The sequence below is a fragment of the Coenobita brevimanus genome, chromosome 86 (genome assembly GCF_032717465.1).
Source record: "Coenobita brevimanus isolate Jiangsu-jjx chromosome 86, ASM3271746v2, whole genome shotgun sequence".
Classification (NCBI taxonomy): domain Eukaryota; kingdom Metazoa; phylum Arthropoda; class Malacostraca; order Decapoda; family Coenobitidae; genus Coenobita; species Coenobita brevimanus.
The window spans coordinates 28,601,654-28,745,832 of record NC_137039.1 but is presented as its reverse complement, the minus strand read 5'-3'; the positions used below and the strand labels follow the sequence as shown (position 1 = coordinate 28,745,832).

The window sequence follows — 144,179 nt, the reverse complement described above, 5'->3', positions numbered from 1 at the left end:
AAACAGCATCACACTTTCCAACAGCAACACCACACAATCACATGCTGCCATCACAACAACAGACACCATACCCTCAAACAAACAACATGCAAACACTCTCATCAATCACTTTTCACAAGTCAGCCATCTAAACCCCCATCCCAAAGACCGACATATCATCCGACGTTCGAGACAGTTCCACATAGACTACGCACCTTTCACTTACAACCAGACAAAGCACATCATTAACGACCTCAAGCACTCATCTGCCTGTGGACCAGACAACATAAGCAACATTCGCCTTAAACACCTTGGACCACAAGGTATACAAGCACTCACCAACATATCAAACTACAGCTACTCACACAACATAATACCCAACATCTGGAAGCATGGCATTATCATCACTATCCCTAAACCCAACAAAGACCCCACTTTACCCTCCTCACCCGCCCCATCACACTCCTCTGCACCCCCTCTAAAGTCACTGAACGACTGGTACTACAACCACTCACACCTCACATTCCCCTAGCCCAGTCACAACATGGCTTTAGGCCACTGCACTCCACAAACACCTTTCTTACAGACCTTACACAGAGAGTTTTCGATGGCATGAATTCAGCTAGGCCACCACACAGAACACTCCTAATCACACTAGACATTAGCAAAGCTTTCGATGCCATCCCCCGCCACAACCTCACAAACAAAATACTCAACACAAACATGCACAATAACACAAAAAGATGGCTGGCAAACGAATCAGCAGGCAGATGTGCACACGTAACATTTGCCGGTCAGTCTTCTAACATCAGAAACTTCACAAACAGCGTCCCCCAAGGATCTGTTTTGTCCCCTACACCCTTTAACCTATATATGCACAACATACCCACACCCTACACACCACAGATACACACAGATTCCTATGCAGATGATATAACACTTACATGTACACACCAAAATGCAAACACAGCTGCACACATCATTCAACCTTACCTCAACACACTACACAAATGGTTCACCACAAACAGGCTCAAAATAGCCCCAGCCAAATCTACATTGACCCTTCTCACAAACTGGACAGCAGAACACAGTCACATCCACACCTCACCAAAAACAACACTCCCCTACTACACACACACACACACACACACACACACACACACAAAATCCTTGGTGTAATACACAATACATCAATGTCAATAAAACAACACATCACAAACATTAAAAATAAAATAACAACAAAACTCAATGCTTTGAGGTCACTTGCCCATACAACATTCGGACACAATAAAGAAACCACCACCACAGTATACAAACAATACATACATTCAGTGATGAAATATGCAAGCCCTGCCTGGGCTTCTAACCTCACCAAAACACACTACAACACTCTACACACCATACAGAAGAAGGCCCTAAATATAATCACAGGATGCACAGCTACTACACCCACAGACCACCTACATCAAGAAACCAAAGTCCTCAAAGTCTTGGATCACCTAGACATGAGAGGCACCCAGTTTCTTGCTGCAGCCTCCACAAAACCACAACATCCACTATATTACATGGCAGCACATCCACCCACACCAAGGAACATCAAAACAACACCCAGCACACGATACCATACACAAATACTGTCATCTCTCCCCCCTCAGACCAGCTTCCAGAAGCATATCCACACTTAGATCATTCGCCGCTCCATTCAGTCACTTAAAGACAACATACAGCTGCATGCAGAGCCTTCTGACATCCACCCTTCTGAATCCTATCTCCCTCGTGAGGACAGGGTCCACCTGGCCAGGCCGAGATGTGGGCACCATCCAGCCCTCTTAAGCTACCGGAAGAGGCTGGATGACTCCGTCGCTGATGTCCGTCCAGGATGCAACACAGCACCCCATACTATTAAGCACATTATGGAAGACTGCACTGCACACAATCACCTATGCCAACAACACAACATACACTCTTTGAGAGCTCTGTGGGAAAGCCCGGTCTCAGCCATGGCCTTCCTAAGGGACTCGGGGCTTTTCGGCCAGACTGCCTAGGGAACAACTACTACGACCACATAAACAAATAATGAGGTGATGTGGAGCCTACTATGGTGCCCCTGTAACCTGAGTGGAGACATACCGGTAATTGTAGGGTGCATCATTCTAAGAACCAAACCTCTACACACTTCCCTATTTCTTCAGTTCACTGCATGAGACAACCCTGAAGCAGCAGTTACCTCCCTGCAGTTGATGGGTCTGCTTGGCCAGACAGACTGTATTTATTCAACAGCTACTTTAACTAGGTCTAAAACTGTCATACCTCCATCTTGAATGTTCATCTATCTATCTATTGCCAGACGCCTTAATCCCGTACGGGGTGGCCACCAACAAATTGCCCTGTCCTCCGTCATTCCACTGCCCTACTCCCAGCTCACACACTCCTCTCTCATATACCCCTCCACTCCATCCCTTCATCTTATCCTCGGCCTCCTCCTTCCTCTTCCCCCCTTCCATCTCACTCACATACACTTTCCTCATCAGTCTCTTGTTCTCCATTCTCTCCACATGGCCAAACCACCTCAGTGTGTTTCTCCTAATGCTTCCTATCACATCCATATCCACACCACAAAGCTCCTTCACCTCCTCATTGGTCTGTCTGTCTCTCCAGGTGACTCCACATGGTACTCTCAAATACCTCATTTCCACTGCTCTCACACCTGACTTGTGTCCCTCCAACAAGGTCCAAGCTTCATGTACATATTTTAGAGTTGGTATCGCAAAACTGTCATGCAGCAACTTTTTCACTCCCATGCTCACTTCCCTGTTTCTTATCACTGTTCTCAAAGAACCAGCAACCTTTCTTCCTTACTGTACCCTTTCAAGCACTTTCCCCTTTAAATTTCCATCCTTACTCATCACACAACCCAAGTACTTAAACTATCTATCTATCTACTGCCAGACACCATAATCCCGTTAGAGGTGGCCATTTGACTTTGAGTGATTTGTTTTATGGGGAGGGGCACTAACTCTCCACTAACCCACTAGTTGACACGTAGGGAGCACGTATGGTTTGGTTATATGGTTACCACCAAGTGTTGTAAATGGTTTCTTGGCTTACAGGAAACCATTTGGCTTGTCACTCAATGTAAAGCCACCTGTAAAGGAAAGAAAAGAAATAAGAAGTGACAGGAAAGATGGGAGAAATAGGAAAAGAGGAGGGCAGGCACAGAAAAAGAATGGTAAAGGCTAAGGAAGAAGAAAGCAGCACTACATCGAGAGAGTGGATGATGGTTGCCACCACCTAAGCACTCACATTTTCCATTTCCTCCTCATCCAACTTCATTGTACATTCACTGACTACATTTCTCTCAAAGACCATAACTGTACTCTTCCCTACATTCACCTTTAGAGTCCGTTTCTTACACAATCTCCCAAACTCATCCACCAAGCCTTTCAGCTCCCCTTCGTCTTCACTTAACAACACAGTATCATCTGCAAACAACAATAGCTACAGGGAGTTTCCACAACACAGTATCATCTGCAAACAACAATAGCTACGGAGAGTTTCCACACACTGTCCTCTCTCATTAGGGCCACTCCATCATCCACTGCCCTACCTTGCAGGGTTGGAAAAAAAGCGTGTCATAAATGATTTATGACAAAACAGTGATTTAAATGTCATAAATATACAACGTCCCAAATTTCCAAAAATATGTATCAAATTGTGTACTTTTGAAAAACTATGAAAATTTACCAGCATATAAAGCTCTATTTCATGCTGTCCCACGATACCATAGCTACATTCAAAATGTCAGATAAGGACAAATAAAGTAACATATCATGTATTTTAGTTTGTTTTTACTGGGTCAAGAATTCAATACACTGTTCTGGTTTTCACCACAGATTTTCATATTTTTAGCTGGATTATTGTACGGTAAAAGTAAAAAATATATAATTTACTAATAAATAAGAAATAAACATATGCTAGGCAATGCATTTATTTGGGAGAAAATGAGTAAATAAAACTTTGTGAAATTATGCATGTAATATTTTTTATATTTATGACATTTATGACACGAAAATTGAGTCAAAAATTGCTGATTTAAAGCATGATTTAAATCACTGTTTTAAATCACTTGATGGAAATCATGCCAACCCCACTACCTTGTATCTCTTGTATAACCTCATCCATATACAGACTGAACAACCATGGAAATATGACACATCCCTGTTTCAAAACAACCTTCAAATAAAAAAATTCACTCAGTTTCCTATCCACACGCACTGCAGCCTTAGCACCCTCATACACACTCTTCACAGCATTCAGCAACTTCCCACATACTCCATATATTCTTCATACTTTCAACAATCCTTGTCTATCCACCCTGTCATAGGCTTTCCCCAAATCCATGAAGGCCACATACAACTTCTTTTCCGTGTTCTTCTCCAACTAATTCCACTGTTACTTCCCTAACTCTGTCAATAAGTATCCTGCCATATACTTTTCCTATTACACTGAGAAGACAAATGCCTCTATGATTACCACACACTTCTTTTTCCCCTTTTCCTTTGTACTAGGAGTGTAATGCTGTATGGCAGTGAGACCTGGGCAGTGAAGGAGGAAGACATTCGCCGGCTCAGACGTACAGAAATGACAATGATTAGGTGGATGTGCAGTGCGTCCCTGCGTCCAAGGCCTGGAGGGGCTGGGTTTACAATGGAAGAGTTTAGAGGTAGGATGGGACTGAAGTGTATTGGTGTTGTGATGAGGAGAGGTAGATTGAGGTGGTTTGGACATGTGGAGAGGATGGGGGATGATAATTGGGTGAGGAAGGTGAGAAGTGTTAATATTGGGGGTGGGGTTATGAGGGGTAGACCAAGAAAGACATGGGACGAGGTCATTAAGTGTGACCTTAGGGTTAAGAGACTGAAGAGGGAGGCTGCAATGGATCGTGCAGCGTGGAGAGCCGCCATTAGGTGACCAAGGCCGACACATGCAAGCATGTTGGAGCCTTTAAAAACGAAACGAAACGAATTATACCTGACTTCCAGTCCTCCAGGATTTTACCTTACTCCCAGGCCAATCTGCATATCTTCCACATCCATTCTACTACTCTCTCTCCCCCATGCTTCAGCATTTCACCACACATTCCATCAATTCCTGGGGCTTTCCCCATTTTAACTTCATTGCTTCCACAACTTCCATCCTACTGATTTCTTCCTCTCCGCTCACATCCTTCTTTCTCCCAGCCATTCCCCAGCCACTTATACTCACCTTGCTTTCATTCTCTATGTTCAACAATTCCTTCCAATTTCCACTCCATTTGCTCACTTTTTCTCCCTTCTCCACTAGTTATCTACCATTTGTATCTTTCACTCCCTGACTAACTTAACATCCTGTCTCTCTTTACCTCTTTCCAGAACATTTTCTTACATTTCCTCCACTTTGCACTCAAATTCCTTCCAAATTCCTCATCCACTCTCTTCTTACTCTTCTTAGTCTTTTTACCTCTCTACACATAACTTTCTCTTCAGTCTCTCAAGTTCCTCCACATACCTGTTTCTCATCCACTTACTATATGCTTTCTTCTTGAATGTAAAGTTATAAAAACAGATCACACTAGAAAATGGTGAAAATCATGAAAAAGTGCTATAAGAAAGGATGCAGGGCTATACCATGGACTTGTTACCGTATATTCTGCAAATTTAGGAGCTTCAAAAGAATTAAAATCTCCACCAAGTGAAAATGAATGAACATTAAGTAAAAACATTCAGACCCTATGATTTACTTCCAGGATTAAGGCACCTGTCTGTAGACAAGTAGATACATAGATAAATACAGTACCTGTCCTTCAGTGGACGTGTCATAGGCCTCCCAGTTGCCAGATTTCTTGTTGAGTGGCCGCAGATCATAAACATTGCCACGGTGGTCATCCAACAGGCACTGGTGTTGCTGCTGTGGTGTGCACACTACAGACGTTCGCATTGTGAATGATGTTTTGGTATTTGTCGCCTCTACAAAGTGAAGCTCAGTCTCCGCTGCCTTTCGGTCACAGTGGAACTGGATCTCGACAGTCCTATCTTGGTTCCTGTGTGAATATACAAGAGAATGTTAAGTACTAAGAAAAATGTCCTATGAAGTCTACTAGCTAAATAGCTGTCTGTCCAAAGTAATAGTCACCACAGGTTCTGCAGAGCTTAACCCTATGTTCTTCCTTATGCAGGCAATTCTTATCAAAATAATTTGCATATAATATATCCCTAGAAAATATCAGTTTTATATTACTGGACGATGTTTTTGCTTTTAAAACCTAACCAGCTATTTACTTAATCAATGTCAAGTATAAAGGAAATGTGCTCATAATTATATACTGCATAACAGTACATGTAATCATGACTGTAATCATGATTACTTCTTAAGTAATTGTAATCGTAATCAATTACTCTACACTTTCACTGTAGTCATAATTGTAATCTGAAGTTTGCAAAGTAATCGTAATCAATTACAATACCCCTGTAATTGCCCAATGCCTGGTGAGGAAGAGTAGGACTGAACTTCGTGGCCTTGGTGTTTTGCCTGTCTTGTTTCCTATCAATCAGCAAGATTTTCTGCTGTGGTCAACAAATTTGTGAGCTTACATGTTGTATTAAAGTGGAGGAGTAATCTGTCTGTGGAAGACTAATACTGCAGACAACAGAAAAGGTGGATGTTTATAACAATTTAACAGTCGTCAAGCAATTGAAGGGGTGCAAAGAAAAGTGACAAAACTTTTTCTGGAACTGGCTAACTTAGAATATGAAGAGAGATGTTGAAGGTTAGATATTCCAACTTTCGAATTGAGAAGGTTAAGGGGTGATGCCATCCATGTTTACAAAATACTCCATGTTCCCAATGACATCCAGTCCATCAACTTTTTTACGTTTAATATCAATCCTCTCAGAGAGCATAGCTTGAAACCGAAGATTTCACGTTCCAGTGTATGTCAATCACATTGCTGTGATGATTTTTTATCAGACTGCTCACAACCCTGAATGGCTTATAAACTGACTTCAGAGAATCAAACAAAACTGAACATCAAATTTATTAACAAAAAAATTTGCATTTTTTGTTGCAGGCATTACAGGAGAATTCTACAGGAAGCTTAACAAGAGAAAGGTGGAGCTAGCCAAGTGGGTTTACCATAGCTGTCCTCTCAACAACCAACAGGAACTGGACACTGACAGCTTCACTGAAATGTCAACCACAGATGACCTTTCAGAGGCCCTAACTCCACCAAGTGCATCACCTTTCTTTAATGTCAGCCTGTCTGTGGAGGTCAATCAAGTTGAGGAGGCATCACTCACCACTGAACCAATCCCCACTGACATCATGGTGGATGCCCCAACAACCTACCATGTAGTGGAAGGAGGTTCAGAAAGGGGGGTAAACTTCTCACAGATAGCCTTAGATTTCAGTAGGCCCTATGTCAAAAAGCAGGTGATGTCTGTATCAATATCATGGATCTGCAGCGTCCGTACGAAGAACAGGTGCTTTGCCAGTGTCAGTCAGCAAGATAACGTCTCCACCAGAGGTCCCAAAGAACACAACCATGGAGGCAACACGGGCGTGACTTCGAGCACAAGCCATATCACAGGTTAAAGCAATGGCCAAAGAAAAATGTCTACAAATCTTCAGGAAAGATATTTTCAGATACACTCTTGAGACTCATACCTGATGAAGCTCAACTGCCAAAAGTGAGCAACCTGCAGAGAACAGCCAACCATGCCGGACAGCAACTGCGACCAAAGCATCCAACTGATTTGGAATTTGAGACTGCTATGCCTCATTCCAAGTGGTACCAGTATTCTTCGACAAGATATTCACCATAAAGGCCACCGTCACTTGCTGTTTGTATCTCCCCTCCAGCTTTCCTTCCGGTGCATGGCCAAGATCTGGTTCACTGATGGAACTTTTCAAGTTGTCAGGAAGCCATTCGTTTGGCTTCTCAGAATTCACAGCTCCATCAAGGCTGGTGACACCACAAAGCAAGTCCCACTGTTATTTGTAGTTATGTCTCAAAGACCACTGATTACAAGGCTGTCCTGGATGCCATCATAGACGCTCTCCTATATGACCTCATGGCTGAAGAGACTGTTGTAGATTTTGAATATGCTCTTTGTAAGTCTCTACCTGATATCCCTGTGTTTGGGTGCTGGTTCTGTTGGGCACAGGAGGTGTACAACCAAGTTAAGAAATATGGGCTACGTTCTGCATACAGTGCTCGTCAGAAGTATGGAGCGCCCTGCGTCCCTCCTGAGAAACAAACCTTTCAACATTGAAAAAACATATAAATAATGATTTTATTTACCTTTAGTGCTTCGTAGGGTAGCCTTTACGTTTCTTCACGGACCTGAGACGTCTTGGAAGTGAAAGGGCGAGGCTCCTGAGGTGCTGGAGCGGTATTTTGTCCCAGGAGTCACGAATGGCGGCTTCCAGCTTAGGCAGAGAGCTCACGTCCTTCCCTTGGAGACTCTTCTTTACGAGGTACCAGAGGTTTTCAATCGGGTTGAGGTCTGGGCTATTTCCTGGCCAGTCTGTCATGAATGATACCTCACAGTCACGAAGCCAATTGGTGACCGATTTGGCCTTGTGAGCAGGTGCACCATCCTGCTGAAACACTCGTGCACCTGTTAGCTCGAAGGAGTCTGGTAAATGATCACACAGAAGCTCCAGGTAAACATCCTGATTCACTCTGAGGTTCTTGGGAAGTACAACAAGCTTCCCCAAACCCTTCCCTGAGAAACAACCCCATACCATGAGTGAATCAGGATGTTTAACTGTGCTTTCTACATACCGTGGGTCAAGTGGGTCACTACCTTTGCGTGCTCCTCTGTTACAGGTAACACTAAACGTTGCCTCATCAGACCACAACACTGACAACCATTGCTCCTCACCCCAGTTTAGATATTTATTAGCAAAGGCAAGCCTACGAATTCTCTGGCTGCTAGAGAGAAGAGGCTTTTTCACAGGCCTGTGACTTGTGTAACCAAGCTCATGCACCCTACGAGACACTGTTCTCACTGACACCTCACCAAACACTTCTGGGTTGCTCTCCTTAATTTTCCTTGCACTCACACGAGGATTAAACTCCACTGCACGTTTTAAAACATTAACAGACCTTGGGGAAGTTTTCCTAGGCCTACCAGACCTCGGTTTCTTTGTGGGAACTTCACCACTGTTTTCCTCCCGAAACCGCGCACACCAACGACGCACTGTCGATCGTGCCACACCAACCAATTCACTAATTTCCTTTGTCTGGTGGCCTGCCTCCTTTAGAGCAATGATCTGGGATATGATTTCACTCGATAGTTCACGGGTAGGTGCCATAACAAAGTTTTAAAGGCCAAAACACTGCGGGACACTCGGTAAAAAATGGCGCAATTTGAGAGGGACACTCGGCGGAGTTCCTCTCTCTCAGGCAGCCCGTGGGCGACTAAGGCGGGAACCAACCAGCGTGTCGGAAGGCCTCAGGCTACCGTGACGTCATGCTCGGAGCTCAAACTTGTGGCTCAATTCTTACCCCCAAAAATGGGTGATTCTTTTTGGGCCATAAGTATTGCGCGCCCGGCGGACAACGCTGAATACTTCTGACGAGTACTGTACATGCATCAGATGCCTGTCCGTACCTATATGTCAGTTGATGGCACTGCCCAACCTTCCAGCTTCCCACATCAACACTTCTTTCAACCACCTGAAAGAGCAATGCCCTCAGACTACCTCAACACAGAAACTTCATAAACTCCTAGACTACTTCGAGAAGACATGGATAACCAGCACATCCCGTCCACCATCATCCTGGTCAACATTCAAGATTAGTGAGGACAAACAACGGAGTCGAAGGCTGGCACCATCGTCATAATCACAATGCCCCCAGTAAAAGGATGAATCTCTGCCTATTGATCTCCACACTTTTTGACAAGACCAAGTTACTCCCTCTGCAAGTTAGGCTGGTTGCACAGAAGCAGCTGTGTAGGATCCAGAGTAAGAATAACAACTCGAAGCTGCGGAAACTAAAGCAGCTATGGACTGATTATGAGAACCATAACATCATTACTTCTGAGTACCTGAGGAAGTGCAGTGAAAGAGCAGATCATGGAGAAGATTAAGAACAGTATTTTAGACTATGACACTTGTACTTTTTAATTGTATTGTTAACAGTATTTTAGAATATAACACTTGTACTTTTTCAGTGATATATTAAGGTGTGAATACTGGATTCTGTATGTTTTAGTTCAAGCATTTAACCAATTAAAACAGTCAACTGAATGTGGGATACAATCGTAACTGAATGTGGGATACAACTGTATCACTGAAAATTAATCACAATTACAGTGTTAGTTCACACATAAAATGGTGGAAAAATAGGTACTAGAGTCTAGGGTCATTGAGCAAAGCAAACATTTATGTATTTTTCATTGTTACCATACTCAGTTTATTCCAATTATCAGATAATTTTTCCCTTACAATACTGACTGGATATTAACCCCCATTTTCCTTGCCGATTTATAGAACTAGACGAAGTAAGTTTAATACAGTATCCAAAAACACATACCTGTATTATCAAACCATCCCACACAGGGTAAAAATAAGTTGGTGAGGGCCAAAGCTGCCAAGAATCTGTAAATACTGTACTGATAAAATGATAGGATGGTACCTGTACATCAAAACAAGGACGGCATCCATCCACTTCAGCTCCATGCTGTCGGTAGTTGCAATGGCAGTTGCCTGGTCACCCGTCCCATCACTCATCTTCACCAGACAAACAGAGGTACTGGCCTCACTGCACTTTCCTTCTGTCACGGCACCACAGATGTTTACCTCGTAGATACCCCCATTCCAGCTGACGGTGTAGTGGGTCGGCGAGTGGAGGGAGTGCAGGTTTAGGGTGTGGGTGGAGTTAGGGAATTTCGTGAGGCAAGTCTTGGGCACTGTGACATCCACCTTTTTGGGACATCCGGACATTGTCATCCAAGCGAAGACTAATTCACAGCCGGTAGAACTCATGAGTACTGGGCCTGCAGTCTCTTCAGAGGGGGAGTTAGCACACAGAATGTTTACATAGGTCTGGTAGGTACGATTTCGGCCGTACCACTCACATGCCTCACCACCATCGTACCGATATTCAATCCATCCACTCTGGGCAATCTGGGGTCCTGTCATTGATACCTGTCCGGCATTAGCCACCACATCCTGGCCTCCACTTTCATTTTCCGTCACAGAACATACCCCAGTGTTGGCGCTATGGCAGGTCTCTGGGGCGTTCCTCAGGGGGTGGCAGACACTGATATAGTACACCCTCTTGTGGTCCCGTCCAGTGTGCAAGGTCTCTGTCATGTCCCAGTAGTCTTTAGCAGCGAGTTCACTAAGATCGTAGAGGTTTTCACCATCTACAACAGAACAGGGAAATCCAGTGCTGTTTCCTGCTGCCATACAACCACTCAGCCACAATAATAATAATGCCAGGCACCTCTTCACACCCAACACAGCCATGGTTCACCCTCTTCAGTACAAAGAAATCTGCAGGGTTCAAAATCACATGACCATCACAGTCTCACTCAAACAAAGAATCTGCTGGCCTGGTGTTAATTCTTAATATCACATGACTAGCTCATACACAGCTGAGTCACTCGTAGCTCAATATTAACTTTTATTTCCAACCATTTTTCCTAGTTTCCATCCACTATCCGTACTCCCGCACAATGCAAGCTTTTATCCGAAACTCTTCTAGATCCCTAGATCAAAGTTTTTTTTCCCTTCTTAATAACGAATAAGTCTTAGATGTAGTATTCTGGCACCGGCAATATGGTACGTCTCCCTCCACCTGCTGCCACAATCTCACTAGAGCAGAGTTGCCAAATAAGAATGGGTTAAAATGTCGTTAGGAATTCGAAAACTCAGATATGACGATAGGAACTGCTGTAAATCCCAAAATATCGCTAAATAATGATGAAATTTTGAGAACTCAACAAATCTACATCCCCTAGTCACAAGAATCTGGCTCTGAATACTCCAAACCCTGTATCAAGATCGCTAAACTGACACTGAAGTTGCCAGCTGCTCTAAAAAATCGCTAGAGTATCACCAAAATAAAATAGTATGATCAGAATCGCTAGAAAAGCTGCCAAAATGTCTATACCAACCGTGATATTCATAATACCGTTAAATTCTTTGCGTCTATGCTTGAAAAACTACCGCTTAGGGGAAGTCTATAACTAGGAAAGGCTAAATTCACAACCCTGCTCACTTGCCAACCTTATTACGTCGTAAGTCTAACGGTATTGTTGCATATCATCGCCTCAGAAATTACATATTCACTTGAACCCTCACAAACTTACCAGTGAAGTCTGAAGAGGTTAAAAGACATTTCAATCATTCAGCTTCTGCTCTAGGACATTTTTTTTTTTTCCTCCTATCAGAGTACTTGATTCAGGGATTAACAAGATTGTATCGTGACTGACTGAAATGTTTATTGTTGCAAAGGTATACAGAGAACACATACAACAAAAGGTGGTGGTGGGTTTTGCCACAGTGTATTTTTAATACATTATTCGGTTATCTATCTGTATCTACAGCCAGAAATCGTAATCCCGGAGTGGCCACAAACCGTCAAACGAATCACCTCCCCCTGCTCCCCTCTAACTCAGCCAAAATAAGCCTACCTCTCCACCCCATCGCAATCTCATCCTCGATATCCCTACCAAAGTACGATCTATAATATACTTTGATCCCTACCACCATGGCACCACCACCCGCCCCGTTTCACCGCACTCGCACTCTCCCAGCTCGAATCAGCACCTCATTTTTCATTCGTCATTTAATTAACTGCGCCTGGTGAAATTTATAAAGACTGTCAGTGCTTTAGCATTAGGGCAAGATTTATAAATCATGATGCAGTCAAGTCGTTGGCACAGGAAATAAGTTGGTACGTACTGAGAGAGAGAGAGAGAGAGTCTGTGCATCTACTGCACTTTAATGAGTGATTATCACAAAAGTGCCTAGGAATTTGTACTCACACAATGCAATATGCAACATAAGAACACTAATAGCTATGCAGTCACATTTTACAGTATGCCATCACCCCACCTAAGGATGTGGCAGGATCCAAAGCTAGGAAAAAGAAAGCATAACAGAAGGATAACTATTAACGGCATGTACAGTAAAACAGGGCCATATACTAATTCAGACATCATCCAAGCCCCTAGAATCCATCTGCATATTTGGAGGGGAGGGGGGAGGGAGATATTTTTCTTTATGGATATGCAATACTACCTCATGTAACAAACATAGTAAATACGTGATGTGAAGAGTGTAGGTGTGGTAAGTTTGTGTGTAGAGGTGGAGCCAGGATTCTGGGGGCTTGAATGAGTGTGGCCCATTTAATTGAGTATGCTGCTGATAGTTTTCCCTCTTTTTTTTTTTTTTTTTTTAGCCCTGTACTCTACCTTCCATCCTTGGATGGAAAAAAAAAAAAAAAGGCTAGGATGATGATGATGAGGAGGAGGAGGATAATGACTCACATTACCTGAACTGGATAGAACACAAACTATATAAACCACAGAACCATAATTTTACTGGATATTCTGCATCACTGAGAACTACAGTATGTACAAGGATGTGCAGAATATAAAAATTTACAAGTGAAGCACAGTGTCCTTCATGGTCTAGTAGTTAGAACACACCACTTCCCACACATTCAATCCACAAGAGGCTGCTGCAGGTATTTCAGTCATATAATGCCAGCCTGCCTCAGACCCCTACACCTTCAGGCAGCTAAAATGGGCCTGCTCTCATTCTCTCAATCTGACAATATCATTCTTATCAAGGCATAAGGGTAACTTGCACTCTATTCCTATTGCTTCTGATGCTCATACAAGGGGAAAATGATGATTTTCAAATTATTACCCACTCTGAGGAGCATGGGTAATAATTTGGCTTGGTTGCTTTAGTCCTGCACACTAAAGGGAGGATGACCAGCCTACTTCCCGCGATAGCATTACATACTGAAAAACTAACAGTTACCTCTGGTGGATCAAACCTATGCACATAAGGTCATCACTCCGAAGGGGTCATTCTGACCACTAGACCACCAAGCATCCTGGATGTCAGATGACAAATCCTTCCATGTGTGTGTGTGTGTGTGTGTGTGTGTGTTTCCAAATGTACAAGTAAACACTCCTTGTCATTTGTACAGCAGGTTTAAAGCACAAGGATTGCTCAAATGATGCCACTAGGAGACACAAGACTCATCAGTCTTGCCATAAATATACAGACTATGTACAGTAGCCAAGCCCCAGACTGCTGATAAGGCAATGAAAGTGTAATGCTGTGTAAACAGTATGGTAGAAGTATCTATGAGTAATGCTTGAGAACAGATGGTCATACATATGACTACAGTTATGAGTGTTTACAAAAGTTTGACAGGGTCTTAATTATCGTATGCCTAAGTCAAATTCCTACAGTATATATATCTGATATGCCTTACTGATATGGCAGATATTAAGGTTCAGAGAATATACAGTACTGTAATTATGTAGGGGAAGTGATTAAGTATTATTAAGAAGTTAAACTGTAACTGCCAATCCCTTATTACCTCTTCTAAAGTGTAGAGGCTCAAGGCTAGGATTCCTAGTGCAGTAAATTCAAGGGTAAATGACTAGCCTACATCTCCTTATGACATTACATGACTGAAACACCTCAAGCCACCTGATGAAGACAGAACCAAACAAGGCCATCACACCAACTGGGGCATTATAACCACTAGACCATCAGGCACTTTTATTCTCAAAAAGACATTCTCTTCTTCATACATATATAATAAAACAAGAATATACAAGAACTCAGTACTGCAATATGCACAATACAGTACAGTTCATATAAGTTTATATACAGTATTTATATATATATATATATATATATATATATATATATATATTTGTGGTAGGTGGGGGCACTCACCATCCACCCACTCAATGTAGTGCTGCTCTCGGGTGTCTGTCCTGTCCTCTCCTCCATCCTTCTTTCCTTCCATCTTCTTCTATCTTTCTTTCCTTCATTTTTTCCTCATCCTTCTGCCTACGGGTGACTTTACACTCCCTCTTCTGTCTTTCATTCCTTCATTCTTTCCTCTCTCTTCTGCCTATGGGTGACTCTACACTGAGTGACAAGCCAAATGGTTTCCTGTACACCAGGAATCTATTTACTGTACTACTCTGGGTGGTAACCATATAACCAAATTTTGGCGCCTGGTGGTTTAGTGGGTAATTATTGTGCTCCAATCGGATTGAGCCGGTGAAGGTTTATATCCAAGGGATGGTTGGGGTTTATTGCTCATGTAATGCCACTTAGGGATGAGTGAGGTTGGTCACTCTCATCTTAAATGTCAAAAACCAACTGCCTAGCCCCGGGCTCCAACGCTCCTCATGGGGCAACGTAGGATTGGATGATGGATGGATATATATATATATTATATATATAAAATCTCTTTACTGTGTTACTGAAAAATAAAACATACATACATACATCATCTAATCCTGTGTTGCCCCACAAAGAGTGTGGGAGCCTGGGACTGGGCAAGTTGGTCCTGATATTTAAGATGAGAGTGACCAGCCTCACTCATCCCTGAGTGGTATTACATGGCAATAAACCCCAACCACCCCTGGGATATAAACCTATGCAGGCTCAATCCAGCTGGAGCACTAAAATTACCCACTGAACCACCAGGTGCCATAATTTGGTTATATGGTTACCACCCACCATATTAAATGGTTTCCTGGTGTACAATAAACCATTTGGCTTGTCACTCAGTGCAGAGACATCCATAGACAGAAAGAAGAGGAAGGAAGAGAGGAAAGGGCAGTCACTCGAGAGCAGTATTACATCAAGTGTGTGGATGGTGAGTGCCCCTACCTACTGCCAACTAAAAATAAAAATAAAAAATAAAAACTGTAACAAAATCTTTTTAAATATCTGCTTTAACCAATCAATAACTTAAAATATGGCTATAACCCTACCAAAGTCAGAAACAACTTTAGTACATTTTAACATTGGATGTAATCAAAGTGCCGTACATTTGGTAAGCTCCTCAGCTATGACGTACAGTATTCGTACTCTTTCCTTATATCTCCAGGAAAGTTACGAAGTTTCTTTAGAGCGTTAGATGTGTGAAAGTAAAATACTATGAGTCATAGGATCGTACTTTAGGTGGCATAGGAGGCTTCATGAACATCATCCTCAATTATTCTTTCTGCATATGACAGCTTAACTTTCTTCATATTTTACTGAGGCCCGAAGCCAAGGGGAATCAAGATTGTCAGAAAATCCTCCCACCTGCCTAAAGGTTCACTTTCTCACAGTCTGTATTTTAATATCAGTGCAAAAATGATCACTCTCTGTTGTTCAGAAGTTTTGTGCTGCTTCTCAGTGTCGCTTTTGCATACACCCAGACCCCCATTGCAAGTATGTAGCAGACCTTTGACCAGCTGGCTGCTATGCAGGTCTGGATTCAGCAGAAAACAATCCCCCTCCCCCCTTCAAAAAGTCTGGCTAGACCTGCTATTTTACAGTACAGTATATCACTTTAGCATCATCATAGTCTGTATCAATAACATACACAAGGATGCTTTGGTGTAATGTGCTGAATAAGTCACTAATGATATGGCGTTATGAATCTCCAAACCCGCTTAGAATATGAGCCAAAGACTAAATCATGGTGGTTGTCTTTCACTTGCTTGTTACCTTGCAGATTATGTTGACCAGAAGGCACTATTTGATAGATTAAACCACCCTGTATTTCTTGATATGTACAATCTTCATCCATTCCTGTGTTGCCCCATGAGGAGCGAAGGAGCCCAGGGCTAGGCAAGTTGGTCCTGATATTTAAGGTAAGAATGACCAACCTCACTCATCCCTGAGTGGAATTACGTGAACAGTAAACCCCAATCACCTCTTGGATGTACGGTACAGTGTTACAATGGAGTCTCTTTTATCCGAAAACCATGGGACTTTCAAAGTTTCGTTTAGTCAATTTTTTCGGATAAAGGATACTGTACTGTAATAATATCTAAGATACAAGGAAACAGTATTGTACTCACCTATCACCCATTTCTGGTGACGTCTAGCCCACCACCCTCACCAGCACCCCAAAAGCCACTCAGCCATTACCAAAACACTTAATACACTGTAGTAACTATGTATGTAACTGCACTTTTGTAACTGTAAAAGAAACTGTCAACTTAAATAACTCTTCACTCAACTAAACTTATATAAACTTTCACCAAAACAATTACATAATTCACTGTAGGCAGTTTGAGCATATAAAGTCTTAAACCTAATTGTTTTTTCATATTTTCTGTTTCCTCATTCAATCATCTCCACATCATCTCCCACATCACCCAAATCTTCCGAGGTGGTGGATGGGGGCTGGCACAACCAATGCTCGTCCTAGTGACTAGCGGAGCAACCATAAACTAACGCTAGTGGCGCGAAACAAGCCCACCGTGTTTGAATTTTCTGATAGATTTCAGATTTTTTAGGTTAATCGAAATGAGAACGTTTTAGTAAAACTTACGTTTAATGGAATATTACGATTAAAAGAATTTCGGATAAAAGAGACTCCACTGTACTTAACTGTATTCTAAGCCTCTTTATACACTACAGTAAGTCCTTGTTTCTGTCTTTGATGCTTTCTAAAAAAAATTGCAAAATTTTCCATGCAAGTCAAACTCTGAGTTGGACGAAGCTGACCAATTGGCTTTACAGGTAGCAATAGAACTTTACCAGACAATCAAATTGAATCAAATCAAATGATGCCATAGTTACTTCCTCTAAAGGAATCCCCATACTGAGACTAGCCATAGTACAGCTATTGTTTTCTATGGACTGTGAGCTAAACCAAGTGCCATTGCCAGGTACTGGTAATTACTTCTTAACAGTTGTGGGAAACTGTTAAAATCTTCATATTTGATTCTCAGCTTGGACTCTGGCTGTATTTTTAACAGATGGTGCTTCTGTTTTTACATTACTATGGAAAAGAAATTTTAAAAATACAACATATACCAGGACTTTGTTTATTACATCATAAGCCACTCATAAATACTGCTTTGTGTGAAAGACTGGAAAACTATCATCTGAACTATACAGTAGTATTAAAACTGACCACGCTAAGATGTGGGCAAACTTCTAATCTTTGTTTGGACCTGTATGGTGTGCCTATGGCTATTAGATCTGGTGTGGATTGGAGGGATGGCAACCTCATGGTGGAGGACAAGGTGACCTGGAGGTGATATGTTTATGGCCACATCCTCTACAATTAAAGCATTTTGGGTAGAGATACAGATAGAAAGATAAAGAAACATAGACGAACAGATAAACAGACAGACAGAGAAACACACATACATTTGAAAGACAGAGACAGACAGATAGAAAGGTAAGCAGTCAGCCTCCATCCCATGTTACGGAGTGCAGTCAGCAACACTAAAAAAAAGCACATACACCTCCCACCTTCCCCACATGCTTAAAACTCTAACACCAAAACTTGAGGGCGAGCCTATCCCTTTGCATACTCAGTTTTAACAACAATGATCATTGTATTTTATATACAGAATAATTACAAGCTAAGAATAGTATGCATTGGATTGTCCTGTATTACCAAACATGTGATAACTTAAAACAGTCATTAGTGTTATCAAAGTACAGAACATATACTACTTGTCACAAAATATGTTGATGATCAATATAATCAACTATGAATATAAACATCTATACACAACACAAAAATAATTTGGTTAATATCACTTGGATAAAATTGCACAGCGGCATATTAAAATTCACTAGTTACGTCTTATCATTATACAGTAAACTCTCTGTACAGTATAATGAGATGCTGGAGAGGGACACCTTCACGTGGTGGAAGTGACAAAGCCAGGAGGCTCCACTGCCCAGCTATAGCCATGCCCCTAACTCCATCCCTATCTCCTAAAAGGATAAAGGACTGCTGGAGAAGGGTGACTTCAGTTTGCAGTCCACTGGGCTAATATGTCAGATGAGCCTGGGGTCACAGCAACAAACAGCCAAAGCAAAAGCAGTATAACAAACCAAAGAAAGTTTGCTGCATATTCTCTTCCACAGTACATACCCTGTATAATCCATGGTAACTATTTCTGCATTTGATCATTTAGGAAATTAAGACATACACCAGTCTTGCAGGGAACACTGATAACTATATATCATTCTTAAACATATACCAGTCTTGCAGGGAACACTGAAAACTATATATCACTCTATCTACCTGGATATCAATCAATCAACCAATCTCTCTCTCTCTAAATATATATGTCTATAATTCAATCAGTTGCAAATTACTCTAATCTGTCTATCTATCTATAGCCACATTAACAGTAAACAAGCAAATTTAATGAACTGTTTGAATCTGGGTGATATTCCTTTCAGTTTACTCTTGACCTGCCAGATGACTTTACTCAACTTAGGACTCAACCCCTGCATTCCATGAAGCATAGTCAAAGCTGTCAGAAGAGGCAAGGAAAAAAAAAATAAAAATCCCATGGCTAAGTATGGTTACGGGTCACATTCTATATTACTTTTACTCTAACCTGGCTTAAAATTGCCATCTCTTTATCCTGAATACTGAGTTGTAAAAACAGATTAACACTAAAATATAAAGCTAGTCATGAAGAAATGCTATGGAATGGATATAGAGCCATAGTACTGTCTTTTTCCTCCACTGACCTATGTGAAATTAGATGCAAAGGACAAAAATCTGGGCCAGGTTCAGGTAAGAGGGGCATAGAAGTTTTGGTAATTTCACAGTACCTTTTCCTTTGTGAGTTATTTCAGATATTAGATCTAAATACTGCATCCACTTCTATGTTATAATCTATGTCAATATCCATCATCATCATCAACAACCTGATTCAATTCATTGCAGGACAGAGGTCTCGCCAATTTATGCAGTCTGACTTTATTGCCCGTCAGCCCGTTCCATCCACACCCAGCAAATCTCCAAATCTCATCTCACCATCTTGTTCTCTGTCTGCCTTTCTCTTTCTCTCCCTCTCCATGTCTGGGCTGCCACATCCTTTAATACAACATATATAAAATACAAAGGAATGCTAAGGCATAAAATATACAAAAATAAAATTGAACAAGAGGTATTTAGAAGCCTCCTATGCCACCTAGAAAACCAGCTCAAAAATTCACAAAATGGTAAAGGCTTGATGAGACATGTGTGTGGCAACTATGCCCAATTTTGGTGACCCCACTGTAAGTAAACTATAGAAAACAATATAGAACATAAAACAAAACACAACCAATGTGCAGAATAGGGAGCTCTCACTGTACACCTTCTGCCTTAACTTGGCCATGTTTTTGCCCTTTTCCTTTTTGTTTCACGATGTTCAGGGGCAGAAAGACAATACTATGGCTCTACTTCCTTTCCATAGCACTTTTTGTGACTGGCACCATATTCTTCTGTTAATCCCTTCCTACAGCTATGACTGAGAGATGATAATTTTAGGTAAAGTAAGAAAAAAAAATTATATATAATATCTCTTCTTTAGTAGTTCATTTCTGTCTGTGGTGTGTCGATATTCCCTTGTATATTACTGATGCACTGTATTTTGATATGGTGCTGGAGAGGGACACTTTCATGTGATGGCACTGATATGATGGTGGGGCTGTCCAGTTATACAAACATCACTCAATCCCCACTCCATCCTCCAAAAGAGGGATGGGGGATTGCAGAAAAAGGACAACTTCAAACTGCAGTCTACCAAGTTCACATTCAGATGCCTCAGGTTCCACCTACTACTGTACTTCTACTACTACTACCACCAGTACTATAATGACATATACTTATAGAATGTAAACTAAATTGCTACAGATGAGATGCTAGGAAGCTTCCTTTATCAATGAGAATACGAACCCAGAACACTCTAGCACACCTAGAACACTTTGCATGGACAGATCCAGGGGTGGTGCAAACCCTGATGCCAGGCTGGTACACCTGTTTTTTTTACACTGAGATTACTGTTAACTTTATATAACACTGCATAAGTTCCTGGCTACTGTACAGTAAAAGTCCTTTAATCTAACCACCAATAATCCAAATATCCCAATACTCTGAATGTTTCGAGGTGGTGCCGAAATCCTGCTAGCAAGCTGGGATGATGGTCATATCCATTTTATACCTGAGCCCAGTCTGACGCTCTTCTAATATTTCCACTCGATTTTCGGACCAAAAAGTGACTACAGTACAACAAAGCAGCAATGGTTCCCACACTTAATAGTCGTGACGGGAAGAAAACCAATAAACAAAAGCATGTGACACAATAAGTGATAAACTCAAGGTCTGACCCCCCTCCAGCCAGAAGAACCTTCCCACTTTCCCCCCCTCCCTGCTCTCCCTCCCTCCTACCCTGACGTGCACTCAAGTTTTTTCTTTCTTATTACTTATTCACCCCAAAATATTTGGATTAGTGGATCTGTTTTTATACCGTTAGAAAACTGAGGCTCTGTAGAATTAGAAGAAAGAAAAATGAAAGTAATATTGCATAAAGTAAAATAGTTGTGATGAGTATAAGTTGAAAGAGCACATAAAAATGTTTATCCCATTGTTTTTCTAAGCGTTCTTTGGTCACGTTCTCAATTTTCCCAAGAATGAAAATAGCATCATCGACCTGGAAAGTGTTAACGATCATGTATATTTTTCTGATGTTTTCAGAGGTCCCTCCCAATAGTCTGAATTCGGATTATTGGACTTTACTATGTTTATTACTCCCATACACATAAAATACACTCCCTTCCTGGTTCACAAACTAGATACCATATGCATGTTCATAGATTCTCATTCTCAGTTCAATATATATATACATAAACACATACATACAAATAACACCATGCTTCATCTTATGCAATCCCCATATTGAGGTTGCCAGGGTACAGCTGATGATTGGACTGGAAGCCAAAACCAGCAAATTACTTCACAACAGTTGTTGAAAATTGTTAAAAGAAAAAAGAAATCCGATACATGTAATAAGATCTGTAACAATGTGAGAGTCTCAGCTGGACTCATGATGCTCTTTACTTGTGGCTGAGTTTCCTGTCTGAAAGTGATGATTGTATGGATATTATTAAAAATATACTAAAATATGAAACTTTACTTAGCTGGTCGAGATGAAAAGGGGGTACTCAACACCAATTACTTTGGAGAGAGATATGGCAACTTTGAATCTATCTACCCATCTATCATCCAAACCTCTTTGCCCCATGGAGCTTACTGACCCAAGGCTAGGTTACTCAGTCCTGGTATTTAAGGCAAGGATGACCACTCGTTTTTCCCCTGAGTGGCATTATATGGGCAATAAACCCTAACCCCAAATGTAAGTCTTAGGGTTACATTCAGTTGGAGTCCCTAAGCCCACTAAACCACCAGGCACCTATTATAGGAGCAACACCTTAAAAATAATCCTAGCTCTGTCCATTGATACGCTGAGTTTTGTACATTTAAGATTCATTTTATGTACATTCATGAATAAAAATCCGTTGATACTTCTCTGTCAGCTGTGGCGATGAAATGTGTTACATGAACTCTTTTTATGCAACAGCAATATGAAGCACACAACAAAAGAGTATGAGAAAGAGCAATACTCTCTACTGTTTGGTGAGGAATAAGAAATATGTGAGACAGGACACAATGCTGGCAGAGGATTATCAGTTAACTTTTGAAATGGCTGTACCCCAACTGTGGTTCAGTGAAGGCCTCAAATTGTTTATACAGCCCAGGGGTGGGATTCTGAACTTTAAAGTGGAATAATACCCTTGTCTACGACTGTACAACTATATTACAGGAGTCTACTATTGTGTTTATTCTAACCTGAAAAAAATTCCTAACCCTCTTCGACTCAGTTGATGGCTAAGTGCTGTCAGACTCGAAGGCTGATTTAACTACTAACCAAGGAGACTCATCCCTACATCAAAAGAAACGTTCATTGAATTCATGCAACCATATTTCATTATTTAAGTTGTGGGCATATCCCAGTTCCATTAGGTGAGAACAAACTAACTATAGTTAGTCTACTTGTCATTGTGCACTGCAATTTACCTGTAACTGAAAGTTTTTTCACATGATCTGGAAGCACAAGTCAGTGAATTATCTGAGGTAGCTGAATTCGTAGTAGCTCAATTCACAGTACCTGAATTCACATAAGCTCTATTATTATCATTATTACAGGTATTATACATACATACATACATCATCTAATCCTATGTTGCCCCATGAGGAGCGTAGGAGCCCGGGGCTAGGCAAGTTGGCCCTGACATGTAAGATGAGAATGACCAACCTCACACATCCCTGAGTGGCATTATATGAGCAATAAACCCCAACCACCCCTTGGATAAAAACTAACACAGGCTCAATCCAGTTGGAGCACCTTAATTACCCACTAACCCACCAGGTGTCATAGTTTGGCTATATGGTTATCAATCAGCATAGTAAATGGTTTCCTGGTGTACAAGAAACCATTTGGTTGTCACTCAGTGTAGAGTCACCCATAGACAGAAGGAAAAGGAAAGAAAGACAGAAGAGGAAGGAAGGAAGGAAAGGAGGAAAGGGCAGCCACCTGAGGGCAGCACTACATTGAATGAGTGGATGGTGAACACTGCCACCTACCACTTACAGGTATTATTATTATCATTATTACTGTTATTATTACTCGTGATAAGTAAGGGCATTCACCATCCACTCACTAGATGCAGGGCTGCTCTCAGGTTACTGTCCTTTCCTTTCTTCCTTCCATCCTTCCTCTTCTGTCTTTCTTTCCATTTTTCTTTCCTCTTCTTTCTGTCTATGGGTGACTCTAAACTGAGAGACAAGCCAAGTGGTTTTCTGTACACCAGGAAACCATTTACTACACTGAGTGATAACCATATAACCAAATTCTTTCCTCTTCCTTCTGTCTACGGGTGACTCTATGAGAGACAAGCCAAATGGTTTCCTGTACACCAGGAAACCATTTACTACGCTGAGCGATAACCATATCCCATTGGATCCCAGGGTGCCTGGGTGAGGCACTGTGCCGGGAGGGTACTAGGCGTACCACCCTCCGCCTAGCAGCTCATAGTCGCAAAGCTCATAGGTTCCTGCCCGGGGGTTCCCTACTTTGCGAACTTTTGAAAACTCCCAGTTCTGTCCTGCATTGAGGACACAGGGCTCCAATGGGATATAACCAAATTATGGCACCTGGTGGTTTAGTGGGTAGGCTAATTAAGGCACTCCAACTGAACTAAGCCTATGTAGATTTATCTCCAAGGGGTGGTTGGAGATTATTGCTCAAGTAATGCCACTCAGGAATGTGTGAGGCTGGTCACTCTCATCTTAAATGTCAGGACCAACTAGCCTAGCCCAGGGCTCCTACGCTCCTCATGGGGCAACGCAGGATTAGATGATGATGATGATGATGATGGTGATGATGATTATGATGATGATGAAGATATTATTATTATTATTACTACTATTATGTTCTACTGCTACCACAAGATGATTTTACCCAGCTTAGAAAAGGACCCTTGTGGAAAAGGGATTGAACAGCCACATATTTCCCACAAGGAATCATACAGGTGGTCTCCTATTTACATAGGTTCATTTGACAAAAATCTTATGTAACCTCTAAAAATTACATATAAAAATACCTTTCTGTGTTTCTACAGATATTTCTGTGTTTCTCTACACTTTACATCAAAACTGCTATCTAGTGTTTTTTTCAAGTTCAAGTATGCAAGGAGGGGAGGGATGCTGGAGTATCTTAGGTGTCTTAGCACCATCTTTTAATTTTTGTTCAAAGCCATTTTACATAAATGAAGATGTTTTATGAGGGTCCATAATTTTGGTGGCATTAGGAGCTTTGTAGCTTCTACTTCCTTACTGATTTATTATTCTTACCACATCTTTATATTCTTTCATATTTGTTATTATTATCGTTTAAACTCCTTCCATCTGATGACTTTTTTTGTTTTTTCTGCTGCTGACTCTTGCCTTCTCCAGGCAATTTTACTTGTTTGGAGATATTTCTAGTGCTGAAGGGCATGATGAAGGCTAAATCTAACCTCTCCTGTTTGAAAAGTTCCTACTAAATAAAACAGACAGCAAGAATACAGTAAAAAAATAAATAAATAAGAAGAAGAATCAGATTCAAAGAGTTAATATTGATACACCTTGTATCTATGACACAGGAAAGAATACCAAGGTGCAACAGGGAAAATAAATCACTGAGAAAGAGGTGCTATAACAGTGCCACAAACTCTCCAAAACTACATACAACCCATGGTGCCCTGAGAAACCTAGCCATTACCTAAACAGGTGACTAAATGTATGGTGGTAGCAATATAACAACCATACACTGGAGACTTGATTGCCTGACAAGGAAAGCACCAATACATGTTGTGACACTTGCCTCAAAGAATCATGCTAAATGATATGGGAGGCTTCATAGCACCTCTTCTTCAGTGATTTATTCTGAAAATTACATTTTAACATCCTGTATGCTCCTCACATGGGTTTAATATTGACAGAGTTTGAATCAATAACATATGAGAGGATAATGAGGTGTAATGAACAGAATAAATCACTTAGGAAGGGGTGTTAAAAAATCTCCAAACCTACTCAGAATATGATCCCAAGTCAAAGGGAAGGAGAGGGACACAGGATGTATTAGTTGGCGAGGAAGAGGATATCATGAGAAGGAATAAGTGCTGAGGCTTAACACGTGTGGGCAGTATTTTGATGATGATTCAATAGTAGGGAACTTCTTATACGAAAGGACCAGGGAAATGATGGACGTCTGTACTCTGAGTGACATTCGAGGTTCTTACCAACTCTTCCTTAACAATTTGTTTTGCATATTACATCTTAACATTCTCTTGTCTGTTAATTACATTGCTTAAAATCAACATGGTGCTGGGGAGGGATGCCCTCATGTGGTGACACTAATATAATTGGGAAATGGAGTTGGCCAGTTGTAAAAACATCCCTCAATTCCCTCCCTGCTATCTGCATGAAGGAGGATGGGCAACTTTAGCCTGCAGTCCACTGGGTTCACATTCAAATGAACCCAAAGGCCACAACTACTACTTCTACCAATATCAACATAATCTAGATCATTAACACACAAGAGGACTCTGTGGTGTAATGTGCAAAATAAATCATCTTAACATTCTCTCATTTGTTATTTATATCAGTTTAATATCAACAGTTTGCAATAATAACACATAAGAGGATACTAATGTGCAATGTGCAAAATGAATCACTAAAGTGGAGGTGTTAAGAAATCTCCAAAGCCACTTGGAATACAACCCTGAGCCCCTATATAAATTATGTGGATATATATATATAAAAATAAAGACACGAAATAAACAATACAACCATAAATATTGGAAATTTGTGAAGCAATGAACAAGCTGCACCTCAAAGAATTCGTTATCATCATCATTTTCCTTATCACTGATGGCAGCTGATGATGGTTCCATGGAGACAGGAGTGACTGTGTGATGGTGTCTACAATCATTTCCCTTACCATATCAATGTTTTAATGTGCCAAAGTTCTTTCTAAGCTGCTCAAACATTATGAAGGTGAGGATGGTGTGGGGGCCAAGCCGAACAAAAGCTGGTACATAGCCCTGAAAACAAAGGAAAAACATCATCAGCATCCAATACCATCCTCCCATATTTAATGGCTTCAAAAGATTTATAGCTGATTTGTTTTCATCTGATGGAACTGGGCACTCTCACAACTTGAATACAAACTTGTGATTGCTCCTCTTGTATAGCTCATTGCCACTGCTCTCACTCTTGACCTGTGTCCTTCCAACAAAGTCTAAGCTGTACTTCCATATGTTAGAGTGGAGATCACATACTTTTGTAAAAGGATATCACCTTCATCAACAGCAGCAGTACCATCATCATCATCCAAATCTCTTTTCCATTTAAAGATGGGGTGAGGTAGGGTATGCAGAACATGAAAAGAATTGATAGTGGGAGAACAAGCCAATTAAATGGGCCACAGTTTCATTCACTCACCATTCAAGCCCCCAGAATCCTGAATCCACCTCACAGGCATAAACATTTACCCTCAAGCACTTCACATTATGGTACCATATCATCTCACCTTGAAGAATCCTAGGGGTCCCATTCTGGCAGTGTAGGTAATGATGTGCCACAGACCCTGCAAGGACACAAAGGGAATCAGAAACATAACCTAGAGCAAACTGTCATCACACTAAATTGACTAAAATCAACTCAAATGACACCATGCATCCTCTTATGGAATCCCCATTTGAGGTTGGCCATGGAATAGTTAATGTTTACTACAGACTGGAAACTAAACCAATTACCAAACCCAGCTACATGTATTTCTTTCCTAACAGTTGCTGCAAGATGCACTTTAAACGAACAAATTTTTTCCTCTGGTGATGCTTTGAAGCACTGAATTTTTTTAAAGACAATCACAAACATGTACAGTAATTAAAATATGACTATGGGGACCCTTTCAAAGAAAAAGTGGCATTCATTATTCATGGAAATTCAGTATCTGAGGGTGTCTTTTCCCACATACCCACAAACAGTGAGGGACAACTACACCAAGACTACAATATGGGACCTGCTGGGCTGTAGTGATTAATTTTGTTAAACAACCAACTGGCTTTGACTCACCCTAAACTCTCCTGGCTTGGCGTTCATGGCGCGGGTCTTGATCACGTCCACCGGCTGAGTCATAGTGGTGGCGATGGCACCCTGAAAATAGGGCGAATCTAAATTACATTACCTATTTGCTGTGACTAGTAATTTATCCTAAAAATAAGGCACTGATAGATGGAAGCCTTTACCTGGTCATACAACAAGAAGGCTGGTCATATAGCAAGAAGGCTCTGTCAGGTGAAAACAAACTGACTATATATACGGCAGTGTCTTCATACAACACAAGATAGGTTATGTAGAACCTTCTGCTAAATCAAATTCATGCTACAATGTGACATATTTACAAGTAAAGTTGGGGGTTAGGTTCTGGGAGCCCTATATTTTTCTTTAAAAATAAATTTAAATACTTCATTACAAATATATCTGCCTTAAGACACCTGTGAGAGTATGTTTACATACGATCTCGCTGACTGGACATATCAGTGCATCCTAATCTAACCTAACTGATAAGCTTTGCCCCCAATACACCCTATAATTTTAACCACCAAGGATTGCCACGAAGGCTAACCTTGAAAGCCCACAATACTAACCAGGAAAAAATTTCTAACCTAATCACCAAGTGAAAAATCACCACTCAGCATCATGCATATTTTGCCAAGAATTACTTTTGGTGCACTGTCATTAAAAGAATGCAGTGTGAAACTGTTTTTGAAAGTATCATTAGTCATCAACAATAAAGGAAAAAAATATACTGAAATCATCAACATGGACTGATTGCAAACAACTTCTCTGATAAACACAAATGCAGTAATCCTGAATAATAAACGAGTCACCCATGCAGTATAATCTGTACTGAACTCACATATTCTTACCTAACTTCTTACATCAACCCATACTTTTCACATACCGTAAGAGACAAATTTGCTTGCTCCAAGTCAATCAGTTCATAACAAAGATCGGTCACAAAGCCCTTTTCACACTCGCTGCATTAAATATGAAAACATAAATTTTACTGCTCTCTCATCATTAACACTTTTAGTTTTATATGACTTTCCACAAAGAAACTATCTACTCGATTATATATCTGAATATTACTCTCATTGTAGTAGGTGGGCGTGCTCACCATCCACTCACTCGATGTAGCGCTGCTCTCAGGTGTCTGCCCTTTCCTCTCCTCCATTCTCCTTTCCTTCCATCCTCTTCTGTCTTTCTTTCCTTCATTCTTTCCTCTTTCTTCTGCCTGTGGGTGACTCTACACTGAGTGACAAGTCAAATGGTTTCCCGTACACCAGGAAACCATTTACTACGCAGAGTGGTAACCATATGACCAAATTTTGGAGCCTGGTGGTTTAGTGGATAATTATGGCACTCCAATCGGATTGAGCCAGTGAAGGTTTATATGCAATGGGTGGTTGGGGTTTATTGCTCACATAATGCCACTCAGGGATGAGTGAGGCTGGTCACTCTCATCTTAAATGTCAGGTCCAACTTGCCTAGCCCTGGGCTCCTACGCTCCTCATGGGGCAAAGTAGGATTGGATGATGGATGGATGGATGTTCCTCTCGTTCGCATTTAAGCTCTCACACCACACGCCACTTCATCCAACAATTTTACTATTTACTTGGGAATAAATGCTTTTCTTATGTGGACGCTCACCATCCACTCACTCGATGTAGTGCTGCTCTTGGGTACCCACCCCATCCTCTCTTCCTTCCTTCTTTCCATCCTTCCTCTTCCGTCTCTCTTTCCTTCATTCTTTCCTCTTCCTTCTGTCTATGGGTGACTCTACACTGAATGACAAGCCAAATGGTTTCCTGAACACCAGGAAACCATTTACTGAGCTGGGTGGTAACCATATAACCAAATTATGGTACCTGGTGGTTTAGTGAACATTAAGGTGCTCCAATCGGATTAAGCCGGTGCAGGTTTATATCCAAGGGATGGTTGGGGTTTACTGTTCATGTAATGCCACTCAGGGATGAGTGAGGCTGGTCACTCTCACCTTTAATGCCAGGAACAACTTGCCTAGCCCTGGGCTGCTACACTCCTCATGGCGAAACACTGGATTAGATGATGAATGATGAATGACTGTTCTTAACACTTTCAGGGTGCTTAAGTATAACTAAAGTTAGTTTGGAACCATGTGCTCAGAGTTCTCATATGAGTGAAGAAATAAATAAATAAATGCTCCTACACACAACACATCAACACAAGAACTGAGGCAGGCAGCTGTAGGTATGGGACATGGGTCATGTGGGTGAGCTCAGGTCAAGGAACTCTACCAGTGACTGACAAAAGCACAACACACGAGCTGTAAACAAACATAGGCATCTGGAAACCCAATACATTAACACACTCACTTCCTACTCAGTTTCTCCCATGCAACTGAGTTATGTTACTGAATAATTAAGGGAGAAATTAAAAGCTTGTGTTATTGTAAGATAATGTCTTCCTATTGTCTTAAATTGTGACTCTACTGTAGACAATGAAGTCACAGGACAAATAAAGGTAACTCACTGCAGCCAGAGAGCAAGTAAAATGGCATGTCAGATTGTCCTGGAAGTAAGGCGTTGATAGGAGGAAGCCCTTGATTTGGTCATAGAAGGACAGTTGTCCAATGGTCATGAGGATGGCCCTGAAGGTGGCGGTAGAGGCGCCTCGGAACAGCCTGGGCACCCCCTCCTCACGTAACACACGAATTACACCATCCGCTGCATGCCGGTAGCTAAGAAACACCTTTACCATTATTATCATATATATCATTATCATTCTTCTTCTTATTATTATTATTATTATCATTGTTATTATTAGTGGTTGGTGGGGGTGCTCACCATCCACTCACTTGATGTAGTGCTGCTCTCAGATGCCTGCCCCTTCCTCTCTTCCTTACTTCCTCGTCTGCCTTTCTTTCCTTCAGTCTTTCCTCTTCCTACTGCATATGGGTGACTCTATACTGAGTGACAGGCCAAATGGTTTCCTGTACACCAAGAAACCATTTACTGCAATGGGTGGTAACCATATAACCAAATCATGGTGCCTGGTGGTTTAGTGGGTAATTAAGGCGCTACAATTGGACTGAGCCTATGTAGGTTTATATCCAAGGGGTGGTTGGGGTTTATTCCTCACATAGTGCCACTCAGGGATGAGTGAGGCTTGTCACTCTCATCTTAAAAGTCAGGACCAACTTGCCTAGCCCCAGGATGCTACGCTCCTTATGGGGAAATGTTGGACTGGATGATGGATGGATGGATGTTATTATTATTATTAAGTTTTCCTTACACATCATACAAATGATTTAATCAGTGTGAGGTAAATACCCTTACTTTTAAATTTGTACAGCATATTTTGTTTTTGTCCTTTTCCTATTAAGCAGTAAGTCAGAATAACATTTTATATGTCTTTGTGTTGATTTAAGCCAACAGTGACCAAATAAAGGTGAAAAAATGGGTTTGCTTTTGGCAGCTCCCTACAAGTTAAGTTTTCCCCATAAGATATTGCAATCACATGTCGAGAATTTACAACAGACTGAAGACGAGATGGAGGGACAGGGTGGAGAGATACAGTATATGAGAGAGGGTGGTGTGAGCTGGAGAGGGGGCTGCCTGATTGTGAAGGACAAGGTGACATGAAGACAATCTGTTTATGGCCACCCTTTATGGGATTAAAGCATCTGGCTATAAATAGACAAATACATATGGTAAGGATTTCTGGGTACACATTACATACTTTCGCTTCTGGTCAGCTGGGAGCTTGATGTCATTCTGCATTCGCACATTGATCATGTCGCCAGGGGTACCTACAAAGCCACCGCATGCCCCAGCAAATCCAGCCACAAGCACACGCTTGTAGAATGGCATTGGACCAGATGAGTCAGACATCATTTGCTGTTTCACTACCTGAGAAAAGCAAGTTGTTTTACTGTCAAGTTCACATGAGATAAAAAATATACTGTGATACTTATGAAACATTTGCATTCCTTATTATAAGTAATCCTATTTACATCCTTTTTCTCTAAAAATTAAGTGATAAGTACTGTATATTTAAGTACAAATGCCTATTAAGGTACCATTGCTGCCTATGTTGATTTCTGAGTCCCCTCAAAAAAAAAAAAAAAATTTACAAGAACAAGTATACTGTAGGCAGAAAGTTGATACAGAATTAATCTCTTACATATAACAAGGACTGCCTCCTGTATGTACATAATATTTCTGAAACACCACACTACAAGGTGATGGCCTCAACTTGGTAATGACTCTTGCAAAATTTCTGTTAAAAAAGTGCTATACCATAAATACAGTGACAGCACTCTTTTCAGTAATACTTAAATACCTGTACAGATGACATTTTTCAAACTGCATTACTGCTTTCATGAATCAGTTTTTCAAGACAGCAATGCAAACTACAGTACAATACTATACTTTCTTACATTTGTAAATCAATTTTCAAAACTGTAAACCAAACTATTATTCTACACACAACCAATATGACTCTTTTAAAGTTACTCCTCCCTTAACATATATATATATATATATATATATATATATATATATATATATATATATATATATATATATATATATATATATTCAAATTTAAGCACATTGACTCACTAATTATTTTGAAGTTAATATATATATATATATATATATATATATATATATATATATATATATATATATATATATATATATATATATATATATATATATATATATATATATATATATATATATATATATATATATATATATATATATATATATATATATATATATATATATATATTCAAATTTAAGCACATTGACTCACTAATTATTTTGAAGTTAATATTCTCTAATCTTTTTATTAACAAAAACAAACTTGGACTTAATAACTGTTTTCAAATTACTCCTCTATGTATGATTTTTTGGCATAATGAAAATAAAATCTGAGACTACAGTACTGTGCAAAACTGTGCAAGTCAATGTGCAATCCATTAGTATAGGTTTTGGACTAACGTGCACAGTCCTCAGTTCACATTCTAGGTGGCATGGAAAGTTTCACAGCACCACACCCTTAGCGATATACTTTCCATATTATACCTTAACATTCTCCTGCATGTTATTTACGTTGTTTTAATATCCACACAGTCTGCACCAATTATATACATGAGGATACTTAGATAATCAAGCAGAATATCACTAGGGAAGAGGTGTCTGAAACAGCATCTCTTTATAAGTGATTTACTTTGCATATTATACACTAACATTCCCTTGAACTGCATGTTATTTTTTGTTTTAATACTGATGTAGTGTAGTTTGCATCAGTAAAATACGAGAGGATACTGAAGTGTAATGTGCAAAATAAATTACTATGAGATGCAACAACAACCCAAAGCCATTTAGAATACAACCCCTAATTTCAATATGAACAACACAGACGGAATCACTTGATAACCAGACTAAGGACACCAAATCACCACAGGCATATTAAGCTTCCAACACAATACAAATCACACGTACACATAAACCCCCAATTAACAAGTACCTGTAACCTATATACATTGACCTTAACTTGGTAGAAACTTTCATCTTTTTGCAACTTATTTTCCATACCTGTATGATACAGCTTTAAAGTATATCCTTTCCACAGAACTTCTCTCTGACCAGTATCATATTCTAGCATTAAGCTACTGTTACAACTCTGCATTCAAGATCGAGAGAGAGCAATTTCTGGCCAAGCTGATGTGGTCAGAATATATGGGGAGGTGGTGGTGGAGTGGTTAGAGAAGTTTGCTGTTGTCTGAAAGTACACGAGTTTGATTTTTTTTTTTTTTTTTTTTTTTTTACAGGAGATGAACGGCAGAGGGAAAAACATACTAAATAAAAATATATATATGCTGGGGCACGGAAGAGCACGATTATTTTAATTTCATTATAACAGACTTCCTTGATCTTCCATGAACCTCACCAACATGTCATAAAAACTCACCCACTAATACCATCACACCAGTCCTGAGTGGGGCAATCCTAGAATTCTAAAATGCATCCCAACTGCTAACTGGGGGATACTGTACCTGCATCATAAGAACTTTACCATCAATCACTAGAGTCTGTTCACTTTAACTTGACAGAGTTTTCATCCTTTTATGTCTTACTTATTGCACCTCACTAGTAGAATATGGCAATACTAAAACTTTATACCCTTTACATAGCACTTCTTTGTGACTACTGTCATATTTTAGTGCTAATCTCTTCTATACTGCTTCCACAAAGCTTTTTTATCTTGAATATCATTTTCTGGTGTTAATCTCTTGTTCCAGTTCAGCATTCAAGATGGTGAGATTGCATTTTTACACCAAGTTAAAGTGGACAGAGTACAGTATAATCATTCCAAGATAAAATTCCATAACGGGGAGGAGAAAACGACCGAAGAGTTTTGTGCAGTGAGGCCAGCCAGTGTCACTAACTATGGTGAAGATGGGGAAGGTGTTGCTGCTCAGGGAATGCCATGCAACAACAAAACCATATGCAAATTGTGGGAGTGGCCCAGTTCTGTCTGGTGAAATAAACTGACTACAGAACACAGGTCTAGGAGGCAGAATGCAGAGGGTAAAAAGGTAAAGCATAATAAAAAAAAAAAACGGTAAAGCCAGGTAAGCTATAATTAGGGAAGGGTAAAGCAGAAACACCTGACTACCACTGAGGTTATGAATGCTGACCGCCTCTTCCTTCCGCTTTAGGCTGGAAAAGATAACAAATTAACCCCTGGCCGTAAATCTGCTGAACTGGGCAGTCAAGGTTATTCTGCTGACGTTTTTTCTAAATTAACTTCACCTAACTAGCCTTGTATATCTAAATTAACTCAGAAGACTGAACCTAACTTATATACCCTAACTAACTTATGTCTACCAAAACTAACCAAATAAATCTAATCTAATATACCCTACCTAATCTTCCTTAACCTAATTAACCTTGCCTACCTTAACTAACCTAAGAGATCTAACCCAAGTACTGTACTGTACTATATTCTACTAACTGAAATTAACCTAGTCTACCTAACATAACCTACCAGACCTAACCTACTATGTACCCTAACTAACCTTACTGAACTTAATCGAAGGGAGTGACTGTCTAAAACTGCAATACCCTGTACAGCTCTACTACCCCCTCACCAGTATTACCATATTCATGTACATATTAACCCTGCTCAACCTAACAAATGTATTATTTAATTTATTCCTGCTATCCTGAAGTGCTGCAGAGGGGGACAGGGTGGGAACTGTGGGGTGTTTACATGGCAGGCAGAGCAGCCAACCAGCCATATCAGTGCTGCCACATGAAGGCATACCTCTTAGGCACCATGGCCTAACAAGAATGAAAAAAATACAGCATTGGATTGAAGGGGTTAAGATTTTTTTTTTTTTTTTAGTACTTTTTTTCATTCATCAACTAACCCAGTGCCACCCCATGAGGAGCACAGGAGCCTAGGGCTAGGCAAGTTGGTACTGACAATTAAGATGAGAGTGATCAGCCTCATTCATCCCTGAGTGGCATTACATGAGCAATAAACCCCAATCACCCCTTGGATATAAACCTGCACGGGCTCAATCCAACTGGAGCGCCAAAATTACCACTAAACCACCAGGTGCCATAATTTGGTTATATGGTTACCATCCTGCATAGTAAATGGTTTCCTGGTGTACAGGAAACCATTTGGCTTGTCACTCCGTGTAGTGTCACCTGTAGACAGAAGGAAGAGGAAAGAATGAAGGAAAGAAAGAAGAGGATGGAAGGAAAGAAAGAAGGGAGGAAAGGGCAGGCACCTGAAAGCAGCACTACATCAAGTGAGTGGATGGTGAATGCCCCCACCTACCACCTTGAAAATTAACTGTAATGCATGTGGTCTAATCTCACAAAGATCCCTAACTCCATTCAGTTCAGTTGAAGGCCAAGTGTAGTCAGACTGGAGGGTGGATTTAACTGGTAACCAAGGAGACTCATTCCTATCTTATTTAAGGCTCAACAAATATCATGCAACTACGACTTAGTCATCAAGTTGTGGAACTGACCCAGTTCTGTCAGGTGAAAACAAACTGAATATAGAATCTAGTGTCCTACATAACAGTATCATTCTGCTACAGCTCAGTCAGTGGTGTTAAGACTTGTTACAGTTCACTCCTACAGCTACAAAAAGTACTGCTTAGAAATGCCATACAGAATTTTATATATATACAGTATATATATATATATATATATATATATATATATATATATATATATATATATACAACCTGCAAAGCAATGGTATTGTTTAATATACAGTTAAGGGCAAGCTCACACATCTAACAAACAGGTTCCTAGCTAATAATATGTTTGTCAGACTGTCTGTCTGGCTACTTACCTCCTACCTACCTAGCTATCTATATATCTAACCACACCCAGATGCCTTAATCCTAGAGCAGGCAGCTGCCAACAATTCACTTCCATGAAACCCTGCCCTCTAACATCAGGCTACTCTCTCTCCAGCTCAAACGACTTTCAGTCACATACCTCTCAACTTATCTCTCTGCCTTACTGTCAGTCTCCCTCGTTCGCTCCACCTCACTCATACACATCCTCTATCTATCTGCCTATCTATCTAGTGCCAGATACCTTAATCCCATAAAGGTTGGCCAAAAACAAATCACCTCCATGTTGCCCTCTCCTGTGCCTTTTCACTGCCCTTCCCCCAGTTTATAACCACCCCTTTCAAATACCTCTCTACTCCATCCTGTCATCTCACCCTCAGTCTCCCCATCCTCTCCCTCCCTCCACATCACTCACAAACACACTCCTCATTATTCTCACACTCCCCATTCTCTCCACATGGCCAAACCACTTCAATGTATTTCTGCCAAAGCTTTCTATAACATCCACATCCACACCACATCACTCCTTTTTTTCTCATTTGTCAGTCTGTCTCTACATGTAACTCCACATGCTCCTCTCATATAACTCCTTTCCGCTGCTCTCACTCTACAGTAGACTTGCGCCCTTTCAACAAGGTGCAAGCTTTGCTTTCAAAAGTTAGGGTAGGGATCACAATACAGTCCTGTCATGCAGCAACTTTTTTACTTCCATACCCACTTCCGTATTTCTTATCACCACTTTCAATGAACCAGCAACCTTTCTTCCTTGTTGTACACTTTTGAGCATTCATCTTCCAAACCATCCTTACTCATTACACTACCCAAGTACTTAAATGCACCCACATTTTCCATTTTTGCACTATCCAGCCTCACTGTGTATTCAGTGACCCTCTTAATAAATCTCTAATTCTACATTCCACAATATACTACTCCAAAATATATGTACAATCAGGGAAAAATGTTCACTCCACCCCTCATCCTTCTCATTTTTATTTGCATAAGGTGAGAGATGTTTGGTATGCTTAGCTTCACAATGATGATTTTCTTGGTATGATGCATCAGGGAGGAAATGAAGGACATGACCTAAGTGTGAAGCTGATACAGTGGAACAGTAGGCAATTTTTTGTCCCTGATTATACAGATATTGGTCATTAAAAGTTATATCACTGCAAGCCGATGAATTAAAGCATGGTTTAGCTAGCACTGCTGATTATTCACAAGACAACTGCTATGAAGCCAAGATGAATTCTTTCTGTATTTCAACCTCACCACCCACTTAACCTATTGAATCCCTGTGATACCCTTTTTAGTTTATTCTTGCTGCTACCAAGTGATTTTATTCAACTTATGAATGTCCTCTAATACTGAAAAAATTTATTAAGGCTATATCTAATTCCTCCAGTTAAAAAACACTAACCTAGAGTCAATAAAAACACCTGAAGATGGCAAGAACAAATGGAAATATATTCCAGGTCTCAAATGGTTAGTTTCTGATGATTCACGACGCCTGAGATGAATGCTTTCAGTTGTTCTATCTTACCGTCAATGAGCTAAAGGCTTGTGTTTCACTGAACACAGATTCACTCTGCCATGCTAAAAAAAGAAAATATCAAAGCCTTCTTAAAATTATAACTCCCATTAACATCATATGTGGTAGGGTATGACTTTCACTAACCTTTTGTGTGGCAAAGTTAGGACACTCAACACCTTTTCACATGGCAAATGTATGACTTGCAAACTAATGACATATATGGTAGGGTATGACCTAATTTAACCTCACATGACAAAATAAGACAGCCACTAACTTCATACATGGCAAAGAATGATACCCATTAACCCCATATATGGTAAACTCTGAGGCCCACTAACCTCATATATAGCAAAGCGTGTTGTAGAGTATGTGATCTGCCTGAGAAGTGATGCTGAAAGCCCATTATACAGTGCAAGGAAGCCCTGATTGCGTACAATATGCACCGCCATCTGTCCACCTCCCATGGTTGCTACTTGCTGTGTCTGGAGATGTACCTGCAATTAATCAAGTAATTAATCAGTCAGTCAAATGGTACCATGTGCACTGTTACCCAAGTGGCCAGGGATGTTTTTTTCTGTTATTCTTGTCAGATTCTGACAGTTTATTCAGTTTAAGACAAACATTTTGAGCTGCATGGGTCTGATATAGCCTTGATAAACCCTCTCAGTGTGAAAGGCCAAATCATCTGGTTGCTGCCTGAGAAGTGATGCTGACAGCCCACTGTACAGTGCACAGAAGTCCTGACGGCATACAGTTTACACAACCGTCTGTCCACCACCTATGGTTGCTACTTGCTGTGTCTGAGATGTACCTGAACAACACATGGTTAATAAAACAGTACGAGCAAATCCTATTTTATCCCCTAACTGATGTGTGGTCCTTGGTGAGGATACCACAGTACATCACTATACAGCGACCATGGGTACTGGAGAGGGATGCCTCCATACAGTGGCACAGCTACAGTACTTGTATTGCTGAGTAGCTCTGCAGTGCAGACACACAAATGCCATTCAACTTCTTCCCTATCCCCCCAAACATGGATGGTGGACTGCTGGTGACGTGCAACTTCAGCCACTGTCATTTCAATATGTTTGGTCTGCACAACCATATTTTCAATCTGCATGCCATCACACTGTCCTTTACATAGAAACTGACACCATTTACACACACGCACACACACACACACACACACACACACACACACACACACACAGTGGAGAAACATGACTAGTGGAGTTCCCCAGTACTCTGTCTTAGTCCCAGTAATGTTTTTGATATATGTAAATGATTTGCCAGAGAATTTGAATAGTAACATGAATATGTTCGTGGACGATGCTAAAATCATGAAACATATTAAATGTACTCATAGTTGTAAAAAACTGCAAGGGGACTTGGACAAACTCCACAGCTGGAGCCAGACTTGGAAAATGGATTTCAATGCCAAGAAGTGTCATGTATTAGAAATGGGAATGAGTGAAAAAAGGCTGCACTGGATATACAAAATGGACAATGAGATAATTAGTAAAAGAAAAGACGAGAAAGACTTGGGAGTGATTATTCAGGATCACATGTCACCACAAAAGCACACAAACAAAATCAGTGGAGAAACTTATGGATTACTGACCAACAGGAGAGTGGCTTTTAATTATATGAATGAGGAAATGCTGAGGGAGTTGATAGCAACCATGATAAGACCAAAACCAGAGTATGTGGCTGTGGTATGGTCACCTCATTTGAAGATGCATACTGATAAAATAGAGAGGGTTCAACAGATGGCAATGAGGATGATACCATGCTTAGGGGAACTCGCCTACGAGGAAAGATTGGAAAAACTGAAGTTACCAACACTGTGCGAGAGAAGGGAAAGAGGTGACTTGATCACGATATATAGAAATGTAAGAGAATTGGAAAGGGTGGATAGAGGGCATCTTTTTGTGTTGGACGATAGAACAAGGGGTCATGACTTCAAGTTGAGGAAAAGTAGATGTCTTAATGATCTTAAAAGGTTCAGTTTCCCAAACACAAGCATAAGTACTTGGAATGACTTAGACAAAGAGGTGATGCAAGCAAAAAAACATTCACATGCCTAAAGCTAGACTAGCTAAATGTAGATATGGAGAAAAAGAAATACGAGCTTAGCTCAATTCCTGTATACTACAATAGGTAAATACAAATAAGTAAAATACACACACACACAAAATGCCAAAGTGTGAGATGACAGTGCTTCCAATCTCTTTAAAGCTAGAGACATATATTGCTATTGCCAGAATTATGAAAATGGGGAATTCTGTGCCTTTCAGTGCTAGTAATGGCTGGTTTGCTAAGTTATGTGCACATCACCAAGTAACATAATATTGCACATGCATGAAATAACAATACAGTAGCTACATCTCTCAGAGTCATTTTATTATGTCTAATGATCATTACTACAGTAAAAGTCCAATTCTTTGGCATCCAATTCCCCGGCAAATCTGACATTTCGGCAGTTTTGAGAAATAGTCCCATTTACGAAAATCTCTGATCGTTCGGCAGATTTCTTATTTTTTTCGTCCCCTCTACTGCTGGGGACTTCTTCTAGCAGTAGCAGACTCCAATCAACCCGTTCTATTGTACATATGTAAATAAGGAACCTACTACAAGTTTAGGTAAGTGCATGTGAACTTGTAGGCCTACTGTACCATTACATTTATATACAGTAAGTTCACTAATTTCTTTATTTTTCATATTCATGTATAGTACTGTATTCATTACAGTATTGTACAGTATCAAACACTATACAGTACTCTCTCCAAACACATTTGTAATGATATGAGTAATGATGATAGTGTTCACCGAAACATATAAGGTACTGAGTGGGTAGGGTTTTTGATAATTCGGCAATTTTGATTTTTCGGCACTTGCCTGATCCCACAGATGCCGAAAAATCGGACTTCTACTGTATGTCTTTAAGCAAAGGACTGTATATCATTCATAAATGTGAAGGAAAAAAAGATATAACAGAATGACATAGACTGACACACACACAGATAGACATATAGAAAGACAGACATATACAGATGCCTGTACTATAGATATACAGATAAAATAATAAATAGATGAATGGATGGATGGGCTTGATGTATATTGTACTGTATTGGTATAAAGTATATACTGTATTCATACACATAACCACAGTACATACATAAACACAGACTGACAGGCAGAGAGATATGAGTACAGACTGACAAAGAGACAGAAATTGTTACTTTAAGAAGATCCAAGGGGTGGGTGAAGCACGCAGCACCACAAGATGCAAGGCCACCAAAGTACCATTTTGCCTGCCGTTGTTGAGCCATCTTGTTTCCCACGCTTAAAAAGAAAAAGATGATCATCATGATCACTGCTGCTGCTGTTGCTATCATTGTCAGTTTTAGCATTATCATCACCATCACTGCCACTGTCATCACCATCATCATCATCATTGTCATAGTTGTCACTGTTACAGTATCTCCATCATCAATATTACCTGTTGCCATACTGTACTCAAGCCACTGCAAAGTAATTTCATCATCATCATCGTCATCATCATCATCATCATCACTGCCTCTGACTGGTGGGGGTTAACAATGAGATTAAAACCTCCACTGCTGAGATAATGCCACATCTTTTCATAACCACAAGGAGATAAGATAATGGCCAGTTCTCACATCCGTTTAGGTTAGTAAACTCTCATTCTCAGTATTATACTTAGCAAGTTACACTTTCAAGTTTTCTGACATGTTCCTGTATTTAGCTTTTATCATTTAAGGTGCTGGAGAGGGATGCTTTCACATAGTGGCATGGATATAACAAGGGTGTTCAAGAATCTGGTTATGCAAAAGTCCCTCACCTTCCTGCTTATTCCCTGAAAGGAGGATGGTGGACTGCAGAAGGGCAACTTCAGCCTGCAGTCCACTGGGTTCACATTCACATAAGCCAGGGACCAGAACAACAAAACCATTTTCTAATTAACACAAAACAGACTACCAGAGTACTAAGATAAAGAGGAATGAATGCCAGTATACAGCATAGTCCAAGATGGTCAACTCTGGAATCAGGCATCAGGAGACATGGACAATATATTTTTATTCTAATTTGGCCTAAATTTCATCATTCTGAATGCTGAGTTTTAACAAGAGATTAACACTATAAATACAGAGCTAGTCACAAAGTGCAATGAAAAGGATCCAGACTTACTGTATTAACTTCAAACACTGAGCTGTGACTGTGAGAATATGTTGCTAAGGACAAAAATTAGAGGAAGGTGAAAAAACTATAGCAGGGCAGGGAAGGGCATGAGGGTGTAACCTTGGTGATGCCCTTGTCATTATTTGCACACACCCAAACAATCCCATATCTCACTCTTAATTTGGAAATATTCATCTTAGTTCACTCTTACCAAACCCTTTTCTAGGAAATATTCATAGATCACTCTTAGCTCAGTAATACAGTACCAACCTCTTAGCCTAGCTCTATTAACTTCGGTGAAGCCCTTGTCATTTGAGTATATACAACCATCTCCTACATCCTTTGCTAAAAAATATTACTTATCTCTTTAAAGACACGCTTATTATTAAGGAATGGTATGACATGGATTTAATATAAAGGTACAATATCTATACATAATAACCACTAGGAGTTTAAAATGCTGCAATTACACATACACCGATTTCCTGTCATCTGGCAATGTTACAATGGAGGTTTGTTAACGTTAAAAAAGAAATTTATTACGTAATGTTATGACATAGACTTAAAAATACCTATACTGAATTACACACTTCACAAAGTGTCATATATACACTTTCATAAGGCCACTCAACTCTAAGGGATCTTGTAAAACCTTAAAATTAAAATGAAGAGCATAATACTGTACATAGGCCTATCTTTTGAAGGTAAAAAAAAAAAAGTGATACATTCGTTTGCCTCAGACGCGTAATGTCCTCTAATTCCTCATTAAAATATTACATATTACATCACATGGTTATCCACTTAACTTTTTGTCTTCATTACACTGCAACATTATACAAAAAAAAAAAAAAAAAAAAAATCTGTACGACGCGTCACAGCTAAGTCCTCTGGTTTTGCCTTAACAGCAACTTGTGTATTTGACCACGAGGCACTTACCCACTTAAATTAACTTTTTTCTTCACTAACACACTACAGCTGCTAGTTAACCGGCTAGAGGAGGCAGAAAAGAGGCTGAGCTTATCTCCCACTCCCTATCTTTCCACTACTGCAGCAAAAATAAGACAAAATAATCATTAACTGGCAACCTGTAAGATCGCCTTGGCAACATTCCAAGTTAAACGAAGAATTTTGGAATAAATACACAGGTCACACCGTTTTAAAACCACTGTTATTTGGATATACTTCCAGTTTTAATCTACTCCTTCAGCCAGCAATTAATAGTGTTAAGCATATGATCATACTCGGAGCGTTAGTCGTTATTCCCACTGTGGCGACTAGTACTGTGTTTACAGGATGTGATGTGAATAGAAAATAGGACCAAACATTGTGAGAGAGGGAGAGAAACAGAGACATTAGGGGGGAGGGGGGGGAAGGATGCTTAGCCAATGGGAGAACCTCACTGTTCCCACACCTCTACCTGAGCCAATCCCAATGAAAGATCGTTCTCCCCGTCGATGGTTCTCCCCTGCGAGAGACACTAGGAAAAAACACGAACAAAAAATATTGTAGAACCCTTGGGTTTAACAATAAATCAACAAATAAAAAGTTTTGGGTTCACAGGATGGTAAAACAGAAAAGCACTATTTCAACTGACAGGCCAGGGAATGTTGACGATGCTCGTTCTCCCCGACAAACGCAGTTGTAGTAATGGTAGTAGTAGTAAAACAGTTACGGAGACTTAAGTAAAGAGAAAAATAAAGAGAAAATTACAATAGTATGACAACAAAACAGGGCAAAATGCCATGGCACGAAACAAGAGAGTATATGAAATTCTCAATGCAATGGTAACGCTCCCTGACCTTCCGCTCAACTGAACTGTTACGTTGGTTTACCATAATAAACTGTCTTACGTAATAGTTATAAAGGGGTGTACTCAGCATTTAGGTTGCGTATGGGAAGACTGCTGAATTTTCATTAAGGGTAAGGGTGACAAGGGGAGGGGGATGCAGGGTGTGGTGAGAGTGAGACAGGGTATGGATGAGGCAAGGGTAAGGATGAGATAAGGGTAAGGGTGAGGATAGCAGGAGTGAGGGAGAGCCAGGGTGAGGCAGAGCAGGAGTAAGGGAGAGCCAGGGTGAGGAGAGCAAGAGTGAGGGAGAGCCAGGGTGAGGAGAGCAAGAGTGAGGGAGAGCCAGGGTGAGGAGAGCAGGAGTGAGGGAGAGCCAGGATGAGGCAGAACAGGAGTGAGGGAGAGCCAGGGTGAGGCAGAGCAGGAATGAGGCAGAGCAGGAGTAAGGGAAAGCCAGAGTGAGGGAAAGCCAGGGTGAGGGTGAGGCAGAGCAGGAGTGAGGGAGAGTCAGGGTAAGACAGAGTGAGGGTGAGTTAGGCATGAAGCAGGAGTGGGGGTGAGGGTAAGGTAGGGTCAGGGACTCAGGGTGAGGCAGCAGAGTGAGAGTGAAAGGGTGAGAGTGAGGCTGGGTTAGACAGGGCGAGTGCGGCAGGTTGAGACAAGGTAAGTGCGGAGGGTTGAGGCAGGGTGAGTGCGGCAGGTTGAGACAGTGAGGCTGGGTTAGGGTGAGAGTGAGGCAGGGGTCATCGTTATCAGTAAAAAATTCCGCACTGCAGTTCCTTTCCATTTCGCCATTTATCTGTTTCTCGATGTATCTTGATGTCTACATTTCGAAACACGTCTTCCTTAGCGATTTATTTTTTTAATATTACTCCTTAACATTCTCTTACACGTCATTATATACAGTAGGCCTATATATTTTTTATCATCGCCTTACTTAGCATCAATAACATGCAGGAGGATACTGAGGTGTAATATGCAGAATAAGTCGTTAACGAAGAGATGTTACGAACGTAGTTATATATCTCAACCACTGTCTATCAATCGCTCTCCGTACACTTGTAAGAGAACCATTCCCTCGACTGAAGTTTTAATGAATTTGAGAGAGAGAGAGAGAGAGAGAGAGAGAGAGAGAGAGCGGGGAGGGAGGGAAGGAGATGCAATATAAGAAGTTACCCATAACACTAGTTAGTTTGTCCATAATCCTTTTCCGCTTCGTTGATGGCCAAGTATATTCATATTGGAGGATAAACTTGATCTAACCAAGGAGACTCATTTCCTGCTTCATAACTAAGGCTCATCGAATTTCATGCAACCACGACCTAGTATTCAATTTATGGAAGTGGCCCAGTTTCATTAGGGGAAAATATACAGACTGCAGTGATTAGAACTGACGTATTCTCATTTTCGTGTTCACCTTCGCTGGGCAACGCTCGTGCTAACGGAACCCACACGTCGACCTCTAAGTTGCACTGTAAAAAAAAAAAAAAAAAAAAAAGTCGTTATGGTCTGTAGCCGACCCTGCCACATAAACACGTTCACCTGCTCGCTATTAGAATGATTTATGGAAGTCGGAGGTGAACAGTAAGGTATAATAGGCAAAACAAGTTGCCCAGAAAAAGGCGTTAGGGAGCTTCCTTAACCGACGGGAATACGGATTTTAACACTAAAAAAAAAAAAAAAAAAAAAAAAAAAAAAAAAAAAGGCCCAGTTCCGTCAGATGAAAACAAACTGCCTATAGCAAGAATAAACAAATAAAAAACGCGACCGCACTGAAAGGGGGATGTAATTAAGAGGACAAAGGGTCATTCTCGTTCATTTTGTTTTCGTAACACCTCTTCCTTAGCGATTTATTCATGCCTCTTAAACCTCCTTGTATCTTTTTATGCTATTGATTCAAACTATGCCATTATTGTTAAGATATAAATAACATACACGAGGATATTAAGGCGCAATAAGCAAAATTAATCACCAAGAAAGAAATGATACGAAATCTCTCAAAAGCAATGTGGGTGAGGAGGGTGGACTGAGATTGGTGAGGTGAAAGGTGGAGTGGAGATGAATATATGGGGTGAGGTGAGCAGAGGAGTGAACAGGGTGGAGATGGGTTGGGGTGGACTAGGGTGAGTTAGAAGGATGGGATGATAAGAGTGGGGAAAGGGTTAGAAGGATATGAGGTACAGGGAGAGGGGGTGAGTAGAATGTAGATGGGATGAGTTGGGAGGGATGGTGAAGTGAGGAGGTTGGAGAGTGGTCAGGAAGAGAAGATAGTAAAAGAGGGGTGAAAACAGGGTTACGATGAGATGGGGTGAGGTATGATGAGACAGGAGAAATGTGTGAGTGGGGTGAAAACGATGATGTAGAGGGGTACGTAGGATGGAGATGGGATGAGCTGGGGTACGTGGTGGGATGAAGTCCGGAGGGTAGGGGTGACAAGAGTGGGGTAGAAGGTGTGGAAGAGGTTTGGTTTGTCGAGAAGTGGGTGAGGTGGTGGCTGGGTGAGGTAGACTGCAGAGAGTAATACAGTATTGATCCAGCATTTGTAACATGATTACAATTCATTCCAAGAAGTTTGCTAGACTTTAAAGATGTTTTAGTGGATTTCAAAAGTTATTGCTCACCCTCTCTTATTTAATCGTAATGTTTATGTTCACAAATGGACACCAGAGTTCCTTTACCTTAACCTGGCTCAGATTTTCGCCCTAATGAAGCTCGTTTCACGTAGCTCAGTGACAAAAATTATAAAAAAAAATACATTACTGCTGCTCTACGTCCTTGCCATAGCACTTCGTAACTAGCAAAAAGTATATTGTAGGCTATAGTATTGAGGTTATCGATTAGTCCTGCATGTGGGTGCCTCATCTACGCCTGTCATCATAATGTGTGTGTGTGTGTGTGTGTGTGTGTGTGTGTGTGTGTATGTGTGTGTGTGTGTGTGCGTGCGTGCGTGCGTGCGTGCGTGCGTGCGTGCGCGCTCGCGCTCGGAGATGAGCACCGCGGCTAAGCACCTCATCGATGTGTCTACCCCAACCTTTACTCGTATATTTGCTTACCTTTAAAACGTATTACCCAACCGTGATTTAAATATTTTAATTACACTGGAATACATCACCTAACTGACATATACTTAAAAGTTTAAAACAGATATAACTTCCTAAATTCATAATCCCTTCAGTACAATGACGTTTATTTTATTCTTGCCATCTCCAATTTCATTCAGCTTAGGGACTATTGTACGTCCACTTTAACTTTGCGGGATTTGCGTCCATTTGCACCGTATTTCCCGTAGCTCAAATGTACAGTAAGACAATGCTAAGGTTTTACATCTATTTCATAACACTTCTTTGTGACTAGCACCATATTCTTGTGTTATCTTAGCGTTTATTTCGCTGCAACTCATTATTCAGAACAGAGCGATGGCAAATTTAAGCCAAGTTAGAATGCAAAAGAGAATAAAATCGCAACTTAAATAAAAATAAATCATCGTTCTGAAGGGGCTTCTTAAGAGATTACTGTCATCATTAAAGGTCCAAGATGCCATAGACAAAAATTACCAACCTTAATAACAGCTATACATTTTTTGGTGATGAAATACTTCTACATTTTTTCAGACTTGTTTGACCTGAAAAGCGTAATGCAGTCATCAGTAATTCATATACAGTGTAGGGTCATCGGGTCTGGAATAACGTGTTGCGGGGAAGGCTCAGTTTGCAGGGGAGAGCAGCACAAACAGTCTGCTGTCTGATGACATTGCTAATCGACCATATAATCAAAGAATGAAAAATGAATGAAAATGCATAGAGAAGTAAAGAATGATGCAGGGTTGGTAGTGGTAATGCTGACCGAGCCGTCTCCACAACACGCAAGTGAAGCACAATACATGGACCATTCTGGGCATGGGAGGAACAGTTAATTTATTGTAAGAACAGTGGTTTTGGAGAAAGAACCATCACATCCTCACTGTCAGACATTACAATTGCGTCCACATCGGGGCTTGATGCTACAGCCATGGACGCATTGGCGCCACTCGGGGAGGAAATTGGCAGGACGCGAACACGGGAGGAACTGTGAACTTGAATAGGACTGTGGGAGGGAGAATGGGAGTGAGTTGGAGAATGCGAGTGGGAGAATTTTGCGGGATGGAGAATAGGAGTCCGAGGCACCATAAGAGGTAGAATCAGAGTAAGAGGGACTATGGGAGGATGAAGAATGGGGGTGAATGTAACTGCGATGGGGAGAATGTCCGATACGGTCTGAGGAAGTGAGGGCGTTGACAGGACTGCGGGAGCGAGAATTAGTCTTATCATGAGAGAGATTTTTCGAAGATGTATCACTGACGACGGTGTTATCAGAGCAACAGGAATGATGTGTGCACGTACTGTTAAGGGTGGTGGTGTGATATTTACGTGTTATGGGGACTTGTAGAGGATATGCACATCTTAAGGAAGCTCGTAGAGGTTTTAGACATCCTGTTAAGGGGGACTGTGGAGGGTCTGCACGTGCCAAAAGAGGAACAGTTATGGGACTTGCACATTATGTTATGAGGACAGTGGGATTTTCACGTGCCATTACTGATGTGGGACTCGGAGGTGTTATTATTCGAACAGTTTTTGAGATTACTGTCGCTTCTCATTCTCCGGGTTCCTACTCTGCATTCTGCCACATTAGAGGGGCCATCCAGAACAATGCGAGGCAAGAAGAAGTCTGTGCTAAAAAATGGAGGTTGGGCTGAAAGTTTTTCTAGACGAGAGACGTGATTCACCAAAGGCACTAGATTTCTAAGTTTCGACAGGCACTAGAAATGTCAGAGCTTTTTTTATATGTGTGACAAGTGTCAGCTGGGCTTCTTCGAAATGTACTGCAGGGATCATGGGTGTTTTGGCATGCACTGGAGGAATCATTGTTATTTTCATGTGCTCGAGGGGAATCAGATATGTTTTGAAATGTGCGAGTGCATGGAACTGGGGATGTTTTGATGTAAACAATTGGAATCAAGGATGTTTTGATATCTTTGGGTGAAATCTGGGCTACTTCGATGTGTTTGTGAAGAATCAGGGCTGCTCTGACGTGTATGGGAACAGCTGTTACTATTTTGATGTGTTCAGGGAGAATCATCTCGCTTTCGACATGAGCAAGAAGGATCAATACTGTTTTGATCCTTGCACAAGTGATGGCTGTCGTTTTGATATGCACGAGAAGAATAAGCAATGTTCTGATGTGTGCAAGAATGAGGGCTGTGATTTCGATGTCTGCGAGAAAAGTCAGTGTTGTTCTGATATGTGCGAGAAGAATCAGGGCTGTGATTTCTGTGTCTGCGAGAGGAACCTGGGCTGTTTCGTCGCAGCTTACTGGGAGTCCTACGCCCACTTGACATATTCAGTTTAAACAATCTTGACTTAATGGAAAGCATGAATGACGGTCTAGATCTATGGCTACTCCTTCTATCCTTCCTCCCCAAGTGGCTTTTACCGAAATCGTCCGTTCTGCCGTCCCTATAACCGCGTGTGGAGTCGCCATAAGAGTGAATGGCAGAGCGTTTGAGTTTTCCTTCAACAACTTGGTGATGTCTCTCGGGTTTCGTTTGGTGGTGGTCTCTGGCAGGAGGTATTAGAGTCATATCTAGACCCTCACCAAAGTAATACCTCGTGAGATGGTCTGGACTGCCCGAGCTGGTCTGTGGGGTCTTGGGTTTAAGTCTCGCAGGTCTAATGGGGTTCTTAGTGTTGGCCATATCAGTGTGTGAGGCTGTGATGTGTGAGGTGGTAGCTGAGGACTTGACTATGTTATGTGAGACACTGGATATGTCATGTGAGTTCTTAGGTATGGTATGTGAGGTTCTGAACATGTTACGTGTGGTTCTGGGTGTTGTATATGTGGTTTTGGGTGCGGTATGTGTGGTCTGGGGTGTAGTATGTGTGGTCTGGGGTTTGCTATGTGTGGTCTCTGCGTGTCTATGTCTCACCGCCTTCCCATTCTTGGCCTCATCAGAAGTGTCATTATTCACACTCTCCTCACATGATCCCTGAGTTTCACCGGATGTTTCTCTCGTGGCTCCTCTGTTATTTCGTGGTGGTTTCTGTAGTGGAATATTCCAAGTGCCCCTTCCCATTTCTGATCCACACATATTGCAGTTTACATCTTTAGTTTCATGCTGATTTGTGCAAGTTGTATGATCGCTGTAGGGAATATTCCTTACCTCACAATCAGGCCTGCTCTGAGTGTCTAATGCACTGAACGAATCAGGGTTGGTATACAGATTACTGACATAATCCTCAACTTCCTCATAAGTGTGCTCCTGACTCACTCTCCTGTACTCACTGGACCAGTGTTCTTGCACAGCGTTCCCCTCTCTCCTGAAATCACATGGTTCACTGGAAGGTCTGATTGGAACACTTTGGTCCATCTCGTCCTGAAGTGCGTAATGTTGACGCCTCGAAACTCCACACTCCTCTCTCACACGTTTCTCCTTGTCCTCCCACTGTCTCCTACTTTCCTCCTCCTCCTCCTCCCCCTCCTCTCCACGAAAAGGACAGTCTGTAAGGTTGCTGGTGACCGCAGACATGGCAGGCGTGACCAAGGTTGGGGTGAGGTGAGGACGATGCGAGGCAGAGGTCAGTTCCTGTTTTCTGCGTGAGAGTGGTGGTGGTGGGGTTGGCTGATCCTCACTCATATCTGACAGACGTTGAGGAAAATTAGCCTTTTGAACCCCAGTAATGTCCCTCTGTATTTATGATTTCCGCTGTCAGACAATTTTCTTCAAGTAATGGTAAAGCTTCTTGTACTGATGGGATCTATTAAGGATGTATCTAACTAACTCCATTTCAGAATCTATCCTAAACTTAATAAAACTGTCAGATGGCAAAACTATACAGAATATAATATCCTAGGGCCCAATGGTTAACATCTTCAGTTTGAAAGGTCTTTCTTAAGCCGGGTAAAAATCATCGGATGATGCCACATGGAATATACATTAGGTCTAGGAATGAAATGTGATATGCTGGTAAGAGTTTTAACTCACAGGTGTTTTTCATGCTGAGTAAAACATGACTAATTCACATTAAAATTTTTGTATCGTCAGTACACAGCAGGAAAAATATTTATTAGAGTAGTAGTTCTTTAGGTCTATAATGTGGTCATTTTGTAGAGCAGAAATACATGCGCTAGTAACATAAGTTCACCAGAATACGAGTCAAGGATCACGGGGAGGGCAGCCAGCGTTAACAGTGTACCCTGCATCAATTTATTCATTTCCATCTCCCACTGTGACACCCACGCCCACACTATCGCAACACACAAAATGCCGCCATGGGAGTTTTGCGTGGAGCGTTACTTATCGATCATCCTGCAGAAATAGTTGCTTTACCTTAACTTGAGCCATATTTTCGTCCTGCAGCTTATTCTCCATATAGCCCAGGGACAGAAAAAAAACACTTCTTCGTGACTAGTACCATATTCTAGTGTAAAAATGTTAATATAACTCAACATTCAAGATGGAACGATGACAATTTTAGGTCCAAGTTAGAATAAAATTGATATAAGACTTACCCTTGGGTCCATAGACAAAGGCGGTGTGGCAGCGGAGTAGAGGAGACGGCAGGTCACAGCGGAAGAGGTGACAGAAGCGAGACTCGAAGCTGTTGATTGCCATCTTCTCTGTGGAGAAACGAAATAAATAAATACAACACATGATTCATCCCCTGGTGTAATTATAATTTTTCTTAAACATGGAGAGTTTAGGAGTAGATGCTGGTGTTGCCATAAGATTGAAGCCTAACTATAGCCATAGTCTTTATTCTCCGAAAGGAAACTAGTCACAAGTAGAGTCAAAGCTGAGACTCAAGCTGGTACAAATCTTATTATATATCTCAGAGCTCTTTTTCCCCAACAGTTTTCAGCGACTGCCGAGAAGTACAGCAGCTGGTTTTGGCATTTGGTTTAACTTTCAGTTCATAGAAAACAACTGCTGTGCCACAGCCAACCTAGAAATGGGTTTTTAAGAGGAAGCAAGGATTTTTTTTTTTTTTTTTTCGTATGCTACTGGCTCCCTTCAACCTCTGTCTCTTCGCCGTACTGTTGTATCTTTATCTCTTTCTATCGCTACTTCAGTGGTCACTGCTCCTCTGAATTGTCTGCCTGCATCCCTACTCCTCTACGACGGGCGCGTACCACCGGTCTCGTAACAAACCCTCATCCCTTTCTTGTTCAACTCTCTGATGCAAGAGTTAACCGTTACTCCCAGTCCTTCATGTATACAACAGGTCAGTTCTGGAACTGTTTTCGTCCGTCTGTAATTCCTACTGTCTATGACCTATAGTCTTTTGAAAGCAGTGTCCAGGCATCTCGAAATGAACGGATCTTGAATTTGGCTCTGTTTTTTTTTTTTTTTTTTTTTTTTTTTTTTTTTTTTTTGGGGGGGGGGGGGAGGAACGGTTTGCGGGCTCCTGGTCTTGGTTCTTTATTCCTTGCATAAAAAAATGCAACTAGCACTGCCCCATCAGCATACAACAAATTTGAGATATATTTTCCGTCCATCACCATTCATTACCAACGCCATCCCTCTCTTCATTACTCGTGTTTCTGCTTCTCCCATCACCCCACCCATATACATATTGAACAATCATGGGGACATCACACAACCTTGTTGCATGTCCACACTGATCGTGAACCAATCATTTACAGTAGATGCCCATTTACCCTTACACATGCCTCACTACCATCATAAAACCTCTTGACAGCACCTTGCAGCTTACCACCTACTGTACACCTTACATGAGCAAAACCTTCCACAATCCTTCTGTCTACTTTCTCGTATGTTTTTTCCAGATCCATAAATGCCATAAACATCTTATAGTCCTTCTCACACGCCTTCTTCACTAACTGTCTTACTGCAAATATTTGATCCACACATCCTCTGCCACTACTAAAACCACCCGTTCATTCCTCATGCACTAGGAGTTCTGATCTCTCTCTTACTTTATCTATAATAATTCTTCCACATACCTTCCCGACAACACTCAATAGACTTATGCCACGATAAATCTTGCACTCACTTCGCTCACCTTTATTTTTGCACAGGGGTACAAAAATTGCCTTTTTCCACTCTACAGGCTGTTTCACTCATCCATGCCTTCTTACACATCTCCAACAAGCACTTCATTCCGCTCTCTCCACAACACTTAATCATCTCTGCATACCCTTCATCAACCCCAGCAGCTTTCCCATTTTTCAGCCGCTTCATAGCATTCTTTACCTCTGCGAGTGTCATGTTTCTTGGTACAGCATTTTTTCGCTCCTGAGAACGAGAGAGGGGGGGATGGAAAGGAAGAAATGGAAAAAGATTGAGGGAAGGAGAGAGGAGATCGGGAGGGAGAGAGGAAGGAGAAGAGAGAGTGAAGAAAGAGGTAGGTATAGAGGGAAGATGAGGGGAAGGGAGGGAGGGAAGGAGAGGAAAGGAAAGGAAAGGAAAGGGGAGGGAGGGAGGGAGGGAGGAGGGAGGAGAATGAAAAGAGTGAGGAAGTAATGGCAGATAGACAGATAGATGGATACAGTTTATCTATCTGTATATACAGAGAGAGAGAGAGAGAGAGAGAGAGAGAGAGAGAGAGGGAGGGAGGGAGGGGGGGGAGAGGATGAGGGAGAGAAGAAGAGGAAAGAAAGAGAGAGGGGGAGAGAAACTATCACATTAACGAATGAAGAAAATATGTGAATGGATGAAGGAAAGAAGCTTGGGGTGGTAATGGTGGTTATAGGGATGATGGTAGTTGTGGTAGGGATAATGGCTGAGGATTGTAGTGGTGGTGGTTGGTCAGGAAGCGTGTGAACTGAGTGTGAAAGAGAGGAGATTCACCTTTTTTTCTCTCTCTCTAGCATTACTTACGTCACAATAATAAATAAGCTATATCATTATTACTAACAAAGCATACAAATCCTCATCATCATCACACTGCCCTTTCCCATGGGTCTGGCAACAAACAGCTCACTGTCCGTTTTACTCATGCTACCGCAATACTAGTTTGGTCGGCTGAAGGAGATTCTGGTGGTTAAAAGGCTCAGAACTGTTTTATTTGACCTTTGGAACCTCATATTTTCCCTATTTAAACAAAGGTTTCGATTTAGCCCGAATAATATACACATGCATTCAAGGCGGCAAGTGTTATGTTCTTACCTTTCATTAACTATTTACTACTAACTATCTATCTATCTATCTATTGCCAGACGCCATAATCCCTTACGGGGTGGCCATTTGACTCTGAGTTATCTGTTTTACAGGAAGGGGCACTAACCCTCCACCAACCCAATTGACACGTAGGGAGCACGTGTGGTTAGGTTATATGGTTACCACCCAGAGTAGGAAACCATTTGGCTTGTCACTCAATGTAAAGCCACCTGTAACGGAAAGAAAAACAATAAGTAGTGACAGGAAAGATGGGAGAAATAGGAAGAGAGGAGGGCAGGCACAGAAAAAGAATTATAAAGACTAAGGAAGAAGTAGGCAGCACTACATCAAGTGAGTGGATGATGGTCGCCACCACCTACCACATTTACTACTAACACATCACAATATTCATCATACTTTGTGTTCGCTATTAACCACAGAATGACTTGCCACGCTGCCATTAATCCACCTTATCACCATTAACTTGAAATATTCACTGCTAAAACTCGCCACACTAATCACCAAAACATTGGTGACCAACCTGTCACAATGTAACATGGTTAAAATACTCATCGCACTACATACCAGTACTCACTGTATTCACCAAATGCATCACTGATCATTACTTGACTCACTACAATAACCATACTCACCCTATTTACCTTTCACTTCATTGAACAGCTCACCACATCGATCACTAGTTCCTCACCATATTCAGGACTCGCCGCTCCACTGTCGATAGAAAGACTGTCTGAGAGGCTGACTACTTGCTGACTCTGACTCACTGATTCAACTGACTACGCTCCGTTGACGCTCTTCTGTCTCATCCTCACCCTCTATTTCTGTCACTGACTGCTCGACCGCCCCTTTCCGCCCCTTTCTCGTCTTCCGTTACTGTGGATGCAGTTAGGCATTTTATTCTAACCCCAAAAGATTTTATCCAACTGACTGAGAATTAGTTTACCGTTTCACTGACGGTGACAATATCTCGGCAAATCCTCCAAACGATGTAGTCAATAATAAAGATTGGAATTTCGTTTCATTAGTCCTAAATCTTAAAAGTATTAACCCATGAATACTGCTAGTTTGTTTAGCAAGATCTATTGTCATGTTTCGAGTGCAATTGATCGTAACAAGTATAGAGCATCTACTTTTAGGCTAACTGAAAGACATTCCCCTCCTCCCACCTCCCATGCGTTCTTGCAGTCTTTTGTGATCTCCCATACATTACATTACTGTTCACCCCCTAATTAACTCCTTCACCAAGAGTACATATTGGTATAGTTATAACCTGACATCATCCACACCAAACTCACCATTAACTCGTTGGCTGTTGGTGTTTTAGTGGTTTGTACCCCCTCCCCCAATACTCCACAACCACCATACTGCTCACCCACATCATTATCACACCCTACGTATGTAAACATCTTTCCTCTCCACTCTCTCTTCCTCCTGTTCTCTCTTGATAACCCCTTTACTGCACCTTTGGCTTCTGATAACCCTTTTCTTTTCTACTGATGACCTCTTACTCTCCCATTCTCCTCTCTAGACCCATTCCTCTCTTCCCTACAACAGTCCGACACACATATGTCTCTCTTTGACCTACATCACCCCATCCCCTTACCACTATTTTGACTACATAGGTGGTCTAGTGGTTAGAATGCAAATGATCCAGTCATGAGTGATTCTCCAAGATATGTTTGAAGGTTTTTTGATCATTCATTGCCACCAGTGGAACTAAGCTGGTCATCTACCCTTAAATGCACTGGACCATGGTAGCTTGGCCTTGGTCCATAGATTTTGTAGATGATGTGGGTTTAGCTGTTAGTGTCTTAACACTGGATAGCACATCTGGCTTGCAACTGGGGGAATCTTGAGTTCAGTTCTTCGGCTGATCAGTCTGGTAGATTCAGTTTGTTTCCCTTTTCCCTGTTTACTCAGCATCACCCATGGGGGCCTGGTTGTGTTTCTAGAGGAAAATTGAAACATTGCATGACAAAATGAGTGCCTTAACGATGCCTGTGTAACTGTCCATTAATAATATACTGTATTATCCTTCTTACAGTACTGCTCATATTACAGTATTGTGGTTGTTCGTGTTCCTTCATACAGTGAGGTCTCTACGTAATGTTGTATTTTTATGCTGAGCTCTTTCCACCATAAACGTATTACTGCATATGAAACAAAATGCAGTTTGGTTTATGAAATACGAGAGGTACCAAGGGGAGACCACAGAAAGGCGCGACACGAGACCAAGCAAGTGGATCTCTGAGCACGTGGCATAACACAGGTGGCTGCGGTGGTTCCAGATCCAGTCAGGAGAGAGCGCAACTAGGAACGAAAAGGGAAAATTTGACAATATGACAGCCAAACCACACGTACAATTACCAAAATTTGACCCTGAACAGTGCGATATGGACACATACCTGTATTTGATTAAACCACTATTGGATATTGGATATGAACACAACAAAAAGCTGTAACACTACCCTACCTGGGAAAGGCAGTCTCGCTTATCACCACGATCATCTCCGAGCTGACATGGTCACAGTTTACACGAATTGTGACACAAGCAGTCGCACCATCATTGGGAAAAGTAGTAGCTTTGTCCCAGCTCGAAGCCCTCACCTACGAAGGTAACCTGGACGACACTCTCATCCAGGCCGCGTACCCTGAGGCCGACGCAGCCACCCGGGAACAATATATTTTCAACACTGTTAAGGATCCTCCCCAGCACTGTAAGAGAACATTTCACAATCTATGACCCAACGGGAGACCTTGACAGAGATGTTCAACTAGTTAGGCGTCTTCTCACCGCCCACACCACCCCGCAACACATCAGCGCAGTGAGCAGAGTCCCCACGCATAAAGTACAACAACCAGAACCACCGATGCCCCCCCACCCGCACCGCTACCAATGCCACCCAGTATGCCCAAGGCGCTCCCCACAAAAAGCCGCTCCCCTCTTAAGGAAAATACCAACGTGAACTCCATAAATCTGTGGTAGTTTTCAGCATGTAATGATCTGTGACCCATTCACGACATACGGGAACAACTTAAAGCTGCCCGACGAACAACAGCTACCCAAGGGCGCCGCAAGGTCTCCTCTATAGATGATGACAAGTGCTCGTAGGCCCTTCGGGCCCTGTCTCACTCCTGCGGAGGGCTCTCGCTCTACGCGCTCACATTCTCATGCTTTGCACTCATATCCTCGTGCTTCTCGTTTCCTCTTGCTTTGAGCGCGTTTATGTGCTGCTTTAATGTTGTCACTATCGGCTGTCAAGGAGACATTGATATAAAGCCATCAAAAACTCTACGGTGAATGCAACCCTAATTTCACGCACTAAAGCCGGGAGCGGCGATGTTTGGTCAACTTTGATCGCCCATTAAATGGAGTAAAAGTTTTTCAGTCGTGATGGGACCAAGTTTTTTCACATCAGCGAAGTTTTTGCGATTTTTGTGCCAATTTTGGTGCGATTTGAATGTGTAGTTTCGGCTACCCAAAACACATACACAGATAAACACATGGCTTGTGCTGTAGTATATTAGATGGCGACGAAGACAACGCACCCTCTGCCGAGTACTCAGACCCTGGTGAAGAAGGGCTGGACAAAGAAGACGCCCCACAACAACTGGATTTTTTAGGACCGCCTCTGCACCTCCCCTCGGTGGCGGGGACCACCTTCCAAAAATATGGCCCCCAGTCGACAATGAGACTGAATGGGGTGAAAGCAAGGCTACTGGGCTACTGGTTAGTACGGGAATGGCCAGATCCTGCCTCTACCACCATTTTTACTCCCGTCACGCTTCGGCTTTTGGCCCACTTCTCCCCACTTCGGCTTATCTCGTAGATGCGGGAGATGGCCCCCTGCCTGTCTGTGGAGAAATTCTTACCAGAAAGTATCAGCCAAACATCAATACATCATTTTTGGCTCAGTCTGTCATGTTTACGATGGCTACCTACAGTAGGGCTGGACCTCCTGCAGACACTACGCACCAACATCAACTGCCACAAGCGACGTCTCCACTTCCAGAAGTCTTCAGACCCCTGCCCCCAAGTCACATTGCACGTGCACTCCCACACCCTCTCCCTCATCTCACTCTCCTCCCGCTATGTCTTTTACCTTACTCTCCCCTATTCCTAACCTTCCCACTCCACATACTACTTTCCCCACCACCATTGCCTCCTCCCTTACTATTTCCCCTCAGCACGAGGCCTGGCTCCACCTTAACAGGCCCACCGGAACCTCTATCTTATTCTCCCCTAACCTGCCTTCTGGAATCATCTCTTGTCTACTGTCTCCCTCGTCCCCCCCCCCCCCCGCCTCGGGGCAGTACGCATCGCCAACATTTCCACCATCCCTCTCATCCTCCCTAAAGGATTAGTGATCGGAGAGACTGAAGAAGCCAAACCATGCGCACCCCTCTCTCCTCCCCTGCCACCCTTCCTCCCCTATCTGAACACCTGACACCACACCAAGCCAACAGCCTCCGACGCCTCCTCCTGGACTTTCAAGACCTGTTCTCGTCAGGACCTGCGGATATCGGCCACACCATGTACCTGACACGAAATCTACACCACAGGCCCACCGATTCGACAACCGTCTTGGAGGAAAAAGCCTGATCAGCAAGCTGAGGAAGACCGGCAGATCCAGGAAATGCTCGATGCCGGTGTTATATCCTCATCCACCAGCCCCTGGTCCTCTCCAGTCATGTTAGTTAAGAAAGACGGACATGCGCTTCTGTGTGGATTACCGACGCCTAAACAACGAGACCACAAAGGGGGATAGATGACTCCCTCAACTCCTTGTATGGGGCATCCTGGTTCTCCAACTGGGATACTGTCAGGTCCCCGTACACCCAAAGGACGGAGGGAAAACAGATTTCTCAACCGGCAACGGAAAGCATTACGAATTCAACATCTTCCCCTTTGGACTCTGCAACGCCCTCGCAACATTCTCCTGATTGATGGAATCAGTCAGTGGCCTCACCTGGGAAATCTGCCTGGCATACCTAGATGATGGTATCATCTTCAGCTGAACCTGGGCCAACCACCTCCAGTGCCTTAAACAAGTCCTCATTCGTATCCGACAGCCAGGGCTTAAGCTCAAGCCGTCGAAATGCATCCTGGCTGAACAGTCCGTCTCCTTCCTAGGACACGTCATCTCCAAGGAAGGCATAGCACCTGATTCTGACAAACTGCGTGCTATCGCAGACCTTCCCTTGCCACGAGATGTCCACGAAGTCCGTGCATTTATTGGGCTCACGTCCTACTACCGACGCTTCATAAAGGGGTTCGCTAACATTGCAAAACCCCTCCATGACATAATTAACAAGGGTGAACCTTGCACCTGGACAGACGATCGCATCAGCGCTTTTCACACTCTCATGACCAAGCGCATCACCGCCTAGATCGTCACACTTCCTGACTACACCCTGCCTTTTCGCCTGTATACCGACGTCTCCCTAGCAGCAATCGAAGCCGTCCTTGCCCAAGTCCAGGAAGGACGAGAACACATCATCGCCTGCGCCAGTCGTACTCTCAATCACGCAGAAAAGAACTATGCCGCCACCAACCGAGAATGCCTAGGCATTGTCTGGGCCTTGGACCACTTTTGAGCCTATCTGGCAGGCACTCACGTCACCATAATAACAGATCACCAATCTTTGCAGTGGCTATGCCAGTATCAGACCCACAACACCCAGCTAGTCAGATATAGAGAGACCCTCGAAGAATTTGATTTCGATATAGCGTATCGGCCTGGCAAATTACGTACAAACGCCGACGCCTTGTCCCGGCTGCCCATCAACACCGCCACCAGCCTCCTACAAAAATGGCAAAGCAAAGATCGCCCTAAATGGATACCACCAAAAATATTCTCTAAGCTATACCAACACGGTGACCCATACTGGACATAAAGCGCTTGATCCCGACACCGCCCTAGAAACGATGACTCACACTCAGACAACGGCATACATCTAGGGACCAAGAAACTCCTGTAAGTATTTAACGATATGTACTGGACACCCAGCTCCTCCAACTTGGCCAAACAAGTCATACTGGCCTGCCGTGCTTGTGCGCTAGGAAAGGACGTGACACGGACGCCAAGCCTTTCAGGAAACATCACTGCCCACAAGCCGTGGCAACTTTCGTCCTTAGACGTAGTCGAGCCCCTCCATCCTAAAGCAGGCTACATCATAACTTTCGTGGACACCTATTCGAAAATCCTGATTGCTTGCCCGGCAAGGGATCGCCACGCCGTTGCCGTGGCCAATGCCCTCATCCGCCACGTTTTACCTTACTTCGGCATTCCTCAGGCCCTTCACTCCGACAACGCCCCAAAGTTTACCAGCAAAACATGTAAACTCGCCACCATTTTCAGGCACAAGCTCTCTCACTCTTCCCCATACTGGCCACAGGGAAACAGGATATGCGAAAGAAGTCACCATACAGTACTCTCCTCAACCAAGTATGAGCCAGAACAGAAGAAACACAAAATGAGATGAACACCTGTCCCAGAGAAGACAGCATTACCCTCGTGACCGAGTGTTCGGAGAAACCCCTCTTCTCTTACCACTCCGACAGCACCTACAGTACAGCCCCCCTCCACGTCCGACCCCCTTCACCACCTCAGGAGCCGACTGCATCACCTACAAAACCAACAGGACCTTCAACCTGATATTGCCCCCATCAATCCCTACAAGCCTGACAACTCAGTTTTGGTGGCCCAATTACCCATCCCTAACAAACTAACACCCCAATTCTCCGGACCCTATACAATCATCAACGTTCCCAACCCCTACCAAGTAACCATCTAATATCACAACACTCCATGAACATACCGGAATCGCCACGTGCGTCTCTTCCACCCCTCACCACCCACTTCACTCACCGTCTCTCTACCACACCGCACCCACTCCCTCACCCAGCAAGCCACACTGCCACTCACCTCCCCCGACTACATTAATAATTCGTACGCATACTACCTCACACCTACACACTCCTCACCCTCACTCGCTCCTCATTCCACACTCACGTCTCCCACCACATCCCCCACCAACTCCACACCCTCCCCACACCCCCTCGGCAACTTCACCTCCTAGATCAACAACTACCGCCCGCCACATCTATCTATCTACTGCCAGACGCCATAATCCCGCAAGGGGTGGCCATTTGACTTTGAGTTATTTGTTTTACGGGGAGGGGCACTAACCCTCCACCAACCCACTTGCTGACATGTAGGGAGCACGTACGGTTTGGTTACACATCGCCACCCACAAACAGAAAGACGCTGCCATCCAGTCCAGGTACTGTACCCCCCACCCACCCCCGCCCACCTAACCTCGTGACACGAGCTCCTCGCCGCCTACACCTGTCCTTACCACCATCACTCCTAGATCCGGCCATCTCACACCTACACACTCCTCATTGCACATCTACATCCTCCAGCATACCCCACACCAACTCCACATCCTCCCCACAGACCCCCCACACACCCCTGGATACCTGACCTCCCAGATCACAGCCACCAACACCACCACACTGCCACCACCGAACACAAATACACCGCCACCCAACCCAAGAACCCTCCACCCACACCCGGCCACCTCACTTCGTGACCCGAGCTCCTCGCCACCTATCTGTCCTCACCACCACCACTACCAGTTCCGGCCATCTCTCTTGCCTACCAGCAAGATACACACCAACACCCTCACTCCCACCCCCACCAGTTCCACACCACCCAGACATGCCACCTCCAGCTCCCCCACACCAAACACCGCCTCCATAAACCTCAAAATACATCAGGCGGGAGAGAAAATTCCAGTGGCCAGACCAACCAGGACAGTTAAGGTGTGTCAGTCCCGTCCTTTTTCACCCGCGTGACCTCATAAAACCCAGGTCGCCTCACCCATCTCCAGTATTGAGTCCAATCACCAGCTAGTCACTACACACCGCATCTCCAGAAATGAAAATCAAGCACGTGCTCTGGACCCCTACCCAGGCAAACAAACAATGCCTCAGAGGGACACCACAACTTTTGCATCTCCTTTAGAAGACCACACACACCTCCACTCTCAAGATAGTGTACCAACCCCACCAGGAACCAAATCTACCCACGCAGCACTGGATCTCACTCCTCCAACACCTCACGCCAACCTACCAGACAGCTACCTCTAACGTGTACCACATCCAGTCACTAGGACATGACTTCTTCAGTCGTGACAGTGGTGAAATACAAGAGGAACCAAGGGGAGACCAGAGAGAGGCACAACAAGTGACCGAGCAAGAAGTTGATCTTTGAGCACATGGCATAACAGTTTATACTTGTTCATTATTTATTTTGTAATACAAAGTTTCTTATCTTACTCTGCTTTACACAGACTTTTATCTGAAAAACATCACTACAGATGGAATTTGCTGTATCTCAGAAGCCTATCAACAATGTAGGATGAAAAATGAGACATACGTCTATCTATCTATCTACTGCCAGATGCCATAATCCCGCAAGGGGTGGCCATTTGACTTTGAGTTATTTGTTTTACGGGAAGGGGCACTAACCTTCCACCAACCCACTTGCTGACATGTGGGGAGCACGTACGGTTTGGTTATACGGTTACCACCCAGCGCTGTAAATGGTTTCTTGGCTTACATGAAACCATTTGGCTTGTCACTCAATGTAAAACTACCTGTAAAGGAAAGAAAAGCAATAAGAAGTGACAGGAAAGATGGGAGAAACAGGAGGAGAGGAGGGCAGACACAGAAAAAGAATGATAAAGGCTAAGGAAGAAGTAGGCAGCACTACATGAAGTGAGAGGATGATGGTTGCCCCCACCTACCACTAAAGACATACATGCTGGCACTATAATATATTGGGAGATGTTCCTGGTGCAAATAATTTCAAGTTTTTCTCCTCCAACTTATAGTGAAAGTGCTGGACATTAGGAAGGCAATGAGAAGGACAGCCTCTGTCAAATGCACTTATTGTCAGCTGGCCATGGATCTCCCGAGACTGTCCCGTGCTGAGCGGCTGCATGGCCACGTGCAGTGATGCTGAGTGGGCGATAGTGGTGGTCAAATGGTTAGCATCATCGTCATGTTCTTCAACAGTTGTTATTACAATCAGACTACCACAGTTACTAGTGGTGCACTTTCCACTTAGACTACTACATTTACTATGGATACACCTTCCTGTCAGACCCCTGCAATAATTAACAAACACATCAATATCTCTCCTATAAACACCCATACTTAGGAAAGATGAAACATTCTCTAAAATCAACTGGAACTGTTGGCCATTTTCCTTCCAAGACTGGACAGCTTGCTTTATGAGGTTGTACAAATTTTTCAAGGGACTTTGCATCAAGTTCATAATAAAACCAAAGGGATGTGACTGAGATGGAGGGGGAGAAGTGGAGGGATGGGGTGGAGAGGTATATGAATGAGGATGGTGTAAACTAGGAGGAGGGCAGCATGCTGGTGGAGGACAGGGTGACTTGGAAGCAATATCTTTGTGGCCATCCTCTTCAGGCTTATTATGTCCAGTTGTAGACTGATAAACAGAATGGTCACTGTCAGCATCCAATACTCCAGAGAGCAGCTTAAGCCCATCCACAACTTTAACATTGCCTAGCTCCTGCTGCTGCCTTAAATTTAGTCCCAGTTTATTACCAATATTGCAGTAATGTCCCCATGTGTTATGCAGGGTAACAAGGCACACTGGCTGCCCACTGGCCAAGCTGGAGCCCACAAAACTGACTATGACACCACTGGGTGATGCAGTGGGCGTGTGTGAGACAAGGATGAGGCCACAGTTATCACCGTCACTGCCTATCTGGCCCTTCAAGGCACTGTTTAGGGACTGGAACATCCTGAAAGAAAGAAAATATATAGTTAACACTCTCAGATTCCTTGCACTCATTTTCAGCTGAATAATATAGTCTGGCATAGGCTGGAAAAAGACACGAGCAAATTGCAAGACCGTGAGAGGGTTAAACTCTTCTCCTACCTGCAATTCATTGGCTTCATATTCAGCTGAGCATGGGGTTGCAACTATGTCATCACTTATCCACTGTAGCTAATACTACGGGTGTGTAAAACCAAGACAAACCTTACGTCATTCTGACCTGCCGTATAACTCTTCGAAAACACTATAAACTACTGTAGCTGTTGCAAGACCCAGGTCCCCACCACATGCTCATGGGAAATAGTTTTAGAATGAACACAAAACCTCCATGAAGTATTCCCAGAGGAAATGACAGACAAGACCCCCTCCCCCCTCATTCGATAAGAAAATGTCATAGAACACAGGAAAAACTGTGACAGTACACCTTCAATATAATGAACTAATCAGTACCAGACCCAAGATGTTAAAGCCGATAGTTTGTTAAAACCGAACACCATGCTGTTCGATAATTTCCCAGGCCTCATGTTTTTTATCGAACGAAGACTGTTAAATATTAGAACGTCATTCGGCTGTACAGTTGTACACAATATAATACAGCTAGGTCTAAATGACTCTATTTCTCAACAAATGTTCTAAATCCTCTCACTATGTTGGTCACCCAGAGACTGAATCAGCATTCTGTGGGATGCACACATTGTGTGTGTGTGTGTGTGTGTGTGTGTGTGTGTGCGCGCGTGCGCAGATGCCACGCTGGTCAGTGTTTCCTGCATGTCCATTCTTATACCAAACATCTATCTATCTATCTATAGCCCGATGCCCTAATCCCGCAAAGGGTGGCCGCGGACAAAACGCCTCCAATTCGCTCTGTCACCCACCATTTGACTACCCTCGCCCCAACTCACCCCCCCCGCCCCTCATATACCTCTCAACTCCATCCCTCCACCTCATCCTCAGTCTACCCCTACCTCTCCCTCCCTCCACCTCACCTACATACACCCTCTTAGTCAGTCTTTCATTCTCCATTCTCTTCACATGTCCAAACCACCTCAGTGTATTTCTCCTAATCTTCTCAACCACATCCACATCCACCCCACAACATTCCTTCACTTCTTCATTCATCAACCTGTCCCTCCACATGCTCCTCTCAAGTAGCTCATTTCCACTGCTCTCACTCTTGACTTGTTCCCCTCTTGCAAGGTCCACGCCTCGCTTCCATACGTCAGGGTAGGGATCACAATACTATCATGCAGTGACTTCTTAACGTCCATACTCACCTCCCTATTTCTCATCACTGCTTTCAGTGTACCAACAACCTTCCTTCCCTGCTGTACCCTTTCACGCACTTCATCCCCCAAAGCTCCATCCTTGCTCATCACACTACCCAAGTACTTGAATGCACTCACATTCTCCATATCCTCACCATCCAACCTCACTGCACACTCTGTGACTTCATTCTTCTCAAACACCATAACTTTATTTTTGTTTACATTAACTTTCAGATTCCTCTTCCTATACACTGTCCCAAATTCATTCACCAAACCCTGCAACTCCCATTCATCTTCACTCAACAATACTGTATCACCAGCAAACAGCAACACCGGAATCTTCCAAATCTCACCTTCATTCATTAGAGCCACCCCCACATCCACTGCCCTACCTTGCACCTCCTTTACAACCCCATCCATGTATATATTAAACAGCCATGGAGACATCACACAACCCTGTTTCAGTCCCACATTGAGATCAAAGAACTTACTAAGCTCACCATCCACTCGCACTGTAGCCCTAGCTCCCTCGTACATACTCTTCACAGCACTCAACAATTTCCCCTCCACTCCATATATTCTTAATACCTTCCACATACCTTGCCTGTCTATTCTGTCATAAGCTTTCTCCAAGTCCATGAAGGCAGCATACACTTTCCTTCCCTTCTCTAGATACTTCTCCACTAAACATCTTAGAACAAATATCTGATCTACACACCCTTTTCCCTTCCTAAATCCCCTTGTTCTTCTCCAAATAGCTCCTCTGTCATATGCCTAACCCTATCAATGAGTATTCTACCATATATTTTACCAGTCACACTAAGAATGCAAATACCCCTATGGTTACCACATACTTCTCTCTCCCCTTTTCCTTTGTATAAAGGAACAATTATACCTGATTTCCAGTCCTCTGGTACCCTTCCCTCTTCCCAAGCCAATCTACACAACTTCCATATCCACTCCACAACAATCTCACCCCCATACCTAAGCATTTCACCACACACTCCATCAATTATACCAAACATAATTCATTAAATGAACATAACATTTGGCCAGCTAAAGGTGGTCATTAAAACCAAAATTCATTACTAGAGGGTTTGGTATATCAAGGATTTATTGGATATATATATATATATATATATATATATATATACATAACATAATTATATACTGTCCACATTAATGGCATAAAATGCTGTCTCTACATCCTGAATATTAAGCCAAGAAGATATCACTAAAACTTGACATCAGTGAAAAAATTTTCCCTTTATTATCATCACATTCCTTAGGCCGTACCTACAGTTATTTGTTTCTGGAGTAATGGAAGAATCTTAAATGTACTCAAAGGTGGATTTTGTTTCCCATTTCCCAACAGGAGGTTAAGTTACTTTATTAGGAGCAGTTAAGTTAGATTAGGTTAGGCTAAATTATTAGGTACAGTTAAGCTAGGTTAGGTTTAGTGAAGTTAGGTTTGGAAAGTCCCTTCCACCATCACGCTGATGAATCAAGAGTTGTCACGGCAGAACATAGCTTAAAACAACAGGGAAACAGATTTAACAGGAATCATTTATTTACCACCCAAGAAATAATAAGAAAATTGTAACGGACTATCAAGAAGAACTGATGGTAAATTTTTACAAGTGGACAATACACCCCCCAGGTAATGCAATATATTTTTCTGGCAGTTTTGATGCGATTAGAATGTTTCGTGCTCCCTACGTGTCAAGTAGGTTGGTGGAGGGTTAGTACCCCTCCCTGTAAAACAAATAACTCAGAGTCAAATGGCCACCCCATACGGGATTATGGCATCTGGCAATAGATAGAATAGAATGTTTCTGACCTTCATTTTTGTTGGAAATGCCCCTCACCGAACACAAAAAAACTAACCAAACCAAACCCAACATACCTAACTTATCTTAGGGGAGTAATAATCAATTTCCAAATGGGGTGATGGGGGTTATTTGTGATCCTTAGGGACTATACTATACGATAATGGTGCTAAAATTCCAAAACTGCATATTGTCCACTTGTAAAATAATACCGAACTGATTTGGTTGGGTGCTTTTACTGCTTAAAGCTTATGTTTACCAGAGGGTCTACCTTCAAATAGTGGCATCGATATCACGATACAACCGTGCAGTTCAACTTTCTGTTCATCAAAAAGTCCCTCAACTATGTTCCTAACCCCGAAAGTAGGATGGTGGACTGCAAAAAGGCAACTTAAAACTCACAGTCCACTAGGACCACGTTTCAAATGAGCGAGGAATTCCTGTTACTACTATCACGTAAAACTACAGCATACTTTTAACCACAAGTACTGGAGTAAATGATGGAAGGAGGGTGTTGTGTTACTGCTAAGCAGTGACAAGAAAATCCAACAAATTCTCCAACGCGACCACCACACGGCAATGTTATTGTTTTGGTGAAGTTGACAAAGTGCCACTGCCAGATCTAAATTAGCAAATATCGCTAAACTTCTCAAAAGTTGCTAGAATGCCGCCATATACAAAAATAGAAAATTGCTAGAAAAAGTGTTATGATCTTTAGACTAGCCCTAACCTTTGCAAAAATTTTGAACAGCTAACTTTCATGAAGTTAGACGTTAAATTGTCGACGTAAAATGGCAGGAAAATCTACATCGAGCGAAAAAAAGCGCTAAATTGGCAACACTATTTAGATGAGGGTCGTTGCGTCGTCTTCTATTTACGTATTTACGGTTAATATACCGGTTTCTTCCACTAGCAAATGCAATAAGGTTGTCAAGGAAATGAGTAAGTCAAGAGAGAGAGAAAAAAAACAATAATAGCGTATTAACACAAGGATTCCCACCTTCCTTATACGGTTATTCCAACAAATTAGTTGTACTGAGGCTCTGCATGTTCGTCACCTATTTTTCCTCTCCTTCCCTCAGATTGATCCAATGATTTTTCGGGAACATGCCTTTGTAACGGCTCCCTTCTTCTTCTTTAGTCTGTGGCTGGTTCTTGTTGTTCGCTTTTCAATTTTTTCTCTCGCTCTTTATATCTATCTATTGCCAGACGCCTCTCCTTCATGCTCCCTCAAAAATATCATGGTGAAGAAAAGCTATCTCAATGACCTATCACGCAGTCAGTACGCATTACTCCTAAGCCTTTTTCCCCAGGGTCATTCCCTTTTTCTTAATATCCACCATTTGGGGAAAAAAAAAAAAAAAGGCTAGTCCTATATTCCCTACCACCTTTAAGGTGTAGGGACCTCCTGATGATATTTATGGGTAGATGACCAGTCTACATCGCTTGATGGCATTGACTGGAACACCTCCAGTCACCTTAGGAATTAAACCAACTTAAAGCCCTCACTCGACTGGGGAACTCTAACCACTAGACCACCAGGCACCAGTTAACGATTGGTTAAATCAAACGAAAGCTTAGGTTCGTTATAGCTTTGTAACTTTGCACATTATTTTACAGAATCCTTTGAAGGAAATACAAAAAGCTTCTTATGTACAGCACTACAACACATACAATACACATAAAAAAATCATATCTAAAATATCTCTGCATTCTAATAATTTACTTTAGATTAAAATGATTACAATAGTCTCAAATTCTGAACATTTAGGAACCCAATTTGTGCTTCAACCCAAGAAGAAATTTTAAGCCCTACTGTATTTTACATGAGACCTGAACAGGACCAAATTTTGTTAAAACACTACTGAAAACTCACCATATTGTATGAGACTTAGGTGAACATGTAGCATTATTATCAGTTCCTGTTTTGAGACCTTACAAAATGAGAATACAAAAATATTAGGGAGTAAATACAAGTTCTCATAGATTGCCCAAGAAGAGAAGTGTCTCTCCCAGTCATTATTTAATTGCGCATCACTCTATGTCATCGTCACGCTGGCTTGAGAAGTAGGACATTAAGCCACTACTAAATTCTCCAGGGCCCTTTCCTGTTAGAAGTGCCTCTTCTTTACTATCCTCACTGGGGGACTGGTGTGCTGGGGAGCCTTGGGAGCCCGGCAATAGGCCTAGGGGAGTTGGGCCAGGAGAACCAGAGTATGGCAGGGGCTCCAGGCCAGGGTAGCCGGGCTTCATGATAAGGTGTGGGTGTCCCGGGTGACTGGGTGAACCAGGCAGGTTGCTGGGGGAGGCTCTGTACAGGTCATGTGGGCCCCTCAGTACTCCTGGATGTGATGTCATACCCCTTGGGGTGTAGGGCCCTTGGCTGGCTCCAGGAACGCTACCCAAGGGTGGGCCATAGTTGGGGGGAAGTCGGGAGAGTGGATGGCTGGGTGGCAGGTGTGCTGGGTGGCGGGGAGGAGCAGCAGGGTGGGGGTTGGGGGAGTGTCGGCCTGTGCTGTACCCAGGGAATGCTGGGTGCGTTGGGAAATGTTCGGGCTGCGGTCTGTAGTATGGAGTGGAGTGTGCCGAGGTTGTAGCAGGGGGTGGGGCTGGGGCTGGGGCTGGAGCTGGGGCAGGGGCTGGGGCAGGGGCAGGGGCAGGGGCTGGGGCAGGGGCTGGGGCTGGAGCAGGAGCTGTTCCCACTGATGGAATATTGCTGGTGGCTGTTGAACTGCAGGGCGGCATTGCAGGGCCACTGGGTGTCATGGGCAGAGGCGAAGAGCGATATGGAGGTGGGGGAGATGCTGTCACAGAGGCACCAGACAGTCCTGGGCGTGGGGGGGTGCCAGTGCCAGCTGCAGGAGCAGAGCCAGTGCCAACAGTGGGTCTTGGGGGAGTGTTGGGGGTGCTGCCAACACCAGACAAGTGAGGTGACCACTTGCCCAGCGGCTGATGTATGGGGCTGCTGTTGCCCATGTTCACTGAAGACGAAATATTGACTGGTAGTGTTTTAGATGTAACAGAGGTGTGAGTTGCTGGGGGAGGAGTGCTAACCTTAGACTCTGGAACAGTATGTGCCGGTGATCCAGAAGTTTTACTGGTGGAAATAGCTGCCGCTGCTACCACTGTTGCTGTAATACTTGGCGTCGGAACTGTTGTTGTTGGTGGTGATGAAACAACTGGCGTAATTGACACAGGTGTTACTGATGTAGTGGAAGTGGACTTTGCAATGGATGTGGGTTGTTGTACAGTATTAGCGGGTGTGATAGTGATACTTGATGTTGATGAAAGTATTGGTAGAGATGCAAGGTTAGGGAGGGCTGCAGCCAGCACCGAGTCTGTAGTTTGAACTGAAGTGCTCCTTGCAGGTGATGGCTTGCCAATTAGTTCATCCTTCTTTGGCCGACCACGCTTCTTCTTGCCTTTGTCTTTCTCTTCATCTGTAAAAGGAGATACTCCATGTTGTTAGGCAACCACTCTGATTTTTTTTTTTTTTTTTTTTAATTATATTTACTGTATTTATTTTTTGGTGTGTTCACTTTAACAAACCATAGTTCCATGCTTTATGCAGTTTATTTCATAAAGCTCAATGGCAGTAAATGACAATGCTAAGGGTTTACATCCCTTCCACAGTACTTCATGCCTTGTACCTGATTCTAGCATTAACCTATTACTACAACTTGGCATTCAAAGTGGAGAGGAAATTTTAGAAAAAATAGATAAATATATAAATATATATCATCATCATTCGGACTTCCTTTCCCACCCTAGGGCAGGGTGAGGTGTAGCACCGTCCAGACAGCCCAAGTCTGCCCAGTCCAATGGGCCATGCTTCCATTCCCACTTGGTTGGGGCCCTGGGCAGGTAACGGGCCCTCCAAAGCTCTCTGAAACGTCTACCATGATTAAGTGATTTTAGACAGGGGAATCTAGGACACTTAACCAGGCCAAAATCACTGATCATACAGTTACCACCCAGTGTGGTAAATGGTTTCCTGGGTACAGGAAACCATTTGGCTTGTCACTCAGTGTAGAGACCATCAGGCATCCCTACACATCAATAATAATAAACGAGATGTCCCTAGGTTGACTGGGTCAAATAAATAAAATTGTTGACATCTCACCTTCCTCCTCTCCCTTCATAACCTTGCCTTTGCCCAGGCCACCACTCACACCTCTCCGCTTCATCCTCTCATCGTCAGACGCCTCATATTCGCTGCTCTCCGTTGGAGCCCGTTCCCCCTTCATTACCTTACCTCTCCACTTCTTCTTAGGCTGCAGGGAAAAGAAAATGGAAGCTGATTTGAAATGCTTACAAGATACATTATTCAATCATCACATTCACCTCTACCTCTACCACCACCACCACCACCATCCTGACCTTTTTATCCCAATTATGGCTGGGCTAAGGCTTACAAAGGACTCATTACAGACCCACTCTGGACTCATGAACCAACTATTTATTTATAATAATTGGACTGTACTGTTCTTACCTCCTCTTCATCTGTTTCATCGGACATCATGAGTGCGTCGTAATAATTCACCTGCCGTCCCCTTGTTACTCTTCTTTCTGTCTTTTCTTCCTCAATCTCATTCTTGGGTTTGGGAGGCTTGGCATACTTTATCTGAAATACAGTAAATTCTCATAACAGGTCACTTCTCTGTTGTTCTTTTTTATTAGGTCTGCACTATATTAAATAAAATTGCCTACTGATATCTATACATTGCCTATTGATATCTCAATGTAATCTACACCTCACACCACGCTCACTCACATACAATGTCCTAGTCAATATCTCGCTCTCCATTATCTTTCAATGAGGCCAAACCATCTCAGGGAACTTTTAATATTTTCCACCACATCTACATCAACCAAAACACTCCTTAACTTCCTCACTTATCTGTCCGCCTCTCTTTGTTAACTACACATGCTCCTCTCAGACACCTTAGGTCCATTAATCTCAATTTTGACATCCCTCCAACAAAGACCATGCTTCACTTCCAGATAATGGAATGAGGATCACAATACAGTACTGTTTTTATCATCATCATCATCATCCAGACCTCCTTTCCTACCTTAGGGCAGGGTAAGGAGTAAGAATGTCCACATTGACCAAATTTGCCCAATCTAATGTGCCACATTTCCATTCACTCATCATTCAAGCCCCCGGAATCCTCGCTCTACCTGATACGCCAAAAACATTCATCACGTTCTTTAGCTTCACATAAACATATCCAACAGAGTCAATCTGGACGCTGTCACTTTACAAAAGGGTGCCAAATCCCTGATCATGCACTTCTCCTCTCGACATTCATCCAGTCAGCTTGATCTCTTGTCAGTTCCCTAGCCTCACTGACTTCCAAACCTCTCTTCCTCACACACTCATCCACCATATCTCTCCACCTCCTCCTTGGCCTACCTCGCCTCCTCCTTCCTTCAAATTCACTCAAATGTACCTTTTTCACCATTCTACTGTTCTCTCCACATGATCATACCATCTCAGTACACTTTCTTCTACTCTGGTGTCCACAGACTCCCTCACTCCACATCTTTCACATATCACATTATTTTGTGTCTTATCCACCCTCTGTACTCCACATACATTCCTCAGCAGTCCCATCTCCACTGCTCTTACTCTTTTCATTTTCATGCCACACCACCGTTTCACATCCATACCGGTATGTTGAAGTTGGCACTAACACTCCTTCATGTATGCCTCGTGCAGCTGCAACACTCAAGCCTGTTTCTTATCAAGGCCTTCATTGCACCAGATACTTTTCTTCTATGTGTCGCTCTACTTTCCACTTCTTTTGCACATTGTCCTCTTTTTTTCTATCACTGTACCCAGGTATTTGAACTCTCATCAATTCTAGTCTCTCTCCATTCACTGTAACATCACACTGGGAGTCACCTTCTCTCTCCATAACCATAACTTTACTCTTTTCTACGCTTACTCTCAAGGCATGACGCTCACAGACATCAGCAAAACTCTGCTCCAGCCTACCATGTTCTTGTCCGGTATTTGCAAGTACTGTAGTACTGCATTCTCAGGCAGAACAACTCACTCAAGTGTCGGACGTCTCATCAGCTGCTCTCTTACCCTCTCCACCACCAGCACCACCATCACATACAAATTACCCTGCCCTCCACCATGAGGCTGTACTCCCTCCTACTCACACCACACTCACTCATATATCTCACCCCCAACTTTGCATGTCACTCTCATACATTCTCCTAGTCAATTTATTTGTCTTTCTCTCCAATGGACAAACTATCTCAGGGTACTCATATTTTCCAAAACATCCATATCGACACTCACTTTAGGTTTTGATGTCTTCTCAGCACCACCCTCACCCTCTCCACCACCAGCACCACCACCTCCGCCTGCTCCCTTCTTCTGTTTTGGTTTGCTCTTTGTCTGTTTCTTTCCAGTTTTTCCCTTGTTGCCTTTCTTGCCTTTAGTTTTCGTTGAGGCAGCTGGTTTCTTTTTTCGATTCCTGAAAAGTATTTAGGCCATAACATGCGGGATACAGCTATATACAAGGTGTTCCAGAAAATATGAGATCTATCTATCTATCTATTGCCAGACGCCTCAATCCCGTTTGGGGTGGCCACAAACAAATCGCCTCCAAGTTGCCCTGTCCCCAGCCATTTCACTGCCCTGCTCCCAACTCACACCCCCCTCTCTCATATACCTCTCCACCCCATCCCTCCATCTCATCCTCGGCCTCCCCCTCCACCTCACTCACATACAATCTCTTCGTCAGTCTTTCACCCTCCATCCTCTCCACAAGGCCAAACCACCTCAGTGTGTTCCTCATAATGCTTCCTATCACATCCACATCCACACCACAATGCTCCTTTATATCCTCATTCGTCAGCCGGTCTCTCCATGTGACTCCACAGGCTCCTCTTAAATAACTCATTTCCACTGCTCTCACTCTTGTGTCCTTCCAACAACGTCCAAGCTTCACTTCCATACGTTAGAGTTGGTATCACAATACTGTCATGTAGTAACTTTTTCACTTCCATGCTCACTTCCCTGTTTCTTATCACTGCTTTCAAAGAACCAACAACCTTTCTTCCCTGCTGTACCCTTTCAAGCACTTCACCCTCCAAACCTCCAACCTTACTCATCACACTACTCAAGTACTTAAACGTACTCACATTTTCCAATTCCTCACCATCCAACCTCGCTGTACATTCACTGACTTCACCTCTCTCAAAGACCATCACTTTACTCTTCCCTACATTCACCTTTAGATTCCGTTTCTTACACACTCTCCCAAACTTATCCACCAAGCCTTGCAGCTCCCCTTCATCTTCACTCAACAATACAGTATCATCTGCAAACAACAGTACAGGGAGTTTCCAAACACTATCCTCTCTCACCAGGGCCACTCCAACATCCACTACCCTACCTTGTACCTTTTTTATCACTCCATCCATGTACAGATTGAACAACCATGGAGACATGACACATCCCTGTTTCAAACCAACTTTCAAAGAGAAAAATTCACTTAGTTCACCATCCACACGCACTGCAGCCTTCGCACCATCGTACATACTCTTCACAGCATTCAACAACTTCCCATCTATTTCATATATTCTTAACACTTTCCACAATTCTTGTCTATCTACCCTGTCATATGCTTTCTCCAATCCATGAAAGCCACATACAACTTCTTTCCCTTCTCTAGAAACTTTTCCACTAAAGATCTAAGAATGAATATCTGATCTACACAACCTCTTCCCTTCCTAAAGCTCCCTGTTCTTTCTCTAACTCTGTCAATAAGTATCCTACCATACACTTTTCCTATTATACTAAGAAGACAAATGCCCCTATGATTACCACACATTTCTTTTTCTTCTTTTCCTTTGTACAAGGGAATAATTATACCTGACTTCCAATCCTCCGGGACTCTACCTTCCTCCCAGGCCAATCTGCACATCTTCCACATCCATTCTACTACTATCTTTCCTCCATGCTTCAGCATTTCACCACACACTCCATCAATTCCTGGGGCTTTCCCCAATTTAACTTTCTTCATTGCTTCCACAACTTCTATCCTACTGATTTCTTCCTGTCTTCTCACCTCCCTCCTTCTCCCAGCCATTCCCCAGCCACTAATACTCGCATTACTTCCATCCTCTATGTTCAACAATTCCTTAAAGTGTTCTCTCCATCTGCTCACTTTTTCTCCCTTCTCCACTAGTAATCTACCATTTTTATCTTTCACTCCCCTGCTACCTTCACTTCCACCCTGTCTTACTCTTTTCACCTCTTTCCAGAACATTTTCTTACAGTCCCTCCACTTTACACTCAAATTCCTTCCAAATTCCTCATCCTCTCTCTTCTTACTCTCTCTTACTAATCTTTTCACCTCTCTCTTTCTACATATAACTCTCTCTTCCGCCTCTCAACTTCTTTCACACCCCTATTTCTCATCCATTCATTGTATGCTTTCTTCTTTTGTGTCACAGCCTGTCTCACCTCTTCAGTCCACCACGCTGTTCCTTCCACCCCCCTCCATCTTCTCTTCCTTCCACACACCACATCACATGCTGCACATATTTCTTCTGTATATATCCTACACACACTTTCCATGTCTCCCATCTGCTCCAATTCATATTTGCCCAATCGTTCCTCCACTTCTCTCTTATACTCTGCCTTTTTCTCATCCTCTTGTAACCTTTCCACTCTCCTTGCAACTACTCCTTCCTCTCGTCTTTCCCTTCTTCTATTCTTCCATCTTACTTGAATCCTAATTCTGGCCACCACCAAGTAGTGGTCAGAAAGTCCACTCCCCCAACCTCTATAAGCTCTTGCATCCATTACACATCTTCGCATCCTTTCATCCACACACACATTGCCTTCCTTTCATTCAGTTCACCACCCACCCTTCTCATCACTCACCATGTATACCTGTGGACCATTTTATGCCTGAAGAGGGTATTGGCTATTAACAACCCCCTCCCAGCACAAATGTCCACTAACGCACTCCCATTCTCATCTATCTCAGCAGGCACACCCCACTCACCAACTATTCCATCCACCTTCACATTCCCAACTTTACCATTCATATCACCGATCAAAAACACTCTCTCATTCCTTCCAAACTTTTCCATGCACACTTCTACATTTGTCCAGAACTCTTCTCTCACTCTTCTAGCACGATCTTGCGTTGGCGCATACACACACACAATTGCCCACATTTGTATTCCAACTTTCAACTTTACCCATACAATCCTTGACACAACTGATCCATACTGTCTTATGCTCTTCTTCCATCTTTTACTCACAACTATACATATTCCTTCCTTTGCCCTCTCATTCTCACCTACTCCTGCACATATACCCCATCCATATTCCCATTCTCTCACACTTTCTCCTCTCCATTTTGTTTCAGTTATTCCACATACATCCACTTTCGCACCCTCCAGCACCTGGACAATCTGTCTCTCTTTCACCTCATCATTTGCTCCCCTTACATTCCACGTTCTGATAACCATGTCCTTTGTCCGGTCCTTGGTCGTCATCGTTTGGTCAGTCCTTGTCCGAGGCTTACTGTTTGTTTGTTTTAGTTGTTTTCCGGGGAGGGGCACTAATCCTCCGCCAACCCTTTTAGTCGCCTTTTACGACAAGCAGGGATACTGGGGGAGTATTCTTGAAAAAAAACCCTACCCCTTGAGATACATTAGGTTATTTTTGGACTAACATCTTTTTCCCGAACTGTTTCCAGCAACTTTTGGGAAGTAATTAGCTGGTTTTGGTACGTGGTTTAGCTTCCAGTCCATTGACAACATCAGCTGTACCAAGGCCAACCTCAGTATAGGGATTCCTTTAAGATAGCACATGGCATCATTTGACTGGTTGATTCCATGTTATACATGCTGTATCATCATGGTCTCAATTCTCAGCCACTGTGGAACTACAATTACTGATGACTTTAAAGGTATAACTGGTCTCCCACACAGCACTTTTTACTCGAAGTGAAACCACAAATAACCCAAAGTTTTCGTGCACGTTTCCCAGCACACATTGTATACTCATACATCACCATTATCAACAGAACACAGCTTCCCACTACACTTATTTCTTTTCATGGTTTTGACTTTTCTGGTTTCAATGATTTGCACATGAGTAATTCAGTACAAAATACACTTATTACAGATGTATTTTGAGATGATTTACTAAAACCTGTTGTTAAATTGTGGGAAAAATAAAAAAAAAAATCTCATGTCGTGATGCTTTAGGGTGCTACATAGGGTTTTTGACCAATCTAATAGTTAAATTATGGCTGTGGGGGTCCTGTTGGACAGGGTTTCATTATGCCCGTATGTTTTTTTCTATTCACGAGTGTGTCATCAAACTTCTGCGAAAAACAAGAGATGGCTGTGCTCCAAAGGTAAGATACAGTTATATACATCACTGCCATCATCATCATCCAAATGGTTAAAATCTAGACATAAACAAATGCTACTCACACTTTCTTTTTCTTTCCAAAGCTTCTGTCACTGTCTGTGCTCTCCTCCTCTTCTGTCGTAGTTCGTCTGCGTTTCTTCTTTTTCTTGTTCCTCTGTCTTCTCATCAACCTCTCCTCTTCTTCGCTGTCTGTAATATATAAGCTGTTCTGAGCACAATGAATCACTTTCAACTTTTTTTTTTTCCTCTCTCTCTCTCTCACCATGTCTACACTGGTGCTGGAAAGGACACCATGTGGTGGTACCAATATAGCCAGATGGTGTAACTTTTTAAAATTATTTATTTTTCTAATGCCAGCAAGAGGAAACCAAAGGTCAGAAGTCTGCATGACTGTTCCCTAAAAAAAAAAAAAAAAAAAAAAAAAAAAAAAAAAAGCCAAATTCAAGATCCATTCATTTTGAGATGCCTGGATGCACTGCGTTTGAAAGACTGGAGGTCATAGGCCGTACAAAATACAGACAGAGAAAGACAGTTCCAGAGTTGACCTGTTGCATACATGAAAGCCTGGGAGAAATGGTTAACTCTTGCATTAGAGAGTTAGACAGAAAAGGGATGAGAACATGTTGCTAGTGGCAGAGGGATGCAAGTAGACAGTGACCACTGAAGTGGTGACAGAGAAGAGATAAAAATGCAAAAGTGCAGCAATGAGACAGAGGTTGAAGGGAGCCAGTAAGAGAAGAAGAGTTACTAAGATGAAAAGCCTTTGACTCCACCTTAAGAGGAGCTGTAGGTGGGGAGCCTTCCCACACGAGATTTGCGCTCTACATCATCATCATCATCCAAACCTCCTTTCCCACCCTAGGACGGGGTAAGGAGTAGCGGCGTCCAGACAGCCAAACTTTGCCCAATTCAATGGGCCATGCTTCCATTCACTCCTCATTCAAGTCCACAGAATCCTGGCTCGACCCGATAGGCCAAAAGGTTTTGCGATGTGTTGTACATTTACATATACCTACTCTACACAGGGGTGAATAAAAGCCATGTATGAATAAAAAACTGTGCAGGGGTAAAGAAGGCACAGAGTCGGCTTAGCACACCTAATTTTTTGGAAGCAGATTTTACAAGAGAAGTACAGTAATATGATTCTTCCAAGATAAATCACACAAGAATGAAACCCCAAGTATGTTTAACCTCTTAACCGCAGGGATGTCGGAAGCGCTCTGTATCCGTCCCACGAGGATAATAGCGCTCCGACTGACTTTTTAAAAATATTTGCCAAAAATCAGTTATGCATACGGCACATACCTTCAGCTTTCTCCTGGGATGTTTGTTGAGCCTTCGTCAACTATCATAGGACTTGTGGAGACTTCTGAAGTTGGGTAACGAAGTCTCCACTTTACACATCCCGACACCCAGTAATATGATTACCACTGCCTGATATTATCACTAGAAACACTATTCTATGAATTTCAAGTAGTTTGGAATCCATACTCCCCCCCCCCAAAAAAAAAACACTGTGAAAGCAATGTAAATTACAAGCACGTACAAGCGTTCCATCCGCGCTCGTTCCCCGCTGGTATTCTGAGGTGGAGCTATCATTTATTATTTATAAACACACTCACACTTTATATTCCTAGTACTTCATTACACTTATTTATATATACAATATTTATCCATAAGTTTCCTTCACTACTAGTAGTTTATTTTCACTCCAGACATTCACTTTCTCATTCAGTAAACTAGCGTAGAGAGTGAAGCTTTCACTTTCACTGTCATTATCCTTCTTTCCTTCCATCTTCTTCTATCTTTCTTTCCTTCATTCTTTCCTCGTACTTCTGCCTACGGGTGACTTTACATTCCCTCTTGTCTTTCGTTCCTTCATTTTTTCCTCTTCCTTCTGCCTATGGGTGACTCTACACTGAGTGACAAGCCAAATGGTTTCCTGTACACCAGGAAACTATTTACTACGCTGGGTGGTAACCATATCACCAAATTATGGCGCCTGGTGGTTTAGTGGGTAATTACTGTGCTCCAATCAGATTGAGCCGGTGAAGGTTTATATCCAAGGGGTGGTTGGAGTTTATTGCTCACGTAATGCCACTCAGGGATGAATGAGGTTGGTCACTCTCATCTTAAATGTCAGGACCAACTGCCCAGCCCCGGGCTCCTATGCTCCTCATGGGGCAACGTAGGATTGGATGATGGATAGATGGATGGATACTCCAAGTTGCACAATTCACCAGAAAGATAGTAGTCACTGTCCATCATTATCATGGATAAATTAGCCAGTTCACGTTCCACAGCAGAGTCACTTAGTCCTTTACCCCTTCCCACAAGAGGTTTAGTAGGGGTAGAGGTCACAGGGCCCTTTCCAGTGGGCGCAGAAGCGGTGGAAATGGAGGGGCATGAATCCGACATGGTTTCAGCTCGAAAGACAACAGTAAACTGAATGATGTGGCATATTATGGGGAAGGAAGGGTTGACAATGTCAGTGTGGTGACAGCTGCTAATATATATGCTGTGAAATGATTGGCAGGAAATCTGGACAATACAAAATAAATTAGGTAGTTCCAGGTGAACGTAAATATTACTTAGGCTTCTCCCTTCCTTTCTTATATATATTTTTATTACAAGAACATGTCATATGGCATATTTCAAGGGTAAATAAATGGGAAATTAGCGAACGAGTGCACATGGGGTGTTGCCAGGTGATAATTAGCCCATTCCAGGTGTATGGCAGTATCAATTACCTTTTCTCTTTTTTATATACATTATTTTGTATAAGAAAAGGGCATAGGACACATTTCAATGGATGAAATGAGTGGAAAAATCCGAGCAGGATTTGCGTAGCGCGGCGCGGCTGGGCAGGCAGGAGAGGGTAATGGAGGGGAGGTAAGGAGGGGAGTCAAGGATGGGGCAAAAATGGCTAAATTGCCAAATATGGATGGGAGTACAGATGACATTAGCAGCGCTGACTATACCTGGACACTGGTAGTACTGACAGATGATACAAGCCACCACTTGAAAGCCCAGACGAATTCAAAATAACACAGAATCACAAAAGTGACGCCCCACAGTATGATCCCTTGCGTCCGAGCGTAACGAAAGTGACGCCCCGCGGTTAAGGGGTTAAAGAAGATGCAGGATTAAGCTGGATCATCATCATCATCATCATCATCCGGACCTCCTTTCCCATCCAAGGGCAGGGTGAGGAGTAGCAATGTCCAGACAGCATAAACTTGCCCAATCCAAATAGGCCACACTTCCATTCGCTCATCATTCAAGCCCCCAGAATCCTGGCTCTACCGGATATGCCAAAACACATTCACCATATTCTGTAGCTTCACACAAAAGTATATGGTTGAGTCAATCTGGACGCTGCCATGCTCACAAGGGGTGCCAAAATCCCTGATCATGCATTTCTCCTCACTACATTCATCCAGCTAGCGCGATTTCTTGTCAGTTCCCTAGCCTCACTGACTTCCAAACCTCTCTTTCTCAAACACTCATCCATCATATCTCTCCACCTTCTCCTTGTCTACCTCGCCTCCTCCCTCCTTCTAATTCGCTCAGATAAACCTTTTTCACTACTCTATTGTTACCCATTCTTTCCACATGACCATACCATTTCAGGACACTTTCTTAGAATCTGGTGTCCACCGACTTCTTCACTCCACACCTTTCACGAATAACACTATTTCATATCCTATCCACCCTCTGTACTCCACATACATACCTCAGCAGTCCCATCACCACTGCTCTTACTCTTGACTTTTCATTTTCATGCCACACCATAGTCTCACACCCATATGTTAAAGTTGGCACTAACACTCCCTCAAGTAAGCCTCGTGCAGCTGCAACACTCAAGCCTCTGTTTTTTATCAAGGCCTTCACTGCACAAGCTACTTTTCTTTCTTGTGTCACTCTACTTTCAACTTCTTTAGCACATTTTCCTCTCTTTTCTATCACCGTACCCAAGTAATTGAACTCTCTCACCAATTCCAGTCTCTCTCCATTCACTGACATCACACTGGGAGTCACCTTCTCTCTCAATAACCATCACTTTACTCTTCTCTACATTTACTCTCAAGGCACGACGCTCACAGACATCAGCAAAACTCTGCACCAGCCTACCATGTTCCTGCCCGGTACTTGCAAGCAGTACTGCATCATCAGCATACAACAAATTTGAGATATTCCACCCAACACCATTCATTACCAACGCCATCCCTCTCTTCATTACTTGTGTTTTCACTTCTCTCATCACCCCATCCATATAGATATTGAACAACCATGGGAATATCACACAACCTCGTCGCATGCCCACACTGATTGTGAAACATTCGCTTAGATGCCCATTAACCCTTACACATGCTTCGCTACCATCATAAAAACTCCTGACAGCACCTAGCAGCTTACCATCTACACCATACATGCACACAAATTTCCACAATCTCTATCTGTCTACTTTGACGTATGTTTTTTCCAGATCCATGAATGCCATAAACACTTTATGGTCCTTCTCACAAGCCTTCTCTGCTATCTGTCTCACTGCAATACTTGATCCACACATCCTCTACCACTCATAAAGCCACCCTGCTCATAACTCACCAGGTCAGATATTGTTAAAAATTAGAGGACATGCCTGCGGAAGATTTTGTTGGGTTGACAGATGTAAGAACTGAATTTTTGGTGTTTTAACCCGCCCCGTCCCGACCAATTTTCCACCACTGACTCCCCCCAATCCCGACCAATTTTGGAAAAAAATATTTTTGACTCAAACCTCCACTTTTGGTGAGAAACATTGAAAATTCATGGAGAAATCGCTCATCTAAGGTTTAAAATACTTGATACGGGTAGCAGTACCCCTTACCTTACTGGGTTTTCTATCAGGCTGGCTCCAAAGATAACGAGTTCTATGGGAGGGTAACTATTCCACACCACTCATAAACAGTATTTATTTATTTATTTGGTACGAATTTATATGTAGTACGAGAGTATATTGGCTTTCACGCAGTAATATAGGCAATATAAGCATTGTTTCACTCACCAAACACATCAACATACCTGACCTTTTTTTGGCAACATTACCTGATCATCATTTCTGACTGTTTCTTCCTCTAATGCTACGTAAACTTTGTCCTCCACATTGTCATCGACTGGGGAATCACTCTGGCCCTGAATTTCATACCGTGGCACGACATGTCTTTACTGGCCAGGTCACTGGTAACAGGTGAATCACTGAGACAATGGCACTGGGGGGGGGGGGGGCATGTGGAGTAAAGCATTGTCCCTGCCTGGTATCTTGTAGAGGAAGGTGTTCTGTGTATAAGTACCAAAAATCATGCGCGAAAATTGAAAATTGTGCAAATTAGGGACTTTGCAATTGATGCAAGTTTATATACGTCAACGGGACGGACAGTGACAAAACATGTGTACGTATTTATACATCAACAGGACATGGCGAGTTAAAAACAACAAGATAACTTTTACCCCAGTCAGAGATGTGAGCCAAGTCAGACATTACGTGTGCCATGGCCTCATCCCTTGTTTGTTGAAGTAACTGCTGAGATGGACGCTGCGGAAAGCAAATGAAAAGGTGAAGGTGGAGTCATCAGAGGATGACTGGACAGGGTTAGAATTACAGCTTACAAGGTCACTGATGAATAAAAGGATGAGAGTTGGGGACAGGACAGCGCCCTGAGGAACACCACTATTGATGGCCCTAGAAAAACGGTGGCTGTCTACAACAGCAGATTTTGAACGACAAGAAGGGTAGCTAGAGATGAAGACACAGATAGGGGGATAGAAACTGTAAGACAGCAGTTTGGAAATTGAAGATTTATGCCAGACTAGACTGACAGCCTTTGAGATGTCAAGTGCAATGGCAAAGCTTTTGCCAAAGTCCCCAAAGGAGGATGAACACGAGTCTGAATGGTAGGTGAGAAGGTTGCCAATGAACCATCCCTGGTGGAACCCATACTGACGATCAGAAAGAAGGCTATGATAGGAAAGATGCTCTAAAACACTTTTGTTAAGACTAGATTCGAAAACTTTTGAAACATGGCATGTTCAAGCAATTGGACGATAGTTAGACAGCTGGGAATGGTCATCCTTCTTTGGCACAGGCCGAATAACAGCAAACTTCCAGCATGAAGGAAAGGTACGAATAGACAGAAAAAGGTGAAAGAGTTTACCAAGGCAGGGCATAAGCAGAGAAGCACAGTTCTTGAGGACAACAGGAGGCATCCTATCAGGCCCATGTGCCTTGTTAGTATTGAGGCCAGTGATGGCAGAAATTTTAATGTCAGCCATGTGGAAGTCAGAGGGGGGAAAGTGATAGAGGAACAGCACTGGAATCATGTAAGGTGAAATTGGAGGAGAAAGTCTGTATCAAGAATTAGAAGAAACAGCTACAGAGTCATCAGAGTGGAAACAGGAGGGAACTGAAGCACAGTTCTTGAGGACAACAGGAGGCATCCTATCAGGCCCATGTGCCTTGTTAGTATTGAGGCCAGTGATGGCAGAAATTTTAATGTCAGCCATGTGGAAGTCAGAGGGGGGAAAGTGATAGAGGAACAGCACTGGAATCATGTAAGGTGAAATTGGAGGAGAAAGTCTGTATCAAGAATTAGAAGAAACAGCTACAGAGTCATCAGAGTGGAAACAGGAGGGAACTGCTCTTTTAGTTTCTCAATTCCCTCCTTAAGCCCCAATAGGAAGGTGGTGGACTGTAGGATACTGATAACTTCTGTCTGCAGTCCGCCAGGTTTACCATCAGATACAACTGGAGATGCAATACCACTACCTACTTCCCTATCTACATTAATCTTCTCATGGTTACATCAAGTGAGACAAGCTCTGATAGCCCAAAACTCAGTGCCTTCAACTCATTACTGTCTGAATGGCAGTACCTCAAGTCTTTCAGTCTGTTGCATTTGCAAGTAAAAAGCCTGGTTTACCTATGTATGGATTTTTATCACAGCCATCACTTATGGATAGGGTGAGACAGGGCCCAGGGGGCAAGGAAAAACCTGGTAGAAGGAGAAACCAACCCACAGTCTGCCCTATTAAATGAGGTGCACTCTCATTCACTCACCATTCAAGGTCCTGGAATCCAAACTCCATCACAGTCGCAGAAACATCCACACTTACATGCTTCACATCACCTATCAGCTAGGAATATTCCCTAAGTGAAATATGTCGTTCTTCATTTTTTGTGGAGTTTCAACTTTCCTTGGTTCACAGATTAGCAAACTATCAGAAAAGCAATAGTTTAAGATATATGATGGTATGGTTTAACAAACTTTATTGTTAAATCATCTAAAAATAAACATTAATTCAATAGATTATAATGTCCAGAGAGAGGGGAGGTGAGAGTTGGGAGCAGGGCAGTGAAATGGCGGGGGACAGGGCGACTAGGAGGCGATTTGTTTGTGGCCAACCCAAACGGGATTGAGGCGTCTGGCAATAGATAGATAGATAGATAATTTTGAGCACTACACTGAATTTTTAAGCAATCACAAGGGTTTATATGGCTGTGGGGGACCCTTTTAGATGGGTTTTCACTATTCGCATGTTTGTCTGTTCCATAACACCCATGAAAAATGAGGGATGACTGTGTGACCCTAATTGAGGAGTAGCCACATGCATACCAACTAAATTTCAATGTTCTGTTTGCACTTCCATGCTGTGTCTGAATGGAGGCATTTTTTACTCAGCATGGGAAAAGGCCTCTCATACTTTTGGGATTTATTAAAGCTATAACTAACTCCTCCTTAAGAACCTACATAAAGATTAATGATAAATGCCAACTAACCATCACAGTTCTCTTTGCTCTTCCTGTTGCAAGTAAAGCAACCAAGTGGAAGCACATTTATTTAGCATATGAAAGGTCTCTCGTACAGGATGGATTCAATAAAGATATATATAGCCCTCCCTGGCCTACACCAAGACAATGAGAAATACCAACTAACCTTCATAGTTCTGTCTGCCCTTCCTGTTGCGTGCAGAACGTCTGAGTGGTGGAAGGTTCTCCCATTTGCTGCCACGCTTCCTTCCACCCACCACGTCTGAGTCATCACTGTCTACCTCTGTGCTGATGGATGATGATGAATCGAGTGACTCTTCTGTCTCCTCTTCCTCTTCTTCACTGCAAGACAATAATAATAATAATAATAATAATAACAATAATAATAATAATAATAATCATCATCATCATAATCCGGACCTCCTTTCCGATCCTAGGGCAGGGTGAGGAGTAGCACTGTCCAGACAGCTCAAATTTGCCCAATCCAATGGGCCATGCTTCCATTCACTCATCATTCAAGCCCATGGAATCCTGGCTCTATTGGATATGCCAGTAAACTCACCACGATCTGTAGCTTCAAATAAACGTATCTGATTAAGTCAATCCGGACACTGCCACGTTTAAAAGGGGTGCCAAATCCCTGATCATGCAACTTCTCACAACATTCATCCAGCCAGCTTGATCTCTTGTCAGCTCCCTAGCCTCACTGACTTCCAAACCTCTCTTCCTCACACACTCATCCCACATTCTATTCCCATTCATCAAGCTTTCAAAATATTTTTTCCATCTGGTCCTTACTTCATCCCCATGGGTTAACCCCTAAAACGCGGCCATGGACAGCCAACCCCCCCCATGTGGCAGGGTTGGATCGCGGTCTGAGTACCTGTAGGAAAATATTAGCCAAAAATCAGAGATTAACCCTAGAACATTATACTTAGTATGGCAGATAGCATTTACATTCAGCTTTCTCCAGAGACAGATGTTGAGCGTTCGTGGACTACCCAAGGACTTGTGGAGACTTGCAAAGTTGGGTAACAAAATCTTCACTTTCACACCTCCAGCAACCCAGTTTCCCCTCTACCACAGCCTCATTCTGTCACAGTAAACTTTATACTACAACATACAGGTAGTTTGGAATCCATATTTGTACAATAAGCACTGAAAATAAGGCTAAAATCAACGGAGCGTACGGCTGACATGCAGCGCGGTGGCGGTCTTCCCGTCACTCAACAAACATTTCCATAAGCACTGAAAATAAGGCTAAACAGGGGAAAACCGCGTGAAAAAAAGCTAGTGTGACAACTGGGGAAACAAGCGTTTCCTATTAGCATAAACTGCTTGTGAGAGGAGAGCGCAGATTGACAGTTCTGAGCAGTCAGCGCGCTGTCATATATCACAGCCAGGCTGGCCAGGCCGAGGGGGGGGACCGATACTTGGCAACAACGGAGATCAGTAGTACAAAGGTCAAGTATGCTAATTGTAGCTAAAGGGTGGCGGTACTGATAGACAATACCAGCTGGAACATGCTTGCCCGCGTTTATTCAAAATTAAATCAAACTGCAAACGCAACGATCCGCCGTTATGTCCTTTTTGGCGATCGTCGCAAAAGCGACGATCCATGTTTAAGGGGTTAATAATCTACCACATACATCCTTCACACCATCACATTTCTTTCTGCTTTCACTTCTACATTTCCACACCACTTTCCAGAATAGTTTATTTTCAGAATAGTTTGCATTCATCTCTTCCTAGATCATCATTTACCTCCTTTTTCCTCTTCACTAGTCTCCTTACGTGCTTCTTGCTCTCAGTATATTCAGTTCTTATTTCAATTAAACCTTTGTCCTGTAACCACTTTAGCTACTTCTTCCTCTTTTCCTCCACCGCTCTCTTAACCTCCTTATCCCACCATGCTGTACCTTTCTTCTTTGTTGTTACTCTTGCCACACCACACACCACTTTAGCATTCCTTACTAAACAATCCCTACATGCATTCCACAGGCTGTCCAGATCCATTTCATTCCAATTCACTGATTCTAACTCCTCATCTACTTTTGTCCTCTAATCATCTGTCATTTCTTTGATCCTCAGCTTCTCAACTTTCAGACTTTCTCCCTGATTGCTCTTTTCTCTCCTGACCCACCTCGCTCCTCTCAGCTTGATCTTACATGCCACAATTATATGATCTTACAGACATCCACATCGACCTCTCACAGCCCTCATATCAGCAACGATTCCCATCATCGACCTATCCACAAGCATGTAATCAATCAGGCTTCTTTCCACACAATCCCCGTTCCCTCTATACCATGTATAATTATGTGCATCTTTGTGATTGAAATATGAATTACAAATGCACAACCTCCTCTCCTGACACACATCCTTTAGTCGTTTCCCATTATCATTTTCTCCTGGTACTCCATAACAACCCATTATGTCATCCTCAGGACCAATGCCTACCCTTCCATTCATATCCCCCATTACGATCACTTTACAGCTCCTGGGCATTTCTCCCACTACTTCATCCAGCTCATCCCAAAACCTGTCTTTCTCTCTCTCACTCCTGTCCTCACACAGTGCATATGCTACAATCACTGCCACTTTCACCTTCTCAAATTTAAACCTGACATATATACACCTCGAGCTGACACATTTGTAGTCTCTCATTCCACTCTGCCACACCTCATTCATCAACAAAGCAACTCCTTCCTTGCATCTTCCTCACCCATTCATTCCCAATCTTACACATTTCACACCCTCTCACTCCTCCACTTCAAACCCTTTCATCTTCCTTTCACACAATGCCATAAAGGCATATCTCGCACTCTTGAACGCATTCACCACTTCCACCCTCTTGCTCTCTTCATTCACACCTCTCACATTCCACATGGCCATGCGAATCTGCCCATTTGGTTGGGGCCCTGGGCAGGTATTGGGCCCTCTGAGGCTCTCATCATCATCATCTTGCTATTCATTTCTCACTAGCGCCTGCTCTTCTTAAGGAATTCACTAACTCTCAAATATTTGCACATTTAGCTACAAGAACTGCAGCAGTATTCATCATATACACTGTAAATTTCATCTGCAGAAATGACAGCAATTTATCCCAGTAACCATCCATCACCACATCTCAAGACTGAAGGGAAGGGAACAGAAGGAAATGGAAGGCATGAGAACAGAAAGAGAGAGAAGACTCACCTGGTGTTCATAAAATCTTCATCACTGGGATCGTCGTCATCTTCTGCATCCAGGTCTGTTAGTCTTCGTCTCTTCTTCACAGACAGATTCACAAACTTTGGCATTTGTGGTCTTCTTGGCTGCCGTGTCTCCTCTTCGGACTCAGATTCAGCCTGCTGGGGTTAAAAGCAATTCACTCTTGTTTTTCCATCACCATTACCATCATCCTAAACCAGAGAAGGTACAAAGGGAACACAGCAACACTGCACACAAACTCTGACCTTAATCAGTTAGGTTACCTACAATCAATCTGCACCAAATCATAATCACTTCTTGCCATCACCAATGAATGAATGTGCCAAGTATGATCTAAGTTGGCTTAGACATTGTATGATAATGTCACATCCAAAACTTCAACTGTGACCTTTGACCTTCGACCTAAAAAAAATGCAATCAATCTGCACCAAAATCAATTCACTTCACAGATCCACACACAATGTACATGCAAATTTTGAACCAATTAGATCAGGCCTTAATGAAATGTTTTTCAACATATACATACATATATATATATATATATATATATATATATATGTAATTAAAATACAAAGACCCCAATTTGATCACCAAATCTTCACCTCTAATGTATCCAATAAATCTTCATCACCATGATCATTAAATACCATGCAGGAAAGTGAGAAATTACTGAGACAGAGAGATGAAAATCATGTGTTCATACCTCATGCCCTTCCTTATACTCATCTTCATCATCACTCTTTTTCTTGGCTGGTCTAGCTCTCTTTCTCTTGGGACTGATTTCATCTTCATCTTCTTCCTCCTCATCCTCATCCTCCCTCTCACGTTTGCCATCCACCTCCTTGGAGATATCATTGGCATCTACTTCATTGCCCTCTTTGTCGTCTACACCGTCTTCGTTCTCATAATCGAAATCCTCAGCCTCCCTATCCTCCATTTCCTCCTCATTTGCCTGTATAATGTTCTCTATGTCCTTCCCTCGACCTGCATTGCCAGCTCCTGCAGCCGCCTCCATCTCGTCCTGCAAGAAATCATCATCATCTTCTTCCACCTAAGGATGGTGCATGATAGGGTACATCTTGTCCTGAAAGAAATGCTGTTAAAAAAAATCATCATCATCATCATCATCATCATTTCCCACCTAACGACAAGGTGAGGTAGGGTTCGTCTTGTCCTGAAGGAAATACTGTTAAAAAATCACCATCACCATCATCATCATCATATCCTCTTTCTCTCACCCAAGGAAGGGCAATGAGGAGTCCTAAAAGCAGGGAAAAACAAAACAGAAGGAAACCTAAACAACAGCATGCCTAGCATTCACTCACCATTCAACTCCATGGAATTCTGACTCTACCATACAGGTCTACCTATCTGTATATATTTTTTGGTATTTTTTCTTTACATGTGTGCTTCACGTTATATACTATGGAAATAGCAACATTAACCCCTTAACTGCGGGGCATCACTTTCGTGATGCTTGGGAGCAAGGGATCATACCGCGGGGTGTCACTTTTGTGATTCTGTGTTATTTTGAATTCGCCCGGGCTTTCAAGTGGTGGCTTATATCATCTATCAGTACTGCCAATGTCCAACACTAGTCAGCACTCCTAATCTCATCTGTACTCCCATCCATTGTTGACAATTTAGCCATTTCTCCCCGTTCTTGACTCCCCTCCCTACCTCCCCACCATTACCCTCTCCTCTCGCCTGCCCAGCCGTGCTAAGTAAATCTTCCCTGGAATTTTCCACTGATTTCATCCATTGAAATAAGCCCTATGCCCTATTCTTATACCAAATAATATATACAAAAAAGAAATAAGGTAAGTGAGAGTGGCATACACCTGGAATTGGCTAATCATCACCTGACAACACCTCACACGCACTTGTTCGCTAATTTTCGCTGTTTATTTCCCCTTGAAATATGCCGTATAATCTATTCTCGTAATAAAAATATATATAAGAAAGGAGGGGAGAAGCCTAAGTGATATTTACATTCACCTGGAACCACCTAATTACTGCAGGCCACCACACTGTATTCTACGCTAAGTAAATCTTCCCTGGAATTTTCCACTGATTTCATCCATTGAAATAAGCCCTATGCCCTATTCTTATACTAAATAATATAAACAAAAAAGAAATAAGGTAAGTGATAGTGCCATACACCTGGAATTGGGTAATTATCACCTGACAACACCTCACGTGCACTCGTTCGCTAATTTTCGCTGTTTATTTCCCTTTGAAATATGCCGTATAACCTATTCTCGTAATAAAAATATATATGAGGAGGGAAGGGAGAAGCCTAAGTGATATTTACACTCACCTGGAACTACCTAATTTATGTATTGTCTAGATTTCCTGCCAATCATTTCATAGCTATATATTAGCAGCTCTCATGAGGCTGATGTTGGCAGTAATGAATTCTCCCTAGGTAGGCCACCCCGACCCACCAGTATCAGTTTACTTCGTCTTTCAAGGTGAAAGTATGTAGGATTTGTGCCTGCTAACTTCCGCCACTTTTTAGCCCCATGAAAAGGGCCCTGTGACCTCTACCCCCTACTAAACCTCATGTGCAAAGAGGTAACGGGCTGACAATTGATAGAGAGTGACCACGATATTTCTGGTGAGTAAAACAATGCAAGTGGAATTGTAAATAATGTGTAAACAGCAAGTGAAAGCAATGAATGTAAATATAAGTCTATCTATCTATCTATTGCCAGACGCCTCAATCCCGTTTGGGGTGGCCACAAACAAATCGCCTCCAAGTCGCCCTGTCCCCCGCCATTTCACTGCCCTGCTCCCAACTCACCCCCCCCTCTCTCATATACCTCTCCACCCCGTCCCTCCATCTCATCCTCGGCCTCCCCCTCCCTCTTCCCCCCTCCACCTCACTCACATACACTCTCTTCGTCAGTCTTTCGTAAATATAAGTGAACGGTGGAAAATAGTTTTATAAGTTACTGCAAGTGACAGTGCCTAACACAGTGTAAATAAAATAAAATGTAAATAATGTAAATAAAATAGAGAACGTAAATAGAAATGTAAATGAGTAGTATTATAACAATACGAGTATATATACTAGGAGTAATGAAAGTGAAAGTTTCACTCTAGCATGTAGGAATACTATGAGTTATGAGAGTGAACATGAAAGTGACATTCACTCTCAATGCTAGTATACAGGATGAGAAAGTGAATGCTATATATTTTACTGATAGAGAAATTGAATGCCTACAGTGACAACAAACTACTATTACTGAAGGAAACTTATGGATAAAGACTGTAGATATATATGTGTTATATAGTAATAGAAATATAAACTGAGTGTTTTTATGAATAATAAATGATAGAACACCAGCAGCGAACGATGTCAAGTGGGAAGGTCATACCCCCTCGTAATTTTCATTGCTTTCACAGTGCTTTTTTTTTTTTTGGAGTATGGATTCCAAACTATTTAAGAATCATAGAATAGTGTTTCTAGTGATAATATCAGGCTGTGGTAATCATATTACGGGTTGTCGGGAAGTGTAAAGTGGAGACTTCGCTACCCAACTTCAGAGGTCCCCACAAGTCCTACGGTACTCAACGAAGGCTCAACAAATACCCCAGGAGAAAGCTGAAGGTATGTGCCATAAGCATATGTGATTTTAATATTCTAGGACTAATAACTGATTTTTGGCAAATATTTTTAGAGAGTCTGTTGGAGCACGAATATGCCCGAGGGAGCCGCTCGTCAAAGCAAAACAAGCCCGCGGTTAAGGGGTTAAAAAAGTATAATTATTTAACCAATATCTTTGATTAGGTCTTATCATCATCTTCATATTTATATCTCCAACAAGTTCTTATGACTGTGCTGAGGAGAGATGTCTTCATGTGGCAGCACCAATATAAGTGAGAGTTATAAGAATGTCCTTTATCTCCCTATCCCCCAACAGGAAGATGGTGGACTGCAGAGGGGCAACTTCAGTATACAGTCCACTGGGTTCATGTCAAAATAGGTCTGAGGCCACAACAGCAGTATTAACATAATACTGTACAAGAGAGAAAGAACTACTATCATTCCATAACATGCTACTTACCCTTATGGCTTCATTGATCATTTCATCAAAGTTTTCCACTTGTTCCTTGAGGGTTCGGGTTGAGCGGGCCCGGAAGGTGTAGAGTGGCGCAGTGGAGTCCGAGGATTGGCTTGACGAATCACTGCTGTCATCACTCTCACTGTCTGAGTCCTGCAATGATCACCATAAATAATAATAGCTAATGAAAAATAATAATAATAATCTATCTGTCTATCTATACCCAGAAGCCATAATCCCATAAGGGGTGGGAGTCTGTCTTTGAGTCAGTCATTTTACAAGGAGGAACATTAACCATCTGCCAACCCATTTGCTGACACCTAGGGAACATGTATGAATTAGTTATGTGGTTACCACTGTAACCACTCAGCGTTGTAAATGGTATCCTGGCTTACAGGAAACCATTAGGCTTGTCACTCAATGTAAAATCACCTGAAAATGAAAGAAGAGTAGTAAACAGTGATGGGAATGATGGGAGAAATAAGAAAAGAAGAGGGCAGACACAGAAAAAGAATGATAAAGGTGAAGGAAAAAGTAGACAGCACTACATCAAGTGAGTGGATGATGCACCACCTAGCACCTAATAATAGTAATAACAACAAAAATACATGTACCTAAAATAATGTTTGGTCTTTTTCTTCTCAAAAGTGCCAGTTTCTCCTAAGGAATTCAAAAGCACTTGAAACATTTATGCACATTTGCAATTACAAGAATCGTGACGTCACTCTACAAACCTCACCTTCAACAACAAAGATAACTCACTTCACTGTCAGATTCCGAGCCTGACTCATCCTCCTCCTCGTCTTCCTCTTCCTCCTCCCCCTCTTCTCTGTGCTTCCTCTTCTTCTTCTTCTTCCCTTCCGGTCCCGAGGGTAACACATTTGACAGTGAAACATTAACAAACGCCAGCCTCTGTCTCCTCAGTTCCTCGTTCTGAGCTCGTTTCTGGCATTCGTCGTATTCATGTAGCAGTTCTCGTAACTTTTTTATAAGCTGAACCTATAAAACAAACATTATGTCTTCATAAGCTGCCTTTAGTTAACAACCTTTTTCACTACAAGTCCATAGTAAGTTACTAAACAGTCTCAGACACAGCAGGTACACTTGGAAAATTTTAATGTTTTTCAAAGGCCAATATATAAAAGACTGACTGTATCAATGAATTTATATTTTTAAGATATCATCATCATCATCCGGACCTCCTTTCCCACCCTATGGCAGGGTGAGGAGTAGCAGCGTCCAGACAGCCAAAGTTTACCCAATTCAATGGCCAACACTTCTGTCCACTCATCATTCAGGCCCACAAAATCATGGCTCCACCTGATAGGTCAAAAGGTTTCACCATGTTCTGTAGCTTCATATATATCTATTTGACAGGGTCAATCTGAACACTGTCAAGTTAAAAAGGGGTGCCAAACCCCTGGTCATGTGCTTCTCCACACAAAATTCATCCAGCAAGCTTGGTCTCTTGTCAATCCCTTAGCCTCATCAACTTCCATACCTCTATTCCTCACACACTCATCCACCATAACTCTCCACCTTCATTATTTTTTTTTTTATTATTATTATTTTTTTAATAATGTCTGACTTTGGGCACAGGCTTCACAGCCAGCTCCCAAGGCCCAGTAGTCCTATATACCATACACCTCTACATGTCACCACTTCGGAGCTAACAACCACCATCCATATTGAATACTAGGAAGAAAGGTAGCTGGTGCAAAGAAGGCCTTGATAAGAAACAGAGGCTTGAGTGTTGCAGCTGCACGAGGCTCACATGAAGGGGCGTTAGTGCCAACTTTAACATATAGATGTGAGACCATGGTGTTAGTGCCAACTTTAACATATGGATGTGATACTATGTTGTGACATGAAAATGAAAAGGCAAAAGTGATAGCCGTGGAGAAGGGGCTGCTGAGGAATGTATATGGAGTATAGAGAGTGGATAGGATACGAAATAATGTGATTCATGAAAGATGCGGAGTGAGGAAGTCTGTGGACACTAGAATCGAAGAGAGTGTACTGAGATGCTATGGTCATGTGGAGAGAATTGACAATAATAGAGTGATGAAAAAGGTATAGCTGAGCGAATCTGAAGGAGGAAAGAGGTGAGGTAGGCCAAGGAGAAGGTGGAAGGATATGGTGTATGAGTGCGTGTGGAAGAGAGGTTTGGAAGTCGGTGAAGCCAGGGGACTGACAAGAGATTGGGCTGGCTGGATGAATATTGTGAGAAGTGCATGATCAGGAACTTGGAACCCCATTTTAATGTGACGGTGTCCAGACTGACTCTATCAGATACGCTTATGTGAAGTTACAGAACATGGTGAATGTTTTTGGCGTATCAGGTACAGCCAGAATTCCGGGTGCTTGAAAGATGGGTGAATGGAAGTGTGGCCCATTGGTGTGGGGAAATTTGGACTGTCTGGACACTGCTACTCCTTACCCTGCCCTCAGATGGAAAAAGGGGGTCCAGATCCCTATTCCTTTGTACAAAGGAGCTACGACTGCCTTTCTCCTGTCTTTGGTATGTCCCCTGTAGCCAAACAGAACTGGAGGAAGGCAGCATTACTGTCACTAATCTATTCACAAGAGGGACATGTTCAGTCACCCTCTGGCACACTGAGTAGGGGTGGAAGGGATACAAACATGAAAGGTGGCACCTGGCATCACAGTTACCACACAGCAGGATGGTTTCAGGGTGATGAGGAGGGGGGGATGTACATAGGTGATGGAGAGAAGACAGATGAGAAGAAGAACACATACCACTATCAACACTCACATGCTCACAAGAGGGGCATATCCAATCACCCTCAGGTACGCTGAGTAGAGGGGGCCGTAAGCACGAAAGGTGCCAACCAGCATCACAGTTGTCACACAGCAGGATAGTTTCAGGGTGGTCGTCGTGGCCACACTTGGTGCACTGCGTCTGGTCTTCACTGTCCTCCTCTTCTTCGTCTCCCTCCTTCTCAGCATCACTTTCCGAAACCACTATAGGGTAGGAAGAGGGGGGGAGTTGAGGGTTAGGTAATGTGTATCATCATCATCATCACTGCCACCATCAGGTATATCATGCATTGTCACTGTGGGGGAGGGAACAGGAGGGTTGAAGATTTCATAATGTGTGGCTGATGCTACCACCTCCCTAATCATCATTATGTGTATACTATGGCAGCCAGCTTGCACACACCTGACACTGGTTGCCTGTAATTCTTTTGTTAAGTGAATGAGATGGTGTTGGAGAGGGAAAGCTTTCACAAGGTGGCACCAATATAACTGTGCGACTTCTATGTCTGGTTTCATAAACATGCATCAACTTTTTTTTTTTTTTTTTTTTTTTTTTTTTTTTTTTTTTTTTGGTCCGACTCTGGGCATAGGCTTCACAGCCTGCTATCAAGGCCCAGCAGTCCTCCTACATACCATACACCTCTACATGTCACCACTTTGGGCGCTAACACCCACCGTCCATATTGAATACATGCTAGGGCTGTCTCATACAGGACTGGTGTATTGGTATTAGCGGGGGTATTTTTACGACATGTTGGTGGGTCTTCTAGTAGATCAGTAAAGCCTGATTTAATTAAATTCAAATCCTTAAACTGTTCCCTGCCCCAGCGGGGATTTGAACCTGGGTCCCTTGGGACTGCAAGCCACCTCTCTACCGACTGAGCCACCGCCTCCCCTACCCATGAAAGAAGGATGTTGGACTGCCAGATAAAGGCAGCTTCAGCCTGTAGCTGACAAGTTCACATTTCAGATGAACCTAGGGTTACAACAACTAACATTAATAACTGAAATAAACATTATGGTTGCAAGTCACATTTCTTGGCAGTGCAAGATATTACAGAGATCTGTAACACTCCAGCTCCTGTGATTCACTCTCATCTAAAAAAAAATATCATCTGGAGTTGGCTGGGAGAAATTACAGTACTACACTGTATAGAAACCATGGCTTAGAGTTAAGACCTGTGACACTACACTGCATTTGTTTTAACCTGACAGATCCCTCACACCTTTCAGTTCCGTTTATGACCAAATATAGTCAGACTGGACGGCTGATGTGACCAGTAACCAAGCAGAGTCATTTCGACCTCATAACAAAGACTCATCAAAACCACAAAATTAGTATTCTAATTTATGGGAGTTGCCCAGTTCTGTCAAGTGAAAACAAAGTAACTACAGTAACCGAAGATTCATTCCTCCATCACACCGGAGTATCACTGAAATTCTTGCAACCACAGTCCGGTATTCTAAATCACCGGACTGGCCCAGTTCCATCATGTGAAAATGATGCAAACTCAAGGCATCAACTTACATTTCTTAGCTGTGCGAGCTCTCTTGATAGGCTGGGCGTCACCTTCCTCAATGTCGGACTCCGGTGAAAATTCATGATCACTTTTAAACACCAGTTCCTCATCATCTTCTTCCTCAAGATCCTCCTCTTCCTCCTCTTCTGAACTTGAGCTGCAGAAATAAAGGATTAACAAAGCCAATTAAAACATAAGCGTATTTGTATACCATAATATTCATGCCCACACAAAACAGTTATCATTCATAGAGCAATCCAAATAAAATGTAAGATAAAACAGCATCAGAAGTCAGATTATTAAAGCCTCATTCGGTCTTGCGCAAATACAATCAGGTAAGAATCTACCTCTCTCTCATCCACTATTGTGCTTTTTACCCCATCAGGAGCATAGGGGTCTGGGGCTTGGGTACTCAATCTTGACATTTAAGTTGAGGAAACCAGCCTTCTTCACCTGTGTAGCATAATGTGACCAATAAACCCTATCCACCCCTCACATGTCAACTCTGATGGGCCTCATCCGGCTGGAGTGCCTTATCCCACCAGAACATCAGGCGTTACCTGGCTGTATAAATTTCACCCAATACCAGGACACCATTTGACCTGTCACTAGTGCAGTCACCTGAAGGCAGAACTATACACTAAGTGAGTGCCTGCAACCACACACCCTGCAGGCACGCATGCACACACACACACACACACACACACACACACACACACAACTACGTGGATAATCCCACCTGGATGAAGTGGATGAGTGCGCCCAAGGGTCATTGGCATTTTTTCTTTTTTTGCCGCGCTTCTTTCTCTTCCTCCTCCTCTTTTCTTTATCCTAGAAAGAAATCATGTTCTTAGCTTACTAACAACACAGGGTGTCCTGGAAGATTTTTCAGAAACTTAGACTATGCTAGGGCCAATTTTCAGTATTAACCCTTTGAGATTCCGATGACGTGTTTTTGCATCATTTCAAATCCAACCTCAGAGATTCTGATGATGCATTTATGCTTCATTTTAAGATACTTTTGTAAAATATTCACCATAAATCGTGTTTAAGTGTCATAACAAAAAGACTAGGGCATGATGTCACGGAATGGTTGCTCTATGTGTGGAAGGCAGTAGTTTTGTAGTTTTACATTGTTTAAACCAGATTTATATATCTATTTTTTTTTTTTTTTTTTTTTTTTTGCCAAATATTTTTCTATGGCAAGGTAAGAAGTTTTTGGTTTTCGCCTAATTTCAACTTGTCATTTTGACTTTTATTTTCTTTGTTTTCCTTTTTTGAACATACTACAATAAAGTGCAACTATTCAGCTTCAAAATAACACAACCAGCATCCTATTGTACAAAGTGTATTTACACTGACTGATCAAAGAAAAAGACTGCAAAGCAAATATGCAGCTGAGACTCATAAAAAACTATGCGTCTTTTTCCTTTCACTTTACCATGTAATAAAATGCAGAAATAACCATAATCTACTGTATATATCATTGCAAAAGTAATTTATTGTAGTTTTGCACAATTTAAACCAAATTAAAATATCCATTCTTTTTTTCTATATATTTTTTTACAGCAAGATATAAAATTTTTTGTTTTCGCATTAAAATTTTTTGTTTTCACATAACTTCAACTTGTCATTTTGACTTTTTATTTTAATTATTATTTTTTTACATAAAACAATAAAGTACAGTACAACTATTCCGCTTCAAAACAACACTACAACCAACAACAATAAAGTACAACCATTCAGCTTCAAAATGACACCACAACCAGCATCCTATCATAAAAAGTGTACTTACACTGAGCGATCAAATAACAGGATTGTAATGTAATTATGTAACCAACACTAAAAAAAAAAAAAATTGTGCCTCTCTTTCCTTTCGCTTTACCACGCAATAAAACACACTAATTATCATAATGTACATACAGTATTACTGTAAAGGTAATTTATTGTAGTTTAGCATGGTTTAAACCAGATTTATATATCTGTATTAGAGTTCAAATACCTGGGTACAGTGAAAGAAAAGAAGTGGAAAGTAGAGTGATACAAGGAATGAAAGCAGCTGGTGCTATGAAAGCCTTGATAAGACACAGAGGCTTGAGTGTTGCAGCTGCACAAGGCTTACATGAAGGAGTGTTAGTGTCAACTTTAACATATGGGTAGTAGTAGCAGTAGTTGTTTCCTAGGCAGTCTAGCCAAACAGCCCCGAGTCCCTAAGGGGGCCACGGCCAAGACCAGGCTTTCCCACAAAGCTCTCAAGAAGTGCATGTTGTGTTGCTGGCATAGGTGATTGTGTGCAATGCAGTATTCCATACTGTGCTTAACAGTATGAAGCACAGTGCTGCATCCTGGACAGGCATCAGCGATGGAGTCATCCTGCCTCTTCTGATAACTTTAAGAGGGGCTGGATGATGCCCACATCTCAGCTTGGCCAGGTGGACCCTGTCCTCATGAGGGAGGTAGGATTCAGAAAGGTGGATATCAGGAGACCGTGCATGCAGCTGTGTGTTATCTTTAACCCCTAAATACCGCAATTCGATCTGGCTTGTCTGCCACTGGAGCCGCAATTCAGGGGTTTTTCGACTTCACCAAGGGGAAAATCAATATGTTCTGGCAAAAGAGGAAGAATTTACATACCTGACAGCGTAATCGGCACTCCCCTAGGCCTAATGGTTACCGCCCAATCGAGGGTCAAAGTCGAAAAAAAAAAAAAATAGTTACCCCCCAAGATTTTCGAAAGCCCCCATAGTTTTGATAACTAACTACTTCTATTACTGAAATAGGTCATTGCAATATCATACGTCACACCAAGCCCGAGAACTGGTGTTTTGGGTGTGGGGAGATTACTTGCTTTTGGGGAGATAAAGTACCCTGTGGGGAAAAGGTTTGTAGGTATGGAGGTTGGATAAAACTATCTTTTCTCATCAAAGTAGAGCACTTTAGTCTGTTCCTGACCAACTACTGTACTATGAAAACAGATGTGCATGTGAGTGTGGGAAGATAAAATTCAATAGGGGAGAAGGCCCATAACGAGTACATTGAACCTTGGGAGATCATTTACAGTAACAACCAGTTTGGCTAGTTGAAACAAACAAAATCTATGTGATTTAGCATATCAACAATGCAAGCAGGTGCGGGGAGATAATTCACGTATGGGGAGTAATCCTGCAGTGCCTCATAGTACTTCAGAAACTTTCAGAAACACCAAATGTTTATATTGCCATGACAGAAAATAGAATATTGTTCAATACTGTTGCAGATGCATGCAAGAGAAAAGGGAAAATGTAACTGTCTTTACTATATCGAGGTGGAGGGGTGGTGGTGGGGGGAGGGGGCTGGGGCTCAGATGCCTGTGATTGCACATGTTTCCATGCATAGAATAGTATACAGAGAAGCACTTATTATGTTCAGGTATGAAAAGGCACAGAAAAAAAAAAAAAAATAGAGGCAATCCTGTACATATAAAGCAAGTGTACAAGTGCTAGGGTGGGGGGAGTGGAGGAGGAGAGGCGTGGGGGGTAGAGCAAGCCAAGCTGCGTGCTCGCTATCACACGATGGTTTATTGGGGGTAGGAGGGAAGTATGGGGCCGAAAGGGAGGAAGGGGGTAGGGTAGATAGGGGTATACAGGGTAGGGGGGGAAGGTGGAGGGGGCTGGAGGGGGATGGAATGGGCCTTGTGGTTGGGGGAAGGGGTAAACTTCGACTAACAATATCCTATTGGGGCGTACAGAGAGGTGGGAGGGTCTTCAGAGAGGGTTATTACGTGACAGATGATGAAACATTCAGGCAATTGGTGGGCCAAGAGAGAGGGTGACCCTCCATGCCCCCAGAGTGGCCGGATCACCCAACCCGAGGCAGGAGGGGTTAGTTCTCATTGGCTTGAAGGGATATATGTCACAATCGGGGCAGAGCAATGTGCAGGCAGTTTTTTACATGGCGCGTTATATTGACGTGATTTGGCTGAGTGGGCTAAAATGGTCAACACGTACATTGACGTGCTTCGGTATTTAGGGGTTAAGTGACTGAATGGAGAGGTGCATGATTTGAGTAAGGATATGCTTCTGGATGGTGGTTTGAGGTGAGAGAGGAGAGATGACAGTATTTGTGTATGATATCGTGTGCTGGGTGTTGTTTTGATGTACCTTGGTGTGTGTGGATGTGCTGCCATGTAGTGTAGTGGATGGTGTGGGTTTGTGGAGGCTGCGGTGAGAATATGGGTGCCCCTCATGTCCAGATGATCCCTGACTTTGAGGACTTTGGTTTCTTGGTGTAGGTGGTCTGTGTGTGTAATAGCTGTGCAGTCTGTGATTATTTTTAGGGCCTTGTCCTTTGTGGTCTGTAGAGCATTGTAGTGTGCTTTAGTGAGGTTAGGAGCCCAAGCAGGGCTTGCATAATTCATCACTGAACGTATATATTGTTTGTATACTGTGGTGGTGGTTTCTTTGTGTCCAAATGTTGTATGGGCAAGTGACCTCAAGGCACTGAGTCTTGGTGTTTGTGATGTGTATTGTACGTTACACCAAAGATTTTGTGTGTGTGTGTGTGTGTGTGTGTGTGTGTGTGTGTGTGTGTGTGTGTGTGTGTGTTTCTTACCTTACCTAATTGTATCTTTACAGGAATGAGTCAAGCTTGAACTGTCCCGTGTCTTAAACCATATTTATCGTACATATCCTTAAATTTGTGAATTGTTTTGGTACATGCTATTTCACTCGGTAGTGCATTCCATTGATCAATTGCTCTGTTTGGGAAACTGAATTTCCTTATGTCTTTATCACCTCTCTTCTTATGCAGTTTTTTGCAGTGTCCTCTTGCTGATGCTTCTCCATATGTTAAGTAATTATTTATGTCTATTTTCTCCTTCCCTGATATGCACTTATATAGCATTATCATGTCACCTCTTTTCTTTCTCTCCTGTAGTTTTGGTAGATTCAGTTTATTTGGTCTTTCTTCATAGCTTAGGTCTCTTAAGCTTGGTATCCATCTTGTAGCGGCCCTTTGAACTTTTTCAATCTTGTCTATGTGCTTTTTGAGATGAGGACTCCAGACTACTGATGCATATTCCAGGGTTGGTCTAATGAATGATGTTATTATCCTTCTTAGCATGTCTTCATTTATGTATGTGAATGCTACTCTCATATTTGCAAGCAGTGTATACATGTTCCGTACCTTCTCGCTGATGTGGTCAGCCGGAGATAGTCTGTTACTGATGATCACACCTAGGTCTTTCTCTCTTTCTGATGTGTATAGGGTTTTATTTCCTAACTTATAATCCCAATCAGGTCTTTTTCCACTTTTACCAAACTTGATTACATGACACTTGTCCACATTGAATTCCATTTGCCATGTACTACTCCATTCATGAAGTTTATTTAATTCTTCTTGTAGCTCTTTACAAGAGTCTGTGTTAGTAATTCTCCTTTGTATTTTTGCATCATCTGCAAACATATTCAGATAGCTCTCATTTCCAGTGTTACTGATTATATCATTTATATACACTAAAAACATGATTGGTGCCAGCACTGAACCCTGTGGTACTCCACTAGTCACTTCTTTCCATGATGAGTAGTTTCCTCTTAGTACTGTTTTCATTTCTCTTTTTATGAGAAAGTCTTGCATCCAACAAAACAGTGTGTGTGGGGGGAGGGGTAGGGGAGTGTTGTTTATGATGAGGTGTGGAATGTGACTGTGTTCTGCTGTCCAGTTTGTAAGAAGGGTTACTGTATATTTGGCTGGGGCTATTTTGAGCCTGTTTGTGGTGAACCATTCATGGAGTGTGTTGAGGTAAGGTTGAGGGATGTGTGCAGCTGTTTGTGTTTTGGTGTGTACATATAAGTGTTACGTCGTTTGCACTGGAAGCTATGTGTATCTGTGGTATGTGGGGTGTGGGTATGTTGTGCATGTATAAGTTAAAGGGTGTAGGGGACAAAACAGATCCTTGGGGGACGCCATTTGTGAAGTTTCTTAAGTTCAAAGACTGACCGGAAAATGTTACATATGCACATCTGCCTGTAAGTTGTTTGCCAGCCATCTTCTTGCGTTATTGTGCATGTTTGTGTTGAATATTTTGTTTGTGACGCTGCGGCGGAGGATGGCATCAAAAGCTTTGCTAATGTCTAGTATGACTACGAGTGTTCTGTGTGGTGGCCTAGCTGAATTTGTGCCATCAAAAACTCTCTGTGTAAGGTCCATAAGAAAGGTGTTTGTGGAGTGTAGTGGCCTAAAACCATGTTGTGATGGAGCTAGGGGGGTGTCAGGTGTAACTAGTTGTAGCACCAGTCGTTCAGTGACTTTGGAGGGGGTGCAGAGGAGTGTGATGGGGCGGTGTGAGGAAGGTACTGTGGGGTTTTTGTTGGGTTTGGGGACAGTGATGACAATGCCATGCTTCCAGACGTTGAGTATTATATTGTGTGAGTAGCTGTAGTTTGTTATGTTGGTGAGTGCTTGTATGCCTTGTGGTCCAAGGTGTTTAAGGTGTATGTTGCTTATGTTGTCTGGTCCACAGGCAAATGAGTGCTAATGATGAGCTTTGGTTGTAAGTGAAAGGTGCAAAGTCTGGGTCTGTGGGGAACTGTCTCTTACGTCGGATGACACATCGGTCGTTGCAATGGGGGTTTAGATGGTTGACATGTGAAAAGTGATTGATATGAGTGTTTGCTTGTTGTGTGTTTGAAGGTATGGTGTCTGCTGTTGTGATGGCAGCATGTGATTGTGTAGTGCTGCTGATGGATAGTATGATGCTGTTTAGTGTTTTGTAGAGTTTGCTGGTGTTTTTTTTGTGATCAAGTGTTTGGAGATAATTATTCCAGTTTAGTGTTTGCTGCTCTGATATTTTATTGTTTATTTGAGTGTTGAGTTCTTGTATTTGTTTTACAGTGTCTTCTGTATGGGGTGTTGGGGAGTGTCACTGTGTGTCCCGTTGACTATTGAGGCCTTGAGTTTCTGGTGAGAAGTTGGGGTCTCTTTCTGTTGCCTCTAGGGATGTGTCTTTTGTCTGCATTTTGAATACTTGTATTGAAAATGTGCACAGCTGTGTTGATGTTTATGATGTACATACAGTTTAATATTTCAAAGTGTTGTTCAGTTTCAGTTGTGAAGGCCTCCCAGTTGGCTCTCTTATAATTAGTGTATGTGTGTCTTGGCAGCTGGGGTGATTCTGGTTTTGGTAGTGACGATGACTGGGAGGTGGTCAGAGCCAAGGGATTTGACCACTCTCCTGGATGTGGGGGTGAGGTTTGGGGAGCAAAAGGTGATGTTTGGGGATGATGGGAGGAAGAGGGCTTGGTGTGGGATATGGGTATGTTGATGGAGATTATTAAGTATGAAAAGATTATCTGTTTAGGATTGTAGTACCAGCCCTCTGTCTGTGTCAGGGTTGTTGACATGCCAGGCCGATGCCTTGGCGTTGAAATCACCACCCAGGATGATGTTGGGTATGTTAGTGTTGTGGTGTATTTGGGCGGAGTAACTTGTGGTTGGTGGGGGCGCCCATCATCCACTCACTCAATGTAGAGTGATGCCATATGAGCTCTACACTGAGTGACAAGCCAAATGGTTTCCTGTACCCAGGAAACCATTTACTATGCTGGGTGGTAACCTGGTAACCATATAACCAGGGTTTCCGGCAGGGTTAAGTGTCCCCCAGATTCCCTTATCCAAAATCACTTAATCATGGCAGTCGTTTCAGAGAGCCTCAGAGGGCCCAATACCTGCCCAGGGCCCCAACCAAATGGGCAGATTCGCATGGCCATGTGGAATGCGAAAGGTGTGAATGAGGAAAGCAAGAGAGTGGAAGTGGTGAATGTGTTCAAGAGTGCGAGATATGCTGTGATGGCATTGTGTGAAACGAAGATGAAAGGGTTTGAAGTGGAGGAGTGGAAGGGTGTGAAATGTGTAAGATAGGGAATGAGTGGGAGAGGAAGATGTACGGAAGGAGTTGCTTTGTTGATGAATGAGGTGTGGCAGAGTGGAATGAGAGACAACAAATGTGTCAGCTCGAGGTGTATGTATGTCATGTTCAAGTTTGAGAAGGTGAAAGTGGCAGTGATTGTAGCATATGCACCATGTGAGGACAGGAGTGAGAAAGAAAGGTTTTGGGATGAGCTGGGTGAAGTAATGGGAGAAATGCCCAGGAGCTATAAAGTGATCGTGATGGGGGATATGAAAGGAAGAGTAGGTACTGGTCCTGAGGATGACATAATGGGTTGTTATGGAGTACCAGGAGAAAATGATAATGGGAATCGACTCAAGGATATGTGTCAGGAGAGGAGGTTGTGCATTTGTAATTCTTATTTCAAAAACAAAGATGAACATAAATATACATGGTACAGTGGAAATGGGGATCGTGTGGAAAGAAGCCTGATTGATTACGTGCTCGCAGAGAGGTCGATGATGGGAATGGTTGCTGATACAAGGGCTGTGAGAGGACGACGTGGAGGTCTGTCAGATCATATGATCGTGGTATGCAAGAACAAACTGAGAGGAGTGATGTGGATCAAGAGAGAGAGAGGAGCAATCAGGGAGAAAGACTTAAAGCTGAGAAGCTGAGGATCAAAGAAATGGCAGATGATTACAGGACCAAAGTAGATAAGGAGTTAGAATCAGTGAACTGGAATGAATAGGATCTGGACAGCCTGTGGATAGCATATAGGGATTGCTTAGTAAGGAATGCTAAAGTGGTGTGTGGTGCACCAAGAGTATGAACAAAAAAGAAGGGTACAGCATGGTGGGATGAGGAGGTTGAGAGAGCAGTGGAGGAAAAGAGGAAGAAGTGGCTAAAGTGATTTCAGGATAGGGGTTCAGTTGAAATAAGAACTGAGTATACTGAGAGCAAGAAGCAAGTAAAGAGACAAGTGAAGAGGAAAAAGGAGGAGGCAAATGATGATCTGGGAAGAAAAATGAATGTGAACTACTCTGAAAATAGGAAGTTATTCTTGAAAGAGGTGCGGAAATGTAGAAGTGAAAGCGGAAATATATGTGATGGTGTGAAGGATGCAGGTGGTCGGTTACTAACCCATGGAGATGAAGTAAGGACCAGAGTGGCTGTAAACATGATTGGTTTTAGGGGTGTGCAGAGAAGGAATGCAGTGCCAAGAGACATGACACTTGCACAGGTGAAGTGCACTGTGAAACGGCTGAAAAATGGGAAAGCAGCTGGGGTTGATAAGGTGTATGCAGAGATGCTTAAGTGTAGTGGAGAGAGTGGAATGAAGTGCTCTTTGGAGATAGGTAAGAAGGCATGGATGAGTGAAACTGTGCCTGCAGAGTGGAAAAAGGCTGTGATTGCACCCCTGTACAAAAATAAAGGTGAGTGATGTGAGTGCAAGAATTATCATGGCATAAGTTTACTTAGTGTGGTAGGGAAGGTATATGGAAGAATTATTATAGAGAAAGTAAGAGAGATATCAGAAGTCCTGGTGAGTAATGAACAGGGTGGCTTTAGGAGTGGCAGAGGATGTGTGGATCAAGTATTTGCAGTGAGACAGGTAGCAGAAAAGCTTGTGAAAGGACCATAAGGTGTTTATGGCATTCATGGATGTGGAAAAGGCATACGACAAAGTAGACAGAGAGGGACTGTGGAAAGTTTTGCCCATGTATGGTGTAGATGGTAAGTTGTTAGGTGCTGTCAAGAGGTTTTTTGTTGGCAGCGAAGCATGTGTAAGGGTTAATGGGCATCTAAGTGAGTGGTTCACGATCACTGTGGGCATGCAACAAGGTTGTGTGATGTCCCCAAGGTTGTTCAATATATATATGGACGGGGTGACGAGAGAAGTAAAAACACGAGTAATGGAGGGAGGGATGGAGCTGGTAATGAATGGTGATAGATGGAATATCTCAAATTTGTTGTATGCTGATGATGCAGTACTAATTGCAAGTACCAGACAAGAACTTGGTAGCCTAGTGCAGAGTTTTGCTGATGTCTGTAAGTGTCGTGTCTTAAGAGTAAATGTAAAGAAGGGTAAAGTGATGGTTACTGAGAGAGAAGGTGACTCCCAATGTGATGTCACAGTGAATGGAGAGAGACTGGAATTGGTGAGAGAGTTCAAATACTTGGGTACAGTGACAGAAAAGAGAAGAAAATGTGCAAAAGAAGTTGAAAGTAGAGTGACACAAGGAAGACAAGTGGCTGGTGCAATGAAGGCCTTGACAAGAAACAGAGGCTTGAGTGTTGCAGCTGCATGAGGCTTACATGAGGGAGTGTTAGTGCCAACGCTAACATATGGGTGTAAGACTATGGTGTGGCATGAAAATGATAAGTCAAGAGTAAGAGCAGTGGTGATGGGACTGCTGAGGAATGTATGTGGAGTACAGAGGGTGGATAGGATACGAAATAATGTGATTTTTGAAAGGTGTGGAGTGAGGAAGTCGCGGACACCAGATTCGAAGAGAGTGTCCTGAGATGATATGGTCGTGGAAAAAATGGATAACAATAGAGTGGTAAAAAAGGTATACCTGAGCGAATTTGAAGAAGGGAGGAGGCGGGGTAGGCCAAGGAGAAGGTGGAGAGATATGGTGGATGAGTGTCTGAGGAAAAGAGGTTTGGAAGTTGCTGAGGCTAGGGAACTGACAAGAGACTGAGCTGGCTGGATGAATTTTGTGAGGGGAAGTGCATAATCAGGGATTTTGGCACCCCTCGTGAGCATGGCAGCATCCAGACTGACTCAATCGGATTCACGGTGTAAAGCTGCTGAACGTGGTGAATGTTTTTGGCGTATCCGATAGAGCCAAGATTCCGGGGGCTTGAATGATGAGTGAATGGAAGTGTGGCCTATTTGGATTGGGCAAGTTTGTGCTGTCTGGACATTGCTATTCCTCACCCTGCCCTTGGGTGGGAAAGGAGGTCCGGATGATGATGATGATGATGAACTGTGTGGTACTGTGGGGGACGATTGGGGGAGGAATGTATGTATTGGCGATTTGTTATTAGTGTGATTTGTTACCAGTGCTTATTTTAATTGACTGTATTTCTGCTGTGGTGTCATGTGGGGGAGAAGTGACTTTGTGTGTGCACTGGTATCTGAACAGTTGATGGATTTCTGTACCAGGGTGATGAGACCACCGACACTGCCGATGGCCCGGTCTTGTCTAATGGTGGTGAAACTATGAAATGTAGGTGTTTTTTGTGTTCTATGTAGTTTTATTTCTTGTAAAATGGCAATGTGTATGTTTCGTTGTTTGATGAATTGTGTGAGTTCTTGTTTTTTGGTGTTTATGCCATCTATGTTTATTTGAAGGACGCTTATGTTGTATGAGACTATGGTGTGGCATGAAAATGAAAAGTCAAGAGTGAGAGCAGTGGAGATGGGACTGCTGAGGAATGCATGTAGAGTACAGAGAGTGGATAGGATAAGAAATAATGTGATTCATGAAAGACGCAGAATGAGGAAGTCCGTGGACACCAGAATCGAAGAGTGTACGGAGATTGTATGGTCTTGTGGAGAGAATGGATAACTATAGAGTGGTGAAAGAAGTACTGTATATCAGACTGAATTTAAAGGAAGGAGGAGACGAGGCAGGCCAAGGAATGGGTGAAGCAATATGGTGGACGAGTGTGTGAGGAAGAGAGGTATGCAAGTCAGTGAAGCTAAGGGACTGACAAGAGATCTTGCTGGCAGGATGACTGTTGTGAAAAGTACATGATCAGGGATTCGGCATCCCTTTTAACATGACAGCATCAGGATTGACATTATCAGATACGTTTATGTGAAGTTACAGAATGTGGTGAAAAACTGGCGTATCAGATACAGCCAGGATTCCGAGGGCCTGAATAATGAACGATTGGCAGCATGGCCTATTGGACTGAGCAAACTTGGGCAGTCTGGATGTTGTTGCTCCTCACCCTGCCCTAGGGTGGGAAAGGAGGTCCAGATGATGATGATGGTAGTTTTTTTTTTTTTTTTTTTTTTTTTTCGATTATTTTTCTACAAGGTATAAAATATCTGGTTTCTGCCTAACTTCATCTTGTCATTTTGACTTTCTTTTTTTTTCTCTCTTTTTTTGAACATACTACGATAAAGTACAACTATTCAGCGTTAAATGACAACGAAACCAACATTTTATCATGAAAAGTGTATTTACACTGAGCGATCAAAGAAAAAGATCGCGCCATGAAGATGTGGGTCAGCATAAGAATGGCTGACTCTAGCACAGACATAATCTGCCAGGCCAGAAACCTTTGGGGGGGAGAGGGGAGTGTTAAATCAATATGGGTACAGTATTCAACCATTACAATTCTACAATTCCTGATGGCCTTATGGGTTAATTACAGGATTATTTTCAACCATAGCATCATCAATTATTGTAGATCTATAATGGCTGAGAACTGGACCCATGTTATAGTACCACAGCACTTTTTTTTTTTCTCCATATTTGCCCCACCATAACATCCTGGAGTTTCAGAAAAATCTCACAGAACTTCCTGTATAATTCAAGTTTCAGAAAAGAATGAATAATTAAAAAACAAAAAAATTTACTGAAACTCAGCATTACCTACTGTAAATTGCCATAAAATATCTTGTATCACACATTTCATTATTTTTTTAATATTAAACAAATAAAAATTCAAAGATAAAGGGCTAAAAATGAAGGAGTATACATAATGGAGGACTGGCTTGGTGGAAATGGAAGCTGAAGTTACTGAGAGGAAGACTATAACCTAATGCACATATTACAGTTGGTTTGTTTTCCCCTGATAAAATATCTAAACTGCTTTTCAGCTCAGGTGATGGTCACGTGTAGTCAGACTGAAGGATAAATCTGACTAGTAACCATGAAGATTCATTTCTACCTCATAACTAGAGCTCACCAAATTTCACACAATCACAACTCAGTATGGCATTGAAGTTGTGAGTGGCATGCTTCCATCAGATGAAAACAAACTGACTATAATCACGTCAAGCAAACATTCGAGTCTTTACCTTTTTTTCTTTCTTTTCTCGTCTGCCTTTCTTCATCTCTCTCAATGACTGTTGGAAGAAAAGTACAAACACTTTAATTAAACTGAGGAGTAAACTACTGTTAATAATCTATTTAAGCACCTTAAAAAAAAAAAAAAAAAAAAAAAAAAAAAAAAAAAAAGTATTTTGCAATCTGCTACATCCCTACTACTGTGCAGTACTGAATTTACATTATTCATATTGGTTTTAAATGATACTGTCTAGTGTAACAATCGTCAGTTTCTGCTCTGTACATTTCATCCAGCCAACTTTGTCCCCTATCGGTTTGTAGCTTCATCAACTTCCACACTTTACACTGTTAAACTTCACTTACCATATCAATCCACCACCTTCTTGGTCTACCATGCCTCCTCCCACCTTAAAATTCATATACACTATATATACCCTCTGCACTACCTCATCAGATGCTGGATTGACATGCCTTCATATGACAGCACCTACATAACTGGACAGTTCCACTTCCTGGTCATACACACATTCCTCAACTCTTCTTATCCCCCAAAAGGAGGAGGATGAACTGCAGCAGAAGGGCAACTTCAGCCTGCAGTCTACCTGTTACACGCTGAGATGAATCTGGGGCCACAACAATACAGCAACCACAACCACTTTTCTTTGTATGAGACTGTAACACAAAAGTCCCTTACCCTCCTCTCCTCCCGAGCTTTTCTCTTCAACTCACGGAGGCGATTCTCTTCAGCCAGCTGTTTCATCCTTATGGCTTCCAGTTCTCTTCGTTCCTTCTCCTCTTTCTCGCGAATTTTTGCAATGCGCGCAGATTTCTGTCGGGGAACTGCAATGAATGGAATCTTTAGTAATATATGAACTAAAGAAACAAAACTGTAGATTGTTAATCTGTCCAATGCAAGAACTATTTTCTCTCCATCTCGAGCAAACACACACACCTGCTGCTTATTCACTCTCACTCTCTTTCATAAACTCATGGGAATGATGGAATAGAGCAATTTCCACTAAATACCAAATTAAACAAGGCATGTGACTCTTGTAATGTGTATTTCCATGCATACTTTGTTCATCCATCCTTGTTAATTCTTTTGGTGTTTCAAATTCTGTTCCCAGCCCTCTTGCATATCCCTTTTCCAAAACAATTATTTTTTACAATCCCTTGCTCCACCAATCTTTTCACCACCAGTGCCTTGTTTCCTCCTGGGAACCTCGAATAATGGACGGCCATGACAAAACGGTCTTCAGGCTACTCTATCCTCATATACCGCTCCCTCTCCCACACACTTCTCTTCCTTCTCTCTCACATATATTGTATAGGCTATGTCTATGGCACTGTTCTCTTCTTCCATACCCCCTTATGGTCTGCCTCTACCAACATTGTCATCAATCTCATTTTCAAAGACTTTCTTTGGAGTTATGCTTACTTTGTGCATGTTCATATCATCAAAATATATTCCATTTTATCATCATCATCATCATCATCATCATCTGGACCTCCTTTCCAACCCTAAGGCAGGGTGAGGACATCCATTCAGTAATTCCATTTCTCACTCCTATCCCTTTTCCTTCCATGTAAAAATACTCAAAAATTTCCCTACTACTTCCAATTCAGGTTGTTAATACAATACAGGGGGGTGATCCTGGTCTTACTTTGTATTCTCCAATCAATGTGTGCTGATGGGATGGCTTAGTCTGCTTTTGTGATGAGTGGACATTTAGGTTACCGTACTGTACTACATGCAAAAACCAAGTCAAGCACTGAAAGCATGTAGGGAAAAAATATATATATAAAGAACAAAAAGGACTATGGAAAGAAAAAGATGCAGGGTAAACACTGGTAACAACATAAGAGCCATCTCCACAACAAAGGAGAATTAGGCAGCACAATATACCGTACTGTATGTACAACGGAAAAAGGGAAAAAAAAGTGTGTGGTAATCATATGGGCATTTTTCTTCTTGGTATATCAGGAATACATGTACAGTACAAAGGAAAAGGGGAAAAGAAGTGAGCGGTAATCATACAGGCATTTGTCTTCTTAGATTGTTAAGAACAGTATATGGTAGGATACTTACTGACAGAGTTTGGGAAATAACAGAGGAATTAGCTGGAGAAGAACAAGGAGGATTTTAGGAAGGGAAGAGGTTGTGTAGAGCTGATACTCATTCTGAGGTCTTTAGTGCAAAAGTTTCTAGAGAAGGGAATGAAGTTGTATGTGGCCTTCATAGATTTGGAGAAAGCACATGAAAGTGTGGATTGACAAGGAATGAGGAAAGTATCAAGAATATATGGAGCACATGGGAAGTTGCTGAATGCTGTGAAGAGTATGTATGAGAGTGCTAAGGCTGCAAAGAGTGTGGACAGTGAACTGAGTGCATTTTTCTATCTGAAGGTTGGATTGAAACAGGGATGTGTCACGTACCCATGGTTGTTCAATCTGTATATGGATGGGGTTATAAAACTGTGATACAACGTAGGGCAATGGATGTTGGAGCAGCCCTAATAAGAGAGGACAGTGCTTGGAAACTCCCTGTACCGTTGTTTGCTGATGATATTGTGTTGTTAAATGAAGAAGAAGGGGAGCTGCAAGGCTCGGTGAATGAATCTGGGAGAGTGCATACAAAACAGAATATACAGTAAAGGTGAATGTAGGGAAGAGTAAAGTTATGGTCTTCGAGAGAAATGAAGTCAGTGAATGTACAGTAAGGTTGGATGAAAAGGAAATGGAAAATGTAGGTGCGTTTATGTACTTGGGTAGTGTGATGAGTAAGGATGGAAGTTTAGAGGATGAAGTGCTTGAAAGGGTACAACAAGGAAGAAAGGTTGCTGGTTCTCTGAAAGCAGTGATAAGAAACAAGGAAGTGAGCATGGAAGTAAAAAAAAAGTCGCTGCATGACAGTATTGTGATATACCAACTCTAACATACGGAAGTGAAACTTGGACCTTGTTGAAGGGACCCAAGTCAAGAGTGAGGGCAGTGGAAATAAGTTATTTGAGAGGAGCATGTGGAGTCACATGGAGAGACTGGCAAATGAGGAAGTGAAGGAGCATTTTGGTGTGGATGTGAATGTGATAGAAAGTGCTGGGAGAAATACACTGAGGTGGGTTAGCCATATGGAGAGGATGAAGAGTGAGACTGATGAGGAGAATGTATTTGAGTGAGGTGGAGGGAGGGAGGGGGAGGGGGAGGCCAAGGATGCGATGGAGGGAGGGAGTGGAGAGGTATATGATGAGGGGGTTGTGAGCTGGGAGCACGGCAGTGAAATGGTGGGGGACAGGGCAACATGGAATTAATTTGTTTGTGGCCACCCCTTAAGGGGTTAAGGCATCTGGCAATAGACAAATAAAATATATGCATTAGCTTGTATAATGAAAACTTTACAAAACTGAACAAAACCAAGAAAGTCTCACCATCAGGAAGTGGTCGCGCAGTGCTTCCCTTGCCTCTCTGCCGTCGTTTCCTGGTTGGTGCCTGAGCACTGTTGTCATCATCATCCTCTGCATTATCATCCCCTCCAGCATCAGCTTCCTCCTCCTCCTCATCCCCTGACTTACTCCTGTGGCTCCGTCGTCGTTTCTGAGGCCTCCCACGTCCCCTCTTGCGATGCCCAGAACTGCGTCTTCTCTCCTCCTTGTTGCTCTCATCCTCGCTTTCGTCATCACTTTCATCCTTCTTTGACTTTGACTTAGTTCGATTTTTGCTCGATTTATGCTTATCCTTTTTCTTTTTACTCTTGCTGGGTTTTTCTACAGGTTTCTCAGACTCCTCTCCCGAATCTTCCTCCTCCGCTTCCTCCTCCTCCTCCTCCTCCTCTGCCTCCTCCTCCTCCTCTTCCCCCTCCTCCTCTTCCCCCTCCTCCTCTTCCTCATCCTCAATGGGGTTTTCATTTGTCTCTTTCCTACTCGATCGAAGCGACTTTCTTCCGACAGTTACATTTTCACTAATGTTTCCTGCTTTCCTCTTGCCCTTTTTTCTGCGCTTCCCTTGTACTTTGTGGTCATTTTCTTTCACTTTACCATCATGCTCATTTAATACAGAGTTCTCATTAGACTTTTTACTATTTACACTGCTGCACTTAATATCCTCGTTATTTTCTGAGTTACCCTCGACACTCTCTGTAGTCCTTAATCCATTCACCTTGGCCTCATCACCCTCACACACACCATCAATTTTCTTCACTTCACTTTCTGTCCTCACCCCCTCCACCTCCTTCTGTGCTCTGTGCTCACTGGATCGTGTGCTTCTCTGACTTCCTGTGGTGCCGCTACCCCCTACCTCCCCCTGCTTAGTCTCGACATTTGTGTCGTTTTCATCCCCGTTGTTACCAGCTTCGCAATCGGCACCATTACCATCCCCATAGAAGTATATTACCTCCTCCTCAATCGCCTCCCCGACCAAGTTATTCCCATCGTTACTCGCACTGTCATTAAAACACTCCCACCATGGTTTTACTAAACTGAATTTCAACTCCTGGTCACTGTCCCCATTATTTCCAGTGTTTCCAGCTTCACAATCAGCACCATTACCCTCCCCACAGAAATACATCACCTCCTCCTCTACTGCCTCACCAACCAAATCATTTGCACCTCCCAAGTTACTTGTGTCCTTGTTAAAACATTCCCACCAGGGTTTTAAGGAAGTGGATTCCAACTCTAGGTCATTATCACAACCAAACAGTGGGTTCCCAGCCTTACATGGAGCACCCTCACCATCACCCTTCACCACCATTACAGGTTCTACAATAGTTTCCCCTTCATCTGGTGTCAACTTGCTATGCGGTGTATTATTGCCACTTAGCTTAACAGTGACCTCAGCTTTACTGCTTGGTTCAGCCACACACTTTTTCCCTTCACTGGGTTGACTTTCATTCTTTGCACCTTCAGATGTTGGCATTTTTGGCTGCACAGTTGGTTTCTCTGGGTCTGTAGCTTTGGTAAGAGTACCATCTTCTTTTTTCTTGACTTCTGACACTGATTTTTTGTCTTCCTCTTTTGTAGCTACCTCCTTCTTCTCACCAGCAGCCATGACTGAACTTTTCTCCTTTGCAAGTGGATCTACTTTCTGTTTATCTTTTTGTACTTCTGTTTTCTTCTCCTCTGCCCCAGTAACAGAGGTTTTAGCTTTTGCAAGATCAGTCTCTGCTGCTGCAATATGGCCCTTATCAACAACATCTCTCTTAGCTGTGTGTTCTTTCAGAGATGTTGCAGGACTGGTAGAAGCCTGTTTCTCCACTGCTGGCTTGTCATCCTTCATTTTAGTGGCTTGAAATAACTCCTTTCCATCTTTCTCTTTCAAACTGTCTGATTTTTCCTTTTCCTTTTTATCTCTATGCGGATCATGAGAGGTTGGCAACAGGCCTCTTAGGGACTGGGGTTCTGTTTTAGGAGATTCCTTATGAGATTCAGGGGCTTTGTGGTCACCAATTTTCAGCTTCTTATGTGGTGGCTCACCACTGTCACCATCTTGTATAGTCAGAGCCTGATCCCCCACTGCTGAAGTGATAATGGGAGGTCGTGACTCAGAGCTCGAGCTGGAGGACTTTATAGACGGACCAACTAATGACTCTATGCTCATCAACCTAGGTCCTTCTCTATGTGGCATGGGAGGGTCTGAAGGTTTAGGTTTATCTGATGGCTTGTCCTCCCAAGCTCGCTGAAATGGACTTGGGGTGCTTGCCAGTTTAACCTGTGACTGCAAAGTAGGTTTATGTTCAGTCTTATCATCCTTAATACACATCTTCTTCTCAGGAGGCTCACTTTCCACCTTTGTGTCCCTACGATCTTTGGATGCACTCACTCCTGACAGTAAACTTGGTTTTGCTGCCTCAGGTGCAGATTTTGTTCCTGAGGCTTCTTTAGATGTGTCACCTTTCTGTGGGTCCTTTTTCTCTACTGCTTCCTCATGTTTTGCCTCTCCTTTTTCTTTCATCTTGTTTAGTTTATCCCACACACTCTCCTTCTTCTTTGGATCTGTCCTTTCTGTAGTACCAATCTTTGCTTTCTCCTTTTTAGCAGCAATGTCCTGACAAATTGCCTTCGTATCATCAACCTTGGACAATGGGCCAGGGGGTTTACTGCTAACAGGACTCATTAAACCCACTGGTGTTTGAGGTTTAGATGATTCTTTATGAGACTCAGTTGTGTCCTTCTTTGCTCCTGTCACAACTGAAACTTTGGTCTTACCCTCTGTTTTTTCTTTCTGATCCAAACTTTCAACCTTTTCCTTTTCCATAACTTCCTTTGACTGTCCCTTGTCCTCTAGTAGTTTTTGGCTCTCTTTGATCACTTCCCCAGCTTTTTTCTCAAGTTTCTCTTTTTCTGTATCCTTTTTCAAGACATCTGTTACACTCTTCTCAACAAGAGATTTTGGTTTCTCACCAGTTTTATCTAAAGATTCCTTACTTTCGGCAGACTTAACAGGGCCACTCTTAACTTCAGCAGTTTTAACAGGATCACTCTTAACTTCAGTAGTTTTAACAGGGTCACTCTTAACTTCGGTAGTTTTAACAGGGCCACTCTTAATGTCAGTAGTTTTAACAGGGCCACTCTTAACTTCAGTAGTTTTAACAGGGCCACTCTTAACTTCAGTAGTTTTAACAGGGCCACTAACTTCAGTAGTTTTAACAGGGCTACTCTTAACTTCAGTAGTTTTAACAGGGTCACTCTTAACTTCAGTAGTTTTAACAGGGCCACTCTTAACTTCAGTAGTTTTAACAGGGCCACTCTTAACTTCAGTAGTTTTAACAGGGCCACTCTTAACTTCAGTAGTTTTAACAGGGCCACTCTTAACTTCAGTAGTTTTAACAGGATCACTCTTAACTTCAGTAGTTTTAACAGGGCCACTCTTAACTTCAGTAGTTTTAACAGGGCCACTCTTAACTTCAGTAGTTTTAACAGGGTCACTCTTAACTTCAGTAGTTTTAACAGGGCCACTCTTAACTTCAGTAGTTTTAACAGGGTCACTCTTAACTTCAGTAGTTTTAACAGGGCCACTCTTAACTTCAGTAGTTTTAACAGGGTCACTCTTAACTTCAGTAGTTTTAACAGGGCCACTCTTAACTTCAGTGCTTTTCACAGGGCCACTCTTCTCAGTGCCAGCAATTAGACCTCCCATTTCAGAACCAACCTTCTTCAGCTCCTTGTCCTTCTTTGCGGGTACTTGTAGCTGTGCTTTTTCGGTTTTATCATCCCTCGGTTTAATCTCTGGGGAAGTTCTTACACTGAGCTCCTCCTTTTCTGTAGCTACAGGTTTTTGTACTTCTTCAGGTTTCTTGCAAGGTGGTGTTGACTGTTTCTCACCCTTCTGATCTGGTTTCTTCACTTCCACTTTCTTTTCTTCTGGCTTCTTGCCTGGTACTGATTCAGTTTTCTTTTCTTCCAATTTCTTGCTAAGTAATGCATCAACTTTCTTCTCTTCTGGTTTCTTGCCTGGCAATTCTTCCATTTTCTTTTCTTCTGCTTTTTTGTCACTTTCCACTTTCTTTTCTTCCAGTTTCTTGCCAGAGAATGATTCAACATTCTTTTCCTCTGGTTTCTTGCCAGGCATGGATTCAGTTTTCTTTTCTTCTGGTTTCTTGCCAATTAATGTTTCCACTTTCTTTTCTTCTGGTTTTCTTCCAGGTAATGATTCCAATTTCTTTTCTTCCACCTTTCTTGTACTTGCCAATGAATCTGCTTTCTTTTCAGCCGATGGTCCTGTCTTCTTCTCTGGTGATGGTTCCACTTTTTGCTCTGGTATCTGTTCCACTTTCTTGCCTGGTATAGATTCAACTTTTTTCCCTGGCACAGGTTCTATTTTCTTTTCTTCCAACTTCTTGCCTTCTCCTATTTTCTTTTCTTCACCTTTTTTGCCTGGCACTAGTTCCACTTTTTTCTCTGATCCTTGTGCCACCTTTTTTTCTTCTATCTTTTTGCCTGGTACTGGTTCTGTCTTCTTTTCCTCCACCCTTTTCCCTGGCACAGGTTCCATCTTTTTTTCTTCCATTTTCTTTTCCATTGCTTGTTCCACTGTCTTTTTGTCTATCTTTTTCACTGGTACCAGTTCTAACTTCTTTTCCTCTGCTTTCTTTTCTTCCACTTTTTTCCCTGGCTCAGGATCCACCTTCTTTTCTTCCACTTTCTTATGTACGTCTGTTTTCTTCTCTTGTGAAGGCTCCACTTTCTTGCCTGCTGCCGATTCAACCTTCTTTTCTTCCTTTTTCCCTTGTGATTCTTCAATTTTCTTTTCTTCTGCTTTCTTGCATGGTAACTGCTCAGCTTTTTTATCTGCCGACTGTTCTACCTTCTTCTCTTCCACCTTTTTCCCTAACACAGGCTCCACTTTCTTCCCTAGTTCTATTTTCTTTTCTTCCACTTTCTTAGCAGCTGGCAGTTCTGCTTGCTTTGCCTGCAAATCTTTTTCTGACTTCTCACGCGATGGCACCTCCCTCTTCTGGTCTGCACTCTTACTGCCACCTGGCGCTGCTTGGGGCTGCTTTTCATCCTTGCCTAATATTGGTTCCATCTTTTTCTCATCTTTGCTTGGCACTGATTCTAGTTTCTTTTCTTCCTTGCTTGGCACTGCCTGTGATTTCTTTTCCTCCTTGCTTGCTGATAGCTCTACCTTCTGTTCTGTCTTGCTTGAAGCTGCTTCTGGTTTCTTTTCCTCCTTGCTTGGCACTGATTCGGACTTCTTTTCATCCTTGTTTGGAACGGGCTCTACCTTCTTTTCTACTTTGTTTGGGATGGGCTCCACTTTTTTGTCATCCTTGTTTGCCATTGGTTCTACCTTCTCTTCCTTGCTTGGTACTAGTTCTGGCTTCTTAATAACCCTGCCAGACAATGGTTCTACCTTCTTTTCAACTTTGCTTGGTACAGGTTCTGTCTTTTTTTCATCTTTCATCACTGGTTCAGCCTTCTTTTCCATTTTGCTTGCAGCTGATCCTGTCTTTTTGTCATCTTTGCTCGGCACTGGTTCAGCCTTCTTTTCTACTTTGACTGGTACTGATTCCAACTTTTTAACATCATCTCTGCCTGCAACTGGCTCCATTCTCTTTTCATCTTTGCCTGGTACTGGCTCTGTCTTCTTGTCATCTTTACTTGGCACTGGTTCTGCTTTCTTTTCAACTTTGTTTGGTGCTGGTTCTGACTTTTTAACATCTTTGCCTGGTACTGATTCTGCCATTTTTTCAGTTTTGATAGGCACTGGTTCAGCTTTCTTTTCGTCTTTGCTTGACGATGGTTGCACTTTCTGTTCTTCAGCTTTTTTACCAGGCAAAGATTCAGCTTTTGTTTCCTCCATTTTTCTGCTCTGCAAAGAATCTGTCTTTACCCCTGGTTTCTGACTTGACAAAAATTTTTCTTCTTCCACTTTCGTACCTCGCAATGATTCAGTCTTCTTTTCTGGCATTTTCTGATCTACTGAACATTTTGTGGTCTTGTCTTCAGGGGCTTTTGTTGCTGCTGAATCTTTCTCAACCTTCTGTTCTACTTTCTTGCTTGCAACAGTCCCCTCCACATTCTGAGCTTCCTTACTCGGCTCTTTTTCAACCTTTTCTTCTGTTTTCTTTTCAATACTCTTCCTATTTTCCAAATCCTCTTGTTCTTTCTTCTCTTCTTCTGTTTTCTTGCTTACAGTTGAATCTTTTGCTACTTTCAGCTCCTGCACCTTCTTCTGGGGCACCTGTTCTTTTTGCCTCTTTTCAGCATTTTCTGTTTTCTTTTCCTCCACTTTCTTACCTGGTACAGCCTCTTTCTCCATTTCTTTTATATGTTCTTTCTGTTCTTCAGCTGGTTTAGGTTCTTTTTCAGCTGTCTGTCTTTCAACAGTCTTACTTGGCAAAGGTTCTTTCTCTACTTTCTTTTCTGTTAAAGGTTCTGTCTTGGTTGCAAGCTCCTTAGATTCTTTCTCAGCTGGCAAAGGTGGTTTCCCAGCTTTTGGTTCTTCCTTTGTCTTATCTGGCAAAACTTCCTTCTCCATTTTCTTACCTGGTAATGGCTCTTTCTCAACCTTCATTTCTGCAGGAGGCCCTTTTTCAAATTTCTGTTTTTCTGTAGTTTTATCTGTAGGCTTTTCTGCAATGTCTGGTTCTTCTGCTTTCTTAATAGGCACAATTTTAACCTGCGTTTTTTGTTCCTCGACATTAGGTGCGATTTTCTGTTCAACTACCACAGGACTGATAGTTTTCTGCTTCTCCATCTCTTTTCTGTTTTTCTCATCTCCAGTCTTTGGGATGGGTTTGCTTTCGACTTCCTCGTGTTCACCGGTAGCTGCTGCCTTTGCTATTTCTTCCTTAGTCTGTTTGGATTCTTTGTCAACAACTGGAGGAATTGCTTTGTGTTTATCTGCATTTTCATCTACCTTAGATTCCTCTTCCTGCCCTTCTTCTCTAGATACTTTTAGTTTCATCTTTTCTGTTCCTGTATGTCCCAATTTCGGTGCCCCTTTGCCCTTAGGTGTAGTTGCTACTTCTGCCATTTTAGCACTGTCAGCCTCACTAACCTTCTCCTTCACCTCCTCTATGTTCACCACTTTGGATTCCAATGGCATCTCGGCATTGGATGCAAGCTGCTTTCCTTTAACATCAGCCTTTTCAGAGGGTTTCTTCCTCAAATCATCACTCACTTTTTCCTCTGTTTTAATAATGCTCTCCTTCACTGTGTCAGGTAATTCAGTCCTCTTAATCATCTGAGCTCTGTCCTGTGGCTCAGGCTTTTGGGCCGCAAGAGTTTGTACTACTGTCTCATCTTTATCATCTATATTTACATTTTCAGCCTTCTCATCCTTCACCTCCACCTTATTATCCACAACAGGAGAAGCACCATCCTTTACCTTCTCTTCACTGGCCATAATATTTTTTCCAGGTACTGTACTCTCTTCCTTAATGTCTTTTCCTTTGTATTCCTGTTCCTTAACACCCAGTTTTTCCTTAATCTCCTCCTCCTTTTCCAAAGTTTTTCTCCTTTCCTCAACTTTGACTACCCTCTCATTGTCCTCACCTTTTCCTTTGTGTTCCTGCTCCTCAACATGCTCATCCAGCTTCTCCTTAATTTCCTTCTCCTTTTCCACAATTTTCCCCTTTTCCTCCACTATCCCTCCCCTCTCACTCTCCTGGTCTTGCCCCGTATCTAAGACCGGTGACGTCCTTCCACTTGCAACTGGTGTGGGTGCCTTACTGTCAACTGGTGTGGGAGCCTCGCTCAATCCAATTGGTGTGACAGTTCCACTCCTGCTCCCATCAATGGACATCTCTCTGCTTGCCCCCAGAGGTGACTCTGACTCCAGCTCAGCAATGAGGGCCAAAAGCTCCTCTCTTGTGCTGGATGAATAAAGGGCAAAAATTAATGCACGAAAAAAGTAGTAATCATCACCATAATCTTAACCATTCTTCTTTTAAGCTGGATAAGTTACCTTGCTGTTTTAACCCCAGGCTTAACCAAATATAAATCCAGTGGGAATAAGAAAAATAGCCTTCTCAGTTTAGGCTATGCTGAAGGTTTATGAAGTACGCAAGTGTGTTGCAGTGTAGGGGGCTGTGCTGCAGCGTGGGTATAGTGAATTGTTTATGAGGTGTACTTTGTGTAATGGGGGTGATGTATGAAGGATGCTGTTTGGAAGACACCATAACTAGACAGTACTCTTCATAATCTAACAACCTAAAACTGCCAACTCCCCATTTCAAATACCGAGTTGTAACAACACTCTAACACTAGAATATACTATTACCGTAATCATGCAAATGTGACACAGGACAGGATGATGAGCTATTGTGTTTTTTACTGCCACTGACCTAGGTAAGTCACAAAAGGATAAAAATCTGGGCCAAGTTAAAGTGAAAGAACTACATTATACAGTACCTACCTGCACACAAGTGTCCAGGTTTCCTCATCCTGGTCGTCAGAATACACACGCAGGTTGGCACACTCATCTAGCTGGCACCAGTATGACACGCCCTTCTTGTCACGCCCACACGGTTGCAGGCGTAACTCATTTGCACTCAACAGGTTCACCTTTTCCTTGAAGCTTTTGTACATGTCAAACTGAGCTTCAAGGAGGTTCTGCAACAAGGAGAGAGAGAGAAAAAATTCAGAATGTTGAGTGCAACAATGGGAAATGTTAAACTAAAAAATAAATACTGTATAGCTTATTTTCTTGTCGATGCTGTTTTTGTTGTGGTTGTGGTCCTCTGCTTATCTACAGATGAACCTAGTGGACTGGAGGCTCAGGCTGCCCTTCTGCAGTTCATCATCCTCCTTTTAGTGAACAGGGAGGGAGTTGAGAGATGCATAACTGGATAGTTATATCGACACTACTCATGTACACTCAAGAATTCTACCTTGTCCTTGATGTTTTTGTATGTCAAACTGAGCTTCAAGAAGGTTCTGCAACAACAAGACAAAGAATCATGATCACTATCACTGACAAGTCAGGATGATAAAAAATTCTTTTAATTTACAAAACAATATTCTCAACAAGCCAGACCATTACAAATGTACCACACAGTTCATTACTACAGAAATTCCTTACTAACTACTGGTATGTGTAGGGGTAGCAATTTATTATGTCCATTACACTTTAATAATTTTCTTTGTTTTTTATGCAAACCCTTCCACCTTCCACCTGTTCTCATGGTACACTAAACTTTCAAGTATCCGTCGTTGCAATATTCGGCCCAATGCAATATCTGGCGTTGCTGGTTCAGCTCTATTAAAGCAATACCCAGAGAATTTATGCAACATCCGGCACAGAAACAGGACATATCTGGCAGTTCTATGCAATACCTGGCACCGAATTAGCTCTTAAACGGTAGCCAACCAGTGCTGTATTACTGTACAGTATTGTATCATTACTTTATTGTATACTGTGCTTAATTTTCATCTTTTCCTAGTGGGAAAGATTTTAAGACTAAGTTTCGAGACAGACAGTAATGCAATATCTGGTCTGACGCCGACTATTGATCCAATAGGGGGTACTATGCAATATCCGGCATTTTACTTTGACCACCGTAGGGCTTGGCTAAATTATGCAGGATAATTGACAGTTCACTGTAGTAGGATTAGGTGAACCTCTGTGGTCCACAATCACCTCTCTCTCTCTCTCTCTCTTATGAAACTGAAATGATCAGCACATATCTTCAAACTCACCAGTAAAAACTGTTCATAAGTCAAACCACATAAGGCTCTAGGGTAGTTCGACTTACCAAATTTTCCGACTAACTGGAAATCATTAAAAAAAAATATATATATATATACTGTATATATATTACCCCCAATAATTGCAAATTATGTGATTACTTTGTTGATTAACACTAAACAAGCGTTTATAAAGCAATAAAAATAAACAATGAAAACAATTCAGTGCATGTCACTGGTCAGGCTAGGATAGGAGGTTTCATGGGTGGTGGGCACAGAGTTATACATATAGAGTGCGCCACCCTGGTTTGAAAGTGACGCAACCGGAAGTGGCTCAGCGGCCATATTGGGATGCCCAGTCTCACGCTCAATTCAAAACAGGTAAGATGTTCTCGCTTCTCTGTGAATTTTCTCATATAGTATTATTTTACTGTGCTACATCCTTCATTACTGTGCTACATCCTTCATTACCTCAAGAAAGAGTTTATGTGCTGCTTGACGTTTGTCATATGCTCAAGCTTTTGCGCAACACTGTTGCTGTTTGTGGGTGCATGAAAGATGGATCAGGAAAAAAAATAGAATAGAAATATATTCAAGCACTGCATCAACTTCAAGAAGAGGAGGGCCTTCATTTAGGAAATAAACTCAGGGATATCCATCTTTCATGGCACACTCAAAAGATGAAAGTAAAACTTGCTGCGCAAACAATGAGTTCTAGTGTAGCTGATGCATTAATCTTCTGTCGGGATTCATTACATCTCCCACAGTTTAAGGATTGTCAGGGTACAGTTAAATTTCTGCAAATGGCTGATAAACTTTTTGATGTACTGAACTCGAGAAACAAATTTGCTAGAGGAATGAAAGCAGCACTTCAACCTGAGACAGTAGTAGTTTCAATGTCATTCTTAGATCAAGCATTTGCTTATCTAATGACTATCACTAATTCTGATGACATCCTCATGTACAAAACTTCTAGAAAGACACCTTTCATTGGTTTTTTGGCTGCCATTAAGAGTGTTCAGGCACTTTATAAACAGTTTGTAAGTGTAAATAAGCCACTCCAGTACTTTCTAACTTATAAGCTGTCACAGGATCACTTAGAACTCTTTTTCTGTGCAATTCGAGCATCTGGTGGCTTTCGAAATAACCCTTCTGCGTTAAACCTCATGGCAGCATACAAGAGACTCCTTCTGAGGCATGAAATAAAAACGTCAAACGGGAATGTCTCTGCACAAGACCTCACTGAAGTGCTCACATCTGCAACATCTAGCAGTGTCATGAAGAAAGCTTTAGAGGATAAAACTGAAGCTATTATGATGGCAAGAAGATATGATATTCCTCGTAGTCCTGACCAAGAAGATCATGATTATGTAGACTGTCCAAACTTTACAGATGTGTCAGATTATAAGGAAGCTGCAGTAGGTTACATTGCTGGATATGCAGTTAAAATGGTAAAGAGAAATATTTCATGTCCAGACTGCTTGTCTGCACTTACAGCAACAGAAATTAAGAACAATGATAAAAGTTGTGCATTGATACTGGTTAAGGACAAAGGCGGCTTGATAAAGCCCTCTATGAGTGCTGTGTCTGTCTGCAGATCCACAGAGAAAATATTTCAGAAAATGTTGAAAAGTCATGACAAAGAGCTACGTAACATTCCCAGAATTTCCTCTCTAGTTGCATATTCTGTACTGAAAGAGACTGGTAGCACTGCATTTAAAACACATAATTCCCATATGTTTGAATGTTCACCTGATAATAATAACATTTTTTCTCTTATTAAAGCAGTGGTGCTTGCATATTGCAAGATACGTTTGCATCATCTTGCAAAAGCAACCACTGCTAAAGTAAGAGGCTGTTATGTTAGGAAAACACTAACTAAGTTAGTATTATTTAAGAACCAGTAAGTGAGGGCACTCACCATCCACTCAATTAATGTAATGCTATTAATAAATTGGTATATGTTCGCTTCTAATCGTTGATTTTTGTGTATCCAAAGTAAAATGGTGCGTAGAGACAAGGTAAGGGGACCGGGAATAACTTTTCTTCTCACTTCATTCAGAGCGCAATAGTAATGGAGAAAAGGCTTAAAATAGCTAAAGTAATTATATTGATAACTGCTCTATCTATTTACATCAGGATATAATGCAAAAAACACTCGGGAAAGGTTAGTATTTGTGAATTATGATGAGCTGTACGGGAAGGTCGGGACTCGGTAGAGTGGGCATCCTAAGATGGCCGCCACGCCGGGCCCTCTGGCTTCACTTATCGCCCATACCACAACACAGGGACGCGCGCTCTATATGTATAACTCTGTGGTGGTGGGGTGCAACAGTCACTTAATTATGTAAAGTTCTGTATTATTTACTTCACTTTACAATCAATTAAACTAAAGTGAAACACTTAGAATATACTAAACTAAAATATACAGCTACCACAAACTGACTTAGGACCTACCCCCACAAGGTATTAAAAAACACAGAAATCATAGTACACCCACCGCAAATTGACTTAGGACCTACACACAGAATTGCTATGAGAGAGTTGTCTGTCTTTGCTTTGTGTTTCCACCTCTACCAAGTGAATTTTGGGGGCAAGAAGTAACTGGCAACTCCTCTGGTGTTGGCGGGAGGTGGTGAAACACTCAGCACATCAGTGTTTGCCCAGAAGCGAGAGTGGGAGTATATGAGGCGCTCTGAGCCCGAGGGGCAACTGTGCATTTTGCTTATTTTCAGTAATTAGTTGTTAAACTTTGACATGGCTAATTATACAGTGGTAAAATTATACTTATAAGAATTTTATTGTTTAGCTTGAAAGTGCTAGCCAAGACGATTAAAATGGTGGTAAACATGACATGTTTAAATTATATTACAGTTTGGTAATTAGATTTCAAAGCAAATAAGCAAAATGCACAGTCACCCCTCTGGCTCGGAGCATCTCATATGTTCCCATTGCTCCGAACTTGCACCTCCCTGTTTTTTCATATGCATTATATACTGTTTGCCCTGTTATTTTCCTGGAGTCGAGTTGTCGTACCTGGAAAGTACTGCTCAAGGAATGTCAGGGTCTGTATCACTGCATGGAGGCAGGATAATATCCCTATCGACACAATTTGTGAACGTACTGGATGCGCAAAGTCAACTTTCATGAAGATTCTTGCTGCAGCATGCAGCCTGCCATCTGATGTAGTACAAGAGCACAAGCATGGCAGTGGAAAGAAGAGGATGACTTCCAGCGGTACAGATACGCTTCTGAAGAAGGAAGTAATCAATAATCCTCGACTGACAGCGCAGAATTGAAGAGAATGCATCCCCAGCTGTTACAAGACGTCTCAATTCGAACTATCCAACACCGCTTGCAGAAGGAGCTGGGTTTGCCGAGCGAAACTGCAGCCGAGAAACCCCTTCTCACTGACCGCATGAAGAAGCAGCACATTCAGTTTGCCAAGAAGTATGCACGCTGGACATCGGATGAGTGGAGGAAAGTTATGTTTTCCGATGAAAGCACGTTTCAAGTGTTCCAGATGCTGTCTGCCAAGGTTCGTCGCCCTGCCTCCCGTATGCGATATGACCCTGCTTACACGGTGCCGACTGTTAAGCACCCACAATCAGTAATGGTATGGGGGTGTTTCTCAGCTGAATGAGAAAGGGAGACCTCTACTTTCTTCCTAAGAACTTGATGACAAATGGTGGCTGGTACATTCAAGTTCTGAAATATTATTTGTTAAACTTTTTTGCTATTCATGGGTGTGACTTTTTCATGCACGATTCAGCTCCACATCACAAGTCAAGAAAGGTGACAAAATAACTTCAGGATAATCGGACTGAGGTCCTCGACTGGCCTGGCAACAGTCCAGATCTAAATCCGATATAAAACTGCTGGGCAAAGATGCAAATCATGGCATAGAAGCAGACACCCAGTCTGGACAATCTCAAGACTAAACTGACAAATGTTTGGTGCAAAGAAATGTCCTTTGATTACTTTAGAGATCTAAGTGATTCCACGCCAAAACGCATCCACCTGGTCCTGAAAAACAAGGGACACATGATTTCATATTAATGAATGGCATTTCATGAACAACCATTGTGATATACTATGATTTCTGTGTTTTTTAATACCTTGTGGTGGGAGGTCCTAAGTCAGTTTGCGGTTGCTGTATATCACAATGTCTGTTCATGAAATGCCATTCATTAATATGAAATCATGTTTCCCCTGTTTTTCAGGACCAGTTGGATAGGTTTTGGCATGGAATCACTTACATCTCTAAAGTAATCTAAGGACATTTCTTTGCACCAAACATTTGTCAGTTCAGTCTTGAGGTTGTCCAGACTGGGTGTCTTCTTCTCTGCCATGATTTTCTTCATCTTTGCCCAGCAATTTTCTAACGGATTTAGATCTGGACTGTTGCAAGGCCAGTCGAGGACCTCAATCCAATTATCCTGAAGCCATTTTGTCACCTTCCTTGACTTGTGACATAGAGCTGAATCATGCATGAAAATGTTGCACACATGGATAGCAAAAAAGTTTAACTAATGATCTTTTAGAACATGAATATACCAGCCACCATTCGTCATCAAGTTCTTAGGAAGAAAGTAGTGGCCTCCCTTTCCCATTTCACCTGAGAAACACCCCCATACCATTACTGATTGTGGGTGATTAACAGTCGGAACCGTGTAAGCAGGGTCATATCGAATACAGGAGGCAGGGCAACGAACCTTGGCAGAACGCACCTGGAACACTTGAAATGTGCTTTCATTGGAAAACATAACTTTCCTCCACTCATCCGACGTCCAGTGTGCATACTTCTTGGCAAACTGAATGTGCTGCGTCTTCATGTGGTCAGTGAGAAGCGGTTTCTTGGCTGCAGTTTCGCTCGGCAAACCCAGCTCCTTCTGCAAGCAGTGCTGGATACAGGTCTCCCTCGTTTTACGATTGGTATGCGTTCCTAGAAAGGCAATCGTAAACTGAAATATCGTAAAGCGAAATTAAGGTTTAATGGGAAAAATAGGGATGCGTTCCTGGACTCGTGTATAAGGAACCGAAGATCCATACAAGTGATCTAATATGCAATAATAATGATGATGTTTTATGTATTGTAGTGCATCTGAATCACATATGTATGTACATTTGCAAACATAAAGACATGAAATAGCAAAAACAACATGAAATACAGCTGTACTGTACTGTACTGTTATGTACCCTCCTACTGTACTGTAGCTCCATCCACCCTTAGTCCCCCCCGAGGCTGAAGGATGTAAAGCCTTAATGTCTCCTCCGAGGCTAGGAGACATCCTGGGCCAAAGCCCATCACTCGTCAACACAAGAGGTGGAGAGGGAGGAAGCAGGGGTGGTTGAGGTTTGGATTGCAGGGGTGGATGACTCAGGAGAATGAGAGGTGGTGGAGGTTTGGGTGGCAGGGCTGGATGACTCAGTGGTAGCAGAGGCAGATGGACGAGCAGTGGGTTTGAAGAAGGTGGAAATTGTTGTTTGCTTTGCCAGCCTCCTCCTGGCCTTGCGGGATTTCCACATGCCCAATCGCAAATGCGAGGGAACTCAATCGTAAAATGAACACTTGGTACTAAAGAAGAAGGATCATAAATGCAAAATATCGTAAAACGATACAGCGTAAAATGAGGGAGACCTGTAGTTCGAATTGAGATGTCTTGTAACAGTTGGGGATGCATTCTCTTCAATTCTGCTGCTGTCAGTCGAGGATTCTTGATTACTTCCTTCTTCAGAAGCGTATCTGTACCGCTGGAAGTCGTCCTCCTCTTTCTACCGCCATGCTTGTGCTCTTGTACGACATCAGGTGGCAAGCCGCGTGCTGCAGCAAGAATCTTCATGACAGTCAACTTTGCGCGTCCAGTACGTTCACAAATTGTGTTGATAGGGACATTATCCTGCCTCCATGCAAAGATACACACCCTCTCATCCCTTGAGCAGTACTTTCCAGGCACAACAACTCAACTCTAGGAAAATAACAGGGCAAACAGTATATAATGCATACGAAAAAACAGGTAGGTGCAAGCTCGGAGCGACGGGAACATAAACTCCCACTCTCGCTTCTGGGCAATCACTGACGTACTGAGTGTTTCACCACCTCCTGCCAACACTGGAGGAGTTGCCAGTTACTTCTTGCCCACAAAATTCACTTGGTAGAGGAGGAAGCACAATGCAAAGACAGACAACTCTCCCATAGTAACTCTATGTGTAGGTCCTAAGTCAATTTTGCAGTGGATGTAGCACTTGGAATATAAGAAACTAAAATGTAACCCTCTGAATAAACACTAAAATCCATACCTCAATCACAGTTCAACTTACCAGAAATTCCACCTTCAGCATGGTCGACTTATCGAGGTTTTACTCTATGCATTTTTACTTCTAGCCTGACCTTAAAACAAATGCACTCCAAATCCCATCCATCCTGATGGGAATAGGAGTGGACAAACCTTTGGATGCCACAACCCACCCCCTGTCCCTCTCCCTCTCTCTAACTCACCTTTAGTACACGTATTTTTACTTCTAGCTTGGCTTTCTTGAAACCAAAGCGCTCCAACTCCCACCCGTCCTGATGGGAGTAAGAGTGGGCAAATCTTTGAAGTCCACGCTCCCATCGGTCCAATTTGACGGCTTTGTTGATGCGACGCAGTAGCTGACTTACACACTGCGAGACGATGGGGCTCACTGCCATAAAAAAGTAATAACAATAAATAACAACATAAGTACCACTGTCAGTTTCCCAAATCATGTAACAAAAAAAAAATATATATATAAAAATAAAAATAAATAAATAAATAAATAATAATAAAAAATAAATAAATAAACTTTAAAGTACAAAATCTGATGAAATACCAGACACAAAGGTGTGAATGATGAGACTGCAAGTAGATTGCATGAGGGTGTGTTTGTGTCCTTTTTAACATTCATTCCTAAGACTCACTCTCTGTTGAATAAAATCACCTAATATTAACAGGTCAACTGTCCTGACCATAAGAAGGTTAATGGTGACAGAAATAACTTTCACACTCCTATGACTCACTCTCTGTTTAATAAAAACACTTGGATTTAGGGAGTACTGAATACTAAAGTCGCCCCCACTAAGTAATGTGACCATATTTCCTGAAGCTAATGTAACTTGCAATACTTTGGTGATAGAAACTCCGTGTACAAACAGCTAGTTAAGGAGTTTATTACGAGCTCACAACAAAATAGTCTGCCCTTCTTGAGTGTCTGCCCTGACCTGACACAGTGGCGCTGTCTTCCCAGGCTTGGGGCCCTGGGAAGGCGTGCTAGGTCAGCAAGTTTAGTGGGGGCATGTATGCATTGGGGGGGGGGCATATATACATCGGGGGTAGACATATTGTAGGGGGGGTACACTAAAAGCCGGACACACAGGCCTACCAAGTAGAGTAATCTCTCAGTTTTCCACAGTCACAATATCTGGCCTATCACAACAACCTACTCTTTCTGCTCAGCTCAGTTAAAACAATATCTGGTGAAATTAGGCAATATCTGTCCCAGAAACAGGAAGCAACTGATGGTAATGTGTAACATCCGGCTCAGACACAGGACTCAATCAGTGCGCAGGCAGACCCCACAACACAGCAACACATGCTAGCCATTCGCAATATGCTGCGGGAGCTACCCACCCAACACAGTCAACTGTCGCCCTCTCATTTTCTCCACTGGACGCCATATAGTGATTACTTATCTGTGCCTAGTGCATTTGTAACCCACACAGTGGCTATACCCCAGTGCTGTGACTCAGCCTGTGGTCCCCTGTGCCTTGCATGTCACTGTGATGCTGTGACTTCACTTGCGGCCCCTCAGTGCTCAATGCCCGAGTGCTCTGACTACTGTATCCTAGCTCTGCATGATGGGGTAGTTTGTGACTTTTGTGGTGGTGCCAGCACTAAGTAAGTAAAGATTATAATTATGTTGTATTACTGATCCACATGCACTGTATCAATACCATATTGTATTTTATGCCTGACTTTAGTCTTTTACTCATGGGTAATACTGTATGAAAGTTTTTTGGATTGAGGTTCAAGACGGATAGTTGACTGGAGGTACCGACGCAATATCTGGCATTTCTGCAATGTTTGGCAGAGGGTTAGGCTGAAATGTGCCGCATAGTTAAGAAACTACTGAATCCTGAAAAAACTCTGGTCTGTGTACAAACCAATTATACAGATATAGCCTGCAATGAACACAAACAGTAGCCTACTTAGCCCAACACAAAACAATTTGCGTACGTACCTTCTAATGCTTATACTGTACTTTCCACTGGATAATATTTGCTTTAGCATCTCTGGAGATGATCTTAGTTTATTGTAGAATTCCAGACAGGTGTGCTTGAGGTTAACTTTTGTAACTAGTACTGGTAAAGCTTGGAGGGTTGGGACTCGTAGTTGTGAATTTTCAAATGTCCACAGTTTGTATATCTGGGAGAAAACACATTCAGCAGAGGAACTTGTTCAAGCACGACACACAATGAACTGAATCAACTTTAACAAGTGTTGGTAGGCGACACCTCTATCTTTAAAGTGAGTGAACATTTCTGCCCAGCGCTGGTCTGTAGGTAACTTAGCTGCAATTCATTCTATTACTTTTGACAAAACTTGTCAAATAACTTAGTAATCAGGCTCTGAATCACAGAATTTCTTTTCTGCAACAAAATCCCCCCCCCTTTTTTTTTTAATTGTCTTGCTATATTGGTGTTTGTTTTAATGAGGTCCACTGCATATGAGCAAAGTCTTGCTAGTGACCTGACCACCGGCCTAAATACTGAATGCATGTGTCATAAATATCTGTGGCTGTTTTCTTCAATTCAGATGAGTCAATTAGTCCATCTTCTTCAAGTTTGCCTGTTAGAACCCTTAATGAATGTGGCAAAAATACACTGTCGTTTTGGGATAACAGATTCTGCTTCAGGTCATTAAGCATGATCATAACTTCCACTGCTGTTGCATCTTTCCCCTCATTACTGGACATGAGTCGATAGAAATGGCCAACTGACTAGACAAAAACTTAAGCCAAACTTCAGCACAGGGTTTCTTTAAAAAAAAAAAAAAAAAAAAAAAAAAAAAAAAAAAATTAGAAGAGCATGACATTTGCTTTGACTCAGAAAGTATGACTTTAAGCAAAGGAAACATTCTAAGCATTCTTTCAACAGCAGGCAATAGTGCTAACCATCTTGTTTCACTGTACCCCAGTAGTTGTTTATATTCAATCTCCACAACAGAGGTCCTTTAAGTCTTCTACTCTAACTGTACACATGTACTATATAAATACATATTGTTATATCTTAAGAACAACTGTTTCTACATCAATTGGCAAGAAGCTTGCACAGCATTATGCAAAACATGGACACTGCATCCAATACCAATCAATTCTCTGCCTATGTAAGTACCTGTATCAAGTTTCCTGAAAATTTTATTAACTCCTTTTCTCTGAACTCCCCCAAAATTACAGTTTGTGTTCTCACCACAGAAAGCAACTAATTTCTTGATAAGGTTATGCTTTTGGATTATATTTGTTAGATAGTTCACCACAATATCTGAGGTTTCTACAGGATGAGACTGAAAGTCAATGAGTTTTACTTATACACCTTCACAAGGCTTAAAGAAGCAAACAAGTACAGGAAAGTGTTTGGTGATGCAATGGTTGCTTGCATCAGTTAATATTGTTACACAAAGAATTTCTTTCAACTCTTTATCCAGTTCTGATAAGGCAAATGGGGCACATACACTTGTAACTATTGTATGGCATTTTATTCTGGCACATTACATTTTGGCTCTGAAATATTTTGAAATATTTATGAGGCACACTCAATAGACAGGAAGCTTTGACTCTCCTTGACTGTATGGCAGTCCCATAAGCTCTCATCAGCAGCCACCTCCAGATCCTTACGGCCAGAGGACACTCTCTTTAGTACTGAGTTTTGCTACACAAGGCACTGGCATCAGCATCTTTGTGTTTCTGTGATACTGCATGATTAGCAGTATCACTGTCACCACCATACGGAATGCTAAACTCCCTGCTACATTTCATGGACCATTCATTAAAGTAATCCCTCAATTATCTGATGTAATAGAGCCAAAGGCATGTCTGGGTAATGGACTTCTCCCCTGGCCTCCATTTGTCCATAACCTAACTTTGAAAGCTAGTGTAAAAGGCCACTACAGTTCAGTACATCATACAACACTTGTTCCGTTGCTTAACACTACTCAATCTGGTCAAGCAGACCTATATACCACAGCCAAGCAATCGCCACTGCACGGCCATACCCTGTAGTGACATGAAAACATGAATAAACCAGCTACACAAGAAACACATAGTGGTCACACAAAACGTAATGGTGAAATAGAATTACATCATGGTAAAACAGAATAAAATCATGGTAGCGCATAGTAAGCTACAATAAAATCAACATAAACACTCACAATTCGACCATCCCGCGTCAATCTTACCCAGGATCTCCTGCTTCTAAAGAGTCAGCACTACCCTCTTCCTTTTCCCTGGTGGAGGGGTCATCATCACACATCCTTTGAAGAGGCATGCTACGAACAGCAAGGCCTGAAGCACATAGGGAATATGCACAAAAACCACCTAGTGCACTGTCATAACAACTGTGTGAGAGGAGCTGTTTACTACACTGTCACTGGGAGGGAACTGGGAATGGCCAAGGGGGTATCCACTGGACGCTGGGTGAATTACCCAGCCAGACAGGGCGACGCCACTGGGCTATTCCCACCTGGCCAGGTGCGAAAATGTTCATGAGGCCATAAGTTCCACCTGGATGAATGCATTTTGTCCGGATATGATGCAAAAATGTACGAATGATGGTTACAAAGAGCCAGATCACAGCGTCTAGGTAATGGATTGTCTGGGTAATGGCCGTCCAGATGACTGAGAGATTACTGTGCTTTCTGTCTTTGATTTTGTAAGAAAGAGGTATTCCGACTGCATGGAAGAATTAAAAGTACCGGTACACTTTTGCTTAGGCATTTCCCCAACCAATGCAATTATCTTTCAAACACAGCATTAACTTTCCTGGTTTTCACAGCATATTACTCGTATAGTACTCTCAGATGGCTTGACGAACACCAAGGCAGCATGCAGAGGAGAGACTGGGCTGCCCAGTGTGAGAAGCAATCATGACTAGGACATGATCAGTGTTCATCCAGGAAACATCCTGTACACATTCAATTTAAACTAATATAAAAAAAAGCACCAAGAAATGTCTGACTTTCTAACCATATTCATTATACTTTAATTTTAACAACGTTTTATTTGTTCATTAAAGAAGCGGGACATTTCAGGACAAATTCTGAAAATGCGGGATATATTGGGATGCCATCAAAATATAGAACTCTTGTTGAAAATTCGGAGCATCTAGTCACCTTAGCATTATGAGACAGTTAATACGTGTGCTCCTGATAGAGTATAAAACTAAGAAGTCAAGACTGAAAGTAATGCACATGGGATAACTAATAAATATGATAATGCAGCTGTGTAGGCTGGATGATGTTAAAAAAAATAATAATAATAAAATAAATGTGTGAATAAGAACTACTGTTGACTGGGGTGGAAAATTCAGTGTGCTTCATTTGTATGGTCATACAGAGAATATGGACATGAATGTGGTGTCAACTGTTGTTTTAGCCCCAGAATCATCTGAACAAAACCCTATGGCTTGCAGGCTGAATCAGGTCTGAAGTTTGGGATCCTTCTTGTGAGGGACGGAGGGAGCTGATGGACACCTGTATAATCAGTAATCTTACCATGTGAAGGCATTCCTCTTCCATACTTGAGAATACAAATGAAGAGTATAACAGTGAAGGGAGGAATGGCAGACCTAAGACAATGACTGAATATGGTAAAAGTAGGTCTAAGAAAGTGAGGCATGTAGGATGAAGAAGCAAAAGTACTGTAATACAGTAATAAATGGGATGATGAAAAACTAGTGGAGATGCACATAAGATTGAATCTACTTTTAAACATAGCAGTTGACAGAGTGATGTGTCAGGGTGAAAGGGCCATTCTACTTGTTTCTGTGATCATTATCAACCACTTCAGTACCACTGATGCTGTCACAGTTAAAAATATTAAAACAGAAAATATCAACATCAAACCTCATTATGTGGATTCAGCTCAATTGATGGCAAGTGCTGTTTGACTGGAGGGTCGGTCTGGCTCATAATCAAGGAGACTCATTGCTAATTTATAACTAAGGCTCACTGAGTTTCATGCAACCACGATTTAGTTTAGGGCAGCACAGTAAAAGTCCTCCAGTTCAACCACCAATAATCCGAATATCCCAATATTCCCAACTTTTCAAGGCACTTTTTGAAATTTTTTCTGGGCCTTTTTTTGAATTTTTCTGGGCTTCATCTAAGGATTTATCTGGCTTGGACTAGCCTTTGGACTTCAATGTACCTGCCTGCAACTATTCATCTACACTTCTATGGATTTCTGGTAAAACAATAACCCATGTCATTTTCAGTGTTTATTTAATGATCATGTGCATATTTCTAATTTTTTCAAAGGTCTCTCCCAATAGTCCGAAAGACCCTTGATCCCCTGCCATTCGGATTACAGGACTTTTACTGTATATGGACTGGTGCCACTAACCCTGGGAGGTACTGTTGGTACCAAGAGTGAAGTGTGGGTATATGCTTGGTGACTAGGCACACGATCATCAATGTTAGGTAGGAAGTTCATCCACATGTAAATAGGGTCAATGTCTAAGCTAAGACTCCTGCACTGTTACAGCTCTCGATATGCATCTATGATTTTTTTCTTCCAACAGTTTCCACCATCAACAAAGAAGTTATCTGCTGGTTCTGACACTCGGTTTAGCTCCAATCCAAAGAATACATCAACTGTAACAAGGCTTACCACAGTTCAGGGACTCCTTAAATGGAAGTACAGAATCATTTGAGTTAATTCAGCTTGGTCTGCATTATTAAAGATGGCCTGATTGCTATGTAATCATATCCACAAGCTGTGATGCACCTAGAGATAGGTGATATAACAACAGTATCAGCTGGTTTGGGAAAATGGGGTTCAGAGCATATATACATATATTTTTTTTTAACGGGGACTGGTGTTGGAGAAAGACTCAAACATGCAGTGACACTAACATAACCAACTGGGTTCATATTCAGCTGATCCCTGAGCAAAAACAATAACAATAAAAGGACGGCTTACTTTCAACAGTTTTCTTCCCTCCCCCCTCTTTTTTGTGGGTGGCAGGGGGCATAAAATGGGCATGTGGTTAACCTCCTGAATCCAAAGGACATCCTTTTTAGCTTATTATTGCTGCTAATAGATACCGGTAATCTATTCAACTTGGGAAAGTATTCTCATGTTGAAGGAGTTTACTGAGGCTACATCTAAATTCTCCAGTTAAAAAAAAAAAAAAAAAAATCTAAGCTCCATGAAATAATAATAATAATAATAATAATAATAAAGACACTACCACATTTCATAGGTTAACCTCCCAAGGCAGCTTAATACCATTAAGCTATGTTGTGCAGGGAAGTACTGGGACAGGGAAGGAGAAGAACGGAGGACCAAGAACTCTGAAAATCAATAGGATTAGCCTATACCATAGGCCTAATGTGTACACAGTTTTATCTAACTACTGTACAGTATATCTATTGTCAGATGCCTTAATCCTGGAGAAGGCAGCCACAAACAAATCGCCTCCATATCATCCTGTACTCTCCTATCAGTCTGTCCTCCATCAAACTCACACAACCCTTATTCATATCCCACTCCACACAATCTTAATCCAGCAGGTGGTGGTCACACAGATCACTTCCATGTAACCCTGAAATTTTGCCATCTGTCTGTCCTCCCTTCAACTCACACCACCCTCATTCAGATATCTCTTCATCCCATCCCTGCATTTCTTCTTGGTCTCCCCCTGCATCTCACCCCAAAGTGGATCTTAGAGTCCACAAGCTATAATGTGCAAAGGAAGGGAGGACGGTGAGAGATCTTCATTTGCATATTTTAGACCCATTCAGCTATTTTCTCTTTCATTTGGGTAATCATCTACATTCATCTGAGTGCTTCCTCCTTCAACTGGGTTCATTTAGACACAGGTACAATAAAAGTCCTATAATCCGAATGGCAGGGGATCGAGGGTCTTTCGGACTATTGCAATCATCATTCCACTGAACAAAAGTTGCACTACTAATATCCTATCCTTTACTCTCATAACATTTATAACAAATGAATGTGTGTGCAAATACACACAATGAAAAGTCCTGTTCACCAAATTTCACCAAAACAGGGACATAACTGTGTCACTGTAGAAAGCCTAAATAAACAGGGTTTACTTTACTTAGTTTCCTTTAAAAGCCTTAAACCAAATATACTGAATATAAGACTGTTTATAATCATGCCCCACTAAAATACTGAAACATTATAAAACAAACAATCTCTCTACTGCCAGATGCCTTAATCCTGTAAGGGGTGGCCACAAATCGCCACATGTCGCCCTCTCCACTGCCATTTCACTGCCCTGCTCCCAGCTCACATCCCCCTCTCTCATATACCACTCCACTCCATCCCTCCATCTCATCCTTGGCCTCCCCCTCCCTCTCCCCTCCTCAACCTCACTCACATACACCCTCCTTGTCAGTCTCTCACTCTCCATCCTCTCCACATGGCCAAACCACCTCAATGTGTTTCTCCTAACACTTCCTATCACATCCACACCACAATGCTCCTTCACTTCCTCATTTGTCAGTCTGTCTCTCCATGTGGCTCCACATGCTCCTCTCAAATAACTCATTTCCACTGCTCTCACTCTTGACTTCTGTCCCTCCAACAAGGTCCAAGCTTCACTTCCATACGTTAGAGTTGGTGTCACAATACTGTCATGTAGTAACTTTTTCACTTCCATGCTCACTTTCTTGTTTCTTAACACTGCTTTCAAGGAACCAGCAACCTTTCTTCCTTGTTGTACCCTTTCAAGCACTTCACCCTCCAAACTTCCATCCTTACTCATCGCACTACCCAAATACTGTACTTAAATGCACTCACATTTTCCATTTCCTCCTCATCCAACCTCACTGTACATTCACTGACTTCACTTCTCTCGAAGAACAATACCTTTACTCTTCCCTAGCCTACGTTCACCTTTAGATTCCTTTTCTTATACACTCTCCCAAACTCATCCACCGAGCCTTGCAGCTCCCCTTCATCTTCACTTAACAACATAGTACCATCTGCAAACAACAGCACAGAGAGTTTCCAGACACTGTCCTTTCTCATTAGGGCCACTCCAACATCCACTGCTCTATCTTGTACCGGTATCTCTTAACTCCATCCATATATACAGACTGAACAACCATGGAGACATGACACATCCCTGTTTTAATCCAACCTTCAAGTAGAAAAATTCACTCAGTTCACTATCCACACGCACTGCAGCCTTAGCACTCTCATACATACTCTTTCCAGCATTCAACAACTTCCTATCTACCTCATATATTCTTAATACTTTCCACAATCCTTGTCTATCCACCCTGTCATATGCTTTCTCCAAATCCATTCCCACATACAACTTCTTTCCCTTCTCTAGAAACTTTTCCATTGAAGATCTAAGAATGATTATCTGATCAACACAACCTCTTCCCTTCCTAAAACCTCCCTGTTCTTCTTCAACTAATTCCTCTGTTGTTTCCCTAACTCGGTCAATAAGTATATATCCTACCATATACTTTTCCTATTACACTAAGAAGACAAGTGCCCCTATGATTACCACACACTTCTTTTTCCCCTTTTCCTTTGTACAAGGGAATAATTATACCTGACTTCCAATCCTCCGGGACTCTACCTTCCTCCCAGGCTAATCTGCACATCTTTCACATCCATTCTACTACTACCTCTCCCCCATGCTTCAGCATTTCAACATGCACTCCATCAATTCCTGGGACTTTTTCCATTTTGACTTCCTTCATTGCTTCCACAACTTCCATCCTACTGATTTCTTCCTCTTCTCACATCCCTCCTTCTCCCAGCCACTTATACTCGGATTACTTTCATTCTCTATGTTCAACAATACCCTTAAAGTGTTCTCTCCATCCACTCATTTTTTCTCCCTTCCCCACTAGTAATCTACCATTTATATTTTTCACTCCCCGACTAACTTCACTGCCACCCAGTCTAACTCTACTTCCCTCCTTCCAGAATATTTTCTTACATTCCCTCCACTTTACACTCAAATACCTTCCAAATTCCGCATCCACTCTCTTCTCTCTCTTACTAATCTTTTCACCTCTATCTTCATCTCTACGTATAAATTCTCTTCCGTCTCTCAACTCCTTCCACACCCGTTTCTCATCCACTCATATATTCTTTCTTCTTTTGTGCCACAGCCTGTCTCACCTCTTCACTCTACCATGCTGTTCCTTGCACCCTCTTTCATCTTCTCTTCACCTCACACACCATCTCACATGCTGCACAGATTTCTTCTGTGAATATCTTGCACACACCTTCCATGTCCCCCATCTGCTCCAATCCATTTATTAATGCAAGGTAATGTACCTTCCTACGTCTGGTAACTCACAATCATTGGCTTTATACAGATGTGCTAAAATAAGCTATGTTAACCTGGCTACAAAAGACATCTGGCTATAGATACAAATGAGAACTAACAAAGTAAATAAATGTACTAGAATAAACTTTAAAATCTGAAAATTTCTGGACCTGTCACTAAATGTACATGGCTTCTACCACTAAACAGATTCAATTCCTATAATTTCTCTGCAGCAGAAAATTATAAACTAATGTAAGCTCATCAAGTAATGTACTTATTGTATCCATCATGCACTCTTGACAGATCATGAGCTGTCAGTGCATGAACCTAACTCCCTCCCTTTATACTTATCTATATAAATTTTTCCTCAGTAACAGTATGCTATACTATCTTGGTTGAAGCATAAATAACCTAAGCTGCTTTTAAACATTGTTAATACACGATTACTCTTGCTTAACAAAGTAAAGAATGCCAATTGTAATCGCGGCTGCACTAGTTCCTGAGTCGAGAATGAAGTCCTATTATACCTCGTCGTTTATATTACGACCGAGCCATCATGCACTCACCAAACACATCGCCTGCCATCGCCTTCCTCGCCTATATTACAAGGTAAATGTTTCAGGAGGCCTTACTTGGGGTGACAAAGTTTAGAAGCAGAGAGGTTGCCAAATAAAATAATGCTTTGTATCGTATCAGCTTACCGTTATCAGTGTCCTCTAATGAACTTTGAAGCTCGCCTATGTTGGGAAGAGTTAACCCTAGCTTGTCCCCGAATTTGTCGATAAATGAACATAATACAGCAAAATCTGCGTGACTTGTACACAAGTCTTCATCATTGGACGCCATTTTCACATTGACGTCAATAAACGCCATAAAAACAAATCCCTGATGTTAGCGTCTCCGAGAAAACAATGGAGTATCGCAGAGCCTCTACCTGCTACGATCCCTTTAAGGAGATCTTTATCCTCCTAGCCATAGTACCTGATACTTTTGGTCAAGCTCCTACCTGTAACTTATAAGGCTTCATCGGCGTCTATTTGTTTTCCACCACTAATCTTGAGCGAGTAAAACGGAACATCAATACTGCCCCTTCCTACGCATATGCCTTTCCTCCATTCCCCAACCTCCACGAAATGTACATGCTCATTGCAGACCCAAAAAAATCATAATCGTATGCTTGTAAGATCACGCAAGCGTAAACAAGTTCTTTGTGTATTATGCTGCTTGCGTAGCTAGCCTGATGGCTCCTAAGAATGCAGCGTATGCAGTTCTGAACGATGATACTTAATCAGTATCGTTTTATTATCCCAGTCAGTAATAAAGCAAAGAAGAGTACTGAGGTCATAACATCTCGCAAGTAATTATGCTTGTGGGTAGTAAGTGAATAAAAAAAAAAAAAAAAAACTACAAATTGGAAAGAGTGCAGATTCAGTACTTTGAGTCAGTTATCACACTGATAAAAATCATTGAACCCACTTCATTTCAATCGTGTACTTTATCAGGTCAACATAGGTAAAACTAGGTGGTCATAATTAATTTTGCCTATTTTCGTTTGTCTATGAGCAACCAAATTCCGCATAATAAAAGGTTTGAGATTATCAATGAGTTATTCATTATTCCTCATGTTCCTCCTTCCTATAAATTCTACGAAATATTTCTTCCTGTGTATTCCTGCGTATGATGGGATAAATCACTGTCTTTTATTGTAAAAACACTCTGTACCATTTACAACAATAAATATAACAATTTAATTCATATAATTTATATTAATGATCCAAACTTGTGTCAATGGTACAACGATATAAAGTGCATACAGGGAAAAAAGGTGTAAACTGTAATGTGCTGCGATACGAAGATTCCAATGCCACCTAGAATACGACCCCTACTGATGCATGTCAGGATGAAATTCGTCCCCATCAGTACCATGTCCAATCATGTCAATCATTTTTTGCTTAGAAAAGACCTCTCGAAATAAATGGATGTCAGTGACCACCATCTTTAACTTGGGAGGCGATTTTTGGCCTATTGTCGCTTGTTTCCTGAAGTTCAAGGACGCTGAGAAAGCATCAGGGATCTACATGGTTTCTGTTGTATTTTCGTGCATGGCATCATATTTTAAATTTATGATCAACACTTTCCAGCACCGAAGAGCACCTCATTCAAGACAGATGTCAATACAGTAGTACGCCAAATTTAAGTGGACAAAGTATAGCGTCCTCCTCTTTGCATATCTGAACTTTCGATAAAATGAAGCATTAGTTGATTAGTGCAGTTTTGTGGTCATCTATACAGGGGCATCTCTGGAGGTGGCCCGATCAGTCAATCACACCCAATACAAAAGATATTCACAAGCAAGTTGCTTCACTTTGGTGAAGCCCCATGAGCGTCACTTTAGCTCCCTGGGATTTTCACATGCAAAGTTAAAAAAAAAAAAAAGCATCTATCAAAGAGGAAACAAAAGCATCTATCTAGGAATTCTGTGCTTGTCATATACTGATAGTTTCCAGATAGTATGGTGGTGGTGGTACAGTAGTAGTAGTAGTAATTGTGGTAGTAGTCGTAGTAGTAGTAGCAGCAGCAGCAATAGTGCTGGTAGTGGTAGCAGTAGTAGCAGACTGGCAGTGGTAGTAGTAGTTGTAGTAGTAGTAGTAGTAGTAGCAGCAGTAGTAGTAGTGGTGGTAGTAGTAGTAATATAAATAGTAATAGCAGCAGCAGTGGTAGTAGTAGCAATAGTAGTAGTAGTAGTAGTGGTAGTAGTAGTAGTATCCATAGTGGAGTAGTAATAGTAGTAGCACCAGCAGTACTAGTAGTAGTGGTAGTAGACAAAAGGAATAGCTGGGGGGAGGCGGTGGCTCAATCGGTAGAGAGGTGGCCTGTAGTCCTAACGGACCCAGGTTCGAATCCCGGCTGGGGCAGGGAACAGTTTAAGGATTTGAATTTCATTAAAATCAGGCTTTACTGATCTACCAGAAGACCCGCCGACATGTCGTAAAAATACCCCCGCTAATACCAATACACCAGTCCTGTATGAGACAGCCCTAGCATGTATTCAATATGGACGGTGGGTGTTAGCGCCAAAGTGGTGACATGTAGAGGTGTATGGTATGTAGGAGGACTGCTGGGCCTTGAGAGCAGGCTGTGAAGCCTATGCCCAGAGTCGGACACATAAAAAAATAAAAAATAAAAAAAAACATAACCAAACATCTAACACCAGACCAATGCAGAAGAGTTGATATGGCACAGGAGGTTGGGGCATCGAACTGGCTGACACCCTGCCTTTCAAGGCAAAAGGCTTCCACATCAACAACAAAGAATTTATTGACGCCATAGCCTTGAGATATGGGTGGACGACAGAGAACCTAGCTCAACACTGTGCCTGTGGCACTGTCTTTGATGCAAACCATGCAATTGTTTGCAAGGAGGGAGTCTTTGTTTGCATTCAACACAATGAAGTATGCAACCTCACTGCCAAAATGCTGCAGGAAATGTCATGATGTCACCATTAAGCCAGTTCTGCTACCCCTAGACAGTGAGCACTTACCCACAGAACAGCAGATTCATCAAATGATGCAAGAGTGGATGCCAATGCTCGAGGTTTCTGAACACGTGGGCCGAGGGCTTTCTTGGATATTAGGATATTTCATCCTGTGGTGGCATGTCATCATGAACTGTCTCTCAAGGCTGCACACAAAGGAATGAACAAGAAAAAACAGAAACTATCAAACAAGGATCAAACATGTGGACCACGGTAAATTCACTACCCTTGTGTTCACAACATCAGGTGGGATGGGTCCAGAGGCAGAGATTCTACTCGTGACTGGCAGAGGTTCATTCTGAGAAGAAGCATCAACCGTAGAGTTCTGTTATGGCCTGGATGAGATGTTGGCTGTCACTCTCCCTCGTGAGGTTTGCACTCCTATGCCTTTGGGGCACAAGATCATCAGCCCTCAAGCCTGTCTCTCTGGTGGGTATGGATTACGAAGCTACTGTAGTCAACTCGCATAGACCACAGACTCCAATAGATTAATGTCTTTATTAACACTGCAGTGTTAATGAATATAAAACAAAGTAACAAAAGTAGCTGCAGATGGTTGGTAACTACAGCCATTGGCATGCTTGGGGCCAATGGATTGTAATATAAGGGTTAGTGTTAACCTTCAAATTACAACTCCAAATGGGGAACTGTATTATGAAGGTTGGTTTTGATCTTCACAATGTAATTCCTAAATGGATGGAGGTGACCCTTTAGTAGCAGTAGTAGTAATGGTAGCACCAGCATTAATAGTAGTAGTAGTAATACTGTAGTAGTAGTAGTAGATGATGTAACTTTAGGCTCATCTTGGACATGAACCCAGTTGACTGCTGGAAACAACTATTGCAGCCCACCATCCTACTTCTGGGAGTTGGGGGAGCTGAGGGATGTTTGTGCATCTCGTTAGATTCTCTATCTGGGTATATCAGTGCCACCACAAGAAGTCAACACTCTCCAGTGCCACATAGGGTAGTGAAAAACAGTGTATATAAGTAAGTTTTAAGGAGGAAAAAAGCACAGTGAGCCAAGAATACAGTGGATAGATATGGTAAATGATGGTCATGGAAGTGAGATATGGAGCTGATGAGACTTGAAAACCATCAGGGAACTGAGCTGGTTGTATGAATTATGTAAGGGGAAGCGAGGTGCTGGAGAGGGATACCTTCATGTGGTGGCACTGATACAACCATGTGACTCAAGTGCCTGGCTAAAACATCCCTCATCTCTCTTCATCATCATCAATCATCATCATTATGAGGGAGGGTAAATACCGCGAGGTGCATAGCCTTACTCACCTGATTCCATCCACAGGAGCCCCATTGTACAACCCTCAAGACAGTGACTCTTCTCCCTTTAAGTAGCTATTTCTTGACATGAAGGACCAACCTGCTCCAGTCTTGCATTATGTGGCCTTCCCCTTGGTCTCCCCCACCCCAGATTAACTCTCTCAGAGATCACCC

General features: G+C 42.2%; 4 protein-coding genes across 4 annotated transcripts in view; all 4 read right to left on the bottom strand.

The window, feature by feature from the left end:
- The window catches only part of Lerp (lysosomal enzyme receptor protein), a 23,099-nt gene extending 11,504 nt beyond the window's left edge, over window positions 1-11,595 (bottom strand). The window contains exons 1-2 of the mRNA XM_080280925.1: window positions 10,664-11,595; window positions 5,815-6,058 (exon numbers count right to left, since the gene is read on the bottom strand). Coding sequence (XP_080137051.1) covers window positions 5,815-6,058; window positions 10,664-11,499 — 1,080 coding nt within the window. The 5' untranslated portion in view covers window positions 11,500-11,595. The remainder of the gene's footprint in view (window positions 1-5,814; window positions 6,059-10,663) is intronic.
- Window positions 11,596-26,399: 14,804 nt separating this feature from the next.
- On the bottom strand, window positions 26,400-40,967 carry Dic1 (Dicarboxylate carrier 1). Its single transcript, XM_080280650.1, has 7 exons — window positions 40,878-40,967; window positions 37,971-38,126; window positions 31,439-31,608; window positions 30,230-30,437; window positions 27,728-27,808; window positions 27,183-27,239; window positions 26,400-26,694 (listed from the first exon to the last, which is right to left on the bottom strand). The coding sequence occupies exons 1-7, from the start codon at window positions 40,965-40,967 to the stop codon at window positions 26,596-26,598; spliced, it is 861 nt and encodes a 286-aa protein (XP_080136776.1). The 3' UTR covers window positions 26,400-26,595.
- Window positions 40,968-62,114: 21,147 nt separating this feature from the next.
- Window positions 62,115-67,336, bottom strand: LOC145410715 (elongator complex protein 6-like). Its single transcript, XM_080280824.1, has 2 exons — window positions 67,272-67,336; window positions 62,115-63,653 (listed from the first exon to the last, which is right to left on the bottom strand). The coding sequence occupies exon 2, from the start codon at window positions 63,650-63,652 to the stop codon at window positions 62,645-62,647; it is 1,008 nt and encodes a 335-aa protein (XP_080136950.1). The 5' UTR covers window position 63,653; window positions 67,272-67,336; the 3' UTR covers window positions 62,115-62,644.
- Window positions 67,337-68,369: 1,033 nt separating this feature from the next.
- LOC145410631 (uncharacterized) lies at window positions 68,370-140,040 on the bottom strand. The gene is made up of 19 exons (XM_080280744.1): window positions 139,889-140,040; window positions 129,126-129,310; window positions 121,356-121,552; window positions 112,928-120,813; window positions 110,197-110,342; window positions 109,514-109,561; window positions 97,342-97,433; window positions 96,611-96,759; window positions 95,078-95,286; window positions 93,064-93,300; window positions 92,305-92,454; window positions 88,935-89,252; window positions 88,217-88,371; window positions 85,185-85,360; window positions 77,271-77,397; window positions 73,102-73,279; window positions 71,275-71,406; window positions 70,906-71,056; window positions 68,370-70,222 (listed from the first exon to the last, which is right to left on the bottom strand). Exons 1-19 carry the CDS (start codon window positions 140,031-140,033, stop codon window positions 68,817-68,819), a joined length of 12,087 nt encoding a protein of 4,028 aa, XP_080136870.1. The 5' UTR covers window positions 140,034-140,040; the 3' UTR covers window positions 68,370-68,816.
- Window positions 140,041-144,179: the final 4,139 nt, after the last annotated feature.

What these genes read in the sequence shown, in the direction of transcription:
- Dic1 (XM_080280650.1), bottom strand. Translation starts at nt 40,967, where the DNA reads ATGGCTCAACAACGGCAGGCAAAATGGTACTTTGGTGGCCTTGCATCT. An exon ending in ACCCCTTGGATCTTCTTAAA is followed by an intron (nt 38,127 to 40,877) that starts GTAACAATTTCT and finishes GATTAATTGCAG; the next exon opens with GTACATCTCCAGACACAGCA. An exon ending in GACCCCTAGGATTCTTCAAG is followed by an intron (nt 26,695 to 27,182) that starts GTGAGATGATAT and finishes CTTTGTTTTCAG; the next exon opens with GGCTATGTACCAGCTTTTGT.
- LOC145410715 (XM_080280824.1), bottom strand. Translation starts at nt 63,652, where the DNA reads ATGTTCCAGTCCCTAAACAGTGCCTTGAAGGGCCAGATAGGCAGTGAC.
- LOC145410631 (XM_080280744.1), bottom strand. Translation starts at nt 140,033, where the DNA reads ATGGCGTCCAATGATGAAGACTTGTGTACAAGTCACGCAGATTTTGCT. An exon ending in AAGCTCGGGAGGAGAGGAGG is followed by an intron (nt 109,562 to 110,196) that starts GTAAGGGACTTT and finishes TTCTTCCAACAG; the next exon opens with TCATTGAGAGAGATGAAGAA. An exon ending in CACTCATCCACTTCATCCAG is followed by an intron (nt 96,760 to 97,341) that starts GTGGGATTATCC and finishes TTATTTCTGCAG; the next exon opens with CTCAAGTTCAGAAGAGGAGG.